Below are 133,129 nucleotides of genomic sequence, written 5' to 3' on the forward strand. Positions count from 1 at the left end.
TAACTGGGGCCAAGCAGCTGACGCCTGACCCTTGCCCTCGTTACTCCCCCCTTTCCCCTCCTCCCCCCCTTTGCTCCACCCTAAGCGTGAGTTTTCCCCCCCTTGCAAAAACAAAAACCAGTCCGGCCTGCAGTTAATCAAAATATCAAATTAACTGTCGTGTCTGTGGCAAATAAATCAAAATAAAAGCCGGTCCCAGGCTTCGAGCCCAGCTGAACTGAATCGGGCTGGAACAGAGCAGCCCCCTTCGAGACCCACCACCCCCCACCCCCCTTGGCAAACCCCACCTCCCCCTGGTGAGCCCCTGCCCCAGGGCCACCTTCTCAATCAAGCCAACTGATGACGCTCCCCTATGAAAATTTCACATGCAGAGACTGCCTGATGAGTGAGCTGAATTTATTATGGGCCCAGGCGATTTCGATGTACGCGATTTTATGAATGAGCAGCGAGGTGTGAGCGGCGGCGGGGCGGTGGTGTGTGTGTGTGTGTGTCGTCAACGCCTTTGGCGGTGATTATTCAATGTCAAAACTTAATGTCCCCAAATTGCAGTTGTTGTCAGCGGTCAGCCATGAAATTGAATGCATGTCGCCGGCGCAGAAAGCGAACGCAGGAGTGCCTCATTCCGCTGCGGCAGCTGTTGCATAGTTTTAGGCGTGGCACATGTCAGCTCCCCCGACCCTGGGATCCCTCAACCCCGCCACTTGGCGATTATCCCCCAAATGCAGCCGGCAATTTACACAAGCCGGAAAAATAATAATGCGGAGCGGTTAGCATCAAATAAGGAGTATTGAAATACCCTTTGAAGGTAGGAATTTCTTGAAGATACAAACTTCTCAGATTGATCAAGTATATAAATTATGTTCAAATAAATAATCGTAATCAAAAATACATTACTAAAATAAAAAAAAAACTTAAAAAACTTAATTCTTCTAAGAAGTATCCGACACCTAATCATCAGTTTTACTGTTTAAGCTTGATCACTTCTAAAACAAATTTTTAGCATACAAAATATGTTTTATATTCCCAGCACAACATATTTCCTGTGCTATAAAAATACATATTTTTTGAAAATACTCAAAAACTGTAGATGTAATGTGACTTTAGTGATGTCATGTGAAGACTGTGGCATTATCTGGGCTTCAAATTCCTACTTAAAGGGAGTAACATTCGGCAAGGGTATTAAATAAGCCCCAATCCATGGCCAGCCATACTCAACCCGAACTCAACTGGAGCTCAACTCATTTGCCAGCAGCTGCCATGGGGCATGTCCAGTTGCCAGAAGGAAGGGGGAGAGGGGAGAGGGGAGGGGGAGAGGCGAGTGGCAAGTCCGAGCTGGAGAGAAGCTTGTTACCATAAAATTGGTGTAAACGAATTGCAGTCATCGTCATCGTCGTCGTCGTCGCTCTGTCGGCATTGCAAAAGTCCAAATCGTTTGAGGAGCGGGGGGTGCGTCATTGTGAAATGTCTGTAATTTGGACAATTTGATGAATGGTTATTTGCCACGAGATGGCAAAGTGGTCATTATTCTTTATCTCCTTCACTCGCTCCTTTTTCTCTACTCTGCTGCATTTTTCGGTTCCATTTTTTTGGGGTGCAACGTTTCACTGCCTTTTTCATTGCGCATTTGGTGCTGCATTTTAGCATTTTTTGGTCACTTCTCCAACAGCGGAACTAAGTGCATTGTTTTTTGAAGGGTAGCATCATGTGGTTATTAGGTTGATGAAGAGCACTGATCTCCAAAAAAAAGGGTATTACGTTGTGAACTATTTTAAAGGAATTTTAATTTATCATGAAAGCCAAGTAACTTGAAATTATAAATTGTCAAGATCTTCCTTATAAACCCAAGTGGTTCGTAGTATTTTCTGTTTATGTTTGGGATTATTGATTGTATTTTATATGTATCTTTTCAAGGGTATTTTCATCATCGTCATGTGATCTCCGTTCACCTCCTCGGTGCTTCAATTTAATGACTTGCTTTATGGGCAAATAAATGGCATTGCTTTGCCTGCTGCCCGTTTCATAATTCAATAACTTGGCAAGGCGTTCACCTGGCAGCTGAGGAGCAGTAATATTGTCATTAACCCCCTTTTGCCCTTTTTAACTGGGGCCTGAGCTTGATGATCGCCGGACGGAGAGTCATTCGTGACCCTCTATCATTTGGACCAGGCGATTGCAGTCCACAAAATGCATCCACAATGCTCGGTTGGTCGATTTGACCGGTTGGTTGGTTGGTTGGTTGGTTGGCTTGCTGGTTAGCTTGTTGGCTGGCGGGCTGTGTGCGGTCGCGGTCAGCTGGAAGCCATCTGTTTAGCTAACCCCCTTTCTACCACTAGCCGGCCCCGCCCCTGCCACGCCCCCCGCCCCGAGATCGCCCTTGGGCTGGCCAGAATGCGTTCCACATGGCGGCAGGCCTAATTACATTTCTCGGCAAATGGCAAACGGAGAATGGCGTGATTGCACACGCAAATGCGCTCCGTTGTTTATATGCGTAGCAAATAGATTTATGCGCTCGTATTTTACACGCTTAATTCCTTGAGGCAAAATCCCCACAGCAGCAGCGGAAGAAGCAGCTGAAGCACTTGCTGCAATACACTGAGAGAAAAGTTCAGTTGTGCCTATTGCAAGTATCTCCAATGAAGGGTATGCTAAAATAAATTATTTTCAACTAAGGCAGAAAATAAGTTCCTTGTGCTTTAGTTTGGTATTGATATCTCCCTTTTGCGAAGTAATTCAAATTATAAAGTACATAAATCCAGTTTTAGCAAGATTTAGTTTTCAGTTAATACAAATTTCTCCCTGTGTCTTAACCCTCTCTCATTTCTGAGCATTATCCCACTATTCAACTGAATAGCCATGCCTCTTCCTCTGGGCTTTTGTGCAGGGTCCCTCTTTCGGTTTGGGGAATACGTGAGACCCGCGACCAACGACCAACTCGTGCAAGTTCTTAAATTACCAAATGAGTTATGCCCTCGCAAATATTCCACAAATGCCCAAGAAATACACAAGGGGCCAAACTGACCAGCAGTCGAGTAAAGTCAAATGCCATAAAATTGAGGCTCCGCTGGAAGTTAAAAAAAAAAAATAACATTTCCAAAGAACTCGTATGTCGGTGTTTATGTTATAAATGACTTAAAAATTGTATTGTATATTTAGAACTGAACTTAATAAGACTTTTCCAATTTCGGATCGTTGAGTCATGCCACTTGATCCACCCTAGAATTCAGAACCATTCGAGTGTCGCCGGCACTTGCGTTGCTGTTTAATTTTCCGAGCCCGTTCATTAATCAAACGTTGCCTTATTTGCATTGGGTCTGCTTCATCCATTTGGCCCCTTTCCCCAGCGAATCCCTCACCATTATGGGATGCGAATTCCCGGGCTTTATAAATGGGCTATGAAATGGCCTAGGCATCTCGCACAGCCACCCTGCACTTCACCCGCCTTTCCCCACCGGTCGCTTAATTTATTTGTAAATATTAACACATAAATTTTGTTGTTCAGGGGATTTGTGTGGAGCTCTCGGGCATATATCAATATTTTATTGGCCCCATAAGCTTATTAATTGTCGGGGTTACCTATCTGTGGGGGATTTAATTAGCCGGCAGCGGCATTGTAATTGCATTACCAATACTCCAGCAATCAGTTTGATTCATCTCCATGGAGAAAAACTCTTCACATGCGAAGATGCGTGCGTCATTCATGCGCATGGTAACACTGACCACAAACGAACTGCAAGGACAATGCTGATGGGGAATGGAATGGAATGAAACGGGTCCCCACCCCTGAAATGGAACGGAAGGGCGGCTGCTCCTGACAAGTGCACACGAATGAGTTTCATGAGCTCGCCTCATCCGGACAGACTCCGGGAATCAGGGACATGGGAAATACGTTACACTCTAATTAAAGAAAATAGGAGATAGGGTTGCCTGCATTATAAAAACTTTTATTTAAAAAAGGTTGTGTTTAATTATTATTAATCGTTTTTTAATGTTAATATTCATGGCATAAATATTGAGCTCTGAACATAAAATAATAAAAAATTAAGTTACAAATTTTCTTCTGTTATTAAAAGAAAGGAAAACATTTATATTCTTTCATTACCGGCTTCTTTTCAGATTTTTGTTGACTACTTTAATATATGGTCTATGCATAATAATTTTTTATTTTTTATATGTGTAATATTTTTTAAAACATTTTTCCCAATACAACTTGTTGACTCATCTGCACTACTTTTTGTTAATCAGGTTAAAAACCGCCCGTAATGTTAGGGTATCGCGCATTCTTCTTCCGGTCTGACTGAGTGACAGCTGCTTGCCAGTCGGACATTATGTGTGGCTGGAGCCAACCGAGCTCGTCCTCGACACTTCCACTCCCAGTCCCAGTCCAGCTGGCTCCTCCGCCTGCCTGGTCACATGAAGATGACATGGTCTGCCCGCCCCTGGCTGTAAACTCTGATGATGGCCTCTCCTGGCAGGCAACTCATGCTGAAAAATCCTGTTGACGAGGATAAAATGCAAAAACAGACCGAGTTGGGCAAAAGGAGGCGAGGGCGAGGGGGCGTGGAGTTAAGTGAAGTGTAGACACAGTGTCGGGCTTTGCATCCGAAAACCGGGGGACTTGGCTTGGGATAAGTTTATTGTTGTATGTGCCACACGAATTGTTTTCTGGTCAAATCTGTCACTCGGCCTGTCTAACTGTCACAGTCCAAAAACGAGTAAGGAAAGCCAAGTTTGGGGAAAGGAACGGAAAGGAAAGGAAAGGACATGACATCGACCCCAAAACCCGGACCAGTTGGACTCTAACTAACCCCAGTTGCAATGTTTTGATGAAGAGATTGATGATTGTATCGTGTTAAAGGTGGAGAACGTGTCATAAACCAGGGGCCAGTGAAAATTGAAAATTAAATCTCAGCCTGATTAATGAATTGAGGTCGGAAAATATGTAAATGAACCCCAATTTATTCCCTGCTCGTTGTAAGCGAAACCTCTTCGATTACGAGGCCTAGTCGAAATCGTGTGTAGTTTTCTCAAAAGCTGAGAAAACAAACCCCCGCGGCTTGTGCTTATGGCCGATTACACACAAAGACATTTCGCCGACGGCTGTCTGGGTTCGATCCCCCGTTTTCCTGGGGGGCCCCATGCTGATTTCAATTTCTCGCAACGCAACATGAAACGCTACAAAATAATAATGATTGGCCGGCCAGACCCGTCTATTACTTTCCCGTCAAGTATCTCGCTGCCTTTGCGCATTTCTTGACTGCTCAATGATAGAGAGCACACAGCATTTGTCGGCTCCTTTTCTTTCGGCAATTTCTTTATTATTGTTCAGTGGATTCGGCGATCCGTCGAGGCGACCGCATGTGGTCGCAACTGCCTGTTGAAAATAACAAGAAATAATAATAAGAAAAACCGTTCGTTCGTTCGTTCGATTCATTCATGAAAACCCTCCGACTAATTCGAGCTGAAATGTGTGAACAACAACGGAGGAAGGCAGCCGAGCAGTCCGTCGGTTGATTAATGCATGAAGTTGGACTCCTTCCCATTCCCCGTCCAGAAATCCAGTAGCTCCCTGTCGGCTCTGTCGATCGGACTGAGTGTCATTAAGGTTGACTGGAGCGCAGCTGGAACCGCCTGCGGACTCGATTCGATTCCGGACTCCTAACTAGAACTCGGGCGCGGAGAAAATGTCAAATCGCTTTTGCCGCAAAATGCGATTTGGTGTAACTCAATACATGGAGCAGAGCAGACCAGACCAGACCAGGCCAATAATTGCCGGCCAAGTGAGTTCATTTGAGCGATCATGCATCATGCATGATGATCGCTAAAATGGGAATGGAACTGCGGATCATGAGATGGATTTCTCTGCTGACGGGGCGTAAATAAATCCAATTTGTTGCGCGCGTGAGCGTTTGACTGTTTTTTTTTTTAACGTTTTCTCTTGACTTTTTACCGATCGGTCGTTGTGCCTCTTCCGCGACTTTGCCATCAATCTATGATCGCATAATGTCTTGGCTTTCCGGTTGCCACAACATGTCAATCATGCTCCATGGCATATCAAACGCATTTCCCATTGTTCGAATTGATATTTTCTTGTTGATTTCTTTGGCTTCGTTCTGTTTTTTTTTTTGCCATAATTTATTGTGATCGGTTCGTTTTGCAGCTTTGGCTGATGATTTTATAATGGGATTGCGGCTCATGCTCGCCTTCGCCAGTTAGATGATCAAGTCGATGACGAGGCTCGCTGCGGATGAGTTATGGCCGTAAAGTGTGACGAAACTGTCTTGATTGGGAGTAATTATGTATTTGGCTTAATGAGTATAGCATTTTTTAGAAGCTCATTTGATATACAAAATAAGATATGTTTTTGTTCTTGAGCGAGTATTTAAATATATTAAATATATACCAGCATATTATATTAACCCCCTAAAAATGGGAACAAATTTTGAAAACTCATAAATCGAAGCCTCTACATAAACAAGACACCCCTAATGAGAGGATACTAAATCAACAAATCTCCAAATAGAATATATGCGATACACCATATCATAAATAAACGAAAATAGAGGAAACTGGATGCTGGAAAATGCCTTTGCATAATGCCAAAGTTTTCGTTAAACGATTCGGCGGTTGGGGAGCAAATAAACGCAATGGGAAAATCCAGAGACTGAACCCTGAGCACAGAACCCACCGAGAACCACTTGTTTTATGGCCGGCTATATTTTTGCATGCCAAGAGGGGGAAGGGGAAGGAAGGGGGGAAGGGGGAAGGAAAAGCGGAAGGGGGAGGGGAAAGTACCGCCGCCGCTTGAAAGCGACAAAAAGACGTTAATCACGTTGAGTTATGTGACATTCTTATATCTCTGCGCCACCAAAGTGTCACGTACGCATTTGCTCCAAGTGGTGTGTGAGTGGGTGGGTGGTTCAGTGGTTCGGTGGTTCGGTGGTTCGGTGGGTTGGCAGTAGCTGTTGCTGCTGCTGCTGCTGCTGTCAGTTTGCCATTGTTATTTGCTGCAATTTTGCAGTTTTCTTTTGCCGCCTTGTTTCTTTTCAGGCAGTTCGTTTGGGTTTTTATCGCCGGGATAGCGAACAGAAACCGAACTGAACTTCACTCTGCTGGCAGCTTCTTCTCCTCCAGCAGCATATGCCACACACTACACAGAAGAGTTTTCCTTTTTGGCCCCTTCTTTTATATTTTTTGCCATGTCTTCCGTGATTTTTTCCACTCGTGTTACAAAACACCACACGAGACAAAAGGGATTTCTACTTATTTTGCCTCTGTCATGTGTGTTTGTTGATTTTTGTTGTGTTTGTTTGTCATTTCTTTTGTTCTTTGCCTGCTCTCTGCCATTGTCAACACTCTCTCCACTTGTTTGCGGCTGTTTTGGGTGCAAATTGCACTTTTGTCGGAACAAATGCGATGGAAACAATGCCACGAGCAACGACACATTGAAAGGATGCGAAAGATAGAAACGTGCAGGGCCTGTGGGGGCAAAACTCCTTTTCATTTCGCTTAACTTTTCACTTTTTCAACTCATTTCATGGCGAAGAACTTTTCCCGTTCTCCAGGAGTCTCCGCTGTTGTCTGATTGTCTGCCTGCCGTTGACAGTTTGACTTATGCGGCTTATGCAATCTGCAAATTACTCTTTTAGTTGCTTCTACCAGAAAATGGCGTTTTTCCGCTGATGTTAGATGATCGCTGATGTATGAGATGCAATAAAGGTGGGTTTTCCTTAAAGATAATTTTGCTCGGAATAGTTCGTTTTCGAAAGTTCTGATGCTCAAAATGATTAAAAAATTTAGAAAACCCAAATAACAGCTAATTAGTAAATAAAACACAAAATTTCTTTATGAAATTGTTTTGTTATTTTTGACAAGCAATAGAGATTTTTCAGATTACATTTACGAAATTTAAAACTTTGTTTTTCGTTATTTTTAACTTATTTTCTATGTAATGAACAAATTAGTAGATTCACACACACATTACAAATAAGCATGATTATTATTTCCGGCCATGAAATTAAATCTCTCACCATTATTTTCCCGATTTCCCGCATCAAAGCGCGCCGCTCGGAACGCTTTTCATATTTTGGTAATTTTGACAAATCGTTGCTCATCAGCGGCAGAAAGCGAATTGTCCCAAATGGTTTAGAAAAATGCTCGAGGCGCATGAAAAACAGAGAGAGCCGAAAGCCGACCAACGAAAAGTAAATTAATTACGCGTTTCAATCATTTTGAAATGTATCTCTTCCCTGGCCCAAATTGGGCGCATCATTTGTCAGAAGGCAATCCTCCCCTTCCCTTTCCCTCCGATTTTTGGGATCCCCCAGAGTTTTGCGTGCTCGTGTCAGTTGGCCGGGTCGAAAGGCGTCAATGGCGTCGAAAAAAGGTAGGAGAAGGGAAAGTTTCGGAGGGAAGGAGGTAAATCGAAGCCCATCAACTGGAAAGGCGGCGGCAGAAGCAATAATCAAAAGTTGTAATTATGTATTATTTATTTTTTATTTATTGTGCATTACTCACAGCGAGAATCGACTTCGATACGAGGGACGCCGATTGCCCGGCTGATTTATTGTTGATAAATTTATGAAAATTTTTCTTTGCCGACCCTTCTGGCTGGCCAGAACTTGCTGGCCGACTGAACGAACGGCCGGGTTGGAACTCATCAATATCATTAATCATAAAATTAAGTATCATTTATATTAATTTATTATTGTGCCACAGAAATTTCAACAGAGCATTCGTTGCCCTCCTCAGCCGCCGCTTGGCTCCACTGATTTATCATATAATGCTCATTATCGTCCTCATATTTATCATGATGATGTTGTGCTCATTTTCGTCAGTCTCACGTCGCCTATACCCATCTCGCTCTTGCGGGCTCACTCTGTCTCTGTCTCATTCGCAGGCCATCATTAATCAGCCGGCGATCCCCCCTCTCGCTCCCTCGTCATTAGCCCTCTCTCTCTGTGTTGCCATCTCTCTTGCTCCTTTCGTGCTCCAAGCGGTGTAATTAATTATGGTCTTTTGTATTCCACCGACAATTTTCAGTGCTTTATGGCTCTCCTCTCTTATTCTGCGCTTATGAAATATTGTGTATAAATTGGAAGCACTTAATCATTCCGATTTACATTTTAATTAAAATATTATATATCAAAATGGGTCCCCGGTGATGAGGATGCCGGGTGTTTGCCGCCAAGGGGGCGCTTAACCCAAAACATGTGTCGATGGATAAAGCCGCAAAATGTCTGGCTTTAGCGTGGGGTTTCCCCGAACGCAATTAAATCGTAATTTTTGTGCTTTATAAACAGCCAAGAAGAGTCAATTAAATCGTACAAACTATGAATTATTTTCGGGTTCTACCAGGGTTTTATTTCAGTTCAGTTTATTTCAGCATGGAAGGACATTTTAATCTACAGCATTGGGTGTCAAAGGGCATTCCAATGGAAAATAATAATGGAATCCTTTGGCCCACTCAAAGGCATGTACCCAAAGGGCCAGGAGTCAGACAGGAGTCATTGCAGGACAAACAATGAATGGCACGAAACGAAACGAAACGAAAGGACCTGCTCTGGGCCAAAAACAGGACTAGAGGAGCCAATCTTACGACCAGCTAAAAAATTAAAACGAAATGCAATGCCGAAGCGAGCTGAAATCGAAGAGGGAAAATGGCAACGGCTCCAACTCCGGCTCCTTGGCCAATTCACAATTTAACAAACTAATAAATATTTTGCTTTCGCCTTCCGGTGCTGCAGGCTCTGAGCAATGTGCACTGTGCTCCAAAGGACATGGATGCCAGTGAGCCGGAGACTGAGACTGAGCCTGGGAAAATGGAGCAATCCCTTTGGCATCTGTAAAGTGCAAGGCACTTGGGGGAGTGAGGAGTGCGGGGAAAGCGGAAAGGAAGGAGCGGGAAGGTCGGGTGGAAATATATAAATCAAAGGTTGCACTAAACTTTAGCCTGCTCGATGTCGTTGCCAGGATAACAACAAGAACGATGAGTATTTCTGCTGGAATACTTCTGGCAATGGCAGCGTGAGTCGTGTAAGGTAAATAAAATATACAATTTATAAAAAAAATAATAAATAAATAATAAAAAAAACCCTTAATAATTTCTGAAATTTTAGATTTGAAACAGCAGAGGAGACATTTAAAGAAATGTTTTAAAGTTGCTAACAGTAGATAAATAAATTTTAAATAATTTTGTTAAGTAATGTTTTGGTGATGGGTTTTAACTTATATGATTCACAAAGTAAAGTTGTTATTTTTAGTTGTTATTTATAAATAAAGCTATACAAGTTGGTGTTTCTTAAATCGTGTCACGCTGACATCGCCAATGGGATCAACAGTGGAAAGCCTTTGGCTGCTTGATAACTTGATAGGTGCTGGCTGCATTGTGCCACCGTTGTTGTTGTTGGTTTCTGTATTACTGTTGTTGTTGTGCTGCTGCCAACAAGGACACTTCGGTGTTGGCCTTAAGAAGGAGCCAGAGGAGCATTGGGAAAGGGGGGAGGACAGGATAGCGACTGGGGCTTCGGGATCCGCACATGGCTTGCAACTGCCAGGCTGTCGGATATGCACTGACATAAATTGCTTCAACTGACAACGCCAGAGGACAGAGGACAAGGGGGAGCTGGAGGATTGGAGGTGCTGCAGGATGGATACCGCCGTGCCCAGGACCTTGCCCCATGATTACTGCCCCTGTCTCTTTCTCGTTCTCGTTCTCATTCTCGTTCTCGTTCTCGTTTTCCTCGCTGGCAATAACTTTTCTGTGTCCGGAGCCCCGTCTGCTGCTTTGGGGTAAAATTAATATTAAAATGGAAGCATCGCCATCGCCCAATGTCCGACGCATTGCAATGCCAGCAAGGACCTATGGCATCCCCTCTGTTACACTCAAAAAAAGGGAATTCCTATGCTTGAACTAAAACATAAATCAAATCACTTTAAAAGAAAGTGTTTTTTTGCAAGCGTCAGCTCACATGTTAATCTTGTGATACTTTCCAAACAATAAATTATTATTTCTAGTTTTATATTTTTTGATGTGTATTTTTAGGTAAGTAAAAACTCAACCTTCTTTTCTCTCAGTGCACCCTACGTGTCTCTCTCTTCATGGCTGATGGGGGCACTGCCAGGGCAAAGGACATTTCCAATTTATTTACGCTCAGAGGCACTTTGTCTGCTCCGCTCTTCTTGGCCAAAGTCCTCTGCGCTCCTTGCTCGGTCTGCTCCTCTTTCACTACTTTCTCCCGCTTCTTGCCCACTGTATATGACAGTATTTGTGTAGCTTGTCAGGAGAAAACAGATGGGGAACGGGGAAAGGGGGAGGGGGAAATGGGGATCAGAGGTCGAATCCTTTTGCCTCTTTGCTAGTCTGCCTTTTATTTTTGACAGCAAAATGTTCCTTCTGGTCGTGTTAGCGTGAAAAGTGTTGAAAGGTGTGAAAATGAAAATTTACTACTTGGCCGCCAAGATTTATGCTGGCCAATATTTTTGGCTTTCTCTTTCGAAATGCGACTGAGAAGGAGTCAGTGTTTCAAAATTGAAATTTGTCAAAGTTTCCATTGAGAAAATATTGGTTTTGGTGTTTTCTTTGCTATAACTTAAATATTTAAGGAGAGAAAATAAAAACGTGTTGTATTGCAACTTCATTGCTTTCACCCTTATTCGGAATTATTTTTTGCTGCATATATTAATTTCCCAAGGTGCAAGGCTCCTAATATCAATTTCTGGCTTCGCACGGTATCCATGCAAATGCCTTTTCACTGATTGCCTTATCGATTGCCGACAACCTGATCCAATACTTCACCTCCGTCTGTCATTCGCACTGTCGTCGATTGGCATCCCGACTTGACATATCCCCACAGCAGCAGCAACAAATCTTGTGTCAAGCATCCCGACACGCACTTGATAAATTATTATCTGCAGTCTCCGTGATGAAAGGCAATGAAGTTAGAAGGGGAAGGGGAAGGGGGAGGAGATGGTGGGGAAAGGGGGAGCTGACTCCTCGGGGTTCACATCGATGCCCTCGGTGGCCTGCACTTTGCACTCCGCACAATTTATATTTATAAAACAGGCGGTACTTGCAGAGGAACCGAAGGATTGCCATACTGAGAAAATTATAATGTTGCTCTTTGACATTGCTTAGGCATTTTACAAAAATAAGGTTACGTATCTTATTAATTATAGTTTAAAAAAATTTCATTAAGAGCAGTCTTTTTATTTTCATTAAGTACAAAATAAATAGTATAAACCAATTTAAAAGTAACTTGTTGAAATATTCTCTCCATGCATTTAAAGTAATGCCAAGAAAAGTGTCCAGCAGCTTTCGAGAGCGACGCGTAAGTGGAGCGGTAAACAAGTGACCCGGCCACGCCCACCAGCCACCCACATAAGGGGGCGTTGGGATGGGAAAGCGGATGTTGGCAGTCGAAGGGGGGAGGGGAGGGGAGGAGAAAAGGAAAGGAGCGTAGACTGAGCTGTGTGGGCAAACTGCTGGCTGCAGTCGCTCAGCGGGCGGGCGCCATTTACCAAGTGTCAAAAGCAAAGCTAAAGCTATTGTCGACATGACTTCGGACGACAACAACAGCGAGAAGAGTGCTTTTCTGCTTTTCCCCACCGAAAAAGTGAAATGCTTTGTTGGCAATTGCCGAGGAGTTTCCCGGAGAACTCGAAGTCGGAGAACTTGCAGCTGAGCAGGTCCTGCAGATCCTGTAGGAGAGCAAAAGCGGCAACGAGGGAAAGAGCCAGCGTGTGTCAACTTCTTTTCAGACCGAGAAGGGATTTTCCACTCTCCACTCCGGCGGGTCAAGACGAAGGCGGCTCCGATAGAAAAGTGGGTGACAAGTAACCGGAAAATGTATTTTATTGTTTGCATCCGGACATTTCGTTTTTCCGACCTCTGCCCTTACAGCTTCCAATACCCCGCTTTCCCGCTTTCCCGCTTCCCAGCTTTCCAGCTTGCCAGCTTCCTTCAACCGAATAGCAGTGACTCGGTCTTCTGGCACTAAATTTGTCGAGTAATTGATGATATTGCACTTTTTACCCAAGTACGTTCGAGAACGAGAGCTGCAGATGCTCCGAGAGTTGTGGGCGTTATTGTGGTAATGTCCTGGTCGAGAAGAGTGGCAGCGTAATGGATGGAGATATATGCCCGTGGATAGAGAGAACAGGAAATGCTGCCGTCGACGCCAAGAATTGGTTTGCAACTACAATTGTAAGTTGGCTTAGGGGTAATTTATCTAGCATCCTGAAAATATGATTCCTATCTTTCATTGTTACTTATGTGGGCTTAGTTTTTTTTTTATATTTATTTAAAAGTAATCTCTTAACTTGATATTTCAATGATAATAGTTTGTAAGCAAAGTCTAGTTTCTTTTTATTTCTTACTCAATTAAAGAATATGCTTAATTGGTGAACTTTTTGACTTTGCAGCACTCACTTTTCGACTGATCAATGTACATGTTGAATGCTTCTTGGTTCATTACAATAAGAACCGATCTTTAGTGGCCCGAGGGCGGGGCTGTTAGTCGCTGTCCACCCCCCACTTACCACCCAGCTGGGCCAGTTGGAGCTGGCTAACTTGATAGATTGTCTAAATGTGCTGCGTATGAATGAATGAATGAATAAGCGAGCGCAGTCCCCCTGCTCCACCAACTGATGGCCACCTCGAAAACGCCCGTTGGGTCCGCCTGATGCCTCTCCGAGATTGATGGCCAAAATGGCTGTTGAAACAACGAGGGAGGGAAGACAAGGGGAGAGGGGAGAGAAGGGGGGGGAGGCGAGGCTAACAGGCAGCAGCGACTGCCGCTCAATGAAGAAAAATAATCACCAACATCATTTATTTTCCGTTTTGCCTGCCGACGTCGTACAGCACACATCAATCTTTTGCAACAGCAACAGCCAACTATCGACCATGACCAGGCCCCTGGACTTTGGCTAAAAGCAGGGAACGGGTAGTGGAAACTGGGAACTGGGAACTGGGACTTTTGGCCGTGATGTATACTTTTGTGAGCCTGACAGCTTCTGACGTGGATGTGGACGTGGACGAGAAGCCAGGCTTCAGCTTGATGTTTGATGTTTGATGCTGGGATGTTGGGATACTGGTATGCTAGGGGATGCCTGAAGGAGGGTGGTGCTTTGGAGGCTGACAGACGACTTTTGACGTTTGCCTGCAATTAACGATGCCATCCCACTGGCTCAGTGTTGAAAAATGACTGCAGCTGCAGGTGAAAATGGCACGACGGAGTGTTGGTTAATGACACGACAACAGTTCGAGTCAGCCACCAAAGGAGGCTCTCCCCTCCAGTTCCCCGCATTTAAATCATTAATCCCAGTGACGAGGACCCCACACACGCAGTCCCATCACTCAGCCGGAGTGATGTCAAAGATAGACGAGCAGCTCGGAGCACTGGAGGATGTCTTTCAAATGGAGATGGGAGGGTGGCAGGGGATGTGGCAGAGGAAGTGGAAGTGGAAGAGCCCGGGGCTGGGTAGTCATCAGCAGAGCCAGATCCAAAGAAAAGTCGGAGTCGCGTCCTCGTTTGCCGAGACTAATTTGTGGCCCTCTTCTAAGACGCCCACTATAAAAGCCACTGCACCAAAAAAAAATTGTAACTAAGAAACTTGCAAAGAGAATTTTGTGTACACAAATAAACATTTACTATTTAATTATTTTCTTTTTTTTAATATATAGTAAGCTTTTCCCACAAAAAAAAAAAATATTTTAGTTTACTTTAGAAATGAATTCTTATTCATAATCCAACTTACATAAAATCGCTTTAATATGCCTGCTGATGGAATTTAAGCAAATTTTGTAGCATACTTTTCAGTTGAATAATATTTCATGCAGATTCCAAATCTCTTGTTTATAAATGATTTTCCCCCAGTGGAGCTACAACTTTTTGATCCTTGCTGAGGCTCGTTATGTGACTGGTGACTTGGTTTTGTTGCAAGTCACTTGAAAAGTCATTAATCATTTTGGGGGATTTCGCTTTTTGCGCCATTTGGGGCGTAGTTGTGCGCCGAGCTGTCGGAGTCGCTGGATTTCGACTCGGAGTGCTGCAGAAATCCATCACGCACCCAAATGGCAGCCACTCGCATCAGCCAAAACCACCCAAATGGGCCAACAGGCGAGGCAACAGCCAAACAGCCAAGCAGCCAAACAGCCAAACAGCCAACAGCTAACAGCCAACATCAATGTCAACGTCAGGCGGAGCAGGACGCGGATGTGTGCGCGGATGTGAGCGCGGATGTGAGCGCGGACAAGGCGACGGCAGCGATGTCTGACAGGCGGAAGAAAAGAGCCACCCATCAAGTAAAAAAAACTAAAGGGGGCGGGGTCGAGGCAGTCAGTGAATGAAAGTGCTTTGTGATTAGGAGTCAAAGCATATGCTTTTTAATTTGCATGTCAGCTCGCGGTGCCAGTTTGGCGTTCTACTCGCTCAACTCAGATTAGGATGCCTGTCCGTTGCACCGCAGCAATTTGTAGCCCTGTTATGAGAAACGTGAAAGATACTCTTGGGTGCAAAGAGATCATAATGTTTAGCAACAATGTTTATGTTTGTTGTTCTTTATAGCAACTCGTAGCGAAGCAAACAATTTTTACGCTCCGTATCAGAAAATTCTGAATGTGGACAAAGTATTTCCGCGAACGGATCTTCGTAGTCATCGTCGCCTGGAACGGATCTTCCCAAAGCAGGAATTACAATCATCAGGACAACAGTCAGCACTCCAAAAAGAATAGCCTAAAATATACGTAAATGTTAAAGAAAATGTATATATATCTTATAGAACTGCTTGACTTACAAACCACTTCATCTCGGATGGTTTTCTGAATATGTGATGTCTTCCAAGAACTTAGCTTTATTTATACCGAAGGTCTTATCGCTTTTGACTGTGAGTGTTAAAGTTTCTGAAATTCCCTCAAAATAAATCATCAAAATAATGAAGTCTATATACTATATCTCGTTATCTCGAACTCAATATAATGTTTTTTTAAACAAAGCAAAAAACATAACAGCAAAAATGCTTATAATTATGAACACTTTAGTTCATTTTTCCAAGATCTTATCAAAAACAAAAATTGAAAAAGTTCTTGAAATTCTGATCTAAGCTTAGTCCAGAGCCAAAATTATTTTGTATACAGTCATGGCAAACAGATTACTCCGCCATCGGGCGGAAATCGTCTGTAAAACTCTATAAACATGAATTTTACTTGTAGAGCTCCTGAATAACTGCATCAAGTGTAAATTACACAAGCCAATAACCTACTGTCGAATTGGTTAGTGTCTTGACTTTGTCAATGATAAAGATAACAGAGAAGTGTTAATATCTTAACAGAATTGTACTACTTTTGAAATTCTATTAAAAATTTGGAAATTATGTAAAAAATTAAATTATTTTATTCTGTATTTTATTGACTTATTATTTTTCATAAAAAATTCATAACATTCATAACAATTTAAAAATGGTGTTTTGAGTTCTTATTTTTCCAAATAAATTAATTGAACATCGTCAAATTCAAATTGATCAGCGGCGACAGAAACACTTTGCCTAAAAAATCTTGCTGATTGGCCTCCTCTCTCTCTCTCCTGCTTTCCACTAAAAAGACTTGTATCCAACACCAGTGAATTCCAGCTAGAGAGAGTCACTCTGGAACAGCCGTCGCAAGCAGAATATGGTATTGGTATCACACTGGATAAGCGCCTTACGTTTGGACCACATCTGAAAGCAACAGTCAAGAAATCCAACTTAAGGAAACAGATATGCAAACTGTATCCTGCCAATCTGACTTTATGGTATCCAAATTCGGGGGATCGCAGCCAAATCGAACTACAAACGGATACAAGTGTTGCAGGATCGGTTTCTACGTACCATTACCGACTGTCCCTGGTATGTGCGTGGCACTACACTTCACAGAGACCTAAATCTTCACACTGTGGAAGAGCAGATTGGGAGGCACACAAGCCGATACAGAGATAGATTAAGAACACACCGCAGCCTTCTAGCTAGGAATCTACTCCCAGCGAGACTTTTGAGGCGTCTCAAAAGTCAAGGCTTTGCCAAGAGGATAGGGAACCAATAAGGCTAACATACTATAATATATAGTATGTCTCATTTAGACAGAGGTTCGGTTTTTTTTTTTCATTTGTGACCCCTGTGTTGTTAAAGTACTTTATTATGCTGTACAGATTTTGCACTAAATAAAAACACAATCAAAGAAAAAACTCAGATTAGGTTGCCTTTCCGTTAGACCGCAGCAGTTTTAAGCCCTGTTATGCGAAAAGTGAAAGATACTTTTGTGTACAATGGGATCAACGTTTTTTAAGTTCATTCTTTTCTATAACACCTACAAAAGGAACGCCCACTAAAGGGAACAATTTTTATGCAACCAATTTGAGAAAATTTCGGAGGTGGACAATTTTGAGAAAACGGATCAGGGTCTACGATGCCGTCGGGAATGTATCTTCCTAAAGCAGGAGTTGCAATCATCAGGACAACAGTCAGCATTCCAAAAAGAATAGCCTAAAATACGTTAATGTAAAAGAAAATGCACATCATATTTTATTATACTGCTTGACTTACAAACAACTTCATCTCGGATGATTTTCTGAATATATGATGTCTTTCTAGAATGGAGCTTTATTTATACCGCAGTTCTTATCGCTTTTGACTATGTGTTCAAGTTCCTGGAATTCCCGGATGTCATTACAATAATCAAGTAGATAGTCTCGTCTTGGCGACTTTAATTTAATGTTTTTAACTGTCATGACAACTGTCAACTGAGAATACTTATAATTATGAACATTGTATCTCCTTTTTTACCTGATTGGAAAACAAAAATTGAAATAGGTCCAGAAGTTATAATAAGCGCAGTTTAGAGCCAAAATTAATTTTAAGGTCATAGCTAACAGATTACTGCGCCATCTAGCGGAAATCGTCTGTACAACTCTATACACATGCATTTTACTTGTAGATCTCCTAAATATCTACACCGACTGTGAGCTATCCAAGCCAATAACCTACTGTTGAATTGGTTAGTGTCTTGACTTTCTCTACGATGAAGATAACAGTGCGCTGTTCATATTTTAACAGAATTTTATTACTTTTGATTTTCTCTTCAAAATATGGAAATTATGTACAAAATTAAGAATTTGTATTTTGTATTTCATACACTTATTATATTTCTTAAAAAATTGCAAACATAAAATCAATCAAATTAAAAATTGTGTTTTGAGTTCTTATTTTTCCAAATAAATTAATTGAACATCGTCAAATTCAAATTGATCAGCGGCGACAGAAACACTTTGCCTGTCGTGTGTCTGTTGGCTTTGGCCATCTGGTCGAACACTCGCAGCCAAGTTGGCCAATTGCCGAGCCGTGAGATGCCGTTAAATGGACACGCAGCGCGAGCCACATCTGTGGAAAGAGCCAAGGCTAATGCCTCATCCACAGCCCCAACTTGCTGCGAGTTCTCGCTCTGCGTAGCCAGAGATGCTTCCTGTTTGATAAATTTGAAAATCAATTGAAAATGCCCGAAAGACCGACGCGTCTTGGTGGGAGACAGACACACACAGGCCGAGAGAGATTCGCGGAAAAGCAGCTGGAAGCGGTTCCGAGTCGAGTCGGAGATGCTGCCCCAAGGAACTGCAGGCTCCAGTCACCGCCTAACCGAGTTGACTGTGTTTGTGGGACAGGAATTAAATTAAGGCACTGTACTTATTAAAAAATCTACAATTAAAACACATAAATATTAGATGAAAAGTTATCTTCATTAGGAAATAGGAAAAAATAATAGTACAGTGTAGCACGAATAAGTTGACGAAAGGTGACCGAAAACTTAATTTATTAAAACCAGTAATTGGGCAAGACAACATTTTCCTATTTCTGGTGTATTGCGAAGTTGATCCAAAATAGCACCTCAGAGCCTATATTTTGGACAATTTTTACTCCGATTTAAAAGTGTTCGTAATTATATTCTTAAAGGAACTGCATTCAAAATTAGTCATTTGCCGATGGTCGAATTTTTGACCCCTGTTCATGTCCGATTTTTCGCAATTTCAGAAGTTTAACTAACAGCAGACCTTATTTTTAAGATCCACAACCTATACATTTTTCCATTTTTCTTCGATTTCAAAGTGGCATGCCTCTAACCGCTTGTAATTGCATTCTTAAAGAAACTGCATTTAAAATTTTCAATTTCCCGATGTTCGAAATTTTGAGCCCTGTTCATGTCAGATTTTTCCAAATTTCCGATGTTTTGCAAATGGAGACTCAATTTTTGAGATCCACAAACCATAACTTTGCCAATTTTAGTCCATTTTCAAAATGGCATACCTCCAAATGTTCGTAATTCTGTTCCTAAAGGAACTCCATTCAAACTTATTTGTAGAATAATAGATTTCATGACCCATGATCAGTAATCGATTTTTTACCTGTCACTGGCTCCAGTCACTTCACCAGCACGCACTTGCAGGCGCATCTCTGGCACTGGCCATAACCTAGAATATTTTATTTTTTTATTGATATTTTCTAGCCATCTATTTACCGCGGCCGGATCATCTGCCCAGTGCCCGAGCCCCGCGCCAATCGATGCAAATAAATCACTATGGAAAATGCAGTCGATGAAAAAAAGCGACGCGTAAGTGCCGCCAAATAAATTTCGCAATTTATTTATTGCAGGCTGCCGTTCGATTTGGATGGCTATGAAGATGGGGAGTTCAGGTTTTTGGCTATCGGCGAAACAGGCGCGTCGCGGAAGAGAAGTATTTTATTTCATTGCCAGCAAATTGGCAATAAGTGAAATTTGTTGGCCACGCTCGGCAGGTGTGTGCGCCAATGGCGATTGAAGGAAAAGGAAATTTGAATCGCACGCAGATTCCCTTACTGGGGAAATTGGGTTAGCAATGCCATCTTGAGAGGCGTGTCCTTTTCTTTTTAGCAGCTCATAAAGAGCCACTTAATATATCATCGACGGGTTTAATTATCCGATTAAGCCGCGATGCAGACACCTGCGAATGAGTTCCCGAGATGGTGGTGCAACCGTAACCGATCGACTCTGACCCATTTCTCCATTGTTAACATTCACTTTTGTGCCAGTAATTTATTGTTATGCCAGTGCCTTCGACGGCATCATTTTTGCATAAATAAATCAGCTGAAGTGAAGGAGGAGATTCAACGGGGGCCAAAGTGCAAATGAATTAGCATTTGTATTCACCCGATTCCCATACGCATCATTAGCCTAAGAGGCGGCATCAAGTGTAATTTAACCGTTAACAAAAGCCCATTGTGGGCTAACAACCCATTGTGAGTGTGTGGAAAGGCTTTTACTGGCTGGATGCTGGGTAAAAGCCCGCAGAGCGAAAAAGAATCCGCGCAGACGCAAATTGATTGAACGCCGCGAAGGAGTCGAAGAACCTGGCTAATGACCGCAAATTAACACTGGCCAAGGAGCCGCAAGACGAGTGTCATTAACAGAAGTGTTTGCCAACGGAGAAGGGGGGATGGGAGGAGGGGAGGGGAGGAGAAAGGGGGAGGGGTGGGAGGTAAGGAGATGGGGAGGCAGGCGGTCGAGTGGCAGCCACTCACTTTGGCGCGGGCTTTTAGCATATCTTCTAATAGATCGCCAACTTGGCATACTTAACTCGCGTTCCGAGTTAGTGTTTTCCTTAACTCTTTCTGGCCAGTTGACCGTGCTAAGTTGGGCCATAAATCGGTAGTTAACGCTACCAGATCTGCGGCTACTGCAGTAGTCGCCACAGGCAATCATAATTTAAAGATTCCTAATGCTCCGCATATGAGCAGTGGAAAGTCCAGTGAAAAAGCTAGCCTAAATAAACTACTGAATTAAAATAGTTTTAATCAATGAATACATTAAAAATAATTAAGTGCCATTAAAGTCAACTTTTCAAACTGTGTTCATTACTATACATATTTATTTATGATCTATTATTTTAATTTTAAACTATTTTCAAATATATTTAATGATATTAATTTGATTTAATACCCCCAATAACAAAGATTATTTGCTCCATATCCACACATTAATCCACGTCCAAAGTAGACTTATATCCAAGATATCGGTTATGTAGGAAGTACCGCCAAACCAACACAAATCTCCCCCAATTACAAATCACTATATAAAGCAATCCAGCCCACCCCGCTCTTCAATTTGCAATTTGAGGCGAAAACTCAGTGAAAACACAAGATTTCGTTTGCAAATTGCTTGTGTGTAGGTTTTCGACATATTTTTTTGCTTTTTTTAGCATCTTTCTATTCCTATAATTACCACAGAAATCGCATAACAAGCTGCTGCACCGACGATAAAAAAAGTTCGAAATGGGGGGAGTAACTGGGGAAACTGGGTCAGCACTGTGGCATTATTGGTTTAGTGGATCAGACCGACAACGACTACGCAAAAGGCAATTTGAGTTGCAGAGGAGAACGAAATAAAACAAAAAGCATGGACCTCCACCGGCCACATTTATTAGATCAATGTCTCGGCAACAGCTAACCAACATCGAGAGCAACAGCAAAACAACCAAACAACCGACGAGCAACAACCCACAAGCCGAGCCTGCTGAATAAATTGCAGAGGCTGCGGCCTACTCGAGATCAGCAGCGAAAACAAAAAGCTGGGGAAAACACAAAATCAAACGAATGACTAGCATGAGGCCAATATATAATAATGGTTAAACGCCCAGGCATCGGTCTCTCCACTCCACTTCACTCCACTGCAGCAACATCTAATAACAGCAGCAACAGCAACATCTGCAGCAGCAACAAGAACAGCTAAACAACTAAACAACCAAACAACCAAACAACTGAACAACCAGCAACCAACTGCCCATTAAACGGAGCTCCAGAGAATCCACCTCGATTGGCACTGGCGAAACAATTTAAATAGAATTCGCCAGCTCGGATGGGAAATTCGAATTGAATTTGTTGCTGATGCATGTCCATGTTGCTGTTGCTGCTGCTGCTGCTGCTGCTGCTGCTGCTGCTGCTGCTGTTCATGTTCAATTTTCCAGCACCACCCAACCGAAAAATTCAGAGAGCGAATATAATCATTAAAATAAATTGTTGGCCAAATTTGTGTAAGATTTATGTACTCAAGAGAAAATGCAACTAAAACGTATTTTTAGCAAAGTGAAAACTGAGAGATTGCAATGATTCAAGTTTGATTATTATCGAATTCCAAGAATACAAATAGATCTCATATTTTAACCTTAAAAAATAATAGCCTTAACATACCACATGGTTTTTTTTAAAACATATATAAATGGTTTTACTTGTTTCCATTTTATTTAAATTTAAAACTAAATAGTCGGATAGCGGATTATAAAAAATGTTTAGCTTAGCCTGCAATAAATTGTTTCAATATTTTACTATCTACTCAAGTTAATATATTAAGTAAAAATATTCTTTGAAACCTTTTCCTGCTAAGATAGTGAATAGAACAAGCAGGAAACGCATGTTGCAAGATTTATATGCATTCATGATCGGTATTAGAAAATTGTCCGAGCAAATGTTTTCGGCTAGCATGTTGCACATGCTGCACATGTTGCTACAGCCACATAGTTTCTCCGCAGCGAGATCAATAAAACCTGGCCGGCTGGCTACTTGCTACTGGCCTTGCCTTCCTTGGTTCCGCCTATTGCTGTTTGCTGCCTGCCTGCATATTAATTTATGTTTCGACATTTGCCTTGGCCCGGAGAATTTCCAAACCACACCCAACTACAATTTGTTGTTCTGCCTCTCTGCCGGCTGCTTTTTGGCCAAGTCGCCTGACAGGCGAAGCCTAAAATTCAATTAAAATTATTAAGGCTGAGCCTGGGCTACTGCTTATTAGACTTTTGGGCCGAGCATTTCTTTATGGCATTTGATTTGGGGTTCTCCCGCCCTATTGGATAACATTTTCGATCAGCGCTCCGAGATCCGAGATCGACCCCTTGAGCTCCTTTAATCAGTGGTTTTTGCGACTGCCTTGGCTACCGATAAACGACCGAAAGATTTCTAAAAGTGTGTTTATCCAGGCTGAACCGTAAATTATCACTGACTTTAAATAAAAGCGTTACTTTTTATGAGTTAAGTATAACATTTAACTGACAATGTTTAGGAAGCTAACTAAACAAAAAGAACCAAAAGAAAGAAACCTTACTTTAAACCAGTTAAATTTTTCAAATAATTAGGTATTCTATTTAAAACTGGCATCAGTTAAACAAGAACTAAAGCCATTGACTTGTATTACATGTTATATTAATAATAATATAATTTCTTGGTAAAATGTACTGATCAGAATTTTTATTCCTTCGAAGACTATCTTGTTACAGTTCTTCTCTGCAAATATTCCATGAAAACATTATTCCTCGATGAAAAATTATAACCTAGTTATGAATTATCTCGGCTTTAGCGCATAATATTGCATTACTCGAAGCGATAAGGAACTGCACTGGGGTATAAATGCAGCTGCCTGCTGATGGTAAATCATATTCAGAAAATCATCCAAGATGAAGTTGTTCGTAAGTTTAGTATTGCAAATAAATATACATTTGGATTAAACATTTACGATTTCCACAGGCTGTTATTTTCGCTGTTCTGGCCGTTGTCCTGATGACTGCAGTTCCTGCTTTTGGAAGTGTGGTTCCACAGTGCCCAACTGGCGAAGAAGCCGCCCAGAGTGGAGGCTACAAAATTACCTCATTATCCCGAAATGCTCAGAGCCGTCCTGGAAATTTTAATACCGGAAAGAAGAACTAAAACAAGAAAGAAAGCTTCGGCGAGCCGAATCTTAAAAAACCTTGCAGTCCTCACAAATGTCGACCATAAAGTCAAAACTACATTAAAATAAAATTTTTTTGAGGTGTGCTACTTCAAATATCTGATAAAAATTAAAAGAGTTATTGGCTTAGAATTAGTGAATATTGGTCAATTTTCAGCAAACCCATTTTTTGGAAATTTGATAAGGGGTTGTATCATAGAAATTTAAAAAAAATAGGCAAAAAAATTTCTAATAATGCTTTTTGTAAGAGAATAACGCATAACGTTTAGAGTTATGCCACTTCAAAATCGGATTAAAATTATATTCACTAGGAATTAGTGAATTTTGGTCAATTTTCACCCAAGCCCAGTTTTTGCAAACTTGGAAAGGGGTTGATTATAAAAAGAGTTTTGAAGTCAAATGAATTGTTTTAAGGGAATTCCCCCCTTTTTACAAGGAAAAACATTGCTATTACCAAATCAAAATTTTATTCAGCTTAATTTAACCAGTACAAAAAGGTTGTTTTCCAACATTTCCCTCCCGTCTCCTGATTCGTCACCCAGAGTTCCGCGATGATCTTGACCACGTTAATTCCCTTGGGGGTGTGTGCTCAGTTACGTTAACTTTGGGCCCCAAAAGACACGCACTGTGCACGCTCCGTTAACCGGCTAAGAAACGAGAAACGGCGGACAAATTTATGACTTCACAGTTGCCAAGAAGGGGGATCTTTTGACTGTGTGCCCAACTACCGCACAATTTACGATCGGTTCATTTAGGTGGCCCATTGTCCGATGCACCGATGTTTATGCAATGTTTTTGTGATTTCATATCGGCCAGCTGGGAATTTGTAGCGGCAACGCCTTTGCCATCGCCTTTCATTGTGGGCGTTGGATGAGGCCAACTTTTCCCCACCTTTCTTTCCTCCCCCCAAAAAAAAACTTCCATCTCCATGGGATCTTTCTCCACTTTTTTGTTGTGCTTGCGGGATAAGCTTATCCTAGCCAAATATGTGCGAGCCAAAAACGTGAGCCGAACAAATTGTTACTGCCTTAAATAGTAAACAGATTTTTTCGTTCATTCCTGCCGCCAGAAACCAAAAACGGGGTCTGCGTATTACGGCAGCCAGAAGAAGAGGCATCTTCTTCGTTTCGTTTCGTTTCGATTCTTCCCAGCCGATTCCCAGAGGGTTGAGCTGGGTCAATCCTCGGCAGAGGTCCCCAGGAGCATTTAAAAATCAATTTGGGCGCATTTATGTTTCACACGATGGCCCAAAGAGAGAGAAACAGAAACGGCAGCTCAGAGTCTTAAAAGTCTGAAGTCTCGTTTGATGATTATCTCGGTTTGTGTGACTTTCGGTTTCCAAGCTCGTGTACGATCCGTGTATATGGTGTGTGCCTGGAAAATGGATGGAAATGTGTGTCACCGGGTCTCTGTGCCTGTGTCTCACCTCCTCCTCTTCCTCCTTCAAGCTGGCAATCCTCCAACTTTAGCTGCAACTCCCATTTCCCAATCCCAATCCACTGGCAGCATAGCCTCTGCCATTTCCATTTCCATTCCCAATTCGAAACAATTACCAATTGTTTATTTGTTCTTACAACTTGTTGTCGACTTCCTCAGCTCCAGCTCGGCTACCACCGCTCCCCAATCCTCCACGAATTCATCAATTGCCACACTATCTTGATCTCGAGTCGCCGCACAGAAGTTTGCGCTGTCGAAACGGTCCCAAACCGAAACTTTCCTTGGCCACTTTGACAGTCGGCACTTTATCTTCGCCGGCTTTTAATTTCACTAATGACAATTGACGGCCGTACACGTTTATGAAAATGGAAAATCTAATGAAACTGAATTTTCCAACGTAGGCCAAGTCAACTCCAACGTCAATATATGTTCAATCAATCAGGGCTAATGCGAAAAAGTTGTCAGTAGGTTAGGCGGGCTTTAAATATTGCAAAAAATTAACTAATCTTTAAGAGGAAAAATCGGACAAGGTGGGTAGATATATATTATATTATACATTATTATTATATGTTTTATGGGATTTATAATACTATCCAGATTCTTTCCAGTTTGGCTTAAAATTTCTATAAATTTATTTCGTTAAGTTTTCAGCTAGAATTATTTCAAGTGGCTTTTGACATACACCTTCCAATTAGTTCAGTTATTGAATAAAATGTGGCACTGCCACACACATTTGGTGAATGCTCGCGAAGGCATTTCAAGATCGCGGCACTCGTAAATCGCCTGGAAGCCTGCAAACATTTGCAACGACCAGCCCACAAAGCGATCTTAAAGACAATCCGCGGAACAGGGATGACTAGAAAAGTATGCCAGCAGCGTTTTCGAGTTGTTATTGTTGCTTAGCTGCTGTGTTGCCGCTTCTGCTGCACAGAAGTTGTCATCGTCAATTAGTTTAAAGGCAGTATAAATTTATGTTAACAGCTACCAAACATAATATCCCCTGAGAGACGAAGAAGGCAGCAGCAAGCAGAGCGAAAACGAAACGAAACGAAACGAAACAATTTTCCCTTTTCACCAACATCAACGCCAGCTACCGTTTCTGCCACTGTTGCAAGTTGGATGGAAGTTGCAAGTTGCCGATGTTGCTGTTGCTGTTGCTGTTGCTGTTTCTTCTGCTGTGGATTTTGCTGCTATGGCATTGTTTTGGGGCGCGCGATTTCGTGGCCGTTATAACAGGCCCAAAGAATCCGAGGCGGACGTTATGCCTCAATGAAGTCAGAGTCTGGAGTTGGATCTTGAACTAACCCCCCTCTACCTTGCCCCCCTTTGTCTGCCATTCTGCTCCCTGAAAGAAGAAGGCCAATTGGGTCGTGGCTTGGGCCTTTGATGTTGTCGCAGTTTGTTAGAATCTGCTGCTGGCACAATAAGAAACAAAAAATTGCACATGGCCCAGGCGTAGCATTATTTAATGTAATCGATCGTGATGGGTTTGTTCTAATTTGCGGTGGTTTTGTTTTTGGCGCTTGTTAAGAACTGCCGGAGTGAAAGAGCCAAGCGAAATCCTTTGAAGTTTGTGAACGATTTAGTGTCGTATCTTTTATGGTACATCATAAAAGTTTATGGCCTGTGTTTAATTAGTTAAGGGGAGGGGTAAAGATTTGGCGGGGAAACGTGAGAGTTTGAGGTGCCATAAATTGCTTTGGCCTGTCGAATTTTTCACCGTCTTGAATTATGGCTTGGTAATTGGATTAATAAGGAAGATAATCAGTCGGGAAAAGCTTTTCGTTTGGATTTCCCTAATCAAATTTAGTGTGCATTCTACTTTACACTCTATAAATATTTTTAAAGCCTTTTAATAAATGTTTTTTGATGAACTTCAACTAATTTGATCATTCGTTTGGGTTTCCTTAATAAAATTTTGTTACCATTCTACTACAAACTTTATTAATGCCCTTTTAGTCTTCTATTAAACATTATTTTGATGTTCTTCTACTAATTTTATCATTAGATTAAAAATTCCTTTTTTTTATGAGCGAGTAAAAATTTGTTCTCTGTGCATTTCTGGCTTGAGGTTCTTTGTTCTTGTTTCTAGTTGCGTATTACAGCCTAATCAGAGCTCGTTCCTGCATTATATACATATGCGAAGACTTTTCTCAATTCCAAACTGGAAAATTGCATGGACAACTAGATGGTAATTGCAGGTGTGCAGCATGGTAATGACGACTTTGGCCATCGGCCAGCTATTGGGTGGAAGTGGAGGCCCCAATTGGGGGATGATTGGATGGGACGGGGCTTATTACTGGGGAACTTGTTATAGTTACCAGTAAAGCCAACAAAATCATATATGACCTAAATTCTGGGTGATCAATAATTATGTGTTTGATTTCGGTAATTATTAAGTAGCTAAGTAAGTAATTCAGTTTGGGAACTGAGTTTCTGAAAGGACTGGTTGCCATTCGGGGTTCAATGACCCCATATTTTCGATCACCTGCCTCGGCCTGCGCTTAACCCCATTTGATCCGATGCCACTGGAGTCGGCATGCCAATCGCTGGAATTAAGTAATTTCGATTCCGTCACGTCAGTCGGAAACCGCAGCGACGGCAGCTGAGTAGATAATCAAATAAAATGGATTGTTAGCCCGGTTTGCGGGTTGAAAGAAAAGCGCCACTCGGGACTATTGGCTTTTCCGAGTGTCCCCACAAGGGTCAGGGACAGGCAGCGAAAGGAAAAGCCAGGAAAAGCCGGGCAGAGCGAGGGAAAACCAAAACCGAAGCAAAGCAAACAAATCGTATCGATGGCTTGCCAATGCGGGGAAAATCGTGATGCCAAAGTCAAACAGCGGCCTGTAATTTTCACTAATTTCTACACGTTTTTCTTTTCGTTTGCTTTGAATTAGCTTGCTTTTTCAGTTTTGGCCTCGTCAACATTTTGTCGAATTGCTTCCCAAGTAGCAAAACAATTATGCGAATTAACGGCGAATGGGAAATGAATCGCGCAATTCCAATAGTCGTTGGCAATTGGCAAAAGTTCAAATCAATTGCGACTCATTTAAAGTGACGTCACAATCGCTCTGCTGCCAAAAAAGGCAATCAATCGATCCAGAAGGAAAACACAGAGCTCAAGTGTCCAAAGCAGATATCCCAGAGTTCCCGGGAAAAAGTCCATAACAGCAAATGCATTCTGCATTTTAAACTCGCCAAAGGGTTTTTTAGCCCAGTGGACGCGCACGTCCCAAGGGAACGTTAGTTGACATTTATGGAATGGGACTTCTGTCTCCTGTCTTTGATTTTCTTTTTCGCCTTCCTGAAAACCATTCCGATGCGGCAGACTGCCTGGAACCGCCGACTTCCATGCTCATTTATTCAGCTGTTGCTCTTTTTTGCTGCGGCAGAAATTACTTGAAATGGCAAATAATGAGTTGAGTGCGCTTTCGGTTTTTGTCCGCATCTTCAGTTTTCCTGGAAAGCTAAAGCCAAAGCTTTATTTGCACTTGCGCATGGAGTGGCCGCCATAAGAAAACGGAATTTCTGCACGTGTTGTTCAACCGGCTCGTTGGTCTAGGGGTATGATTTCCGCTTAGGGTGCGGGAGGTCCCGGGTTCAAATCCCGGACGAGCCCAAGAGAATTTAATTATTTTGATTTTATTTTGTTTTGGCGCAATCATTTATTCAGCTTGTATAAACTAAAACAATAATGAATTAATTTTGATTGGTAAGGAAAACAAAGTATGAACTACACTGCTTCGAAATATTTTCATTATTTTTTTAAAAAAGTTTCCAAAGTAAAAGACTGCATAATAAACTAATTTGTTTATGAGAAAATCTTCTTTATTACCTAAAAGTCATTTAATAATTTGTTTTCCAAAAACATAATATAGGACAGTTGCCTTAGGAGTAGTTGTCAACCTTGAGATGCATACTAAATAATATGAAGAGTTGTGTCGCAATTTGGTTCGGATGAGTATGTGAGTTTTTAACGCTTTATATAATTTTTAAGTCACATCGAGTCAGATCGAATATTGATCGTAGAAGATCAAAAATAAGACCGAATATCCACATTATGCTGTCCAAATATGTTAGTAAAAAGATAATAAGAACTGGTTTGGTGGCTACTTTCAAGGCTAAAGCTTTCTGTTGACCATGACAGAAACCTGCTCCACGCGGGCGCTAAGATAACTAGACGTTTGGTCAATAGAGTGGCAACTGGCTCGTTGGTCTAGGGGTATGATTTCCGCTTAGGGTGCGGGAGGTCCCGGGTTCAAATCCCGGACGAGCCCAAGTCAAAGAAATATTTTGTTTTTTTTTTTCAAATTATAAACATTGCTTATAGTTTTTTATTTTTGTTGCACAAATAACGACTTATGGGTAAATAATATTAACATTTGTTGTTTTGCCCCACTTATTTAGTAAGATTAAAATTGAATTAATTTAGGTAAAATATATTTGATTAATACCAATGGTTAACAAAACAAAAGTAAAATTAAAGATTTATTGTTTGTATTTTCTTTATGTATAATGCATTTACATGTATGTAAGCTGAAAACAATTTCGATATATTTAATACAAACGACAAAAAAAGAGAAGTTGACCTATGAACTACATAAACATAAATAAATGACACATTTTGTGGACATAGAGAATTGGATAAACGTACAGTAGAATAACATACAGATACAATGATAGAATAGATGATAAATACATAAATTTGGCCCAAAATTGCTGTTGTTTTTGTAGCTGTTGATGACGCAGTGGCTGCTGCTTGTTGTTGTTGTTGTTGTTGTTCTTATTTTTTGTTGGGGGTTAGTTATCCATTGCTCGACGTCCCTTCCACATTTTCGTTGGAGGGGGGTGAACAGTCGTTGTTAGCTTAACTCCATAACTCCAAACTCAAATCTGAAGCTCCTCATGTATTTAACTCGTCTGCTACATCACCAACATCATCATCATCATTATGATCTTCAACCAGTTTTGCGCTCTGTTAGAGAAATGTTATTCGTTTTATGTACATGCATCATGATCTTGTGCCGTTCGATTTTGTCTTGCATTTGGTTGCTTGGTTATTAATATATTTTAAATAATTATAATTATTTAGTTATTATTAGCACTAATTATTCTTTGGTTGTTCCACTGGTTCTGTTTGTTGTTTTCTTGCATTTCGTTTTTTTTTCTTTCGGTATTATTATTTTCGATTTGTTCATTGTGCTTTTTCTTCCTGGAGTTCCTGTTGCTGAATGTTAATGACGGCAGCCGTTTTAAACATTTGCTTGTGACTGGGCTTATTTGGATCGGTTGTTGGTGCAGTTGTTGTTGTTGATTTAGTTGTTAGTTCTGATGATGCTGGTGATGTCTGAGCAGCGGATTTTCTCAAACTTTTGCCAAAGGTGGAAGTGCCCTTCAGACCTGCAATGAGTCGAGAAAAAAAGGCGAACACATCCAAAATTAGTTAAGATTTTTTAGTGAGATCAAAACATATATGTGGTGTGTGTTAACAAGGAAAGGAGCACCTAAACAAAAGGTCCAAGAGAAATGTACAAAAGACAGACAGAAGCAGAGACAGCCGAGATGATGTTGTGTGTAGAATGTAGGAGGAAGAGTGCGCTGCCCCAGGAGAAATACAATAGAGTGGATCTTGATCGAGAATGGCGTTTTGCGTTTACCTTGGAAGCTCAAACGATTCTGATAGATGGCGAATATATCGAAGGGCCTGTAGCATGGCTCGTAACCATCCTCGGGCCCATCGACGAGATCTCGATGGATCGCCTGGCTCTGATCAGAAGCGCTTTTTGCGGCAGACACGGGGGAACAGTTTAGCATATGGGAGGGTATCACGAACAGACTTTGCTCCATTTTCTCGGCTTTTTCTTGGCTTTCTGGCGCTCGCGATGAATCGTCTCTTTCTATATCCGAATCGGAATTGGAATCGGAATCGGGATTGGACTCAGTGTCGCTCGAAGCCGCTGATGTGGTTGTTGCTGTTGTGGTTGCGGCAGTGGCAGTGGTTCTTGTTGCTGTTGCAGCCATTATTTGTGGTGCAGGCTTGTGTGTTGTGTTGTTTGTGTTGTGTTTGTTTTTTCGATTTTTTTTTTCGTTTTTTTGGGATAGTGGAAGATGGTAACAAAGTGGATTAGTTGTTGTCTGCTGCTGTAGTGATTAGTGTTAGTCACAATTTATACCAGTTCATCTAGTGTTAATTTGAGGGGGTTTGTGTTGCATCAACCCGCTAATTTCTTACCTCGCTATCTTCACAGTCAGCACCTTGTTGAGCGTCTGTGGTCAAGCCCTGCACGAAGTGAACATCGTTTGCCGGATCATCGGAGGCCAAGTGGGCTCGAAATTGCTTATTTCTGTCACAAATCATAGCTATTAGGATCATCTTAAAATATAATTATTATGATGATCATCTTACCTCAACTCCAGTTGCTGCATTTGCTGAAAGTGCCTCAGCTTGCTGTTGGCCATATGCAGCTTTTCCTCCAAGGCCGCGTTTTCCACACACTTGATGGAGTACTTCTCGGAAAAGGACAGAATTTCCAGTCGAAGCTCTCCGAGATCCTCCCTGGATTTTAAAAAAGGGTTTAATAAGTATTAAAATTAATGGTCAGGACATTTACTTCAAGATTAATATTTAATTTAAATTTGACATTATATTATAATACCTACCTATATAATATTTATTGTAATATCAGTTTTATATTATTCTATTGTAATATCATTTTAATATTGCATTTTGGATTTAAGTATTTTAAGATCAATTTTATATTGTCATATTAAAACCTCATTGTAATGATATGTACATACATTAGTTCAAAATTATTACCAATCTTTCGTTGTTTTCCAGAGGTACTAGATCATTTTTAAAGTTGTTTTACTGTACTTACTCCTTCAGTTTGGCTCCATCACCCCGCATCTGTTCGCCCCTTTGGACCTGGCGCAGAAACTCCTGCTTGAATCGAGCCACCTCTCGCTGAACTTCGCTCTGGTGCGCCTTCCTCATCGCGTCCAGAGCAGCCAGAGTGGCCTATAAATATGTAAAGCAATCCGGAATAGTTGAGTAAATGTTGAAAGAGCTATAATTATCGGCGGGTCTCACCTGAGTCTCCTCGGCCAAAGCGGTTTCCTTCTCGGCCAGCAGGCGCTCAATTTCCATCTTGTGCTTCTGCTCCAGCTCGCAGGTGAGTCGTCGATGCGAGGTCTCCATGGCACTCAATCCCTTTTCGCAGAGGGTCTGAAATTAATGGTATTTAAGTTAAGCACTTTCTATTAGGAGACTTTGCTTTGCGCATAAGTTAATTATGATTACCAAGGGATTTACAATTCATGTTCTTTCTTCATTAAATATAATTTAAATTGAAATGGCTAATTTGCTACATAGGTTTTTCATTTTTTTTTAGCCTGACTATTTCTTCTTACCCTCAGCTGTTCGATTTCGGTTTGGTAACGCTTCCTGAAGCTCTGCTCGTCGGCCTCGTTGGCGTGTTCGCTTTGGTAAACCTCCCTCAAGCACTCGAGCTGCTTGCCATGTTCCCTTTCGAGGAGCTCCAGTCGCTTCTCCAGTCGCCGGCAGCGCTCCTGCTGCCTGCCCAGCTCCTCGCTGAGCTCCTGCCTCTGCTGGAGGAGCAGCTCCTGCTCCTGCTCCTGGCTGGCGCACTTCTCCAGCGCCTGGGCAAGATCGCTCTCCCGCTGCTCCAGCAACTGTTCGCTGCGCTGCAGATCCGTTTCGGTTTGCTGCTGCAACGCGGAGAGCTTCTCCACCCGCTGCCGCAGATCGCAGCACTTGTGGCAAGCGTCCTGCAGGCAGGTGAGCTCCATCTGCTCGCTGACCATCACACAGGTCTCGGCCAGAGCCCTTTCCAGTTGTCTCAGTCCATCCTTGCGATCGTTCATCGGGGAAACAGAACGACGAGTCCTCTGGCCAGCCCTAATTTGCTGCAATTGGGACAGACTCTGCTCCAGACGCTCCTTGCTGCCCAAAAGGACGTGCTCCAAGCTGTGCAACCGCTGCAAGAGATGGGCATTCAGCGGTGACTGGCTGCTGGATTCACTGCTCGAGGATTCTGGCGGCGTGCCCTCCTTCCTCTCCACCGTTTCCCTCTGCAACTCGCTCAGTTTCAGTTCCAGTTGCTCCTTTCCTTTGAGCGAAAGTGATCGCCTTCGCTCCGATTTGGCCAACTTCTGCTTAAGGGCCCGCACCTGTCGCTCCGAACTGCTGTACTTGAGGGTCAAGTCCTGAATGCGAGCCGCCATCAGTTGCAGCTGAGCTCCGTCCTCGTGCTGCCGCCGCTCCAACTTCTGCTGCAGAGCAGCTTGCGCCAGTTCCAAGGCATCGTATTGGTTTTGCGACTGCTTCAGTTCCCGCTTCATGGCTCGAATTTCATTGACGGCCTTCTCGAAGCGCGACCTCAGCTCGTTGTACTCCTCCGCCAGCGAATCGCGTTGTAGGCAGTAGGGATCGATGTCGCTGATGGTGGTCAGATCGCTCAGCGAGTCCATTCGCTTGATTTTGTGACGCTGCAGGTTGCTCAGCCCCCCGCCTCCGCCGCCGTGATCCTGGGCCTGCAGTTCCCTCAGCCGCTTGTAGAGACCCTCGTTCTCCTCGATTCCCTGCGCCAAGCGATCCTCCAGCTGCTTGATTTGGCACTGGCTCTCGGTGAGCTGTTGGCCCAGGTTGTGCATCAGATCGGAGGCGCTCTGCTTGGCCTGGGTCAGTTCGCTGTTGAGTTGCTGTTGCTGCTCCTGCAGGCGAGCGGTCAGCTGCTGTTCGGTTCTTTGGAGGGTGGCCAGCAGCTCCGACATGCGAGCCTCCCGCAGGGAAGCCTCTGCTCTCAGGGTCTCACACTGCTGCTTGAGCTCCCTGCTCTCCGTGGGCTGCAGCTCCTCGGGCACCACCAGCAGCGGCAACTCGTCACTGGCCACACTGTCCACCGTACTGCGCCGTGAACTCGGCGGCGAACTGCGACTCCTTTTGTGCAAACTGGCCAGGCTGCGATTGCGCAGGCAACTTCTCAACACAGGCGGTGAAGGGGAGAGCGGGGAACCCCAGTCCAAGCTGTCTCTCCTCCCGCCCTCCGATGCCGTTCTGTACTCCTCATCCGAGGAGAAGTGCGGACCAGCCGGAGTTCCCGGAGTTGCAGGGCTCGAGGCGGGTTGCTGCAGTTGAGCCTTAATGAAGTCCTGTTCAATGTCCGTCTGCTTGGGCGGTGCATCCAGTTGTGGCAATCCAGCAGCGCTTCTCAAAACCGCCAGCCAGCTGTTCCGCGAACTGGGCGACAAGCTGGCCAAAAGCAACCGCTGCTTATCCCAGGTGGTCAGCTGGAAAGCGTGCTGTTTGCTGGCCGCCGGTTCCGCCAGAACGCTGGTCAAACTGTTCACATCGAGGACGCCGTCGAGGACGCCACGCTCCTCGCACAAGGGATCTCGGTAGTAGAAGAGCGCCGCTCCACTCAAAGTGAACCAGTGCTTGGACCACTCGCCCGTCCGATTGTCCTGCTTCATGAGCCAACCCTTCTTGGCATTCAACGACTCCTCAGCGGTGGTTTTAACCGGCGGTTTGCCTTGACCCGCGGAGGATTTACTGTTCGCCTTTCCCACCGATCGCAGCTCATCCGTTTTGGCCATGTAGTTGACGCACAGCTCGTCCAGATTGCATCCCCCGTCGGGATCGCCCCGCTCGTGTTGGTAATGCTTCGGTGACTTGAGGTGCAGCTGCAACCTGGCAGTGGGCTTCGTCTTGTCACCCTGCTCCATAACCGTGGGTATCTTCTTGACTATGGCTGACACGATCGCAGGCGTGGAGTTGGAGGCCAAGGGCAGCGATTTCGGTCGCTCGCTGGCCGCGTTTTGGGATTTGTTCGCTGCCGCTGTTGGAGTTGGACACCTGGAAGTCCGTCTCGTCGCGGGAATTCACTTGGTACTGGCTGTGATGGCTGAAGTGGTGCTGGTTGTTCAGGGCATTGTTCACCGCCGTGGACCAGCGCTTGTTCTGCTGCTGACTCAGATTGGTAATGGTGTTCGCGATGTCCTTGATCGTCTTCTCATCACGGCGAATGTCCTCGATCAGCAGGCAGGTGGTGGGTTGCGAAACTGAAATATAGTTAAGAAGGATATAATGTGAGTAAAGTATTGTGTTCTTAAATAAAATATATTTATATTAATCTTAAGAGAACTATTACTTAGGCGATTTCTAAGCCCAGAAACCATTTTTCTATAAATAGTATAATAAAAGCCATCCAAGTACGAACATAAAACCACCATCAACTTACAAAGAAAAGATCGTTTATAGAGATAATCAGGCAATTACAAGAATACAAACTTGCCGGCCATCAAGGCACATAAATTGTCCTTCAGCCTTTGCCCAAAACAAACCTCTTCGAGCAATCTACGCATTCTTTTCTTATAATTGGCTCAACGTCTTCATTAAATACTTTGAAATATGAGCATGCCGGTAATTTCTTTTGCCGGCTGTCCGAGATCTCTCTTCTGGCTAAGCAAACCATATCAATGCCATTGACTGAAATTAACTTAGACAGAGGATCGTGTGGATGCTGGATTGAGGCTAAGAACTGAGAACTGAGAATCGAGAACTGAGAACTGAGGATTCGGAGGTGCTCCACCCCTAACAAAATTTATGCCCAACATAGGGCCGTAAAACGCGGCGAAAGAGCCAAGTTATGTGCGCGCAAATATAATAAAATTATTAAAACGGGCACACGGCGTTTGTAAGGGGATCCGAGGAGGGATCGCGATAAGCCAGGAAAGCCACTGAGATCCCGAGAGCGCTGAGCAGAGTGCCATAATTTTATTAACACCAAAACGAGTCGGAGACGAGAACCAGACGAACGAGAGGCAGCTCCGAGTTGTCCCATAAAATATGTGATTACAAAATATATATTTAGACGCGGCGAGTGAGTGAGTGAGTGAGTTTTGCCCGACGACCTGTTCTCCTCCAGCCAGCCGCCACATTTAGGTTTATTATGATTATGATACAAATTTCCGACTGGCCATAAACTCCAGACGATCGGGCAATGGATGCTGTATACTGTATACTGTATACTGAATACTGAACAGTGAACCTCTGAAGTCGCATCAATTCGGTCAGTCGGACAGGTTGGTCGCTTTTCGGCTGCTCCGCGGCGGCGGCGTTTATCTTGATTATTGAGCTGTTGCGAAAAGCGAAAGGAGGTGGACCAGCAGCCTCTGAACTCCAGCTGCAGATACTGCTGCCTCGGATGCCTCGCAATGGGAATGGGAACGGGAATGGGAACCGGAGTGGGTATCCAGCTCAAAACTCTGACAGAAACGGAGCTCCACTCCGCTCTGACTGACTGGACAGACTGCTGCACTGACTGACTCACCGAGCAGGTTCAAGGTTACTGTGCTAACTGCGATGGGCATGGGGTATGCCTTTAATTGGTCGACTTGTCGGCCCCATCGCACAAAACCAAAGGGCTGACCAAAGTGGACCTGGCGACGCTACGTCGATTAGGGTTCGGGAAAGGGATCGGGATCGGGATTCGGGGTCGGGATTCGGGTTGGGGCTTGGGGTTTGGGGCTGGCACTATGTCAGCAATGGAATTTATAATGCTTATGATATTACACATTGCCGAGAGGAAGGACACAATGGTGCTTTGCTCCCTGAATGGGGTTCATTATGTTTACGATGGAATATTCGTAGTTATGAGTTCGGATAATGATCCTTAATCACTTGGAAATAAAAATAAGTACATGTAAAGCTTGCAAACTATACAATTAAAATTTAAAATAGGATCGAATAAATGTTTAGAGAAGCCTTGAAAGGATTGCCTGACTTTGAGATATTAGTGACCAATAAATCACATTTTTCAAAACCAAACAGCCTCGAATAAAAACTGTAAGAATTAATTAGTTTTAGTATCCAACAGGGAAGCTGTAAAAATCATCTTTTATAGTTTTGTGTGTTTACAGGTCATCCTTCATTCGTTTCTGAAGGATCCGCAGAACGGCCCATAAAACCATCCCCACTTGCTGCTTTATTATCTGTGGCTCTTTGTTTCGCTTTTGTGGCCTGCCCTTGATGTGTTTTGCACCATTTAATATTTATTGTGGCTTTTACTACGCGCTTTCAAGTTCAAGATCAAATCAGAGAACCCACAGTCCAGTGGGCCTACACACAAAAAAAAAAAAAGGGGAAAAAGACGCGTAAGGTGCTAAGTGTAATTAAGTTGATAAAAACAGTGTTCGCAGATACATGGGCTGGCAAGTGGCTTGATGCCGCTGCTGATGCAGAAAGCCCTATAATTATGTTTCCCTGCAGATGGAACCCAGAAAAACCCTGACGATCATACAATGTAAACTGGGAGGATCGCCAGAGGGTAGAAGTTCAGCTGCGGGATTTTTGGAATTGTCTCTGGTGGCGATTTTTTTCTTGTGTTGGTTCTTTTCATTTCTTTAATTAACAGCATTTGATTAATTATGGCCACAATTAAGCGCACTCAGAACAACCCACTCAATCATGCCCGAGCTTCCTGCAAATAACTCCCGATTTTCCCCCGGAATACCCCGATATTCCCATCACTTGGCCATCGAGAAGCTCCGCCTCAGACGTAATAAATAATCAAATTGCAAGTTGATTTACCTGCCCGGTTCTGCCTTTTGGGCGAACGAAAGCGAAAATTGCCTTTGGATTGGAATCGCTGCCCGCCCGTCGAAAAGCCCCCCGATTGCCTAAAGGTCCCCTCACACGATGACTTTGAAAAATTTCTAACTGGCCCGGCTCCCTAAACGAAAAAAAGAAAAAAAATGTAAAAAAAAAAATAAAGAAAATATATAAAACCCTGCCAGACCGGACCGCAGCTTGTTGCATAAATTTCGCTCGCAAGTCGTTACACTTATGAATATTGATTGGTTATAGGTGATGGTGGTGGCGGTGGTGCTGCTGCCGCTTCTTTGGCTTCTTTCGGCTTCTTCTTCTTCTTCTTCGTCGTCTTGCACCACCGACGGTTCTACTCTCTAGAGTTGCGGAGCTGAAGCAGAAGTTGGAGTTCCCGAGCCTCGTAAATCGCACAACCTGCATCGTTAGCTGGCGAGACGCCTCCTGGCCCATCCACTCCTGTCATTTTGCATTTGCACAGAAGTTGTCCGGCCTGAATGGACCCGGGTCCTCCTAACCCGACCACGTTTGTTAACATGCCTTTTCTGTGTGGCTCATAATGGGGCTCCTCAATAGAAAGATAATGAATTCGCGGCAGAACTAATGGAACGCTCTCTCGCTCGAGACTTTGCTAGCCCACAAAGTTGCAAAGGGTTGTAATTAGGGATTGATATAGTATGAAGGTTAGGCACCGATAACAGCGCTTGCCAGATAGTTCAAATGAGAGTTATATATCAAACGATCACTGAAAGAAATTTAAAGGAAGTAATAGAGTTCCACTGGATATCATAAGGAACATAGATTTAAAATGAGAACTTCAATTTAAACTCTAAAAATAATATTGTAAAATCTACAAATTGTATCTAGATACAGATAATCCAACTGATTATCGAATTTCTTTAAGTGCATCAGATTAATGGAACGCTGATTATCGAATTTCTGTTAATGGATCAGATTAATGGATTGCACAGCTACTTTGTTGCAATCATAAGTAGTTACGGCTGCCCTTCTCCTGGTCTTCTACCATTTGTCATTGCATTACAATCTTGCACTTAATTCTTGTGAAACGCTAACTTCTTCGGAGACTTGTTCGCTTGTAATGGGCCCTTGGTTGATGCTTTGATTGTTGGCTTGGGATTCGTCTGGGGATTTATTTCTTTTTTGGGGCGTTTAATCGCCGGTTACTCGGGGAGTTGTGGGGCTGCATTTCGTCACCTCTGCGAAGAGAGCGAGAGGCTGTTGAAATTTCTAAACTAATCTACTACAGAGCATACTAGAGCCTTTCCACACCAGTTTCCGAGATTTATTTGCACTGTAATTATTCACTTTGCCGTGAAACTTTGCCCATTACAAGTCCCTGCACAGACACGTACTTCCATCCACACGGATGGAGAGGCTCTTCCACTTGGACTTGGACTGGGACTCGGACTCATGTCCAGAGGGGCTATCATGTAGTGCTGACTTGGAAAATATTTCAACTGGCCCCGGCCTGACATTCGCCTGCCGACGGCTATTAGGTGTAGACAGTTTATAATCTTTGTCGTTGTGCATTTTAAGAGCTTTTCTCCCCACTCCATTTTCGCATCCTAACACCCATTCAGAAAGTACGAAGCCAACCAATGAATTGCCTCATTTGCCGCACAATTTTGCTTATTGATGGAATGTAATTAGTCTGTGTCAGCACCCAGCTCTCTCGTTCGGCGAGCGAAATGCCCTAGAGTCCTACCTGGTAACTGATCTCGGACCATCCAGGCCCATTGCTAGCCAACGGTGCATCGCTAATCGAAAAAGGTGGCAAATGTTAGTGGCCATTAGAGTGCCTTCAGAAGCGGTACTTTCCGCAGGGACTCGCCATAATGAAATGCATTCTTTAGTGTTGTTATTATTATTATGATTTGTCTGGCTAAGGAATTGAATGCATTTATAATTCTCGCTGAATTATTAGATACTATTGCACTTGAAATTATCATTGCTACTTTAAAGAATTGGATATTCTTTATAATATAGTATAAGCTTTTCTGCTTTAAATCTGCTTTGCATGGATCATTTTCTCTTTCTATTTCTCAGGCAAACAATTCGAACTGGTTCACGTATTTAACTGGCGATTTATCAACGGAATAATGCCATTTGATGTGGATGCTGAGCCTTGAATTTGCAACCAAGGGAAAAGGTCTATCCATGATGGCACAACAACGGATCCGAGGGCAGACACACTATAATTTAAGCGTGAATATCATTTTTCCATGAACAAGTATCCTGCAGCAATGTATGTGAGAACATTCACAGTAACTGCAATTACCGACCCACCAACCAACCGATCCTCACAACCGAACAGCTCGACTCGATCTGTTGGGTGTGTGTGTGTGTGTGTGTGCGAGAGTCTGGCGGGATCTAAAGAAAATTTATGAAGCCTACCATTATACGATCTTAAGTAGTGGCGGGGAATCCTCCGCCTCGCCAGTCCTGCCTCACGTTTGTCCCTGTGTTTGTGTGTGAATTCAAGGTTAATTTCGTGGCCGCGGCTTTAACTAGCTGCACGCACTGCCCTTCATCTCCCCCTCCCCCTTTTCCCCTCCTCCTTCCCTTTTCCGTTCTCCCCCCTGAAATCCCTGCCGTCCCTCAGCCAAGTCAGACTGTGTCCGTCTGGGCCGAGGTTGATAATTTTGATTGCTGCAAGCCATAAATGATCATAAAAATTATAGCAGCCGATACGAGCCCAACCGAACTCAACTCCTTGCCATCCAAAGGAAAAGGGCAGGCGGAACAAAATTCGTGAAGAAAAGGTTTATAATACAGAGCAAAGATACATTAACTTGAAAGCCATTTTCCACAAAAAGTAAAAGTCCGTTTCGTCACTTTTATTACATAAATATTAATGGGATTCATTGCTCAGCTGACAAGTAAATGACGTGAATTACTATGGAATTGCAATAGATTGTTGTTCGTTGAACCATCAATATATAACCTTACAATAAATTAATCAATTAATTTGCAAGTTAGTGTAGGGAAAGCATGTATAATTTGTTTAATGAATAGATCAGGTATATTTCACAGTGAAATAAAAAGATTACCTGCTTAAAAGCTCATTGTGCTTATAAGGTTTGGGTTTTCGCTAAGCTCTATTATTTTACCAACTTTGGGATTTATGTATAATTATTTTAATTATTTATTTAAAAAGAGAATATAGTATCCAATGTTATTTTGCTTTAAATTTTGAAAATGAGAAATGTAATGACATTTGTTTTTAAAAAACAATTTACACAGTGCTTAGCTTTTAATGTTTATGAAGAATTCTCATTGAGTTAAGCAAAGTGCTTACCCCGATTTGTGATCTCGTTGCCGGCATTGCGATTGTTCTCATCCTGGCCGCCGATGCTGACAGTCTTCGACTTCCTGGGCACCGCCTCGTCGTCCTCCTCCTCCTCGTCGACATCCTCGCCAGTTTCCACGCCGTCATCCTCCTCGTCGTCGGCGAGATTGGTCTGCGTGGTGGTCATCGGCGATCCGCTCGTCTTCGTGGAGCTGGGACTCAGATCCAAAGTGCTCAGCAGATTGCCGGCCGACTGGGAGGACGTGAGCGTGTCCTTGTGATAGGAGCTGTGTCGATTGCCCAACTTCGTGGAGAGCGTTAGATCGCCATTGCTCGACTGGCGCAGACTGCCCACAACCTGGCCGCCCGGCAAGGTGGCACTTCGCTTGTGGCGCCCCTTCGACTTGGGGAAGGCGGCCAGGATGTTTAGCCACCACTGCGACTCCTCCGAACTGGTGCCCTTCACAAAGGTCACGCGCTCCGGGGCGGTTATGGCGATGGAGTTGGGGTGACCCGTCACCTCGACGGCTCCGGTCACTTCCAGCACTTTGGTCATGTCCACGCACGCCTGCGGTATTGTTTCGGGCTATTTGAAAAAGATATATGACATTAAGACCTCATAATAACATTGTTTTTTTTATATTAAGATTTATTTACCTAATCTAACCTTACATTTTTATCTCTTTTCATTTTTTTAGTTGTTTATATCAGTAATATATTATAATGTACATTATTCAACAGTCTTAACTTAAACCAAAAAATACATGGTTTATAATAATGAGTTTGTTTAGAAAGTCCATTATGTATGCGAAGAGTCTGTGGTGATAAATCAATCAAATGGCAATTAGAAACCCACTTTACTTTTCCCACTTCATAAATAAGCTGGCGATTAAACCAAATCAAACTGGTATACGCCGCGTGTCTACTGATAACGAATTTTCGGTGGGTATTTATACGGTTTTAAAAGACCACATAAGAGTATATAATCAGAAATAGTTCAGTCATATCATAAAAAATTTAAGGGGAGGGTAAGGTCAAATCATGCGAAAAAAGCCATGTTTTTGAGATTTTTTTCCTGACGACATAGTTAAAATTTATTTATTCAACCAACGGTATATTAAGGTATGACATTAGAAGAATGTTTTACCAAATTTTTACAAAAAAATATTAAAAAATGTGGCAATGGTAGCAATTGTCCGGACGTGTCGCCAAAAAAAGTTGAATTGCGGTGCCCCTCATAACTCGGTGCTGGATCATCCGAAATCAAAAAATGAAAATTCATTCGTTAGATAATAGTTCGCCCCAGGTAACGCTGTAAAGTTTTTTTGAAAATTGCAATTTTTTAATTTTTTGGAAGATTTTGAAGTGAAAAACACAATTTTTTGGGAAAAAATCGGTAATTTTTTCATTGCAAAATCAAAATTATGAACAAAAAAAAAAAAAACTCGACAGCGTTACCTCGTAAAATATGTACAGAAATAGTATTTAAAATTTCAAAAGGATCGGTGCAGTAGTTTTGAAGTTATTAGGGGCACCGACTTTGAAAATAGCGTGTTCGGCAAAATCGATTCAAAGTATTTTTATACGTGAAAATACGCCCAAATACGGTTGTTTAAAACGCTGTAACTCCGTTAGTTTGACTTTAATTGACTCAAAATTTTTACACAATGTTCTCGACATATTAATCATTCAGAAAAAAAAAAAAAAAAAAATATTAAAAAAAATTTTTAAAACCTTACCCTCCCCTTAAGTGAGCTCTGTTATCATATATTCTTAGACCCCATAGTTTGTTTTTCTCTGCAGAAACTTTTTGTCAAAACAATAATACAGGCCTATAGCTTTGTGATGGTAAATTGTAGCTTTCTAATTAAACAAAATACTTACATAATCATCCACTGAATAGGTCAGCTCGCCATCGTCATAGAGCACAAACCATCTCCTCTGCCAGCGCTGGAAATAAAAAAAAACATTTTGATAAGAAATTAATTACATTACATATGTACAATAAATGTTGAAAATACATATTAGAAAATGGTTAGGATTGAACTTTTGTCACCTTTATATTTATATGGTACTCAAATATTATAACACCCCATTATTTGATCTTCACTTCCCTGCAAGTCGAAGTTTATCGCGATCTCTAGATCTCATCAGTCTAAAACAAATTTGCATTGTCGCTGCAATTTGCAACATGAAAGGCGGGGCAAGAAATTGCGGGGAGGTACAGAACCGGGGGGTAAATAATGTTCAACGCCCCCGACAGAAATCATAATTCCTTTATAATTCGTTCTTTCATATATTTTCTGGCGTTGTCATTCCCATGAAAGGTAACCAAGCCCCAACGCCTTTGCCTTTGCATCGGCACTGATTCGGTGTGGATCTGGATCTGAATCGCTGGATCTGAATCTGGATCTGATTCTGATTGTTATTGTTGGTTGCCAGAATCATAACAAACGTGCAACAGCCACAAGGGTAAAGGACTCAACGTGTGTCTGATATTTATGCAAATTGCTAAAAGTCAAAGCAAATTAAGCTCAACCTTCAGCGAAGATGACGTTGAGTTCTGTTGCCCGAATGCGTTGCAACTTGCTAGTTGCAAGTTGATTTCTTCAGGTGAGAGGAAGAGAGTGTGAGTGGAGAGCTGGGGTGTGTCGAGCGTTTTATTTATAAGGCCTAGAAGAAGGGAACTCGCACACGAATAGTCAAACCGCAGCACCATTTTTCACTTTACGCTCCAGTTCTCAATATGTTTCGTTTTACTCTTTGTACTTCAGTTTTTTTTGCGATCGAATTCATAAATATTGAATCAAATCTATTGAATGTTTGAAGCTGGAAGAATGTAGGGATTAATGAAGTGAGAGGTAACGATGTCTTTCACATCTGATGGACTTTCGTTTCGGTGATTGGAATTTATAGAATAGTGCAGAAAGGTAACAAAGATTGTATAAGTTGGAATTCGTAAGTAAAAAGTAATTTTTTTATTCTTTCTAATATTCTTATCCCATGGTTGAGTTCGAACAGAAAGCAAATACGAAAGAAAACGGTTTGCGGTTTTCCCGCAGACCCCAAAGAAAACTCAAGCGTAAAGGGGAAACCTGATCAGCCCGCGAAAAAGATTCTCTGCACTCAATTACGTCAAACCAGGTTGATTTCCTCCTTTTCGCCGGCGAGAGAGATTGGCAAGAGTCAAATGGGTCAAACAGTGGAATAGTAAATTAGATTATGTTCGCATCGAGATGCAATGGGAACCACGCCCCAAATATTCATGTAGAACGCAACTAGGGATCCCCTTTCTTTCCCCCCTGAAAAACCAACACCTCTCTGCTACTTTTAATTTCCCTAGTGTGGAAGAGGTAAGAAGCTTACAAGCGTCGTTTAGAAGCCCCAGTTTCGTTTCAATAGGCAGACACTCACAGCGGGAAGACAATGCCAGCGGCTTAATTAGCCCGGGGAACGACATCTCAATGCTGGCGAGGCGAGCGTGTACTTATGGGCATAAGTGTACGAGTGTGAGAGCTGGTGTAAATCGGTTTTGACAGGTACGCCGTTGGCGTCATTACCCCCCCAGAGGTTGAATGTCACCGGCGGGATGACTTGGGGGCCAAGCCGATAAGGCGCACACTGCCCACCGTACAGTGCACACAGAGAAAAAGATCTCGTATAATCGTATTTGGTATTCCAAAAATAAGTTTGTTTACTGTGGCTATAAATTCTGAAAAGCTTGCTTGTTGACCAATTATCCGAACGGCACGTTTTCGTTATTTAAAGCCACATAAGTTATTACCAAAACAGAATATCATTTTGCAGTCGCATAAAAAAGCTTCAAAAAACTACCTATAAATATAAAAACAAAACAAATAAATCTATAAAAAGTTTTCGTTGACGTAGGAGAAAAGAAAAACAAACAAATTCCTGATTTTTGTTTATTTACTTATTTGATATATAGTATTTGCCTAGTCCACCCCCATTTGGTTTAAGTTTTCGTTGAGTGTAGCTAATAATAACAAAAATCGACGGGTTTCGCTTGCCCCCAAGCTGTACGAAGATGTTAGGCACGTCTGCTGATAAGGAAAACTGTAGACCAGACTAGGCCAGACCACATTAAATTAACGTCTGGAGGGGCGAACAGTCATACGATGTTGTTTATATTACTTCTGGAACAGTTGCCATGGCAGTAGAGCAACTCGTTCGATTAGTGGGTCAACTCGGAAAATGAGTTATTGATTGTGGGAAAATTTTGAGCTTAAAATCTTTATCAGCGCCCGAATTTTTCCAAGCATGCATTCTCCAAGTGACCAAGCCTGTTAGCAGATAACTCTTAGAACGACACATAAAGATTATCAACAAGAGGAATATGAATAGAAATTAATGAGAATATGAACAGTATAAATAGATTAAAATTTTAATTTTAATTAACCGACCGCAAAAAGCTCCCAGAGATCCCGGCCATATATGTATGTCCCGGTTTCTATTTAGATTCATTGCTGCAAATTAGGTGAACAATATGAATTTTTCACATCAATAAACAGGTTCAAGTTTTTTTATGCAAATTGAAAGCTTATTTCTTCCGCATGCTTATCTCTTTCGTTCCCATCACACGTGCCATTGCCCCCCATTAGACTCCTCCCGCGTCTAATTTAACCCCCTAAGTGCAATGGTAAAAATTTGGTAACTCTAAAAGATAAGATAAGTAATATCTTATGTTGACTTAAGGGGAGCAGTGGGACAGGTGCGCAAAATATTTACTGTTGTTAAATAATACATTTGTTTACAATATAACAGATAAAACTCAACATAAAAAGCCAGTCATGCTTTTTGACATGGATATAATTTTACTAGACGGTTATGAGCAAGTGTTGTTTTCTGCTACTTTATTTTTAAGTTGGCAGATTCATGTTTCTAGTAAATGGAATGCAAAAATATTTGCATAGAATTGGCAATTAATAAGATTTTAGATGTTAACATATTGAAACAGGTTTTGTATCGCATGGATAAATTTGATTACATTTAGCATAATTTTGTATGATTTCTCATTTTAAGAACTTTCTAGAACTTCATCAAAATAAACATTCCGCTCAGTCCCTAGTTAGTTTTTTCGTTTTTATGCTTATCGCTTGGCTGCTGGTCAAACATGGGTTAACTTTTAACTGCCGATGTATTGCAGCACTTGAAACCGCTATTCCAGCTCGGCTACAAAGTGGGCTTGGTCGCCTTTCGCAGTTGCGGACAAGTGAGATTGCTAATGAGCTGCTTTTAGGGGGCGTGTTTTGCTTGCTCTCCCACTTTTCAGATTGATTCTACGCTGCCTCCAAGTGACCCTCCATCCCCCCACTTCCCCTTCATTTCATGGGGCTCCTCCTCTGAGTTACACGTATGCAAATTAAGCCGAAGTTCAATTGCGACCGCAGCAACAACACAGGCTTGGTTCCTTCTAGACTTCTGATAGCTATGCTTGACATTCACAAGGTTAAAGCTCTTACTATTCTGTTGGAGGGGTTACACATCTAAAAAATATGTGTCTTTGTTGCTGATAAATTTAAGAATTAGTGTATAATTTCAAAAACTGTTTTTATGTTAGGGTAAAATTTTAGTAAGTAATAGTTGTGCACAAAATATTCAACTTGTTTTACATTTATTATTATACAGTTAAAACTAAATATTTAAAAAAAAATTTGAGTATATTTCGGTGGTTAAAATTTATTTAGGAAAATAATAACTTCTTAGTGTTTTTACAGTGCACTTTTGGTGCTCTATTTTGTATTGGGCTTTTACCCGGCATTTATTTGCAGATCATTTGCTCGCGTATTTTTTATTGCATTTTACATATTACAAATTATTTGAGCTTCGCTGCCGCTGTCGACGTCGACGTCGACTGCAATCGCCCCCACGGCAGAATAGTATTTAAGTCGCTGTAAAAGCCGAAGACTCCGATTATTGTCTCAGTGCAGTTGTCAGTTGCAGTTCAGCAGACCGGCTAACGGGTACTTGCAATTCTTAAAATTTTCTCAATTGATCAAGTAAGTAAGAAGAAAGGCACCCACTTGCTGGAAAGTGTTGTAAAATATAATTTATATTATTATTTTAAATTCTTATTGGATTTAGAATAAGAATTTTTAAATTGAAGCTTTGTGAGAATTTTAATCTAATCTATCGAAACTTCTGAGCTTAAGTCTCAAACTCATAAATGTTGTAGTGTAAATTTCCTTCTCTAAAATTCCCCCCATTTAAGCGTTTCATTCTGACGCGACATCTTGTTCAGAAATCAAATTGATAATAAAATTTTAATTTGGAGGCCGGAACGCGAACGCAATAATTTTGTTAGGAAAATCACCTGTTAGTTAACTTCTAAATTTAGACGCTTTAACATAACCCGCCCCTGTTAACCGGCGCCGGGCCCTCGTTAGCTACCTCGAAAAACGGAGCGCGTGCAGACTAGCAGTAATTTTCCAAACATCACACATAGTGCGGCATAAATTTCGAAACATACACACAGAATGCTAATCTCGAAAAAGCTTTGCCGGTACAAGATTCCAAACAAAAACAAACCGAAGTGTGCCGAAAAATAAAAATAAACCATAAACTGGGCAGCGCAGTCAGCGTCGACGTCGCAGTCGACGTAGCTGATCGCGTAATGATAGATAACGGCAAAAGCTTCACGTAATCGGAATCGGAGCTTCTAGAGGGAAGATCTTCCTATAAATACGAGGCCGTGGCGAACTGGAAACCAACAACTAACCAAGCCCTCTTGCCATCAAAACAGATCGAAAGAGCCAGCGAAAGGAAGTCATCATGTCGACCACTTTGACCAACAAGAACGTGATTTTCGTTGCCGGTCTGGGCGGAATTGGCCTGGACACCAGCAAGGAGCTGGTCAAGCGGGACCTGAAGGTAACTACCTTAGGGAAACCTCCATTAGATGGTGGTTTAATCCATGCAATCCCTTTCAGAACCTGGTTATCCTGGACCGCATTGACAACCCGGCTGCCATTGCCGAGCTGAAGGCAATCAATCCCAAGGTGACCATCACCTTCTATCCCTATGATGTGACTGTCCCCATTGCCGAGACCAAGAAGCTGCTGAAGACCATCTTCGACAAGCTGAAGACCGTCGACATCCTGATCAACGGAGCTGGCATCCTCGATGATCACCAGATCGAGCGCACCATTGCCGTGAACTACACCGGTTTGGTCAACACCACCACCGCCATCCTGGACTTCTGGGACAAGCGCAAGGGAGGACCAGGTGGCATCATCTGCAACATTGGCTCCGTGACTGGCTTCAATGCCATCTACCAGGTGCCCGTCTACTCCGGCACCAAGGCCGCCGTGGTCAACTTCACCAGCTCCCTGGCGGTAAGTACTTCTAGAGAAGATCTCTGTTTTGAACAGGAAAGTAATGAGTTATTGAAACCCGATTAGAAACTCGCTCCCATTACTGGTGTGACCGCCTACACCGTGAACCCCGGCATCACCCGCACCACCCTGGTGCACAAGTTCAACTCCTGGCTGGATGTTGAGCCCCAGGTGGCCGAGAAGCTCCTGGCCCATCCCACCCAGCCATCGCAGGCCTGTGCCGAGAACTTCGTCAAGGCCATCGAGCTGAACCAGAACGGTGCCATCTGGAAGCTGGACTTGGGAACCCTGGAGCCCATCCAGTGGACCAAGCACTGGGACTCGGGCATCTAAACGTGATAAACGCCCCGAAAGCATAAATAACATTAGTTGATAGGGTTCTGCGAACCACTAGATATTCACGCAAGGCAATAAGGCTGATTCGATGCACACTCACATTCTCCCCCTTATATGATAATGAAAAACTCACCATGAAAAAAAACGGAATAATATATGAAAATTGAGAAATCCAAAATAAGGCTTATCACTTCTCTATTTAATTAAAGTAGATAAATGGGATGGGTGGCTAAGGCGAAGCAGGGCAAGTATTTCAACCAACCAATCAGTTGTGGAACAGAAGTCGTCGAAAGCGGAAAAGAATGTTCGATTTGACGGGGAAGCATGTCTGCTATGTGGCGGACTGCGGAGGAATCGCATTGGAGACCAGCAAGGTTCTCATGACCAAGAACATAGCGGTGAGTGGAAGCTGGATTCTGGGTTCTGGATTCGGAGTTCGGGGTTTCGGCTTTCTGGTTCCACCCAGATCGAACTCAAAACTAGTCCAGCAAGTCGCTGTCGAGACTAATTAAGTTAATGAGTTTTTCATGTTGTTTCGCGCGCTGCAACAATTAAGTTTATGTTTCAGTTTGGCTTAGAATTCGCTTAAGGATTTAGCACTTTCGCTGGTTAGGGAGTTTTTAACAATTATTTGAAAAGAATTCAGGTTAGAGAGCACTTTCAAAGTAAATGCTTTACATTGATATAATGGTAAATTTATTATCTATATTATTTTATTTCTTATCACACAAAGTTTTTATAATCCAATGACGTCCACTTTGAATAACAAGATAAACACCTTACTTTCCGAGTACTTTTATTTCTTATCTTGAAACGCTTAAAAGCAACAACAAGGCGCACTGAAGTATGAATTTTAATCAAAATATTGGTTTCAGATAAACTTTGTATTGGACATCAAAACAAACAGGTTGTTGACCAATAAACAAAGAAGCGAAAAGGGTTCTTCTTTATCTTCTCTTAATCATTTAAAAATAGTAATTTGTTCTAAATTTTGTGTTTTAGAAACTGGCTATTTTACAAAGTGTAGAAAATCCTCAAGCCATCGCTCAACTTCAGTCGATAAAGCCGAGTACGCAGATATTTTTCTGGACTTACGATGTAACCATGGCCAGGGAAGAAATGAAAAAGTACTTCGATGAGGTGATGGTTCAAATGGATTATATCGATGTGCTGATCAATGGAGCAACTTTGTGTGACGAAACCAACATCGATGCCACTATCAACACAAATCTAACTGGAATGATGAACACTGTAGCCACTGTACTGCCACATATGGACAGAAAAATGGGAGGATCTGGCGGACTTATTGTGAATGTTACTTCTGTTATTGGATTGGATCCTTCGCCAGTTTTCTGCGCTTATAGTGCATCTAAATTCGGAGTGATTGGGTTTACCAGAAGTCTAGCGGTGAGTGAAGTATTAATCCCTGTATATCAGATATTAAGATTTGTTTGCTGTATTTGAAGGACCCTCTTTACTATTCCCAAAACGGAGTGGCTGTCATGGCGGTTTGTTGCGGACCTACAAGGGTTTTTGTGGATCGGAAACTTAAAGCCTTTTTGGAGTACGGGCAATCCTTTGCCGATCGCCTTCGCCGAGCCCCCTGCCAGTCGACATCTGTTTGTGGTCAGAACATTGTGAATGCCATCGAGAGATCGGAGAATGGTCAGATATGGATTGCTGATAAGGGTGGACTGGAGCTGGTCAAATTACATTGGTACTGGCATATGGCCGATCAGTTCTTGCACTATATGCAAAGCAACGACGAAGAGGATCAAGATTAATTTCGAATCAAATAAAAACAAAGAGTTTCACCAAAAGTAGGCAAGCCATTTTTATAAAATTATAAATATGGGTCATCTATGGGGTGTGAATTAATAATGACAAATATTAGGGTGCCTAAAAGTATGCAGCTGCTTTAGAGGGGGAACTATTATTAGACGATTTTGTTATGCGGTTGAGGGAACTTTTTGACGAATACGAAATAATTGTTGGAAATTCCAAGCAAGTAAGAAAAATGTTCAAAACAATATTATTCGACATAATTTATTATTTTAGAGTTTACCCTCTTAATTTATCCATCCAAAGATTTAGATTTACTTATGTTTTTCCTTTTGCAACCTTTGATCTAAATTGCAAAAGTAAAAAGTCAAGACCAACCTCTCGAGGCTTTCCGCCATCAATATCCGCAGCATATTCGTGCGCATTTCTAGAGCGACTCTAGAGCATCTCAACTATGCGAATGCAGTCGAAATTTCGCCAGAGCAATGCCGTCCATTGAACTTTGGCACATTTCCAAACGCACAGTCAGCCAGCCGAAGGAAGCCCAATCGGTCGACCGAGAATTGAATGCGAAAACAAACAAATCTGCCGACACATTGCCAAGGAATATAGAAGAGGGGATGGGGGATTGCCCTGGCTATATATGCCGACTATATAGTAGGGTGAACTGTGGGCACGCCGCCTTGGCATACTTCCAATTCGAGTGCGTTGTCTTCTCTGTCTTGTGTGTTGTGTGTTGTGTCTTCTAGTCGGGGCCACTCGGATCGTAAAAAATCAATAGCCACCAGACCAAAAAGAGCCATCGGACATTGAGGACCCAACGCAGCGGAATGGAACCAACGGAATCGCATGGAGTGGAGTGGAATCTGGCCAGGCCATATCAAACCATTTTTTCCAGAGTTTGCCCCACCAATCCACCAACCCACCACCCCGCCACCGTGTTGCAAGTTTGCTTTCCTTTCCGCGGCGCAACTTAATTCCAAAAATCGATTAGTCACTGTAAGCGAACCATGCAATTGTCCAGCATTTTTCATTTATAACTCCTTTTTTTCGTTTAATTTTTCTGGTTTCTTCCTCTTTTCTGTGTTGTTTTTTTTCTGCTTTTTTTGGCACACGCTTGATTAATTTGGCCAACTGCCGGGAGTCAAGGGGGGAGGACTTTTTAAAAATGCAGGAAGTAATCGATTGGTTAGGGCACAATAGCCAAAATGGGAGAGGCCATGAGTCGCAAAAAAATGTTGGGGTAGGTTTGCTAAGGAAAACGGGTAAAATCCTGTCATTTATCAGGCAACGTAAACATATTAAAATAATAAATATTCTTGGAGGGTAATTTTCCAACTACATAATTATCTTTGCTACCATTTTGTATGCTTTGAGATTAATATTTATTTGATAATTTCAAAGAACGCATAATAACAGAACAGTATTTCGAGTTCAGTTGCTGGTAAAAGACTACCATAGTTATTATACTTGTAGATGCAAATAATAGTTTCAGTTAAGTACTCTAATTTGTGTAACAACAACGATTAGTTTTTAGAGTATATAATCTTCGACTAGTTCTATCATTTTGGTTCACCACTGTAGATCGAACAAAAACATGCGACCGACCGGTTGCCGGCAGTAGGTGGAGATTAATCAACAACACAAAACTTTACGGAAAATGGAAAAAAAATAACTGATGCTTTTTAAATGGCAATACGTGCCTGGTCACCAGGTATTTTACTAATTAACCTGACGGATGCACGCCACAGCCGAAGAAGATTGTGATTATGCAACTGCACGGATCGGCGGCTCTCTGAATATAGGCGTTGTGAGATAATAAAGCTCCGATCTGATGGGAGTTAATACAAAACACTGATAATGTGCCCATTATGGAATGTAATTACCTTTACTAACCGACTGAAAAAACTGAAGGTATGGCCGTCAGTCATAAAAGGTTATTTAAATAATTTTGAGTTCGGAATTCCAAAGAACAGGATGTGAGATTGTTGCTTAATTTGTTCTGTTCTAATAATTTGTAACCAAACATAAATGTATTTTGAAATATTACAGATGGCCTTTTTGGCTTTTTAATTCCTAAATATTTCCCATGATTTGTTCTACAGCAGCAGGCAGAGTTTCTGATCTAGTTCCCCCCGGGCGGAGTTCACCTATCTCGACTCGTTTTATAAGACATGCGGCTGGCAGCGCAGCAAAAAGCAACACATGAACACATGTTAGATATGAGAGCACAAGCCCGTGTACCCGCACAATCCGCTCTGGAGCTCCAAAAGCCAGGTCCCATTTGTATGGCCGACTCGTAGACCGAGGCTGAGTGGCTCTATAACTTTGGGCCAGCAGCAGCGAAGTCAGATTTAGACTGAGACCGATGCGGAGTTTCGGAGCGGCGCATAAAGATTATCTATGGCCGCACATGGCACCAGGCGGTCAGACAAGATTATATGCGAAATGCGAAGCCAAATAACAAGTGTTACTCAAGGCAGCAAATTAATAGCCAACATTTTTCTAAACTAATCACGACAAGTGCTCCGGGTTTGGGGCTGACACAGAAACTCAAACAGCCGGCTCAAAAGGCGAACCGAGCCAACTGGCGGCCGAAAAAAGACAGATAGATCAGAGCGGGGCTTAAATGCCAGAAAATGCAGTAAGCGAAAAATAAACATGAAGAAAAATGACAGGCAAAAACGTTACTTGCCCTCCGGGGGTCGTCGCTTCCCCCATCTCGTTGGGGTCCAACCAATGTACCACCACCATTCCCATTCCCATTTCCATCCGATTTGGCGGGAGTGGGGCAGAGAACTTGAGCCGCCGATCTGAGATTCCGACACGTGCCAGGTGACAATGGCCCCGCCAAGTGCTCTGTAACAATGGCAGGAGTTCGAGAACAGCAAAACATTTTGTAAATTTGCGTCCATTGACACTTTGAGTGATACAGATCTCGCTGCTCTCGATCTCGGTGGTTCTACTGCTGCTGCTCTGGCTGCTGCTGCTGCTGCTGCTTTTGCTCCGCCTGGAGGGTCACCATGTTTAACCGGGAGGGCCACCTAGCCGGCAGATTGGCCCACGCAAAGTTCCTGTCCCCCTGCCCCTCCCCACAGTTCAGCCCCCTCTGTTCTGCAGTCATGGTACCCATTTCAGCCTTGAGGCAGCAACCACTTTGTATGTACAAGAGACGAATGTGAAATGATGTCGATGCACTGCGAAAAAAATTAGAACGCTCGAAAGGCGTTTGATTTTTATAAACTGATCGAAATCTTCCCATACATCTTTGTAAGGCATTTAATTAGCAAAACATTGATTTAAACCCTATTATAAGGAATTAAAAGAACACCTAAAAACTCAAAATGAATTTTGTATACATTTGGAACATTTTTTTTCTCAATGCAAAACAAAATATAAACAAAACAGTTAATTTTATTTTAAAAGCAAATATTATTCCGAAGTAAAAATTATCTGAGGTGAAAAATATCCAGATTTTTTTTTTTCAAATAATAATGTTTAGGGGAGAGTGGGGTAATGTCGTCAGTGGGGCAAAGTCGTCACTCGCTATTATTTTAAAAAATAAAAGGGGTACCAACCCAATTTTTTAGCGTAAGTGTATTGCACTATTCCTACATTACTGACGGAGTTTGGTAGAATTATAGGTTATGCATAATTATTTATTCATCAGAAAGTGTTTCGGAGCCTCAAAAGTAATTTTTCTCCGGCGCAGAGCTTTTTTTCTTCCAAGTACATTTTTGATCAAAGAAGTACAGCTGTGTTCATAATAATAGCAGTGCTGATGACGTAAATGTTTAAGATCGAAAAATCATAGAATAAACACTAAATTGGGACAAATTTGGTTTACATCAACATAATATATTTAATTTTAATTATGTTAACATTTGTTTCAGTTTAATAACTCCATTATTTTCGAAAATATTCATAATAACAAAATAATAACGACAAAATGTGCTGTTCATAATAATAGCAGTGTTACCAAAAAAAATTAAAAAATTTAACAAATCTTAAAAATAACTTAATACAAATAACAATAATGATAAATATTAACTAATATTTTGTCGTAAAACCTTTATTGGCTATTATAGCTTCACACCTACGTGGCTTGGAGTCCACCAAGTCCTGGCAACGCTTAGGGGGAATCTGCGCCCACGCGTCCGGTACAAATGGCCGAAGCTGCGACTTTGAAGTCGGGGATTTCTTTGCCACATATCGCTTGATGTCCCCCCATAAATTTTCAATCGGATTTAAATCCGGGGACTGTGCTGGACACGACATTACATCAATGTTTTCTTGAATAAACCAGCTCTTAGCCAATTTGCTGGTATGTTTTGGGTCGTTATCCTGCTGGAATGACCATTTTAAGGGCATATCCCACTGTGCATAAGGAAGCATAACATTTTTGAGTATGTCCACATAGACGTGTTGGTCCATGATCCCATAGATCATATGTATGCGACCCACGCCGCTGTACGAAAAACAAGCCCATACCAATATTTTAAAGCCACCGTGCTTAACGGTCTTAAGAGGGTGGTTTGGGTGGTACTCAGTGTTTGGGGGTCGTCGGACATACTGTCTTGAGCCTGTCCCACCAAACAAAACCAGTTTGGACTCATCTGTCCAAAGAATATTGCGCCATTTCGTCACGGGCCAGTACAAATGGCTTTTGGCAAACTCCAATCGAGCTTGGATATGCCTTTTACCAAGTAATGGCACCTTTCGGGGGCTTCACGCATTTAAATTTCCATTTACTAATCGAAGGTAAATGGTGACGTCGCTGATCCCCAACTTCAGCTCCACTTTTACATCCCTAGAAGATGCAAGAGGATTCGCTTTGCTGAAGCACACTATTCGTCGGTCCTTAATATCGGTTGTTTTTCGTTTCGGCCCACGTGTTTTGGACTTCCAATCATATTTAAATGGCATTGGATGCCATAAATGGCATTGGATACCATTTTGGTAAAACAATTTACCATATCTTGGATTTGTTGATAGGTTTTTCCCTGCTTTCTAAGCTGAGCTATCAAATTCCTCTCTTCCTCTGAACAGTGTTGTCCTCTACCCACTAAAATTAAAATTTTTGCATGGTTATTGTGTATTTCCATTTAAATTATATTAATTAACTCAAGCAAACTCACTTTTTGCAAAATTTTTAATGTTTTCGGCACTTTTTGTGGATTAAAATGAAAAACTGCTATTATTATGAACAGCCAAAAACTTGTGATTTTGCACAAGAATGTCCAAAAAAACGAAAATAAAAAGCAAATCTAATGGAACTTTTTTAGTTTTCCTATCTCTTTATTCCATTTTACAAAAAAAATGATCAAGCGATCAACTAACGAAAAGGAATATGCTTAAATTACCGTTGTTTTACTTCGTTGCTATTGCACTGCTATTATTATGAACACAGCTGTATAAAGGTGAGTTATTATTGTTGAGAAATGTTTGGCGAACACGAGATGGTAGGTTGTGTAACACCTGATTCGAGTTTCGATTTGTTATTCATGTTTTTATCAAAAAATGTCGCGTGGGGCATTGTCGTCACTCAACGGGTGGGGCAAAGTCGTCACTGTATTATCTCAGACTGAAATACAAACTCGTATCAATTTATTATTGTTTTGTGATTGTTTATGTAAATTATTAAATATAAAATATAATTTCTCCAAAATGTTCTTAAAAAAAAATAAAATTCTAAAAAAGAGGTCGCACAAAGAAAAATCTTTAAGAAATTCTGATTTTTGCTTTCTATCCTTCACTTAGATCTGAATGTGTCAAATTTTTGCAAAAAATAGGTATAGTGTTCCACTTTTTTATATGTATGAATATCAATAAATGTGTGTTTGACAAGTTGAAATAGTTTTGTGCACATGGGTACCTATATTTGCATTCATTATTCTATGTGACGACTTTGCCCCAGGGGGGTGACGACTTTGCCCCACGATTTTTCAATTTTCCAATTTTGCCTTCTTTTAGATAACAGTTTCGTATTAATAAACAAATGAAAGGATGTCCGAAATACTTACTGCATTTTATAGCCAGATCTTTTCCGAATCCAACCATGTATATTACATGATAAAAATAAGTTATTTTATCAACAAATTTCGCAATTAAAAAAAAAGTGACGACAATGCCCCACTCTCCCCTACACAATTTTTCTTCAAGATCAAAACATTTAAGAACAAAACTTTTAAGTAGAGAAGCCTTCTTTTTCATCGCTTTACGATATCATATTTTTCTTCGCAGTGCACAAATAAGCAATATTCTGAAAGAGGGAGTCGCAAAGGGTGGTGGCTAAAGGAGGGGGCATCGGGACCGGTCCTGGGTGCATGTAACACAATCAGGAAGTAATTTTTATGCTATGTACCCATAGCATGTGTCGCCGTCATCGTCGACGAAGCTGAAGCTCTGAAGCTGAAGCTGAATCTGAAGCTGATGTTGCTGCTGTCGCTGTTGATTTTGCCGAGGTTGTTGGTGTTGTTGGTGTTGCCCCAGCCGAGATGTGGATGTGGATGTGGATGCGAGTGATCTGGCCAGTCAGCGGAGACAGTCGCTCAGGCAGCCGAGAAGTTGGGAAGCTGAGCTGACCTGATCTTAAGACGGTGGCTGCTCTTAGATTTGAGATTCTCAACTCTCTGCCGAGTTGTCGGGGGAATTGCGATGGAGCTCCCTTCTCCCTTCGAGAGCAGAAAAGAGGGGGCACGGTATTGATTGCCAAGATGATGATGATGACGACGATGATGTGAGGCAATCGCTGAATCAATCTTGGCCAGTAGTTCAACGTTTACTGTTATTAGTTGCTGGAACATTGCATTTTGATCGTTCCCAATATGGTTTGCTCTTCGATTTTTAATAGAAAAGAAGTTGGGGAAAGGTAATATTTGTGCACTGACAGAAAGATTTTCCTTTTGGATTTGAAAAGCTCATTTGTACTATACATATTACATATTTACATATAAAAAAAGTTATTTTTTTAAACCTTTTTCTATTGATTAAAATCAAATAAAATAAATATTTAAAATTCTCAAATATTTGTTTAGCTCCTTGGCCCCATTTCTTCTGCCCACACTTAATTATGACACTATAATAAGCAGAAAATGAAATCGAAACCACTCGGGCTGAACCATCCAATCAACAACTCTATCTAAATAACAAGTATCTCGAATGCAATTTAAGCTGCCCCACGAAAGACCTGCGAAATGGGAAACTAACGGAAAAACAACGAATTGTGAAATAATTTGGCAATTTCGAATTTGATGGCAAGCCAAAATTGCGGCAATAGAAATCGATTAGCGCCACGCTTCAGCTGATCAACAAAAAAATTTGAAAAACGAAAAAACCAAAAACATTGAGAGCCACAGAGTCCGAAAAAATTAAGTTATCGACAATGGTTGAGGAAAATGTACGGGCTCGTGCGGAATGCGTTTTCTTTATGGCATATTCTCCAGTTTCCCTCTCCGGAAAACTCATTCAGCCATTAAATGCCGTTATCTGCTGATTACACAATAAAAGCACAACCACAAAGCAGCAGCAACAACGAATGCTACTGCAGCAGCGCCATGAGCGAAGAGACCTAATTCGAGGCGCATCTGGAGAAGAGTTACTGCAACTGCAACAGCGGCAACTGCAGCAGCAACATGCAATAATATAACGTAACATTTAGAACGTCTTTGTTGTTGCTGCTACTGCAACTCGGGTTGTGTGTGTTGCCCACAGAAGAGCTGACCAAGAGAAAAAGCTGCCGCAACAATTTCTCGCAACATTTGACTGCCTTGCGTCATTTAAAGTGCACTTTACAAAAATGTGGAACATGTTAAATCGCTGCCCTCGCTATTAATTCGCTAAGGATAAATTCGCAAAATATATAAATTCGGCATTGCCGCTTGGAGACTTCTTGTCGAAACTGATAAGTTTTGTTTTTGATGAGTAAAGTTGTTTTTTTTTTTTGCCGGTTTTTCGATTTTTATGATGCTAATAAATTTCCGAAATTCTTCTCAGAAAAATTACCAAATCTCAACACAGTTGAGAAAAAAATTGAGAATATAAACATATTTATTTAAGGGTATCTTTAACCCTTATATGTTTAATATGATGAGAAGGACTCCAATAGAAAATGCAGCATGAACAAGAATAACAACATTAGCAGAGAGACTTTAAGGTCGTTTCGTATCTGCAGATTATATATTAAAGAGAGAGCCTGTACAGAATTCTACCCTTGCAAAGGGCATTACAACTTTTAAATACAAATTTAAGAACAGGAACATATTTTGAAAATTCTTCGTGTTTTAGTCTAGAAAAAGCCATGTTATTGTACTTTTTGGATAATCTTGATACTTAGCTAACTTTTTTCAGCAAAAGGCATTTTAGAAAAAATAAATAAGGGTATTTGTGGTCTTAATCCTTTTTAGCAAACTTTCCTTTCTCGTTTTAGAGCCGAGAAAATGCGGCTGGCGATTGCCAGTTTGCCTTCCTACCTGGGCTGCCTTGTATCTAGGTGCAAGAAATCGAGTCTCAAATTGCGCCAAAGCCGCCAACTGGCCCGCTCCGCTCTTGGCCATTAGTTATTAGAGCTTGGTCAGCGTGTGTGCTGTGTGGCGAGCCTTTGTGTTGGTGCCTCGGAATTTTCAACAAGTTTTGCTAAAATATGATATTACCCAAGCAGGTTGCAGCCAAAAACAAAAACAAAAACCATACTGAAAAAACGGCAACAAGCGCGGCAAAATATTTGTATGGATATTTGGAAATGGCGCCCCGTTCCCAGTCGTCGATGGGTGAACAAACTCCAAAAGTGACTTCGGTTGCAAGACCCCAAAAGTGCATATGGAAACATTCAAGGGGAGGGAAAAGGGGAAGGGGAAGGGGGAAGGGGAGGGGAAGCGGGAGCCATGGACATCGTAAGTCAGCTGACCATTGATTGACGTTGATTGTTGGCCTGTTTTGTTTGTCGCGCGTTCAGTGAACTCATTTACAGATTCGGTTTCTGCTCGGGGTGACACGGCATTAAATGTCAGCTGAAGTACCCCCAATTTTCAGCCAGCCAATCTGACAGCTCGGTGTGTGTGAATTGTGACCGTGGCAGAAACACTTGTCAAGGAAGATGGCTTGAATTAAGATGGAGTCATGGAGATAGGCATGCACGTGGACATCCAACCAAGTATTTCGCACGATAATGAAGCTTATGCAAAGTGCCGAAGGTTGAAGGTCTCTGCTCAGCTTCATTTGTTGTCGAGATTTTCACGTTTGATTTATGAAAATTGCCTAAGTTTTTCCTTTGTGCAAACAAAGTGGGCAGCTCACTGGCGGAGCTAGGAATTTTAAGGGGTTCCAGTTTTCTGGCAGTGGTAATTTTAAAACTCGTTGCAAGTTGCAAGAGTCGTAAAGTTTTGTGGCCATACGAAAAACCATATGCAAATATATTCAACATTTTTTATTTATTCTAATCCAGTTTTAAATTTCGAAACACCGCAACTAACCAAGATTATAGGTCATATTTTTTATAGCATACGGAGCTTATATAGTTTATATTATTAATAGTAAATAAGGTTTTCAATCAATCTATAAACGTAATCAATACTGTATAAAAATTGTGTTGGGTTATCTTGGGTTAACTTATATATATTTTACATGGCGCCTTCAGAATGATGGAATATAAAACAGCTCAGTTAGTCTTACTTAAGCCCTCGGATTGAAAAGAAATATATTGCAATGGGTCGCAACTTAACTGGAATTTGGAAACTGGTCATTATTGTTTTCTGGATTTATTTCACCGCTGGACATTTTTCGAATGCGGAAAATGACATCGCTCTTGGAAACAGCTGCCGTAGGCTTAAGTTAGGCCTTTGCTTTCCCACATAAAAAAAAAAACTATGAAAAAATAATTGTAAATGCTGTCAAGTTACGTAAAATATTTATATATTTCAACCTTCATTTGCCTTATCTATTTAATTAACCCACTTCGGATGACTTTGTCTAAGTTGCAAATAATAAACTAAAACAGCTTTTCTATCAACCAAAGTTTTGCGCAAATAACTCCCACAGTTCAGAGAGTCATATGCCATAATAAATTGATGCAAATGAACTTTTGACTAACGAAGGTCAATTGTCTTTTGTCAGTGTTTCTGTGTTGTTGTTTATTATGGTGTGTTGTCATAGCCACAATAGAAATAGATGGATGGATGGATGGATGGATAGATCGGATGAGGTTCCCCGAACCACAGATAAACTTGGGCTAATTATGAGCCACGGACCCCCTGCAAACCCCCCTCTGCGTACCATAAAACCAACTAATTGAATCGGCCAGAGTAACGAAAAGTATATAACCAAAACAGAAACAGAAACAGAAAAAAAGAAAAATCGAAGAAAAATGCCATAATGGGTTCACTAATTGCTTCAATTAGACATCGGCATCGAAATCGACTGTGGCTCTCGAAGGCAGCAGCAACAGGTGTGCAAAACGACCGACAAAGTTGTGCAATATCCATGGGGCTCAATTGCAGTGGGTCTCTCGGTTGGGGCCAAGTACCAAGTACTCGGATCTCTCTATTGTTTTCGAAAGTTCACGATATTTTTCTGTTGTCTCGCTTTTGCGGTCACACCTTTGTGGATTTTTCAATTAAACGATCATCTGACCTTGATACTTCGCCTCGCAATTGAGTTCATGCTTACACGGTACGGTTCAATCTCCGTATCTCAATTCATTCTGCATTTGATCTTCACTTACCTGAAAGAAAAGAAAACATTCAAAGAGATTCATTAGTGAGTTATTAGATGCAAGAACACGGACTTAAGGAGAACAACACACACTTCCTTATTGCCAACAGTGAGATGCCTAATCTGGCCAGCCATTAAAAGCCAAAGATACCTTTTAACACACTGGGGAAATCAATAGTAATAGCTAATATCCAATTGATCTGGTTTAAATATATGTATTTGATGGCAATAAATCGAATGGCTTTTTATTTTAAACGATGGTCTTAAGAATATTTTTTTATAGAGGGTATTATAATTAGCACTTTGGTTTTACCAATTTATATTAAATTATTTATTATAACTTGTTAGTACAAATTATAAAACTGATTCCAGAATCATATAAGCTTTCTTTTCAGTGCCATAAACTCCTTGATGCTTAAGAAAAGAGCTGGCTGGCATAATGAATTGTCAATCATTATGCAATCTTCGAGTGAAAAATGATGCAGCAGGTTTCCCTGCTCTCGCTGGGATATCTTTTAGCCGGAGAATGCGTGGGCCGCCAACATTTAGACAGACTCCGAGACAGAAAGACAGACGGACAGCCGAACAGCCGAACAGCCGGACAGACAGACTTGTGATGTGCAACATGGTCTTAGATCTTTTGCCGTGGCATGTGGCGCTAGAGTAAAAGGCCTCAGAGAGAAAGAGGCTTGAACTCGAGCTCGAATCTCGACTTGGAGTCGGCCCCATCATTTATAACACGGACAGCTCGGCGTTCCTTACCCTTTTCGGTTCGCTTTTTGGCGTTTATTATGTGGCGTTCTCGTTTGCATTCATTCGGAAATACGTATACATGCTCGTTTGTATGGAAAGCTTCCAAAGAGTTGGCCCTTTTAGCAGACAAGACAAGTTGCGCGATGATGGATGCCACAAGCTGGGCTCATAAATTGAGCTTGTTTCAACCAGAAGATGGACAAATGTGCGGGGGCGTCTATTGGTTAGCCTTGTCAACACACCCAGTCTGAATGGCTATTGGGAAATGCTTATGCGATCTGTGTTCGATTACGAAAGAGTTTGAGATGATTGAAAAATGGATGGAAGCTGAGTTGGTGTTATTTTCTCAATGGGAAAACAATATGTACTATTTGTGAACATATATTTTTCAGTCCTCATTAAAATTATTATAGTAACAAAGTCAATTTGCCACGGATATAATGTATTAGCTTGTGCAATTATAATTTACCCAAGAACCAGTTTTATAATGCTGCCTTAATTGACAATTAAAAGTTTGTCCTAATAACCAATCAGATTTAATGCTCACCACAATTTACACAACAAACAGAAAACTAATCAGTGGCATAATGATCAAATGCGATTGCCAAAGCACCGCAGGAAGTCAATTATTGATTTAGTCATTACCAAACAGCTCGCAGCTCTCATTTTCAATATTCGTAAATTGATTATTTCGTTGTTAATGCAGCTGGGCAGCGTTCACTTGTTGTTCTCAGGTGAATGCAACTTCCTTTGGGGCGACAAAAGAGCACTTGTTGTGGTCATAAAAAGTTAATAGAGTTGACTATTAACTTGTCAGTGGGCCCCACAGCAGTTGGCCATTTTGTAAGTGGCGACCATTGCGAAATATATATACATACATCCATACATACTCATACTATATATCCGCATATGTGGATTGGGGCAGGGAGAATCCAGAGAGTTGGCAAGTCGTCAAGTCACCAAGTCGTCAATCATTTCCATTTCGTTAAACGTGTCAAATGACGGTCGCGAGCGGAAATCGTTCACTAGTAGTTATTTTCTTTTATGGGGGAATGGGGGAATGGGCCAACTTGCCGACTTGCCAACTGGCGACTGGGAGAGCGGCAATTGGCTTATTAAATGCGCCTTAATGCGATACGTGTTAAACGGCGAGCGAGCAGCAAAGCGAAAAAAACCAACGAGCAAAAAAAAAAAAAACAATTGCAACATCGCTGACACGCCCACAAATCTGCAGCTGCAGGAGGCGTTGAGTTTTTTTTCGTAATTAGTGCGAACGAGACACTCTCTTCAAACAAAGTTGGAAAAACAATACCCAGATGGTGGTAACACACAAAAAAGGTAATTACGCGGAAATCAAACATCTAACGTCTCCCTGGTGATTTTGCAAAAGTCGTTACCGTTATGATGAAAACTTTAGTGCGACCATTTCCACCATCGCCCCCTCCCTCCCTCTGGTTTTTCCACCCAGTTTTTACTATCCCCCCTCTCTCTCCCACTCTCTTTTTGTTTGGCTGCACAATATTGCACATGGAGCCAGATGACAAAACAAACTGCTGCAGCGGATGAAAAACAAAACAAATGCCGACAGATACGATATACGAACTTGCATAAAGCTGCAGCCAGCAAATGAAAAAAGTTGAATAATACCTTGCAGGGGGCAAGGGATGAAGGGGCTTAGAAAGATGAGTAGAAATCTCATAAGCGTTTAAGTCTGAGTCTCGAATGGGAAACACGGTGGATTGATTATATTATATGTCCAAAATATATGATAAAAATACTTTAAGAAAATAAAATACATTTCCAAATGTTGCCAGCCGAAGAAGGAATTGAATTTCTAATAATTCTACAAATACCAATTGGAAAAGCACAAAACAAATCGTTTTTTAACAATCTTTAATGTTACGATCTATTTTCTGTTCTTAATTAAATTACAACTATTCTTCTCTACTATTTTAGCATTTTCTTCATTGGTTATCCAGGGTATCCATGTGGCAGAAATAAAGGCCAACATTTCATTAAGGCTGGCCCGCTAGGCTTGATGAGCACAATAAAACCACACCACAGTTAGAAATATAGCCCCTCTTTCCGTCTGACAGTTCGTCAATGCAACCACACATTGGCTGAAAGCCAGCCACTCCTCCCCCGCCGCACCACCACCCCCCTCCTCGAATCCATGAATCCATCTGGCATAGCGGCTCCATTCAACGACAATGACGGCGTGGAAATCCAATACGCGATCTCTCGAAGTCAACGTCATCTCCGTTAGACGCTCAGTCTACGTAAGTCTCGCCTTGTCTCAGCTCGCTGTTTTATGTAATGGCAAGAAGCAAAAAGCGTGGAAAAAAAATCACTGAAGGCGAAGGAGACTAAGCCAGGCCATATTCCATTGACAACACGGTACGGCATGGCACTCAAAATGATATCGAAAGATGCCTTATCGAAGGTAATACACCCTAAGATGGTTGGTTTTATCTCTGAAGATTTAATACAATGATATAGAAGTTAAAATACAAGGTCTACGATTAATTGCAGACCATAAAAAGAGTTTTTCGTATTAGATACATTTAGGAAGATAAAAATAAAATGTTCTAATGATCTTTATGAAGTAAAACAGGTATTTTCTCTTGTAATTTGTTATCATCTCTTAAAACAGGGTATCAAGAACCACTCTTCATCCGTTCTTCGATCATTGTCATTTTGAAATATGACTTTAAACAATGCGCACAAGTAATTCCTCTGTTCTTTCGTTTTTGCTGACTGACAGGATGGATGGACCCCGGAGATGAGTTTTGTTTCTTGGCTTATTTTCTTCCCTCTTGGCCTTTTTTGCCATTGAATTCTTGGTGGCGTTGGTGGCCGCAGCCTGCAGCATTTACCGTTAGCAATTGTGGGCCCTGAGAGAGGGCGAGCAATCAATTAACACACCTTCGGGTGGGTGGAAAAAAGGGGGAGGAGGTGCTAGCACCCACGCCGACGAACTCCAACCATCCACTTCCAGTGCCACTTGGAGCACTCCACCGCCGTTGACAGTTGCAAATGCATCAGTCGCTCGCGAGTCGTGGGCTAATTTGCGGTTTCAGCTTGCAGCCCAACTAATTAACATATAAATTTAGAGGTGTTGCACTTTTGTATTTATTTATGAATGAAGCTGACAGAGACAAAGAGATGGCAGGTCGTGGAGGTGGAAGAGGAAGAGGAGGATGGCAAGTGGGAGAGTTTCTACTGCACTGGAAAAAACATAATTGAAAAAAAGTAAAATAACTTCTTTCAAAAAATAGAAACCTTATTCAAGAATCTTAGAACCATTTACCAATTTTTATTTAATCAAGTTTGGGTTATGGGTTTTTATCTTTGGTTGCTTTATTTTATGTATCTAATTTTTGTTTAAGTGTAAAAATCTGTTAAATGCATCTCGAAGTCGAACAAGCCAAGGTCGCCTTCAGTTCCGTTCAACTGCAACAGCAGCAGCAGCATCGACATCAGCCAATTGCAGCTTATGGAAAAGAGTTTAGCCAGCCAAGATTTATTGGCATGTTATTCTAATTGCTATTTATTAGCGGTGGGAGACGACGTCGGCAGAACTGCGGCAGAGCAGCTGCCTCGCTGTCTGACAGTCAGTCATTCAGTTAGTCATTCCATTCAATCGTTCATGCAGCCATTTTCGAGCTGGCAAGCCGTCAAGTGTGCAAATTAGTTTGTTTGGCTTGATTTTTTGCATGTGCTTAACCCACTTGTTCGCCGTGTGTTCGGAATTAATCACCTCAAAAATAACTGCATATTTGTTATTTACTTGGCATATGTCAAAAAAAAAACAATGGCAGAGAATTAGTTGATTAAAATAAATTTAATATTTAAAATTTCTTATTTCCAAATTTTTTTCTTGGATCACAGTCTTTTATTAGTGATTCCCATTTAACACCTTTGAAATCGTGTTGGTTATGTAAGCCTTTTATGATTTCATTCGGTTAATAGTCCATCATTAGCACTCTATTAACAAGCACATAAAACTTCTTCTTTCGGTTGCAGCATCGTGATCGATTCATTTAGCGGTGATCGATCGATACTTTACGGCATAGTCATTAGTTCTGGATTACAGATCTTCCACCCATTCATCCGCATCACCCACATTCTCACCGGCAATTCATTTCCACTTCCATCCCATTTCGATCGGTACGCCCACCTATAGAACGACTGCAATCCGAGGCGAACTCAATCGATAGTCTCCATTCCTATCACCCGTTAATTGCGACTAATGAATTTGCTTACGTGTAGACGATTTTCAGTTAATATTCTAATTTGTTTTCTCCCCCTCGGGCGATTGTAATTAGTTTCGAGGGGAAATTACAAACGACTACGCATTCTGTGGGCGTTAGAAGAAAAAAAAAGCCGATTCAAAATAGTTTCGTGCTCTATTAAGATGCAAAGAGAACGGACCGGGTCGTAAAATGTTGGATGCTTATTTTTATAGCGGATTCTCTCGGCTATCAAAAGCCCATAAACCGAGTTTGGGTCTAAGCCAGACCGCAAATCGCAGCTATTACCGCTAGAGAAACCAAATTAATATGCAGCATTTCGTGTAATTCGCCCACCAAGCCAAAACACTTCCTTAATAAAGCCCAGGGAGACCGACCGCCGAGCCAGCTAATGCGTGCATAATTTTTAATAAATATTTTTCAAGATCCCCAGGTGCAGCAGCTGGGTAGTGAGACTGCCCGCAGAGGCAGGCCAAAAATGCTTCCTGGTTTAATTAATAAAACCTCAGAGCAGTCCCACTGACTCCTGGCCAACTTGTCAATCAACAACATTTTCTGAAACGGTGGCCAACCATGACCATGATGATTGTGATTATCAATTTCATTATCAGAGTCGGGGGACTCAAGATCAACCCGAGGCAAACACTTCCGTTTTAGAAGGGGGCTTCGTTGCAGGAGCAGGTCCATTGAACTCCCCATTCCCTTCCCCTCCGAAAGGCTCTTCAAGTCTCCTGACTCAATGCCTCCTCACGCAAAAGTCGTCATTATGAAAATATTTCCCCGCAAACCAGCATCTCCGGCAAAAAGCTTATCGGCTGCTGCTCAGCCAGCGCTTATGTTGCCCACGTGGCCGTCCGTCCGTTTGTCCGTCCATCTGTCCGTCCGTCGGTCTGTCCGTTTGTCCGTTTGTCCGTCTGTCGGTCTGTCGTCGCCGGAGCAGGTTTTTCCTTTCTGAAAATTATGCACTTTGTATGCAGAAAAGTTGGCGAGGCGATATAAATCTGCATAATTCCAAGCCGTAAGTTTATTGCCGTTTCCTAGCGTTCGGCGCAGGGGAGAAAGATGCTCGGCGGGCGAGAGTAAGATAGCTGGTATAAATAAAAGCGACCAAGAGAGTTCCCCCTTTTGCAAGACCCTTTCATAATCGTAATCAATATTAAGTTATATGATAAATTATCGGATACCAAATTGCAGCATTTAACTTGTCAAAGAAAATTATCGGAAATTATGCTAAAAAGGGTTTCGGAACTTCGGACGCTTAACTTAACTGTCGATTTGTCTTACGGGTAATGAGGCTGATCGGGGGTATTGGGCCGATCTGGGAGATAACCTGAACCAACTGCAATTAGTACAAGATGGAGAGTAGATTGATTCGTTTAAAAACGGAGCTGGCTTAAGTAAGATTGATTTATTACGGTGTGTAGGTTTGTGAACAGAATGGTTGGTGTATCTCATAATTTACTTGCACTCTTTACCACCCAAAAAGACCAGATGGAGCCAGAAAATCTAATCAAAACATTGCTTACAAGACACCTTGAGGCCTCCCAATCGAGTTCAGGTGCATGGCCAACGGATCCAAAACAAAAGCTATCCTAATAACGTTCAAACAAAAAAGTGCCAATGCAAAGAGTCGAGACAATAAGAAATTGGCTTGCACCTGCAGCGTTTGCGGGGTCGGAGATCTGAGGAGGTGGTTTCTTGGCCTCAGCACGTAATTGCCCCACTGGGGGGTACATTATGGTTGCAGAAAGGGAGCAGGGAACAGGGAGCAGGGGACCAGGGAGCTGGCATTATTGCTGCAGCAGCGGTTCTTTGTGGGTAACCCAGAGCCCAGAGCTGTGGATTTGCTGAAGGCCAGGAAAGGAGCCACCACTTGATGACTGCTCAACTGAGATAAAGAACTGATGGGCGATGGAGATATTTCCCAAGAAGCCGGGAAAGTTAGGCAACCTGATACATGGACTTAAGTGAAATGGAAATTAAGTCGGCGAATTACCATATCGAGAGCAATTTAGTTATGGCTATTGATTAGCTTTTTATGATGCTCTAAAGATTATGGGGTTATTGCTTTCATCAAAATTAAAGAACAATTAAGTCTCTGTTTTAATTTATTTTTTATTGCAATCATTTTTCATTTGAAGTTTTGAAGCTAATTAATTGGAAGCAAGAAACCCATTTTAGTAATGACAATAAGCTAAAGTAGAACTCAAACTTAGTCTAGCTTTTTCAAACTTCATTTATTCAATTACTTTGCACATTCGGCAAAAGAAAGTCACCGCTGAACTCCACCGGTTAGTTTGCTCGAAATTTATTTCCTTCCCATTCCGCTCGAGCACCACAATTAGCCACGCCCTCGATTCAAGACACTTGATGACTGCCTTGGCCGCTCGGCCGTCGGATCTGAGTGCTTTTCCAGCTAGCACAACAGCTCACAACATCCGGTTTGTGGCAGCGACTGCTTCTGCACAAATGTTAATTAAATACCTGTCCATCTATTAAAAAACATACGTAAATTTATGTTGTTAACAAGGAAGTGCGCTCTGCGCATGCGCACACTTTTATTATTATCATCAGCATCGCTGTCGTTTGCCGGAGTTTGAAAGAGTTGAACGTCGCTCAGCACAAATCAGAGGCAGTGTGGCCACCATTTGGCCATTTCTACCTGTCCCACATCCACCTGCCCCTCTGTCCACCATGCCAGTGCTCACTGTAACTGTTTGCAGCCATTTGCATATGTCGCCGAACGTTTGCGTTGCGGTTTTAACGATGCGCTGCTGTCGCCACGTCGCTACGTCATTCGCTAATTGGTCGAGATACAAATCGCCACGAGAGAGTGAAGTGACGACGTCGAAGCCCCCAGTTTAAAAGCCAAAGCCAAGACCATAACCAAGACCAAGTCCAAGTCCAAGTTCCAGGCTTCAGGAAGAGGATGAGGATGTGGAAGAGGCGTTGCCGGTATTGGCCGTCAGCTGATGCAACTGCGGGTGCTGCTGGCTGCAACTGCACTGCTATAAAAAGCTAACAAGCGGTCAATACATTTAATTATCCATTCACTGGTGGCATAAATATGCGTTCCTCATTTCTAAATTTTCATAAGTCAATACTTATTTTTGAGTATTTATACTTCGCTAGCTCTAACCATTATTTCCTACTTCCAATTGTGGTTTTAATCAAGAAAGATTTTTGAAAGTGTATCCAGTGCCAAACTGTCATCATTACCTTTTTGTATACGTTCCCCCTTGTCACCTTTCCCCTCGCCTTAAACCAGCGGCACTTTCTTTGCCAACCGTCCAAAAACAAATCGGTGGCTGTGCGTCGCCAGATGCTGTCAAATATTTGCTCAAGTGTTTCTGCTTTTCACACCACCCCGTCAACGCCACCGAGTCGCCACCCATGGCCACCCCCCCGCCACACCCCCTTCGGCTGGACAAGGTTGGCAATTTGCTTTATGGGATTTACTTGTAGTGGGGATAGGCGGTTTGGCATTTTTGGGAAAGTGGACATCGGAAATTTGGTTAGCCTTAATGCATTCAAGGTGTGATTTTTTTCTTTTCGTGTGCCCCCAAACTAACTGGTTGGCCAAGTGTGGAGCTCTCGGGATGAGGATCTCTCTAAATTGTCTGTTTATTTGAGAAGAGCACTTTATGGCAAATGCTTTGCTACATTTGCGGGGGTCATCATTTAACAAGTTTAAAATTGGTGCGGTATTAACATATATTTGGTATTGAAAAAAATATATCACTTAATTAAAGCAGAATACATCTTATTATTATAATATCTCTATTTAAATCAGTATTATCATAGAACTCACCTTTGTTCTGTACAATGGATTGCTAAAGTCCCAATCCGGCGCCACAAATAGATATCCGCATTTTGAGACCTTTCGCGATGCCTAAAGAAATTTCAAAAGAGAAACAATATATATGTTAATACGTATGATAAACAAAAGTATCGCATAGGACTAATAAACACATTTCAATGCTGATTTGTTACGGCATATAAATTATATAATTTTGGCCAGTACGCCTAGTGAGTTATGAAAATATTTTCTAGCTGTTCGATAACAAATGTTCAATAAATTTCATTAAAAAATGTAATCTTAATTAGCAAAACAAATTTATTCGGATGTGTGGCTGGCGAAAAATAAACGAAAAGGAAAATGGACGCAGTTATCATATCTCGCTTATCTCGCAAACAAAAAAAAACAAATTTAAATGTATTTTTAATTAAAAAATGCCAAATTTTCTTAGCCCCCTTTTGTGTTTGGCTTTAACGTTGTCTGCTTATCGGCAAGTTCCTTATATGTGTGTTTGTGGCGCACGTGTTACGTTAACTTTACCGCAACAAGATATGTACACACATATATAGATTTTACCCGAACTATTCGTCTAAGCCATGACTAATGTTAATGACGTGCGCCAATTTAACTGTCTGCGTGGTATTTTTGGCTTTTATTTTTTGGAGGGTTAAAGCAAATAAAATAAATTACAAGTAGAAACAACTACAAAAACCAGACCACTTGGCTGCCACACACTTGGTGGGGATCGATGGGGGGTGGTTGGGGGGTTTTGTCAGGGGTCTTGGCCTTTGCACACCTCTAGTCTAGAGCAGGCGAACAATAAGCGACAATTGGGCCGCATTTAAAGTGGATTTCAGTCGTTAGTCGCGCCCGCCATTAAGTTGCTGTCGGTTTCTTGTTTTCGATTGTTTTGGTCTCGTTTGGGTGGGTGTACATATACTCCTATATATATATATATTCTCTTTTTTTCCGATTTGACAAAGCTGCAAATGAGAGTGCCAATTGGGAGAATAGCACAATGCTCCCCGCAATTGAACCCAGCTGAACTGGCATTTAATTTGCGGCAGCTTCGGCGGTGGCCTAAGGTCGTCAATCAGCTACTAATTAAATTAAATAAGACAATCTTAAAATGAGAACAAAAATATCTAGATTGGGAAGCAAACATAAGCTCTATAGTGAACTGCATTTAATGGATATTAATGAGATGTTAGTTTACTTTAAAATAAACTAACTATACTAAGTATTTGATAATAAAGGTTTGTGTTTTTTATATTCAAATTTTTTATATAAGTTAGATTACTAACTAAACTCCAATTAAGACACCTCTAGGTGGTGACCAACCAACCCGAAATATTGGCTGGGATCCCGATTTTTGACTCGATCCCGACCGACCCCGATCATGTCTGGTAAGCTGACACCATAAAATGTTAACAAAACAATAAAATAGCAAAAACGAAAACCAAAGCCCAAAAACGAAATGTGTAATACGGTAGTTCCCGACCACTCACTCGCCTCCAAACTATCCAACAACTTAACAAAGTTGGCCGACGAAAAAATACCTCCCACTCCTCTTCCATGGAGGTCTAATCGAGGTACTCTATATATATTTTTTCTCGTTTTGGGGTCTCCGGCTGCCTGGTTTGCAATTACGATGGCTAATTTTATTTATCTGGTTTGTGTTTTTCTTGGGATTTTTTTTGTTGCATTTTATGATATTCTGTGTGTTTTTGGTGTTGTTGTTGTCGGCGGTGGGTCGTTTAAATGCGCCATTAACATTGATTTATGTGAAAAGTCGCACGTTTGTATTCAAATGGCCAAAGGAGAGAGAATGAGTGAGAGACTTGCAACTGCAACAGTTGCAACAGTAGCTACAATTTCAGCTGCAGTTGCAGTTGCAGTTAGCCGGTTGCAGTTCGCAGCTGCTGTCAGGCTTTCATCAGGTTAAGTCAGTCGACACGTTTTCCACATAAATTTCAATGGGTCCGAGTTAAGTTAAGTGACAGAAATAGGTTCAGGTTTAGTGGGTAGCACCTTCTAACGACCCGTTTGCGATCGGGGGCTCACACGATCACCAAATTGCGATCTACTTTTGTCACATTACGGCCACCGCTAAACTGCGCGACGTGTGGCGACTCCGATGGCGAAGTGGGGATCCAGAGTACCGTTGGCTACTCGTAATACCCGACCACGTAGCCACCAGCCCCGCTCTGCACTACACTCTACACTCTACCGGCTCTGGCAGACATTCAAACATAAATTATCAATGCCAGCCAGGTCGCTGTTTCGGTTGTTTGCAAAAATAAAAAACCTATTCGAGTAGTACAGGCGAAAAAATAGGAAAAATTCGTGACTAAATGAGTCACAATTGTCTTCCAAATTGTGCGAATTGTTTTTCATTTTCGGTGTCCCCCAGAAGAATTGATCAAATGTAACCAAAAAAAACTCTGCTTATATGGATGCTAATATACCCTCGGTCAGTAGTTTTTTGTATGTACAGCCAAACTTGTGGGAAAATGTTTATGAGGTCAACCATGCAACCAGATTTAGATTCTGGATAAAGCTTTACCTAATGAACACATCAAATAGTATATTAATTAATGTAAGCTATTTAAATAAAATCTAAATAAAGAGACGAAATAGTAACACAATAATGTTTTTGCATTGGAATGTATTGAGTAATTTTGGATTTATCTGAAGTTAATCATTAAAAGAGAATTCTACTTCTTATTGCCTTGTTACTTATTTAGTATCATACTTTCAGTTCTCAAAATATCTTCCACAGTTTCATTATTCTGGAGCCAACTTCGCAGCTGAAACCCAACCCAACTTCTGTTTTTAGGGTATTTCAAATCAAAACCAAGCCACATGCTGAATATTTATGCATCGCGCATGTCGCTGCTGACACACAAATGGGAGATTTTCAAACGAAAGGGGGCAAACTATGGGGAGTACGGGGTCTTTGCGGCTGCGCGTGCAGAATTTTGAACGAGCCGCTGGGAGGATGGGCGTGGCAACGCCCCCAGGCGCTGGCTAATGAAGCAAAGTGCGCCGTGCAAATGTGGACCGACTCAGACAAAAGCCCAACTGATTGATCGCGCCGAGTGAGTTACTCAGCCACAAATACGAATGCTAATGACAAATCAAAAGGTTGTGACTGTTGAGAACCGAGCTTGTAGCCGGGCTTCAAGGTAAAGCAACTTGTTCCCAAAAAAGTGTAATCAAAAATCATTAGCGAATATAAAAACTTTACAATAGCTTAGTTTTTTCAGATCCCTAATTGATATAAGTTTGGGTAAAAAGTATTACTTTTTTAATTTAGTATTATATATAAATTTAGTATTATATATAAAAAACTCGAAATGAACAATGCTGCTATAAAAAATGTTTAAAATAAACGTGAGATTCTTGTGTATTTAAAATCAAAGAAATCACTGTACTATGCACAACGAAATACAACTACAAGAATTTCAACTGAGAATCAAAACCTTGGCTACTTATGAAGGAATCACATACAGAACACACTCGATATGAAGTCATGCAAACGCAATTATGTGTGACAGACACAGGTAACGAATCTTAGCTCATACTTATCCGCAATATATGTGCAGTTTAATACTTACTGGTTCTGCCAGACCCGACGATGTTCGCTATTGCGCAAGCGTGCATGATACGAATAGAGAATGCATTCGGTTAGTTAGTGAATTAAATAGTTATAGGCAAAGTCATAGAAAGAGAGAGAGGGGCGGCGCTGGTGGAGAACCAAATGACTCAATTAGCCGCGGCGGGGAAGATGATGCCTCCGATGGGAGGGATGAGAGGCCTGGGATGAGAGGCAGATGCTTTTTGACATTTAGCCACATTCGAGATGACATTCAAGACGCTCGAGATGAAGAGGCCGAGCCCGAACTTACCCCAGCAGCAGCCGCAGCAGCTGCAGCCACCAAATGAATTTAAATTGCATGAGACCGACTTGTTTTCGATTTAATTTGATAAGAAACCCGCGGCGAGACGGGTCGTCGCATACTTATGACTGTGAAATGTCAAATCAAAAGTCACGTTTTTCACTCACTGCCGAGCGCACTGATTTATTGGCAGCGGTTGGGGCTATTAACTGAATCGCGTACCGCCGGCCATAAATCGAATCTACGATTCAAGCTCCACTTGCAGAGTTGTGGAAAATTTCACTTTTGCTGCCGCAGCGGCTAATAAGCCAAAAACCGATTGACAAATAAACAATTTGTGGCATCCCCTCCACATATCACGTAGTTTGTGCGCACAAGCTCCGATCCATCTGTACTATAGTATACGGGTTATATATATCGGGTTTAGCTAGTGAGCCCCGCACGCACACGTGGATCATGCCAAGTCCAAGTCAAAGTCAAGTCAAGTCCCAAACAAACCCGCTCCGGCATCGAGTTGGAGTGGAAAGTTGTTTGCAGCTTCAATCTCTTGAATCTCGTCGAATCTCTTGGGCTTTTAACTCAATTTCAGCCTGCTTTGGCGACTTCAGCGACTTCAGCGCTAGCTTTGTTTGTTTATTTATTTTTGTTTATTTATACATGTGTATTTTCAATCTTGCCATTGCAGTTGTTGTTTCGCTTCGAGTTTCTAAGTTGCGGCTTAATAGGCAAGCCGCACTAACAACAACAACCATCGGACAAACATCCTCAACCGCCGCGACAACAACCCCAACAACAACAACAACAACAACAGCAACCGACTAAATCATCATTAGCCACCACATCCATCCAGTTGGCCAGAGAGATGGCAACAGGTTTCCAACCCACCGCTAGCCATAAACAATTTTTATTTTTCTGATTACTAATTTCTGCGTAAAATTTTCAAATAGTTGTTTGAATTCGATTTTTGATTCAATGAAGCTATTAAAGTCAAATATTATGATTTAGTCACACGCTGAGTACAAGTTATGTTTAATAAACGTCATATGATTTATGTTCTTCAGCTTACGAAAAATCAAGCAGACTTCTTTATAAAGTTCTTAATTTTTCTGCTGCAAATTGTATATTTGCATTGATTGGAATAACAATGAACTTGCGGGGGAATTTGAGTTACTTCCGTTGAACTCGAACAAATATGCTAATAAAAACAGTGAATTCCCTTTAAAACCTTGGAGACAAAATACATGCCAAACTGCTTGATAATCAAAAGCTTTAAATTTCCCAAATCCAAAATCGATTCTTCGAAAGCGAAATCATTACGGCATTTTCGGAATTTCTTGTGCATAATGCATTTGTATGGGACATGAAAATTACTGGCCATCAATTCTTATAATTGAACCATCAAATTGTTAAGTGGATGAAGAGCAGCGAAGTCTGCGCCTTTGTCATACAGTCCTACCTTCGATAAGTGGGCCAGCGATCGAGAAAAACAAGATTGAGTGAGACAATTGGAATTACACGACTGGCCATCAATGAATGAACAAAATTTTTTACCAGTAAGAGTTTTATTTTCCGGTTATAAATCGTATCAATCAATCGATGGGGAGGCTTCGGAGGAGCATAATTAATGTGTGAGAACAACTTTCTTCGCTGACCATGAATCGCAGCGCCTTCGTCGCTCGGAATCCGACTCCGGTTGAAATAAAAATGAAAGTGACCCTCGATTTATTGGCCAAAAGGGCCGTCGCCGATCTTAGGCGCGATTAAGCCAATGACGGCTAATCTCTGCTCATTCATAAGCATAAGTATATGCCTTACCCACCGGCGTCTCCGACATGAAATATGATTAATAAGTTTCGCACGCTTATTAAGTCCCCCAGACGACGGTAAAAAGAAAAGATACGGAAAGCTGGCAGAAGAAAGTGGTTTGCGATCACAGGTTGATTGACTTCAAGAGGGTAGGGACAAGGGTTAATGCCATCCAGTTTTTTATAAATATTTTTGTGGGAAAGCTTCACTAGTGCAAATACAGGCATTTGCTTAAAAGTATACAGGAGGTAAGGAATCTGGTAAGAATACATTAAGTAATATCCTAATATATCCTAAGCTGGATATCAAAAAACAATATTAATGAGTAAGATTATTTTCTGTATAATATTATAGATCCAATCCTCTTTTCAATTGTTACCTTAATCTGAATCCTTATTAAGGTATTAATGGTACCAAACTCCAAAACACCTTTGACAACTTATTCAAGGGTATGGAAAATCGAAAGTACAAAAGAAATCGAAAGCGAAACTGCGCAACACAAACGAAACTTGAACAGAAACAGAGAGACGAACATCAAGTGCAACAAACCGATGAACCGTCGGCCGGCGAAGGGGCAGCTCCCCTGGGGGAAAAGGGGTCGCAGTGGCGTCGAGTGCAAAGGGGGGCCGATTGGCAAGTGCATGGCACGGCACGGCATGAAAATATATGGTGTGCTGTGGCACTGGGTAGCAAGTGTGACTGACCAGCAGCTGAGAGGCAGCAGCGACTGCAGTTGAAAATGAAAGCGAATGTCGTCGCTGTAGCGGTTGTGCACTGAGAAAAAAGTTGGCATATTATTTTATAATAATTTTAAATATTTTCCAACACATCAAAGACTACTTTTCTTTTTAGAGGAGGAATAATAAACCAATTTATATAAAGCTTAAAGAAGTATCCCTGGAAATCCAGTAAAAATGTTCTACGCACTTTAGTAAATGTTTGGTTTAAAAAGAAAATAGTGCAATACCCCATTAAAATAATTCTTCAAACTTCTCTTAAGTGGATGATAAATTGGAAATATAGAGCTCTGAAGGCTCCCAAATGTAGTTTCAAAAGTAATTGTTCCTAAAACAATTTTTTTTATTTTACAATATATTAGATCTCTTTTTCTGATATATCCCATTGATATTTTTTCCCTGTGCATTCGCTTGATCATCGCCTGCGGTGCGCGGTCGCGCTTCAAGCTCCATTTACGAAAAAAAAGCGGATCGAAGCGAGGGCCAAAGAGACACGGCCATCGACGGGAGGGGAGGGGAGGGGACTTGGAGGGGCCGACAGTATGTCTGTTTGTTTGTCCGCTTGTCGGCCGATCCGAACCGATCCGATCCGGAACCGCTGGCAGCGATCGAATCCGATTCGAGGCGAGTCAACGTATCCCAACCAACATCCGACCAGTTCTGCATTGCATGCCAAGAATTTCGCCTGCATCGAACAGCTAGAGTGGGAAAGTTTTCGGCCCCAACTTTGGCGGCATGAGAGTTATTAACATAACATAATATTGACTTGGATGGGCCGGGCCCATTGTGTAATATTTAAGAAAAGCGAAATAAAAGTATTGGAAATTTCGGTTGTGTTTCTCCTCTCTTTCTTTTTTCCCCAGACAGTTTCACTTTCGTTGGCTGCTGTGGGAAGTGCATGTGTGCATCATGCTGAGTGGGAATAAAATCGAATCGGATGAGATCACCTGCATGGGTGACATCGTTTAGGCCCGGTAATTAGTCAACATTATGGGTTGGAGAAAGGGCGAGCTTAATAAGACAAGGGAATGGGTAGCAAGGTAGAGCTTAACCAAAAAATTCAGGTAAAAAAACATACGGCTTTTTGTGGCTTTGATCTTTTAAAAACCTTACCCATAAATCTTTTGAAAAATGTTCTTGATTTTATAAAAATTCTAATTACTTATTGGTGTTGTATCAGTTTCCTTACTTAAACCTTTTCATTACAAAAATTACCGATCTAAAAAAGGCAAGCTTCCACTTTTGTTGTAATCAATCTAATTGCGATTTCCGTCCATTTTAACGTAATTGCAACCTCAATAAAAGTCCAACCACAAAATCAAATTACAAGCCCATAAAGCAATAATTAGAGGCAAGTCTACGATTGCTCAGAAATGAAACCTCAGTCGGACCAAACTAATTAAAACTGCAGGGGTATCTCGTAAAAGCCAAGACAAACAAGTAATAAAGAAGTAAATGAAATAAATGAATTAAAAATCCAGTCATCCAGACGGAGTGGCCACACACAAAGGCGGAAAACGCAGTCCTTTTTGTTTGAGAAATTACAATAGAAATACTGTCAGAAATTGATTTCCAATCGGGAAAACAACGCACGGGCAGTGCACCGAAAATAAAAAGAAAAAAATTACAAAACAATAGTTTAATGCCAACATTTCACTTTCAATGGACGGGGTGAAGAGGTGAAGAAGGGCGAGGAGGCTTTTATTGGTAGCTTCATCATCTCTCGCATCTGGAGATACTTCTGCGTGGATGCTGCCGCCGCTTGGTTGGTTGCCTCTTCATTTGAAAGCTCGGCATTTGAAATCGACGTCCGATGGTGGAAAATCGTGCACATGAATTTCAGTAAGTAAAAGTAAAAATCACCTTCAACGTTTTTGGCTTCTTGTGCGCGCCGCATATGTTTGCATTTGATTGTGTTTCGTTTTTTGTTTTTTTTTTTTCTGTTTTTGTTGTACGAGTGAGTGAGTATTTTTTATTTTTATTTTTATTGCCGCACATGAGTTTGCAAGTTGCCGGGGACTCAAGCAACTCACAACTCCGTTCGACTCCGTTCCGTTCCGACTTTTGGGCGATAGACATCGCACATACACTCGCTCGCACAGGTCGTGTCTGGCGACTCCATGTTGGCAATTCGACGGAGGGACGAACGGACCGACCGACCGACCGACCGACTGCCGTGCAGGCGGTATTACAATTCATTTAAAAATGCATTTAAAAATACATAAAATACCCTGGCTTGTGGCAGCGCCAGTGGAAAGAGGCAACTGGGCAGTGGCAAATGAAAATGAAAGCGAAAAGAATGCGAAAATGAAATGGAAAGTTTTCGCCAAGTGTTCGCAGGGTGATTATACCCGAAGTATGCCTCGTATGTGCAGGAAAACTGGTAAGACTTGCTCCTTAAAAAAAGTCTTTTGGGCTTCCAACTCATTTTAAAAAGGTTCAATTATACATTGCTGACAGGCTAAAATCCATTAATATTTATAACACAAATTTAAACTATGTTAGCTGCCAACAGCTGTTATGACAACCATCTGTTTTGAAATCTTAAATAACAAACCCAAGTCCCACAGCTATTTAACATCACACCAATCGCCGCTGAAAGATTTCCCAACTTTTCAAAATACATGCCATTACAAGCAATTGCAGTGTGGCCAGCATATTTAGTTATGCACAGGACAATCAAGATTTCCCCCATCACTTGCCGCTGGTTACATTACCAATCAACGGCAATCATCGTTATTTATGCGAGTTGCACAACGATGATCTGTAAGAAAAAATGGCAAAAAGCCAAAACCCAAAAGCCAAAAACCAAAAACCAAAAACAAGGGGGACCAGGACCACCTGGATTGATTGTCTTAAGGTATCCCAAATTAATCATCTGTCCGACTTCAAGGAAAGGACGCGATGAAGGGCAGACTGAGAAAGGGGGCGACTGACAGATGACCAACTGCAAATGATTCGTTGTCGTGCCCTTGTGTGTCAAATTCATCATTAAATGTCAACGCTTCGGGGGACCTCATGCGAAACTCTCGCCAAGCCAAAAAACCAAACCAAGCCAAACCGAACCAATCCAAGATCGAACTGTGTGGGGGAAAATCGGAGAAGGTGCAGCCAAAAAGGTTAACAACTCGATGCCAATTGAGTAACTTAACAAGGAGAGCCACAGGGCGCTTAAACGGAGCAAAACAAAGGCGGAAAACTTGACAGGGCTAGGAAAATCAGTATGGGAACGATTTGCAGTTACCCTTCGATAAAAAGTGTAATTATTTGTTGGTAGCTAATTTATACAAAAATAATAAAAATAAAATATATTTTTATCTGGCCATTTATTATAATTAAAGCATAGATAGCATTTACAAAAAATCCTTTATTTTAACATAACTAAAGTTGTAGGTTGTTTATTGTATGTGAAACTATCCTGGTTATTCGTGTATTACCAGAAATTTAGTTCACCCTAGACTGTTCTTCTAACCTTGACAACCATATTCGACTTCCTTACTTGCTCTTCCTTGATCGGTGGATACACTCCTATAAATATAAATATTTAATACAGGCCCATAACAAGGCGTTTTGCAACGCGAGAAAACTTGCAGCAGGAGAAAAAAAGCGAAATAATTGCGCGACTGCATAAATTTTCGCAGGCCAAAAGACGGCCAGACAGACCGACTCACAGCTACTTTCGTTTTTAATTTAAAAAAATAAAACGAAATAAACAAAAAAAAGTACGGTACTGAAGGAGGAAAAGCGCTTTGCGGTTGTGTGTGTGTGTGTGTGTGTTGGTGTGTTTGTATCCAAGAGATCGTTGATCGTCGATCGCCGTCAAATGGCAACGAACCTTCGACAGACCGCAGTCAAGTTTTGCCTTTGCACATAAATTTTCGTTTGGCCACCGATGGTGGGGAAACTGCGGAAAACTTCGGGGTGGGGGGAGGTGGAAAAAAGGGGCTGGGGGGGCTGGGGAAACCTAGGGTACGAACTGCCGATGAAGATCGATGATTGTCATCGTCAGCGCGGCTGCTTTTGCCGCTTGTTGCCGCTGCTGCTGTTGACACTAAGTGAAAGTGAACTTGATGGGGCCACGTCATGATCGCCGTCATTCATGATCGAGTCCGTTTGATCTTGGGTTTCCTTTTGGCCGCAGCTCAGCATTTTCCCCCACCATTCGTCCAATTAGAAATGTTTGACATCGAACATTGTTCCGGGATACGCAAAATGTATGGCAATCTCCACCGCCGCGCTCCACAATTGGGCGGCTAAGATGAAAACCCGACCGTTTCGCAATTTGAATGGAATTTCTCCGCATTTTCCGCACATTGCCAGCAATTTGCGTTCGATTTTGGTCAAGAAAAAAAGGTGAAAAGTGAAATATGACAACGAGTGGCGACGAGGGGCAGGTCTTATCTGCAGCTGCAATTCAATTTCTGGTTGTATGCAACCCTCCTTTTTCCGCCAAATCGATGTTGTATTTTACAATTTGGGTTTTTTTTCTTTTTGGGTTTCGGCCAGTTTTGATTGCACTTGGGTAGATTAGATAAGCAAATGTTAAGTTATGCGATCGTAAACTAAAGCTGCGGGTTTTCCTTTTTCTCTCTTATGTGGTTGGAATAGTAAACCATAAAAACCCCGTAAAAAATACGAATGGGGTCTGAAAAATTTACAGGGAAAGCTCTCTGAAAAATCGCAGAGCCTAAATAAGCCATTAGTAAAATATATTTCGGGCTTAGCTTCAACAGGAGTAACAAGGAGGGGGAACATTTATTTCATTTCATTTTTATTGGCATTTCGTACAAAATGGGTACTAAAATTGTAATTTTTTACGGCGGTTCGAATTCATGTTCGGAAAAATCTTTAACGACTGCGAACGGTTCGGATAGCAGTAATAAATAAAACTAGTAAAACTAGTAATAAATTCTTTTATTTTGACTTACAGCCAACAGAAAAATGTTTTATTCGCCTAATCTTGCATGATCCATGATGAAACCTTACAAAATTCTAAGCAGGAAAATTCCCAAATGGAATTTTTGATAACCACCTATCAAATGACCTCTAACTTATTTTTAGTGACTGTCACAACCTTTTAAAACCCTTTCCAAATAGCAATTTTATCTCAGTTTTTAATTATCTACAAGCTTACGCATGTTTTTCCATTTTGACCGACATAGATTAGCATTGTGAATGGCTTTATCGCCGGGGTGTACTAGTTGTGTGTGCTTACCTGCAATGAGATAAAGAAAACGGTAGAAAATTAGTTTGGTTCGGTTATGATAAATGCTTCGTTATGTGCGGGCCTCAGCCAACAGTCATTGAGTGGTGCATTGAAGGAAAAACTGGCACAAATGACTTTATCCGCGGCAGTAATTCAACAAAACAATGCACACACACACACACACACACCAACAAACACACACATAGAAACCAAAAAGGTTGGGTTAACTTATATGGTTTTGGGGCCGATCCGGACCCGTCTGTTGTTGTAATTACAAAATTGGTTCGGCAAGCGGTAGAGAGAGTTTCCCCCGCTCAACCCACTGGCCATTCTGATGATTTTTATGAATGAACACAGAGGCCAGAAACGGTTCAGTGTTCAGTGTTTGTCTATTTATGGGTAGGCAAAGCCGGCTATATACTCTTTGGCGGGTTTCACATTTCATTCAATAGAAAATCAGTTGCTCAATTAGCGAGAATCGGAAAAGTGGGACACAACCGCGTCGGCGTTGCAACTTCCTTTTTGCCTCTTTTCACTACTCCTCCTCCACCTTATTGTCGCATTATTGTTAAGGCAGAGAAACCAACAAGCCAACAGCGAGCCAAATTCAACAGAAGAAGTCACTTAAGTGCCAACGTAAAAACGTTTAAATGGCATTGCGCATACGCCACGTTGGACACTGGCGGAACGGGAAGAGGTCGTCTGTCGCTATGCTATTTAACATAATTTGGTCATGCGAATGCAACTGTTGTTACTTCTACGGCTAGGTCTGTATTACTTGGGAATCACTTGAAAAAACTACAAGGCGTATGGTTTTAACAGATTTAAACTATTCAATTTCAAGTACATTAGTTAATTACAGGAAATACCTTAAGATAAAGATGGCTTTGATTTATCTATTACTTAAACGTTTTTAAAGTATTAAGTAAGCTATAAAACAGAACAGTGATTGTTTCCAACTTTACCTTCAGCAGGGCATTCCCCATTCTAACTGGGATTTTCAAACCTTTTCCTTCGCATTTCAAGAGTCGTATTTTTCTTTATGGCACTTCAGGCCTCAATTCATTTCTCTACGTACACAGATGGGTTAGGAGTGTGCCTCATTGTTGGCTGGGCAGTTATGTGTGTTTCGGAATGTTTGTGTGTCAGTGGGACAAAGTGTAATGAAACGAAACTGCAGCAGTTTTTGTTACTTTTATGGACTTTTCGTTTGCCTCGAGTCGATGCAATAGGCCCCACGTCGACGTTCAGTTACATAAAGGCCAGTCTTATTTTCGTTTTAGCTTTTTTTGGGGTGTCAAATGCATCTGGCCGAAGACAAATAAAATCTCGAGACGTGGGCCGAGTCGAACTCATACTTTCGCTGTTATTTACGACCACATCTTTCGAATCTTCAGAGCCATAAAGATTAGACAGAAAAGACGAAGAGTTTGGAAGCTTGGGAGCTGGTAAAGTACCGCTAGAATGAAGTTTGCGCGCGCCAAAACAATTCCAAGTCGACAACAAGAATCGCAAAAAGGAGCCAGGGAGCCAGGGAGCCAAGGAGCCGATGGAATGGCAACAAATTCGCATGACTTCCGTCATTGACATACAACATGACAGTTGATTTCTGTATTTGATATCCCAGCGAATTTACCACTGTCTTGTGTGTATGTTCTCTGGATTCTCCGTCTGCCAAAGACTCCAAAAAAATACGCGAGAAGAAACGAAACGAGACGATGCGAAGAATCTCTGGAGGAAAATGTGTGATGAGTGCCAGGCCGAAAGACAGGAGACTCCTCGACTCGGAGTCATCTTCTGGCTGTTCTGGCTTTTCTGGCTGTTCTGGCTGTGCAGTTAAAAGAACATTTCGCTGAGGCAGCGGCACCAGCACCAGAAACTGAGAAACTGAGAAACTGGGAGACGACTCCTCGTGGGGGCACTCTTCGGGAACCGTTAAATGGTACAATATTGAAATTTATTTTTATGCTGATGCTGATGATGATGATCATCATTCGGCGATGGGGGGAACCGGTTGCGATGGCCCTGCTCCTGGCCATGCCAATGCCATTGCGGAGTTGCCTGGCTGCCCGATTGCCAGGTTGCCTGTTTGCCGGGAACGCTGTTTTTGCCGTGTCCCAATGCCAATTGGCCAAATGTCAAAGCAACGCAAATTCATCATCAAGCCAGTGACAGACGAGCAGCCGGAATGGCAGAAAAATACTGGATGAACTTTAAATATGATGGGAACTTTGCAAAAGAGGAATGATGGGAATTTCAAAAATGACAGAGATTTGCAAAAAAAAAATAGAAAGATTTAAAAGATTTAGATAATTTTAAAGTAAATCAAAACCTTTAAAAAGGAAGTTCTTAAGAGTTAAGAACAGAACGTAAAGTTTTATTTGCATCACCAAAAACTAATATTCCAAGTGTTTATATTCAAAAAAATCGATTTGATCATGTTTCAAGCTCAGCAAGTTCAGTGGAAAAATGCACATTAACCCATTCCTAGGTGCAATGTGGCCCACAACCCGCACAGTGACTGCAGAACATTACCAATCGGGGAGAATTGGTCGGTGGTGCTGGCTATTGTTGGCTGGCACTGCGTGCTACTTATCGCCACTTGGCCAAGAAGTCGAGGAGGCGGAGGAAGAAAATTCAAGTATAAATTACCAAACCAAGCAAAGAACCTGCTACCAAGACTTATGACCGTATTTGATATTGCCTAATGGTCTGCTGGCTGCCCGGCTGGTTGGTTTTTCTATTAAATGTTTTTCTCTTTCTGCTGCGGCCAAACGGAGAGAAGCAGCAGCTAACTTGGCTACTTTTCAACTAGAAGTAGGAGTTGTTGACTGGAATTGCTCAATTTGTGTGTGCAGCAGCAGCAGCAGAAACAGCCGCACAAACAAAGCCAACAAGAGGCAGCGGCTAAATAACAAGCCAACTTGGATGACGATGCCGCTGCTGCTGCCGTTGATGCTGACGTACATTCGGAGCTCGTCCGCCTCACAGACCGGCGTCTTACCAATCGAAGTCTCTTGGCTCGTTGGTGACGGCATTTCCAGCCAACATTGTTGTCCCAAACAACGGCAACACCAACGTAGCGCGTAAACCAACAAAAACAACAACAACCACGGCCACAACTTGGCAATTGCAAGTTGTATAATTTATTTATTTTTCCTATTTTTCCTCTACTGCATACACTTGTTAGAAAATCGGGTATTGAAATCGGGAAATAGAGTTTGCTTGTAATAAGACTTAACATTTTTAAAACAAAATAGTTTTCTTTATAAGTAAGCAGAATTTTAGGAAGACAGAAATTTAAATAAATAAATCTATTGCAGACATTTAAAATGCAATTTTAAGTTATTTTTGAGTAAATTAAAATGCCGGTGTTTTAATAAAATCTATTAAGAAAATAGTCTTACGCTTTTTTTTAATACGAATCTTAATGATTATAAATACAAGTCAGAATTTCATTGGTATTATTTTTAGGAGAGTGTAATCGATTTCCGTTGAACTTCTGCAATTAAGTCTGCCGCCTATCTATTCCCACTAGATTCTGCTATTTTTTTGTTCGCGTCATTTTCAATTTTAAATTGTACAAAAAACACTGGGGGCTGCCTGAGCCGAGTGTTGTAGTTGCTGCTGTAGATCGATTCAATGAATTTAAAATGCATTTAACTTGAAATTTAGGTCAAAAGTTGTTGCTGCTGTTGTTGCAATTGCTGTTGCTGTTGCTGCTGCTGCTGCTGCTGCAGTTGATATTGCTGCTGGTGCAGTAGACTTTGCTGCAGTAGCCAGTGGGGCAGCCGGTGCTAAGCTGCTGCAGTATCCACTGCACGTTCATCAAGTCTGAAATATTCTTTGCGTGGCATTTGGAAAACAACTTGCGAGTTAGAATTGCTTTTGTCGTTTTGCAGCTAGACGACTGGTTTGGGGATTGGATTGCGTAGTGCCGGAAAGTCGCTAAAGTGCGGGAATGCCCTATGAAACCCATTCCCCCCTCACTTTCCCCCCTCAATTCTAATTACACTTCTAGCGCAGTCTAGCTTTTCCCCTTTCTACGAATAACCAACTCTGGTGGAATTACTTAAAACAAGTTTACACTTGGCCACTGGTTGCGACTGCGATTTGCGGTTCGTAAATATTTATGAGTTTCGAGTGGCCAGCGGATTCGAGTTTCCAACCAGCCGGCATCATAAAAAAAACCATGAAAATCTAAATCAAACTAATAATTCGCTGATTTTCCAGGTGAAAATCATCTAATTAGGTGAGTTTCAAGTTCTATTTGTCCCGGCCAGACCTGAATGTAATATATCAAAACTAATTAGTCGACATCTGGCTTCTGTTGATGCTGCTGCATTTACTGCGGCTTCTGGCAACTTTCAAACTTTCCATTTTCACACTCGGAAATTAATCAAAAGAAAAATTAAGCACAGGCGACTCTTATTTATTTTTTTTTTTTGTTCTCCTTTTTTTTTTGTTTTGTTTTTGACTCGTTGGAATGCTTTGAATGCATTTGGAAACTATAACAAATATTTTTATTGTAAATTGTTTTGGGCCATAAATGGGGCGAGCGGCAAACAACAACAAAGATAATACAATGGGCATTGTGGCCAAGTGGAAAATAAAACAAAAGCCATTGAAACTAAATAATAATAAAAAGACACAAAGGAAATGGAATGGTTTTTACTAGCAAAAGAATTAAAGATTTGGAAAATAAAACACTGGTTAGATATTTAAATATAATTTTTTATGGAAGCTTTTTAATGACAAGAATGTATTATTTTTTATGAATGTTATTTTATTTAAACCCTTACTCCTGTACTAAATAGGGTACCCTCTTTAGGATGTTTACGTTATTCTAGGCACAAATACTTTCTGTGTTTTAAGTGAAAAAACTTTTGCTTCAGCTGGAGAAGCAGAACGGAGTTCGCCAGATTTGGGGCTATTGCATAGATCACTGCACACATGCATTTGTGGATGCTTCCCCCACCTTAAATATCCCACTCTCACCGCCAAACATCAGACATCAGCTAACTGCGGTTTTCACCAGAACTCTTTGTTCAATGGAAACAATGCTTTGAACTGTTACCGAGTCAAAAAAAAAAAAGAAAAACAGCTCGTAAATGGGTTGAGATTCGGGGGCGTTGTCGTGTGGACAAATGTGTTTTGTGTCGAATCCCAAAAGGCCAACTGGGTCAGTCACACTATCCCAGGGCGAACCAAAAAAAAAAAAGATGAAATAAAACAAAAAATGCTCAAAATGAGGTTTATATAAATGAAAAGTATTCCAGAAAAATAACAGAAGAAAAACTTTCTCGCACTTGAATCTAATGGCTTCGAATGTCTGGACTTCGGTGGAATTCTTTAGCTGGAAGAGCAGGAAGTAAAGCTGCAGGAATCAAACGGAGACAAGATCACTTTTCTGGACTTGCATTATCAAAAAAGAAGGAAAACAAAAAGAATGGGGGACTGGCAATGAAGGCAATGGACTGCACCGACTTGTCAATCAAGCGATTGACTTTTGCGCAAAATCCGCAGACAATCTGGATGCCAGCGAAGTAGCGGCGACCACGATCGTAGAAGTCGTACGATGATGATGATATCTAAGCTGGGCTCAGCTCTCCGCAGACCATCAACGGATCGCATCCAGTATCCACTATCCACTATTCAGTATCCACTATTCAGTATACAGTATACAGTATCGAGTATCGAGTATCCACCAGGTCCACCCAACTAACTGCCGAAGAGCCGAGCGTAGTTCTGGCATTTCAGCTTGGCCTTAAGCGAAAAAAATTATTCCTTTGCCTAATTTGGTTTAAATGGAAATTCCGCACACCATATTGTACGAAGGACTTTAAATGACTGAGCGACGACGACGACGACCATCCCAATGGCAGGGCAATGCCAAAGACTTTGGATTCGTGTCTTGTTCTAAGTGAACTATTTTTGGTATTTCCCCTCTTAGCGGAACGTTTGCGATTTGGTTTGGGCCCGAGCAAAGGGCCAAATTGATCTGGGGATGCGTCCAATCACTGCGAAATGATTTACGATCACGATAAAGAGATTAGTGCTGCAAGACTTCCTTCAACCGAAACTCATTCTGAACAAAAAAGCGAAAATAAATGAGTTTGGCAATCAATTCAGATCGAGAACGAAAGCGGTAGACTGTAAAATAAATGGCAAAAGATTGTGGAGCTACTCCAGTATTTGTACAAATTTTATTTACCAGAACTAATTTCATGAACACATGTAAGCCATAAAAAAAGAGCTTTCCACAATAAATGTAATTTAAAAAAAAAATGATCTAAACAATTTATTGAACTTTAATTTATTTTTACACTAGTGTAATAAGGAAACTTGTTATACCAAAACTAAAACATTTCAAGACAAACCCAATGACTTATGGCTAAATGTAAACTAGTTAGCTATGCAGATTTGATCTCGATTTAATTAAACTGATATATAATCCATTTACTAGGGGTATAAATTAGGTGCAGCATATAAAGCAGCCAATTATTTTGTTGTAATAAAGTCGAACTTGTTAAGATGTTAAGTTTTCAAAGACGTTATTAAAAGATAAGCGATGTAATACGGGGCACAAGGTCGTATATTTTATATTTATATAACACAACTGCATTCGGTTTTTAATCCTTTCTCCTGGAACTCATCCTCCGACTTACGATAAATTCGCTGAAATAAGCCGGATTAAATATTGCAGGTCGAGTCAAAGACCAATAAAAATGCATTTAATCCCCCAACCATATAATTTATAACATTCGCCGAGCCAAAGGCAAAAGGCAAACAAAAGTAAAAGTACAGAGCCTATAAATACCCCATCCACACATATGTATTTATCGCATGGACCTGGAAACCACGAGGAGATTGAGATACCTTCGCGCACATATATAGTCGTACATATATTTTTTAGGGACACAGATTGCAACGACGCATGTGGCATGGGGCACATTTGAACTTTAACACACGACCGCGAGTCACAATAAAAATTTCAAGTTTGTCCAAGAGACATATGGGCAAAGATCCGCTGATCCGCGGGGTCAACGTTATAAAATCGCAAGCGGCAGCAGCGGCAACTGCAACGGCAACAAAAAAGGCAAAAAGGCAGCAACAAGCAAATAATTTATGACCAACTTGATGCATGGTGGCCATTTAAGTTATGGACTTCTCCGAAGGGAGCCGCCGGGGTGTGAACTGCCCGATCAGCAATTGCAATTGCATTGCAGCATATATATAGCTGGGTGTATAGTATGTATGTATATACTATATATAAAAACCGATGACGCATCGTCTGCGTCTGCAATGAATGCACTTTTTCTGCAATTTGACTTTCGTCTAGAGGCAGGCCCAAGCCAAAGTCAAAGCAGACGAACTGTCTTCTGCGGATCGAAAATCGGGAACCGGGGAGCTATTGTTGGGCTCTTTGTTTTTGGTTAGTTGTCAAAAGTTGGGGAGACGGGCAGTGGTACAAAGAGGCTCTTACTGACAGGCACAGATGGGCCGGCCCCTCTTCTTTTCCATTCCCAAAAAAAAGGCAAAAGCAACTAGTCAGTGGGCGTGCCAGACTTTACTTAGACGCACTCAAAATTTCGTAAGACAACAATGTTGAGAAATATTACGAAAACTTTTCGGGAAGCAGCCAAAAGAAGATGGGATGCCCTTCAAAGAAAGTTTGCGAAACAAAAGTGGATACAGAAAGTTTGGCAATAAAAGTAGGTTGTTATGTTTGTTCTTATATGCAAAAATATTAACTGGACATTTTTTTAAAAAAGATTAAATAAAAGTATTAACCTAGAAACATGCAAACGTTTTGCGAAAGATAAAAAATAAATAATAAATAACTAAGAATATAGCAATTCGAGATAAATACATTCTGACACAACGTAAGAAACCAAAGAAAAATATTGCAAAACAAATGTTTTAATATTTCGTTCAGAAAATCATGCATGAAGAAAAGTCAACCATGTGGAAAATCAGAAAAGTGTGACTGTAAAAAAGCCTTGCGATTCGGAGAACAAACTGAACATTTCCCAACGCTTACAAAATAAGTGCCCGCCATGGATAAAGCCAACTTAAATATGATTAATGGGTCGATGTCCGAGGGATTTAGTAAATGGCTCGTCAGCCGCCTCTTCATCCTCATTTTGCTTCTTTAATTTTGGGTTAATTAGCATATACGCATAAATGCATTTCACCGACCAAAAGTCTGAAATCTGTGTCACCCGGAATGATGGGGCTAAAAATCTTTTGGCACCAGAATCGTGCGCAAGAAATTTACCCACCAGCAAAATGTCTGACCAATAAAAATAAACAGCTCGCCTCAGAAAAAACAAAACAAAAAGCGAAATACGGGGAAAAATGCACATTGATGTTAATTATTTTGGCAGTTGAATGCAACAGCCAGCAGCAAGGCAAAATGTTTATTTTTATAATTCTCCTTCTCGTTGTGAAATGGGCGCAAAGTGCATATTAAAATGTCAGCCAGCCGACAAAGATGGAGAGGACAAGCTGCAGGTTAAAGAAATGAAAAAAATAAAAATTAAAAAAAATAAAAAAAGCGCAACTTTTCAAAATTGCCCACTGTCACAGCTTTATTTTCGCAAAATTTGCCAAATTTGGTTGAAACAAGGCAAAAGCCGAAAAATTAAACGACACAAAAACCCGAGAACAAATAAATAAACAAATTCAGTGCTGTTGGAAGTGCGCTCGCTCAGAAAACAGTCGACTCAGCGGAAAAAATATATACCAAGCCGGGCCAAAAACAGTTTTTGATGCAAGATATCAAGTTGTGTCTCGAGGTAACCTCCTCCTTCAGCTGCCGAAGCCAAAAAGCTGGCCAAGCCAATGGCAGGGTTGGGCTGCTCCGGCCAAAGTAGACCCATTGTCGACATTCATCTGTCCTGTCTGTCTTTATTGGAACCGACGAGCGGGCCACTTAACCCTTATGGCGGAAAGGTCCTTTAAATTGAATTGCATTTTTGAGGCGCTTTCGCGACATGACAAATGAAGTGGAAAATTATGATTAATCGTTCCTTGTGTTTTAGGAATGTATTCAACTTTTGATGGCAGTTTTTTTATGGGTTTATAGTTATTACAAATTAATGAAATACGTATCTTGCGGTATTTCTTTAAAGTAAATATGATCCCAAAATTATTACCTTGGCAAACAGTAAATAGACACCAATCCTTATTAATTAAAAAGCACTTAAACCATTTTTAATGGCCATCTTCTAGCCCGCTGCTGGGTTAAGGCATTCCTTTAGCCTAGTCAAAAGACAATCCGACAATGTCGTAACTTGGCGCTAAGTTAAGCGGCTATGAAAGCCAGTTACTCCACCTCCAGATCGTGTCGTTGTTGTGGCCACTTGGCCCGGTGGCAGTTCCAGTTTTTAGCTGTTTTGTTTCTTAGCCAGGAAGGCTAAGAGCTGAGTGCAGAGAGTCGAGAGCCCGAACAACTGTAGACTCGGCTCATCAATTGACAGGTAACCGCTACGCTTTGGACATTGATATGATTAGCGACTTTTAATTTAACGCTTCTCTGAAGCGCGTTAGAGCAGCAAACCTCTAGCTAGGATGACTCCTCTGGGGCAGATCGGATCCGATCTGGCCAGCTCGGAGTTTGGGTTTGCATTTCCGCAACCAGATGCAACACAAAAGTGTACGTGTAGACGGAGTCGCGTAACCAAAACCCAGTCGAGACCCAGTCCAAAGTCGTAATTTGTCAGCTTTTAGTAATAACTTTGGACATTTACCGTAAGCGACAGCGATCGCGATAAGTTTTTCAACCTGTTGTCTTGGGGCAAGTCGGAGCAGAGCTCTTAGCTCTCCTGGAGCAGATAAAAGAGCAGATAGCCACGATCCGCGATCCGCGATCCACGAGATACTTTCCGAGTCGGACTGCGCCTAATTGATTTTCGCATGCGACGTGACGGCCTCTTGGCCGCTTGCTGCCTTTCGGTATTTTTTTCGCCTGGGATTCTCTTATTTGGTGGCATAATTATTGTCATTCATAAATTGTGGGCTCGTTATCCATAGGCGAGTGAGTGGCAAATGATTTGCCAACTGCGATTTATGCCACAACGGCTTTTTTACAGCCTCTTTCTCTCGCTTTTTATGGACTGCCACAAAATGTTCGACGGCACCAAATGCTCCGCTCGCCAAACTAAATGACAAGAATTTCCAATTCGCTGGCGGGCCAACTCCACCCATTGATACATTTGATAATTGAATAAATTGTCTGCCGCAAAAAGCTGGCTTCTATATCAGGAATTCGTGCCACAGAAATTTACGGGGCCAGCAATCTGACTGCCAGGCAAAATTACTTCACTTAAGCCAAAGTCAAAAAAATGTGTTGCTTAACAAACGTAATAAATGAATTTTAAATTGTATGCATAAATCAATAATGTGTATTATCAAACAAATAAAAAAGCAAGCTGCATAACTTTTGCAGCAATCGAAAGTGTAAAGGTTTATTTTGCTTACATTTTAACTCCAATTTCACCTTTATTCGGTCTCGTCAACCTATAATTTGTTCCCTACGAAATAATTATAGCATTTTTCTGTGCAAAAAAAAGACAACCAGTTTGTTTAAGTCCCCATTTCTGTGTCGGTTATCGCTGAAAGCTCATCGCGATTACACAATTCTCTCCCCCAGCATAAAAAACCGAAATTGCAGTAGCACCAGCTGAAAAACTCGAGGGGAAACATTTTGTAAATATTTGCTGCATGTGAGGCTTTCTTATTTATTGAGTTCGGTTTTTGTCTGCTTTGGTCGTTGTCTTTTTGGGCATTTCTGCTGTATTTTGGCTGCAACTCTTGTTAATTTCAATGTGAAAAAGAAGTCAAGTGAGGTCGAATCTGGGTATGAACATTTAGTCGTCGAGGCTAATAACAACAACCTCCAAAGAGTCTGCGACCCATTGAGGTGGGTGAGATGTTGTGGTTTTTTCTCTCTTTTTTTTTACTTCTTGCCTGAAACGTTTTTAAATTGTTTTCTGCTTGTTTTTGCGGCTTGTAATTGTTGTTATTATACAATTTGCAAAACAAAGCAAAAAATGTCAATAACAATGTAAGCTGCTAAGCAACAATAAAATTATACAAGCACCACCAGTGGCAAAAGTTCGAATTTTTTTTTAGGTTGCACTGCTTATTGCATATCTGACATTTCACTTGTGCAGCTGTAATAGTTGCAACTTGCAACTGAGGGGCAACCTGGGTTTTATTTATTTACCTTTTTATGTGGATTTCAATGATATTTTGTCGAGATTTTTCATGGCAAAATATTTCAGATTTTTGCGATAGATTAAACGAAAAAAAAAACAACAACAGACTCGAGGGCTTTTGTTTTGTTGTTGTTGTAGTTGCCTGATTTATTGATTTTCCAAGCAGATAATGTGTGATTTTTCTCATAGACTCTTGCAATTGCAGTTGTTGTTATTGTTTCTTAATGTGAGAAACTTGTGTGTCAAGAGAGCTTTACCCATTGTTGCATAAGCTTTCTGGCGCCCCCAAAACCCCCACCGAAACTCAGCTCAACCCAACCGATCCCAGCCAACCTACGACGACGTCAGTGCAACTTATATCTTATGTGAACTCCAAAAGGCGGTCTCGGCATGCTCAAAAAAAAAAGGAACGAAAAGATACAGAAACGTTTTAAACAGGCTAATATGACAAAATTTTTAGACAGCTTGTCTGCTGAGTTAAATAGTGGGGGGCCCTACAGTCGAGGGTGGTTTGAAAGTTTGGGATTTTATATTTGAATTTAAATTCAAAACTAGAAACTGAGTAAATAATTTTATAATTACTTATGGGATTAGGTTAAAATAAAAAAATAAAAAATATAAACCAAACTTAATTAAAATTTTTAAAATATTTTATTTACTAACAAAAACTAAATTGATCTTTAAATTGATTGAAAGATATAAATACGATAGAACCTGTACTTTACTACATCATACACCACAGAATTACATTGATTAACTTTCAATCTTTAATCAAGAGCTTTCCTGTTCATCATTAGCCTTCGGAATCCCTCTTTTACGTAGGCAGGCCAACTAATTAAACGCCCCTCGCCACCTGCAAAAGGGGGAGTAACTTAAGCTGCTGGAACTAGCTTATCTAGCCTGCAGCCCAAGTAACGTAAGCGTCGCCAACAGCCACCATAAAAGGTAATTTGCATAATTTCTAATTAAAATATTTTTAAAACGACCAAGAGAGACTTGCAGCAAACAAGAGAAGGCAGGCAAAGTTCCATTTGCTTTCAGGTTTTTCTCCGGAAAAACTATTTTCGGCGTCTAGATAAAAATTTCAATTAATTTAAATTTGATTTTATAGGCATTCACCTGCAGGAGGAGACAACGAGCCGACAAACGGCTGACCAAAATAAAAGGTTAGAGTCTGTCCATGCATTTGTAATTAATTAAATCGCTGGGAGCTTGATTTTTCGCTTTTCGATTCCAAATTAGAGGAGTGGCTTTAAAAGGGGCGGTGGGGAAAGACTTTTCTTTTTGTCAATTATTTGAAGGGGGAACGTGCTGCGGCAAAGAAGTGAAAGTTGCTTCAATATCAAATCAAACTGTCTTCGCTGGAAGTGAAAAAATTAGGTAATTTTTCAGTTAAAAAAAAAAAAATAATAATAATATTACAAAAATAGTTTACCAAGCTTGGGGGTTTCTCTATAAAATAAAGACTTGTTACACTTTAAATGTAGGCTTACAATGAAAAGTAATAACAATGAGTTGCGGCCCGATCATCATCACTTCACCTGTTTTTCGTTTATTTCTCATTTTCATTTTCTTATTTGTTCAATGCTATAATTTCGATTTTTTTTAAGCAGATTCCATTGATAATGATCTTGCGCCAGTCACTCATCCAAACTTGACTCGTCAGCCGGTTTTCGTAGCGTTTCCCATACTGTGATCGACTTTGTTCGTTTGTCAGTCGCTCAGTCAGTCTGTCAGGTGTATTGAAGCATTCGAAAATTGTATCGAATTATCAGCCCGAACGTATTGTAATCAACTTGACTGGACTTGAGCGCAAAGATCACAAAGGAAAATATGATATTGAATGTGAAATGTGCAAAGGCACCAAGAAAAGTTGATTAGGTATGCAAAACCAAATAATCGGTGAATTGGGCACCATGTAGATAATCTAAAAGAAAACTTTTAGTGAAAAGTAATGTGTGAAAACTTAACTAGTTAACAATATGAACAAATATAAAGACGAATTAACCAATTACTTAATACAACTTGATTGTGACACAGTTTAAAGCTTTCATCTCTGACATCTCAATGAACCCGTAAAATGTTTTGTAAAAACTGACCTAATTAGGGTATTTAACCTTCGTCGGTAAACGTTTAAACCTTTTTTTTGTGAGTAGTATGGTTTGCCATAATAATAAGCGCACTTTTTTTTGCACTGCAACACAATTTACTGCTTCTACCTCCGCCTGAACGCCAATCTCTGGCTCCGTTTATAAATCATTTCTCCGGTGGATCAGCAATTACAAACACATGGCAGATGTTAAGACCGGCGAACGAGAGAAAAAACCCTGATTTTGATTACAAGCGGCGGATAATGGGCAGATACGTACAGATGTACGGGTACAGACATATAATTTAATAGAATTGTTGTAAAAATGTTTACCCAGTGCGGTTTGAGGTTTTCATTCCGAATGCACGAGCTGCGACTGCGCCTTGAGTTGGCCTGGTATTCAGTGTTCGGCATTCAGTGTTCAGCATGCAGTATTCAGCATTCAAGTTTTATTCAGCTTTTATTACGGGTAATGATAATGCTATGAACATTAAATGCCAGCTACGCATAGGAAGGTTGAACCGACTGAGGAAAGTCCTACACGATTTGCATGTCTAACGGTGGTTTTGCCGCTCCGAATATGACCAAAAGCGTACAGGTATATGCCAACAATGGTGAATGTTGTCTTACATCCTACGATTATTTATTATTGCCACTTGAGACAATAAAGTCAATAATTCAATTGCACATTGCATACACGTGAAAGTGCAGCAGCGAAACATTTTGGCGAAAGGCTAGGCCCCAAAAAATCTAATTAGTAATGCATTAGTGGGCCCAAAAATGGTAAATCGGGAAATGGGAAATTGAAAATGGTAAATGGTAAATGGTAAATGTTCGCCTTATTATTTTCCTCTTTTCCAGGTAAAGTTTCAGCCGCATTGAAACCAAAAGTAAAAGCTAAGTGCTCCAAAAAATACAAAACAACTTTAAAAGCTTGAAAGCCGCATTTAAAAGAGATCACTGATCAGTGGGTGTTCCTCCATAAATGGGTCATGGCTATATCCCCCCTTCCCCCTTCCCACTCCTCGCTCTATATCTCTATATCTGAACAATAATTGGACAGTTGGGGGCTCCTCATTACACCCGCCATGACACACTTTCGATCGTGCTAAGAGATCATGAAATGGGAGCACAGCTTTTGTTTGATAAAACTCGAATTGAAAACGAAATGAAATGATTGATTGATTCAATGATAATTGAAAAAGAGAGTAGAAAGATCTTTGATAGCGGAAAAGAGGCTGAACGAATGATTTCGGTTACAGAAGTGAAATAATGAGATCTAATAAAGCATTGATGTGATGTTCTAAATAAATATTTTCGATGGAAAAGCAAACGGACAAACAATGAATGGAAATGGTGCAAGGAAAGTATGTTTAATTGGTCTCTTGTTCAAGTTTGGATCTTCAGTTTAATCTTCAAAGTGAAAATCATAAATTATTGATTACATCATTTTAAAATATCCAACTATCTTGGAAATCGTATAATAGTTCCCAAGTCAATTGGATTATTTACGATTATTCTAGATTATGTTTCCCATTTCCCTTTGAGAACATCCCAATTCCGCTCAAAGTGTCTGCATAATGACAAGCCACAAAAGTGAATGAACAGAAATCATTACAATGGCCAGTCTTGGGGTTTGAAAAAACGAGGATGGAAAGTATAAAGGAGGAGGTTCCCCCAAAGTCAGCGACGCACCAGTCGCAAGCACAATGCATTTGATTGAATAATGAAGCCCAAGTAATGGCAAAGCCAAACAACATCGACAGAGACACACACAAAATAAAACCCGATTCGGGCCGGGTTGAATCCAAGGCAAAACGCATTCGTAAGCATGGCAAAGGCAAAAGTCGAATGATAAACAAATGCAGATATAAAGGAAAATAAAGAGACGAAAAGAAAACATTCGAATACAAAATAAAGTAGTTACAATTTCGAGGAAATTACATAACATTAGGCATGAGCATTTTAAAGCAGCCGCTCGGGAGTTGGTTGTTGGTTGGTTGGGCAAGGCAAAAGTCATCGCGCGAATTAATGAAGTGGAAAATAAACAAAATCGTATAATCTACGAAGGGGGAAAAACTGGAGTTGGGGGGCCTAGTTTTCCTCGACGACGGAAAATGAAATTAGCTTCACAAACGGAGAGACAAAAGACGATGACAATTTTCCAACATTACATAACTATACTTCTGCGTTGTTGTCATTAGGGTTTCCAGTGGATATCCCATTGTTTTTGCTCTGGTCACTGCCCCCCTGATGAGCTTCGAGTGGGTGGAGATGGGGGGGCAAGGTTCGCCCGGTTGTTCTGGCAAATTACCTAACAAATTGCCAATGTTACACTTGTTAACTCGTTTCGATTTGGTGGGCAAGAAAGTGAACTTCGCCGCTTTAACAAAGACTTTTCGTGTACTTTTTGCGTTAAACAATAAGACATTTTTGATGAAAAATGGTGTGAAATTAACATTGTGATTTGAATACGAAGGGGTAAAATTGGGTTGAACGTTACTTTAAAGCGTGTATTTGACAAAAATGTTGATGCGATTTCGTACCTTTATCCAACTTTTAAACATTTTATTAAGTTTTTTTTTAGTTTTGTACTAACAGTAAGACTTGCCTTTAGATACACGCCTTCTGCAGATCATTCAGAATACTAAACAAAAAGAAGCATGTGGAAGAAAGGTAGAAGCCAAGCTCCTCTTCACTTCCCAGCTTTCTTCGAACGCTTTTATTGCTTAACGCTTTGCCACGGGGAAGTCTAACTGTCATGGACAAACCAAAACGGGACGGAAATAGGTAAAGAAATTGAGGGAAGAGTGCTAGGCGTTCTCAATGAGTTTTACAGTTAAATGTGTTTATTTTTTCCATTATAATTTCTTCAAAGTACGAAATGGGAATGGGTCAAAACTCCCGCTCCAGCTCTATTTTGACCACGTGTGTGTTGGGGAAAAGACCGCTGAATCTCAACCACTTGCTGCGCCCCTCCTTTCGACACGTTTTACCGATCGTGCCAATAAATCACTAATTTGTGTCTCCATCTCTTTTCCTTTTCGGCTAGCTGTCTCTCTCTCTGATTTCGCCTGCTGCCAGACAAAGCCAATAAATCAAATTGCAACCGTCAATTGCTGTTAATTTCTTTGGCGTGCATGAATATTTTTTTATTCATTTATTTTTATCTTTTTAATTTCGACTTTGGAAATATATATACATTTTTTCACTTTTATATGTGTATGTGTAAAATGCATAAATTATTTATTGCTAAAAAGCAAAATGTCATAAGTGTCCGTCCATGTGGACATGGTGGGAACCTTTCGGTTGATATTTTCTGCATGAATTGGGTTTGGTTTTTTTCGGGGGCCCTCTCTTTCTGCGGTTTGTGTTGAAATATTTCGTCGTTTTGTTGTGTCAATTGGCGCTCCACCGCTCCACCAATCGACCGCTCGGACACTGGAGACCCCAAAAGTGACCAGCTGGGCGGTTTTGTTAGTCATGAGGTCCAGGTCCCAGAGAGCTTGTTGTAAATTTTGATGTATTGATTAGAGTAGGTTCAAAAAACCCACTTATAACTGGTGATTAGAGGGGGTGAGGGGTTAGACTCTGGCAAAGACATAAATTCAAATTTGGCCTAATGCAGTGAACGGAAATGAAAACAATTCATTCTCGTGTGATTTTATTGGGAATAAAATGTCACTTCCAGTCAAACCATTCATTTCCTAGTTTGAGAGAACTTTTATTAGACATGCCTTATACCTATTTTAATTTAAGTTATAAATCAAATTTAACGTTCTTCCCAACTCAACACTTTCTTTTTGTTCCAAAGAAAATACGACATTCCCGAGGGTTCTATTCTTAGAGCAACTCATATTAAAATTAATTGCTTCACATGTACGGGAAAAACCTGTTAGCGCCGCTCTGGCCGGCTTTTTGAGCCCTGAACGGCAACAAACAAAAAAGGTCAGCATTTTTTATTGACCCAAAAAAAGGCAACAAACCAAAAGCAAAAGCAAAACAAAAACCAAAAACAGAAACCCCTTGAACGCCAACGCCAAGTAAAGTCAAGCATTCTAGTTTTATAGCGGCAACAAACTTTGAGATTCCGAGCGACAGTTGATAATTCTGAGCTGTCTGGGAAGAGGTCATTTAATAGACGGGGATCAGCTGATAAGAACCCCAAGTTGTCGTGAGTTTCCAAAGGTCTCCTTGTCTATTTGGATTCAATTGAATTAATTTGGTTTTTATGGTTCATTTGGATGGGCCATTTTGGGGCGCTAATTGAAGAGCCAGATCCGATAAGCTCGTCCAGATGTGCTGGGAAAAATAAATATAGTGTAGAAAAGACAGCAGTTTGAAGAAGGAAACAAGAAATTAGTTTCTATAAAGTGTCAACAGAGATAACGGGGTTTTGGAAGATCAATTACAACCTGTCACTCAACAATTCTATTTGGATTTTATATTTGTGTTTGGTCAGGAAGGTTCAAGGTCTTGATAAGCGTGAGACCAGTAAAATACCTTTAAAATTCTCAACTTCAATTTGAGTAACCTTTAATTTGCTGATCGTAAAGGAAGCTCTAAATTGAATTTTTATTAAGGGCGGGCAGGGCAAGGGAAAACAATAAAGAATAAGAACCAGAAATTGGTTGTTTATGAAAACACCTTCCAAAATGCATAACGCAATCTTGTTTTCATGTTCTTCAGAGCAATTTTAAAAGAATTTCGCATATTTTGGCATGAGAACCAAGGTAAGAAGAAACCTTATGAACGAACATCATCACCTGGAGTAATCATAAAAATTTGCATAAGAAAAATAAAGCCTGCGTGTAATAACAGTAAAAATACCTGAAATAAGAACAACAGAAGACCCAAACAAAACAGGAAAAAAATCGAGCGCCAAGAGTGGAGTACATAATAATAATATAATTTTCTATAATAGAACTCGATGTGACGAGTGAAAGAGATGGCGAGAACAAACGAGCACAGCAGCAACTGATTGAGGGAACACAACAATAACAATAACAACATCACCAGAACACACAAACTCACGAGACACACACGGACCAGTTCAACAACCTTTTCGCTGAAGGAGCCTGAAGAAAAGCAACAGCAGAGAGATCATACACAGAGAGAAAATAATGAAGTAACAATCACATTAGATAGTAGAAAATGGTTGAGGGATAAAAAAAGCACAGATGAAAACATAAAAAATATTAGAGCAAATAATGATTAAAAATTTATGATTTATAAAGGTAAGAATGATTCTTTTTATTCAAGGTTTCTTTTTATTCAACATTAAAATTCTTTAACACTTTTTTCTGTTGTGTAGAAGGAGAGATCAATTGGATGGGGGACGTTAAAAAGTAAAGGGGAGCGCAGGGAGCTGAATGGGGCGATTACTTCACTCACACCACGCATTTGAGGTATCCACATCCACATCGATGATGATCAACGAGAAGTAGAAGAAGAATCTCAAGAAGTGCACGAAGAAGAAGAAGAAGAAGAAGGATGAGGAGGAGGTGGAGAAGACTGGGCGAAAATTGCCCACAAAAGGGCGCCAACAGAAACCACAATAACAACAACGAACGGTACCTTGAAGAGAATCTTGAAAATTTCACAAATCAAATCAATATAATTGTTTTTTCTTACTCACTTCCCAGATAGATATTGATATATGAAAAGGGATAGACGAGCAATGTTAGAAAGAGTAAGGTATATTGTGGATGGAGGTTACAATTACCTTGTAAACATGAGAAAAAAGATTTCCAAACGGAAGTTGATAGCTCATGGCGTTTGTTCTTTTACCGATTTCGTTGGGAAAATCATTCTCTAGCCGTTATTTACCTTTGAGTCCGTTGAGTGCTTTCTATTTGTAAAGTGCGGAAGCCGTGTTCACAGCATTAGATAAAAAGATATACAACTTGAGCAGATATCGAGCCTTGGATTACCTTGCCCTAGGTTGTCAGTCATTTGCATTTGACGAAGATTGCGCCATGAACTGTGTCATAAGTACTTATTCACACTCATTCGCACTCACTTCAGTCACATTTCCAATGACTTTTTGTCCGCCGACTGGCGCGTGCAAGAAATCGAAAATGACTGACAAAATATATACGCGTACAATTCATATTCAAATCAGTTGTCCAACTTCTCCATCTCAACTGACAAACGGGCTGCACCTAGACCTTGTCAACGGGTTCGGCATGAAAGACCAATCGCAAAATCAAAAGCACAACTCCTCCAAAGCCCGGCTCAAATCGAACGCAGAAAAACAATGAGAATTGATTTTTTTAATTTGTACGAAAGAGGAAAAAAAACGTTCAAATTACCAATGCACATAACAAAACTTATTCAACGTGCTTTAACAGTGTTGAGTATTTTTTACAGGGTAAGTTGCCTGTTTGAAAAAGCAAGATAAAAAGATACCACTAATATAAAGCAACATTACATAATATCGTTAGGATCTGTTAACCATGTTAGTTTTCAAATTTTGGTATGTTTTTATTATTTGTAATTACTCAGTTCAACACTCAAAGAAGCATTTTAGTGTATTAGCTGCTTCCATTAAATAAAAGTAAACTCTTTCATCTTGTTAGTAGATTTTAATTCTGTTGTTGCCTTTTTGCCACTTCTCCTATTGCCCGAACAAGCCACTCAAGCCATAATCTAAACGAATTGAATGGAAATAAAGTGGGCCACACACACTCAACTTGCAGCCACATTTGTCAACTCAAATGAAAATGAATGAAACGCAATGAAATGTATCGAATGTGTGAGTATTCGTTGTACGTACAACCGTATCAAGTCAAAGGCCAAGCCCACCTAACGCCTCAAAAGTGAGTCGAAATTGGAATTTCTGTGTCAGACTCAACCTCAATTAGGTCTGTCATTGTCGGGCCAAGAAATAATCATGTTAAATGCAAAATAATTTGATTAATTAAATTAAAATTACTTAATTTGTGTGAAAGAATATGCGAAGTGTATGTGAGAGTGACTGACTTTCACACGAAATTCAGCTCAGCTGATGAAGCGACGACATTAGCCCAATTCGTTTTGATGATTTATTAGATTTTTTCTAGGTTCTTCAGATTATTTTTCTGCCGCTGTTTCTTCATTTCGTCCATTTTGGCAGCAGCAAAAAATTAATTTCTCTTCTTTTCTTTCGGCGGAAGTAGGTTAATAACTGATAACGCTGCGAAAATGTAAACATGACCAAAAATGAACGTGCAACTTTGCGATCTAAACGTTAAAACAGTAAACATTTCAGTTTACTTCATATAAAAACGCTCTCCATGCTGATCGTAGGTGTTATTAAGTCTTTATTTAATTGAATTAGGCTTTAACGACTTTACAAACGAAACATTGTCTTAAATTTATGGCAAATTATTGCCCAAATGTTGAACTCATTTCGGAACATCAAATAAATCAGACAAACAAAACGAATGAAATTTCAGCTCGTTTCTTTCTTAATTAATTAATTTCAGTTGTTTGTCACTTTTATTTATGTTGACTTTTTTGAATGGCCAATAAAAACGTTATTTATTTCAATTTATATGCTTTGCTCGTCGCTAAAACGTTGTTTACAATTTTTGACTGACTTTATACAAAGCTAATGCGTGGTAATAAAAAATATATTGTAAATATAAAAGCATAAAAATGATAGACCGGTGGCATCAATAGATTGCCACTCCCCTCACCGAAGAACATGAACAAAATAAGAGAAGCAAACACTGGATATTAACAGCGATCACTTAACCAAACAAATGGATTTTTGAGAAAAATCTTTTAAAAGAAATTATCACTTGTTTGGGAGGAAATATTCAAATTAACAAGTGACCAAGGTCACCTTAAACCAACTTCGAAATACTTTCGTGGACAATGGCTTCATTTATTATCCGCAAAAACTAAACCTTAAGCTATAAATACCTTTAGAACGTTTAAGCATGTTGACTTGCAAATTAGTCTTTTTTTTTGAGCTCTCGCAAAAACGTAGAACATTTTACGACTTTTCATTTTCGTACATACCTGAAACGAGAACGAGAAGAGAAACGTGGAAACAAATTAGTAAAGAGATGTGAAAACTTTGTGTACGTGTTCGAAAGCCCCACGGCATGATATATTCTGCGTGATGGAGGGTTCGGGGAAAGAACTAGCTAATCACCATACAACCCAAAACACATCATCAGCCTCATCAGTAGCATCATCAGCTCAACCCGCAGAGACAAAGCCAAAGTTCTTATCTCAAATGATTCATAATTGTGCAGAAAGAAAACGTGTTGTTTCCTTTTGCTTCGCTTTTTTTTGGGGTCAAATATTTGCTTTCGAAAAATATTGTTATTTAAAATTTCAACAACAACTAATTATGCCCCGAAAATGCCTATTAATGGCCACCATGATAAATGGTCTTGGATAAGGGGGAAAAGACAAATTAGGGCCGCAATTTGCAAGTCAACGTTAAGTGGCGTGGTAGGTGTTAATTTTTTTTTCTGGCTCGATTGCTGTTGCGGCTTGTACCACACACAACAATCGCACTCGCAATCGTTGTCCAAATATGGCCAAACAAGAAATATATCTAAAATATCTTTAATTAAAAGTACAAACGTACAAATTATGCAAGACGTGCTCAAATATGGCAAACACCTAAATATTTCATGAGTTGATAAATTACACGCATATCGCCGAGCCAAAAAAAAATGCCACAATCCCCAGACACCCGCAAACACATATTTCCGCGAATATCTTTTAGGTCTGTTCTCTCACCCACAGAAACTTGTGTACATGATATCGCCGGTTGAAGCTCGCCCATTTACCGCGCGTTTGTCGCCAGTTGGAAAAGATACAGATACTGAAGCTAGAGCCAAATCGACAAATCCACAGCGACCCACGTACTGTGGAGGCAAAAACAAATCGAAGACAAAACATAAACATCGCAAATTGTGGGTGACTGGCTTTGTGGAGCGGGGATTATCGGGTGATTTTGGGTGGCTCGGTGGTTCGTTGGTTCGGTGGTTTGGTGGTTCCACTATAAGTACACCCACCCGTTGCCGTTCACAGCATGCGGAATCCAAATGCTTATTATAAATGCATTTTTCCTGGGCCTTATTTTTTGCCTGCAGCTATGTTAAGTGTTTGGGCTTCGAAAATTGGACAGAGTTTTGACAATTTCTTAAAGGCCAAAACAAATATCCATTTATCACAATCGGCTTGGCAAATATACTACCTGAGCGCATAATAAATAATAAAAGGAAGTTAGGAATATTGTTTATATAGAAGATCTATTGAATTTATTTATTTTTTTAATGATTCGATTTCAGTAAGCCTTATAACTTATTACCATTTTTAACATTTCCATTTCGATTGAAGACTATGATTAACAAGCGACTGGCATTTTAACCAAGTCATCTCCCCTCATCTCATTTTAATTACAAATACAAGAAATAAATTGCACCTTCACTATTGTTTTTTTCTGTAAATCCGTTTAAATTATTTCAATCTCTCCCATCAAAAACGGCATGAAACTTTGCACCCAGTTGGCAGCTCTAATTAAACGCCCTCCTTTCCGACTTTTGGCCCCCTTCCCGATCACTCATCATTTGCATTGTAGCCGCCACAAATTTACAGTAATTGCAGACCGAGCTCGCTCTTTTTTTGGGCAGCAAGACAACAAATTTATTTTATTTAAATGAAATTCCCCCGAGGGCAATGGCGGCGGTGTTTGCTATTTTTTATTTCAGGGCGCGGCTTGAAGCTTGGATTTTTTTTCTTTTATAGGGGGCTGTGTGTTCAGGGTGTCTGCAGCGGAGCGAAATTATCATGTCCACCTACGTAATTTAGCATGTGTTGTTGCCGTTGTTGCAATTGCCTAAATTATTGGTTATAAATAAATGCTTTTGCCTTTTGTCGTCGGGGACGGAGTCTGCGGTCTTGTTCATTTTGTCTATTTTTGGGTCTGTAATTGCCAATTTCTTGGGCTTATTGTTTTTGCTCAGGTTCCCCTATATAGAAACTCCGTTTGTGTATCAATCTTTTTTTTTATTTGGGGACTGACGTTGCCACGCACTGGGCATGTCTGAGATCAACCCAAAAGATCTTCAAACTGCCATTGTTTCAGAAACGACGCTTCCAAGAAACTCACAAAAAAAAACCCATGGCAACATTTTACGCAGGGCAAAAACCAAAAATCAACAGAGAACAGCCGAATTCTAAGCTGCCAAATAAATGGAATGTATTTTAGATGATTTATCTAGACGGGAGACAACAACAATAACAACAACAAGAAAAAAAAAACCAAAACAACAAACAAGATGTGGAGAGCATAAAATTGAAACTTCTACCTGGAAGTGTTAAAGCTCCTCAGCTTTATAGGCCGCGCCCGGTTTGCTTCCCCACCTGCCCATGGATGTGGATTCCTATTGAATTTCGACTTGACTCGGCTTCAACTCGACGCGGCTCGATCACCTTGACCGCACACCAACAACAAAAACAAAAACAAAAAACACACATAGCAAAACACAGGCCCAGTCAGCCAGGCAGACTGACTGAGAGAGAAAAAAATTTACATATCGCCATTTGCCACGGCCCCGAAACCCGAAGAATCTTAAAAAAAACGAGCTAAGCGCGAAGAAGTACGGCGATCAACAGCAATAACAACAAATTGCCAAGGCGAATTTGCGCTCGGAAAAGCTAAAGGAAATCTATGAATGCATCGGCGATGATCATAATCATTAAAGTTGCAAAGGTGAAATGGTAGATGTTAACAATAGATTTTATTGATATGCATAAGCATCTTAAAAATTAATCTGAAAATCAATCTTTGCTAGACTTTGATTAGAGAAACTTTTTCCCATTGTACAGAAAAGATATAAACGATATGCAGGGTTATTGAAAATTTTCGAAAATATGAATCAGTTGCGAATAGCGTACTCACAAAACAATTCCCCAATAACAAGTAATTAATCAAAACTTTAGTCGCAATAAAAATCTTTTAGCTCATGGCTGCTTGCTATTTGTACACATTTTGACAGGTGATTTTTTGATTAATAAGATCTGTCTAATGTTTATTCATGAAGAACAGGCAACAGGCATTCTTCACATTCAGTAACCCCCAAAAAACCTGACTAATGCATACATAAATATTTATTTATATCGTTTTAATACGTTGCTTTCTGTGTTATACAGGAAATTAGCATTTGATAGTTAATTGCAAATGCCCGAGAGGCGGGTTTTTTTTTTTTTTTTCAAAATTATTGTATGTTTTGGCCTGTTTCGGTGCTAAAATATGCGCGCCAATAAATATTTGGCCAGGCAATTCACAATGATTGCGGCAGTGGGGAGGTGTGGAAATGGTGTGGAATTATGGCATGCAGTTGGACCGCGAACGCGGTTTAACTCTAACGATTTCTACTTTGGCTCCGGCAAAGGCTTCCGATATCGTGCAAATTACTTTCCAATTAAACAGCAATTTCAATGGTCGAGGAAGAGAAAGAGTGGAATGGCAAAATACAGGTTGCAGTCGTGGCAAAATCATAATTATAAACTAATTTGAAATCAAGATGCCCTTCTCAACACGTCATTATTTCAGGAAAATGCCAAGGCGCGAAGCCCCAACTCCAATCCCCCCGTGGATACCCTCGATTCTCCAAGATCCCCTGGATCTTCCACGGCCTCCGACTTTATCGCTGGCAATCTAATGGTGTTTGCCCGGTGTTACCCCTTCTTCTGCTTCTTCTTCATCATCTTGTGGACCTGGTCTTATTCCAACTCTATCTCTTTCAAAGCGAAGAACCGTGCCCAGGGGCAGGTGTAAAGATGCCATAACTCAGAAGATTTCGCAGCGCGGCATTTGAACTGGAACTTGGGCTGCAGTCGGAGGCTCTTTGGAGCCGCCAGTTGCCAGTTGGTGGGCATTGTGTCTTGATTGAGTGAGCCCCGGCCCAAGAATAAGAATTCAATTATGCAGCAAAATGTCACATGGGACGGCTGCCGGCGAAGAAGGGAACAATGGGGGAAGGCCCTCTGCCTCTTCCTCTTCCTCGGGGCAGTTCTTCTTCTTCTGCCTCCGATGATGGCTCTGATGTATGAAGTGGCAAAATCGTTGCAGCGCGGCAACAAGTGAATGTGGATGCCGCCGCGGCTCCTCTTCTCTTCTCGGTCTGTTTTTCTTAGCCAAATGCTGGCTGCGGGGATGGGTAGATAGATGGATGACGGGATGGCATGGCTTGCAACTGCCGCGGCTACTGAACAGAATTAGCTTTCAATTTGAACGGCAGAAGGAAAACGAAACGGCAGGGCCATTGCGATAGATTGTGTGTTTGCCTCTTCGCACAGTGGTTAGAAAATTATTGAAAACTAAATGGGGATAGATACAAAGCAAATACTCTTCCAAACAAATCTAATAGTTCCCGCCTTTTTGGAAAGCAACATATTTGTCATTATTGATTTGCTTCTAAGAACTAAATAGATATACGATTTCTTGGGAATATATTTTTAACTACTTGATATTTAGTTGTTTTTTTAGTTCTGGCATATAATATATTTAATTACTCAATATAATAGATAATTTAATCAATGTCTGGGTTCTGGAATTTTAATTGTATGCACCAAAAGATAACAACTTAAAAAATAACTTCACTGATCGCTCAAGAGTTATCTTTGGAACTTTCGAATTCGCTGAAATACGATATCAGAGCTTTTTCCCTTATCCCACTGTTCGCGGGGCCTGAAAAGCCGACTTAATTAAGGCATAGCGCAGAGATAGAATAGGTAGACAAAAATAAAAAATAAATAAAATGCCGCCGCAGCGGAAGATGTCGCCGGGAGTTTATAAACTAAACTCTTGAGCTCAAGCTGAATCTGAAGGGGGGCCCTCGACTAAATCCGCAGATGGAGCTCTCTTTTGGATCTTAGTTTGAGACTTCTGCCGACTTCAGCTTGTTTTTATGAGGAAATCTAATAGCCAGGGCTGCAGATGAAGCTAGATCTGAGCAGCTGCAGAGAGATGAAGCTGTTGGCGTTAAGAAGTCGATTTGGTTTTGCTGCTGCTGTAGCTGTTGCTAGTGGAATGATTGATGATTTGTTGGCTGTGTATCGCGATAAGGTTGGTGGGCCCCATTTGTTGGCCCCCATAGCCGAACAAAGCAAAAAGAGCGCCGGAGATCGGAGATCGGAGGAGAAGCAGCCAACTTTCTGGGCATTGTCTTGGGTTACCTCTGCTCATGTTTTTGAGCGACAGAGAAGTTCGTGCTGATAATTGTGACACGGCCCCATGCAAAAAAGAAAGACGGCGCGGAATCGAGACCCAAACTGCAGACTGGCTGAAGAATATTCAGACGATGCCTCCTGCTAATTGCAGCCACAGACGGCCAACAGCAGACAGACAACGAAGTACAAATAGCAGCAACCAAGTTAGATAGATAAGCCCAACGGCCAAGTCAGAAGAATTCTTAACTAATAAAGCGATCTTTAGATGCTCTTTTTTACAAGATACTCAATGAAGTAAAATCTAATAAACATTAAGTTTACAGCAGTACATAACTAACATCTTCTATACCAATTTATTTTTCTTCTAAAGAGTTTGTAAGATATTCTCTTCATAATTATCTAGTGCATTTTTTCAACATTAAATAAACATGATGATAACTATGATCTTAAAGTTTCAAAATAAATTTAGCCTGAAAAATCTGTTGCAATATCTAAGCGCAACCTTTCACAACAAAACGGAACATGATAGATAACCTATCCAACAGATTAGAACGAATTCGTTTCGAATAACTTACTTTACGTGGACCAAGGAGTCAGATCTTTGAGTCTGAAGCAGAAGAGTTGACTTCTCTTATCTGGTTAATGGTGCTTAGAATGCGCAACTGCCAACTACAGAACATCTTGCAGGGGGTCTGCTGCAGTCAAGTGTATCTCGCAGATACGACTTTGTTTCTTTGTTTATCAGGTCTTTAGCTAGTTCTTTTGTTTTCACACTTGCACAATTGTTTGCCTTGGCCTTATCGCTTTTGAAGTGTTACCTTGATGTTTAACAATGCAACTAGCCAACTATAGATTTAGATAGCAGCGAGATGACCCCAAAAGCGATCGAGGATGACACAGGTGAGTGGTCGGGTTCAATGCACTTGACTCCGCTGGAGAGCTTACACACAACTAATTAACCTACAAAAATGCAAATTTCTGCAACACACCCACTTAACATGGAAGGGAGCCCCGAGAACCGAGAACCGAGAACTGAGAACTGAGAACCGAGAACTGAGAACAATTTCTAAGCCAAACAATCAATCAACGTTGTTGGCCACTTGAGCACGTTGTGGGGAAGGAGGAAGTTTTTGGGGGAAGGGAAGTATGTTAAGACTAACAACGAGGATACACGAAGGTATGCCACAGGTGCGGAATGGCGGGGTGTTCAGGATGGGTGTGCAAAAGTAATATTTATTATGTGTATACTTCGCTGACAAACAACACAAGAACTTCGGCCCAGGCACACTGGCTGAAACCGAGACAGAACGAGCCACAAAGGGCCAAAGGGGAACACGAGAGGCCGAGAGAATGAGGTCTATTGCGACTCCACTGGAGACCTGGACGGAATGGTATACACAGGATGGTATGGTACGGTATGGTTTGGTATGGTATGGTATGGTATGGTATGGTATGGGAGCCATCCAGGCCTCGTCTCTCATGGCATGCTGCCAATAGCTCAATAACACCCCGGGGACCAATTGAGATCTTTTTGGTGGGATAGTCAGGCACCTAGGACACCGATGGCCAACCAACCGACTTTGGCAAACAGTGAGGCAGTGAGGGCAATACAGAGGAAATAGGGAAGAGTCATAGACAAATGCTCAACGGGGGCACACAGCTCGAAATGACACCCAGTTTCCGAGAGTGAATACTTCGGGTATAATTGAAAATAACAATTAAAAAGGTGGAATTTTTGTTGGCTTGTTAGTTACTAACTGTCTTTCCAATCTATAATTTTTATAAATTTATCATTGTTTTGCATTTAAAGTAACTTGTACTTTGGCTTTTTAGTTTTCTAATGCCTGGGCCACGGTGTCCCATGCCAATTGTTTTGCCAGACAAATAGACGGCCGCCAAAAAAACTGCAAAAAGTCCACAATTACTGCCTATGGCCCAGACCTCTTGGTGGGGCCGAAGTCTTAGTCTTACTTTAAGTCTTAGTGGGGTGCCCAGTCACGCGCCCGGCCAGCAAAAAAAAAAAAAAAAAAAACAAAACAACACAAGTTGCAAGATGAGATTTTCCCGGGGTTTTTGGCTGGCTTTTGCCTTTTTGGGGCATCAGAACCTGAACGCTGCCACAAGCCTTTGACCTGACCTGTCAACATGGCACAGCCCCCACAAAAAAACCAAAAAAAAAAGAGAACAAGCTTCATCTTCTCGAATATAATGGGTTTTGAAGTGGATTGGTCCCTGATAACTGAAATGTTCCGCTCCATTGACTTGACAATGCATTCTGACATCCGTTTTGCACCTCGTCGCGTTTTCTTTGGCCTTTGTTTTTGCGCATTTTCCTGTCGTACCGCCAAACTACAAAGGGAACCCCTAACGATAGGTGGTCCTATACCATGCCATCTCATCCCAAACCAACCCATGCCATCCCATCCCATCCCATCCCATTCGATACCATGGCCAGGTAATCCGAGAGCCGTGTTAGGGACGCTTTTGCCGGCTTCATTAGCCTTCGGATCGGCGACAGACAATGCAACAATTATGGCCCAGCATTTATGCACTAGTCAAAACCGAGGCAGAAGACAGGCGAACATGGACACTCTTGCGGAGAGAGAAACAAAAGCAAAAGTGTTGCTAAATTTAGAACGACTGCCGGAGAAGAAGAAAATCTGGGGCCTATTCGAAGGGGGGACCAAGCCTGTGGGGTCCGTCGGTTGAGTAACCGCAAAAGGGGGGAACGCTGGACGGGGGTCTTCAAGGGGGGATGACTGCTGCCGACGCCTTCTAATTGCCGCTCGACGAGCGGAAGCCAAGAGTTGAGTTCTATTTTTACATACATATACATATTAGCCGGGGAGCAACTGCATCTTCCGAAGGGGGAGCCAAATGTGGAGCAAACTGAAGGAGTGCGGAGAACACCGCTGAAGTGCACGGTTCCCAGTGCCCAGATTTGACTTTAAAATATCCACAGCCCGAGGGGAGTTCCCTAATGACAACCGTAACGAAGTCCCACTGTGTTATAAATAGTTTATAAGTTTCCTTATTGCACAGCTTGTTTCAAATCAAATGTAAAATGAAAAACAAATTCTAAAGTTAAAACTTCGAATTAAATTAAAAAACTGTTAAATGTTTCTTTAAATATAAATACATAATTGATGGGACAAAATGGTTTTCCGCCTGTCTTTTATAAGTAAATGGGTTCTGATAACGTTTTATTAACAATTAATGTCTAGACATATATTATAAACATATAATATTTGCCACTAGTTTTAGAAATTCTTCGCTTTATGCAAGGAAACTATTAAAATCAAAAATCTTTTTAATTGCCTACTACTTCCCAAATTAGCTTTATCATAAACCCACACTTCTACGCATTGTAGGAAATGGTTGAGTAGTTTCTTAGTTAGGGTGTTTAACCTTAGATCTGCCTACTTATGGCGACTCACCCCTGCCCTGCTCCACTTCCTCTTCCTCTTCCCGATCCCCGCCGTCACCATTGACGTGTTGACACAGTTGTTCTACCCACTGGGTATTGACTCAAATGACTTTCACACTCAAATAGTAAAGTTTATTTATTTTCTTCTTTGTGAACACTTGACTCCAACGCTTCGCGCTCAGCTCGGGTAATTCAATATTGTAACTCGAGTTATTTATAAATTAGGAAATGCTGGCAGGAACAGCTAAGCCAACAAATCGATCAACTAGTTCTCCAGTTTATGGATCATTTACATGCCCCCTGCACTCCGCAATCTCCTTTCTCTATTCCCCTCAGGGCGACATTTTTCACGGCTGTCAAGTGTTGTTGGCCTCGGGTCTTTCAGAGGGTATTTCTCTATGATTTCTCGTTTGTTTTTTTCGGGTCTGTGACTTCCTCAATAAATGGTTAACAACACAATACAATATACAATCGGTCTGTGTGTGAGCGTTTTGTGCTAATTTCTTGGGGGTCATTCTGGCTCTGTTTTTTTGAGATCAGTCACGCAGTTGAAGTATGCTCTCCCCCGACTCGTGAACACATTTCAAGCTTTTGGAAAACAAATTTTTGATTTCTACGCGCACTTAGCCCACAAAAAGCAATTTCCGCCCCGGGCCAAGCTGCGCTAGAAATCTTTCGCGTATCCGTATAATTTTTGGTGATCAATTAAGGAAAGACCTATTCCAATTTGGCAAACAGACAAGAGGCGAGCCAGAAATTGCTTTTGACAGTCGCATAATTAATTTGCGCATGCTTCTCGCGAAAACCGGCACTTGTGGGCCGTCAATGTAAATGATCAGAGAAATAACTAAACAGAATAATAAAACATTTGTTGACCCATAAAACTCAGACGAAAACTGCACAAAAATTCCCTATCAACAGAATTGAGAATAAGAACAGCTATATAAGCAACAACAGATCGCAATTTATTAGGGTCAGTTGTTTAAAAATACATTTACACGAAATAAAATCGAAATGAGCACAAAAATTATGAATTATTTATTAATGGTCTGACATAGCAGACGAAAAAATTAAGGTTAAAATTAGATTCATTAAGACTCTGGGAATTGCTACAATACTAAAAAACGATGAAGTTAATTTAGTCAGTTGTCTGGACCACATTTTGTGTATCTCAACTCTTTTATCCTTTTGATGCGCCTAATCTCAAAAATGTATAAGATTAGATATTGTCTACCCAAATGATGCCTAATCTCAAATCTTTATCTTTCGACAAGTGTTTAGAAGCGGTTGACATATCTTTCCCGCTGTTATTCTACCACCTTCATTTGCATAGCTGAACGAAAACCGAAACTTTCCCGTTGGTAAACTACATACTCTTTTGGTTTTATTTTTTAAACAGGCGGGACCGCGCTTAGTTTTCTTCGATGTTTTACGACGACGATTTTATGTTTATTAAATACAAATTCCAAAACTTATCATGGGCATATAAAAAGAGCCGGTTGGCCTTTCAGCTTTGACTTCGACTCTGGGGAATGGTGTTTTAGTTCGGGGCGTTGTATTGTCGTAAATTTTTTGTAACCCAACTCCAGGCCGGGTAAACATAATAAACGATTTTCACTTTTTTCTTCGGCTTCTCCCCTCCTTTTTTTCAGTCTTGGTGGGTTTTTATGTTTTCTATGCTTTGATTAGTTTTTGTTATTTTAATTAGTTTTCAGTGGCATTTTTTTTAAATCGGTTTTTTCTTTCCATAATTCTAAGATTCCAGTGAAACGAGAAAGCGAGAGTTTTCCTTTGTCACGCCGCAATTTTGTTTGTTTTCTAAATGTCGGCCGTCTTCTGGTCTTTTTTGTAACTTGGTTGAACGAAAGTTTCAAGATTAGAAGATGTTTTTGCCTGGGGGCTCTGGGTCAATTTGATAAATTAATCTTGGTCAAAAGTTTTGTTTTTTACAGAAAAGGTTGCTTTAATCAAAATGAGTTGTACCAGCTTCGACAGATTTTGCCTGAAGATTAAGCTGTTCTATTTAAAAACGTTTTAATTAAAATTAATGACGAGACGTCGAGTCATAGCGCATAAAAAACTTTGAACAGCCATTTACGTCAATTTACGAATATTCTGGATGCTCAAACTTTCCTTCTGCCATAAATTTATTTTCAACTACAAACTTTTTGACATTAAAATTCCATCTAAAAAAGGGAAAATATCTCGTGTTCACAACTTAGTTAATCCCCACCACATAAATTTCCAATAAATTTTATCCAACTTCCCACAACTGCAGCGGGAAGCTGAAAATCCAATAGTTGGGCGGAAGAACAAAACGAAACTCAAATTTTCGGGAAAAACAAGAATAACAAAGAAAAACCCGCACTGAGTTGAAAACTAAATAAAGATTTATATAGCACACAAGAAAATATATTTAGGCACTGGTTTTTCTTTTTCGGTCGGGGGTGACTTTTTCTGACTTAAAAGTACAGTGTAAGTTCGTGAAAAAGAATTTTGAATTTCAAATTTTAAATAATGGAGTAAATTCGTGAAATTGAATTTTATTTTAATAAAACAATAAAAATAAAACCAATACAATAATAAAAAAAATACATGCTAACTTTGGCACTTTCCAAAAACTATCATTAAACAACAAATAAAAGTTTATATGTGAATCACAAATTTAGTAAATCTGAATATGGGACTGCACGACTATTTATGAAACAGATTAAATAATCTTATTTTCATACGTGTACATATTTCCCGACGTAAAAAATTCGTACTGCCCAATCTCAATTTTAGCCCAGTTTCAAGACTTACCCTATTGCATTCCAAGGCGGCGGCCGAGTGCTCCTCCCGCTGTCGAAAACAGTGGCTGCACTTGCTCTTGTTGAAAATGTTCGGCGTGAATTTGCGACAATCGGCGGTGCGTGCATTGGTTGTTGCGCCAGCATTCGTTGTTGTTGGTGTGGGTGGTGCCGACTTTGATGGGGCGGCAGCCACCGTTGTTGTTATTGTGGCGGTTGACATTTCGCTGCTGCGTTCAATCAAAACAACAAGAGAGGTGGGGAATCGAAGAGAGAGAGAGAGAGAGAGAGTGCGGAAGTGGAGGTACTTTCAAACAACTCCCAGAAATTGCATGGCAGCGAAACAATTTTTCTTATTCGACTTGATTCGTTTTTGATTCGGTTCGCAAGGATGCGGTGTTACGTAAGCCGAGACATTGGCTTGTTGTTGTTTTGGCCGCAAGAGCCAGCCTTTGTTTACCTCACTTTGTAGCTTTTATCAGCTCTTGATATTCTTTTCAGATTTTTCGGGTATTTTGGTTACACTTTCAGAGAGACAGAGAGAGAAAGAGAGATGAGGAAATTATTCAATTTCGCTTTGCACTTTGATTCTTGGCTTTGGCACACTCGCACACATTTACGCACAAAAACACCGCCACATACACAGGGCCCGCACACACGCGCGGACGCAGAGAACCAGAGCAGAAGTTTTGGGCTTTTCTTCTTTGGGGCCCTCTTGTTTCTTCTTCGCCGCCTTTTGTTTTGTTTTTTCTCGTGTTACTCGTACTATTCGCTATGATAAGTAATATTTTCTCGCGCTCTACGAAGCGACCGCGACCGTTCGCCCGAGTGGATTTTCAACAACAAAATTGGATTTCTTAACTCAAACAAGTTTCACCTCACAGCCTTATCAACAATGTTGATTCAACATGGAAAAATCAGTTTACGTCTCGTCGGCTCCGCCAGTCCGTACACAATAACTACATTGAGTTTCAATTCGTTTCTTAGCCTTATCAACAATGTTGGAACAACATGTTGATGCAACATCAATGAGCGTAAGAGCGGATGAGCAAACGCCGACAAATACCGAAAGATACCGCGCAACGAGACTCGCGGATTCAAGAGTGCCACAAGTCGGCGGTTTTCTACCCTTTTAAAAGTTTTTAAATTCATATATCACACAATTTCCACCTTCACTATGCTCCTGTTTTTAAAAAGATAAAATAAAATTATATTTATAGAATATGCAATATTTATCCTAATAATTTTTTTACTTTAAGCAAATAAATTTGTATGATGAAAATGTTTTAAAACTAAAATTAAAATGAATTTCGACAAACAATTTTCAATGTCATATAACTTTTATTTACAGAGTATAATTGTCGGCTCTCTCGCCCTCAACTCTTTTTACGCTCTCTTAATTCGCGGCTGTTCGGCACTGTTGACCGCTAGCAGCAGCACCCTCTGCTAATTCAATGTTTACAAAGCACAAATACAATCTGAAGTTATGTTAAAGCAAAGACTATAGAATATCAAGATGTTGCATCCCATACAAAAAATTTTTCGTTTCTGTTTCGAGCTTCATGATGCGGTCGGTCGGGGTAAAAAGGGAAAATCTAAAAATAGAAACACGACGAACTGCTGCTTTCGGCTTTCGTCTTCGTTTTTAATATTCGTCGTGTTCCCAAATTGGGAATTCGTTCACAGCTGGCAATTTTTTAGTTTATCGGGCTTTATACACTTTACAATAGTAGTAAGGTATATCAGACTTGTAAAGCATTATTATTTTATTTTCTTTAATTTTCATTTAAATCATAATTTTTCGTTTATAATAATTAAATTAAAGAATTCATAGGTGCAATATTAATAATGTTCCTTATTCAGATAATTGTGTCGTTAAATTTTCACACATGCGCGTGTACATACGCGTGTTAGGGTATTTTGCTGATCACCATGATACAATTATACAAGGCAGTCCACTCGGCTTGCCGAAGTCGTTCGGTTTTGGTCCCTTATTTTCAGTGCGTGCCTGCTTGTCAAACTGAAGCACAATGTAGCCGTTTCACTCACACTAACTTGACAAAGTTAAATTAGGGACTATGGATTTTGCCGAGTGGACTACCTTGTATAATTGTATCAGGCTGTTCACCACTTGCATGAACGCAAAAAAAATTATAAAAACAAAAAATTGAAAAAAAAAATCTAAAAATAAAATAATTAATTAATTTACACAAAAAAAAAAAAAAAAAAACAATTTATGATATGGCTGGGCTCGGCGGGGATACGAACCCGGGCCTTCATGTACATGAGGCATAGCATCTTCCACAACACCACCGGGCTTCATGAAGAGCGGCGAACTAATTGAGCCTTTAAAAGTGCAAAGTCATGTGGGTCTCCATATCAAGACCCACCATAGAACGATTTTTTTGAGGTCATGCAACATCTTGATATTCTATAGTCTTTGGTTAAAGTAAGGTCCTCATCAATTTACCGTTATTAAAAATTTCGTCCATAAAATATTGTTCAATCTAGGAAGAAGAAAAATTACCATTATTTCCAGTTGCTTGTGTTTAACGAACGGATAAATCCTCCCTATTTAGGACAATTGGACATCAGTGAAAGTTCAAATTAAAATGTAATATATGTATGTATTTCATTTATGGATTTTGTTCGATATTTAAATCTCAATAATTTTTTGACTGAAGCTGTAAAAGAAGTCCTAGCTCGGTAAATTTTAACCGGTTGAAATGTTGATAACGCAATGTTGCTAAGCCCATTTGCACTTGTTGCTTATTGTTGCATATTAAAAGCAACAAATCCAGCAAGAGGTAATAGATAAAACAACCTTAAATGTTTTACTCAAGTTTAAAATTAATGCAAAAAACATAAAATAGTAATTGTTTTGTAAATGTGTCTTTGATCATATAAATGCTAAAATAATGTTAATGGCTAAACGGTTAAACTTTTCCCGGTACTTTTTCGTTAGCAACATGCTGCAACCAATGTTGCCACACTTCCGACGTGTAATTGATGAGTTTTTTGACTCTCGAACTGGAAAAATGAATTATGCTGGTGGAAAAATCAAAGCCGGCAATCATTTCATCTCACAAACAATTTGTTTACGGATCCCCCCAGAAAAGGCCAAAGCAACATCAAGAGCAAGAGGGGCACCAATAACAACAACAATTAACTGCACGCTTCATTAACAGCCTCGGTCAACAAATTTTCAAGTGCGATGCAGAACCATTAAGAGAGTAAAAGAGATGGAGAGAGTAAAAAGAGGAAGAGGGCGATAAAGATAAACCCATTTTACTCACATGGAAAAAAGAAAAACATTTAAAACAGAATGAGAGTACACTTAAAAAAAATTTCATCTTAAAAACCAAACGTTCTAATAATTCTTTAACCTATATCATTATTTAGAAAAAACGTTGAAATCTTTGGATTTTATCTTATTATATTGATAGAATTACTTTCCCATTAAACACTTTTTTCCGTGTAAAACAAAAAGTTGATTAATTGCGCTTGTCGAGGGTTCTGACAATTGCAGCTGAGGGGTAAAAATGCCGCAGGGAATGGGGATAAAGGAGTCGGCCCTCGATCAAATATTTTGACTGCCACCTACCTTTTGGGGCTCCGTCTTATAAAGAGAAAAGGTCTGGGGATTCAGGGCCTTGAATCGAAAGACTAATGTGTGGCGCTGCCCCTGAGGAAAACAAAATGAGTAAAAGTTTATTATTAAAGAACAGTGAAAAAGCGATTTAAATCTGTCTGATTGAAGTGCGAATTATTTATTTCTGTTTGTTGGAACAATCTTCCCTCCGAGAGAATTATAAACGCTTTTATTTAACCAAAGATCACAAATAAATATTAACAAATTAAAGATATAGAGATACTGAGTTCATTGAACTCCCAAACTACCGGGCTTGGCATTTAAGGTAATTAGTTGATTTTGAATTTGTTTCGAATTCGAGTGGCTCTTGTGCAATTGCCGAAAATGCTTCGATTGCATTGGCAGCTGCCTTGCAACAAAACATTGCATGATAATGGCTTCTTTTTGGGGTCCATTGTTGTTCCCCTTGTTGTTGTTGTTGTTGTTGTAATACCTGCATAGCTGAAAAATGCATTACCGCATATTGATTTCGCCGTGGAAGGGGGACACACTTTGTGTGCGAGTGTGTGTCGCTTTTTTTTTTTTCTGGTAGCCACCGCCGCTCGTTTTGCACATTTTCCACTCTCATTCAAATGTCAATCGAGTCACGAGTTGAGTTGTCCCCCTTTAACGCCCCCTCAACCCCCCGTCCCCATCACACTGCTGGCACTCAAAATGAATTCAAAGTAATGTGGAAGACAAACAATGAAGAAGAAAAACCTATTTCCCTAAATATTTCCAAAGTCCTTAGCGAATGCCTGCTCTTTTTAGGGGGTCGTTAAAATTCTGCGCCTTTCAAATTACTCAATAGGTAAAATAATCATAAATGTGCAAAATAATGACTTCATCAGGTTTTGGTTTAAAATTGTAACGCTAGTTACTTACAAAAATGCTTCAATAATGAAACAATTTAATGTACACCCCTTAAACTTGTTTAATAATAGCATTAAAATTGTACTTTAAAAACAAAGTTGAGTAGAAATTAAATCCAAAACAATGTGTGGGAGTGATTGAGCCACTAAATCTCTGAACTTTTTTGTCTGGCACAATGTACTTAAAAGCCGTCATAAAAACTTAAACAAGTCTGGCTAATGTTTCCCAAACATTAAATTTCATGTATCATTAACTGATCCAATGGCAATTAGTCCGGCGGACTTACCCATGGAACTGGCAACATGCAACATGGGGGCAGGAGCAACAACAAGTGCAACCGATCCCGCCTTCGGGGTGTGTGACCAAAAACTTGGATCACGCTTCTTGTCGGAGCACTTGGGTTAATAAGTATCTCGTCTAGCCATGCAAATCGTGAACTGAATTGAAAATCAAAGCACTGAACTTGAGGCAATCTGAGCCGACAGTTCCTGCGCCATAGTTTTTCGTAATCTGCGCGTGGGCTGGCACTTTCCATACCACTTTAAAGGCATTTTCCCCAAAACAAAAAACGGCTTTAAAAAATCGAAAAAACAAAAATTATCCACACTTTGCGCCCTTTTGACAGGCAGTCAGGCTCGATTCATGGGCAATTTAGAGAGAAGAGGGCGAGGTCTAAACGCTGCACATGATGTCTGGTTCGGCTGGCGGTGTTGCTACACATTAAATTCATTGCAGCTGCAAACACTTTCACTTTTTTCTATGCTAATTTTCCCAGAGAGGCGAGCAAAAGAAAATATTTGGAAATTTTGAAAAGGAAACCCTTTACCTTGCCCGTTATTAAAATTGTTCCTTTGGATTTTTTGTTTTTAAACGCAATTTACATATAAATATATTTATAATAACAAAGGTACTTGAAAAGAAATATTATTTTTTTTATTTTATTCATGAAGGTGTTTTAAAGATGTTGGCATTAAAACTTTAACTATTTAAAAGTGTGATATAAATAAAGAGAAATATATAATGTTTTTTACTTCTTCCTCAAAACAATTAAAAAAATTATAACAAAAGTTAACACCTACTGGAAATCCCAATTGGTTTGTTTTTAAAGACTATATTGCCTGGGCAATAATTAAAAAAAAAGCTGCACAACTTCCTATGTACAGCTTGCGTTTTCGAACAAGCAAATGTTTTTGCATGCAGATATGTTTTCTGGGCGTCAAAAAGTCTCCATAACTGACCGTAGCTAACTAAACCTTTAACGAAACCGATCCAAGGCCCCAAACGAAACATTTTGACTTGACTAACGGAAACCACCTGCGAACAATTTTCATTCGGCAGCAACGAAACCAAGAAAAGCCAACGAAAAGTGCCGCAAATCGACGTCTGACAGTCTTTGGCTGGTACTGGTACCAATTTGGCAGCGATTCGCGGACTCACGCCAATTCCAGGGTGTGGACTCGGGGGTGAAAGGGGGGGTGGCCAAAAGAGATACGGGGAGATACTTGGGCGATGGGGGAAGGGGAAGGGGGAATGGGGAGGGCGGCCACCGAACGTCCATAGACCTTTTTGTGAAAGTGAAATTTTTCGCAAAGTCCGCTCCAGAGTGTGCGAGTGTCTGTGTCTGCAAGCCTTGACTGCCAGTCGGTTTTCCTGCACTTTTAATAAGGTAGTATTACACCTCTCATGCGGTAAAAATTTAATTTTCGTTCAAATTAATTTTATGTCAAGCGATTAAATAAAGTGGTTTTTGCTATTTTATGAAATAAAAGCATAATTCTTTTCGATAAAAAAGGAACATTTTATTTGTAAATAAAATAAAAACCTTATTCTATAATTGAACCAATTTGAAATCATTAAGAAATCAGTGACTTTATATCGTATCATAAATACCTGGCTATAGCCAGAAATTACAAATTACTTCCCTTAGAGAGCATAACTGGTTCGATGTAATATCCACCCAGTATTTCCTCTATCCGGGGCTTTTTTTTTGTCGGATTTGATAATTGACTCTAAGCGCGTGAATAATAACAACCAGCAACGGCAGTAGTTGCAACAACAGACGTCAGCGGCCACAGACTGCTAGGAAATCGCGTTTCATTAACATGAAAAAAGGAAAATTGAAAACTGAAAACTGGGGAGGGGAAAAGCGTCACAGGCATGACATGAGTCGAGAGGGAAGGAAAACCGTTGCAGGCAGCCCGTCCAACATTGCGTATACTTGTTGCGGTCGCCAAACTTATCTTTGCGACTTGTTTTATTTTTCGCTCGTTTTCCTTTTGATATAATACCTTTCGTTAGCCCGTTTTTCGGGAAAAACTCTTTTTCTACATATTTTTTGCATTATTTTCGTTGGTTTTCTTTCGGGTGAGTGCGACAACATAATTTACCGTTAACTCTTCATCAACGCAACTCGGCACGCAAAGTCACAAAATTCGTGGAGCGAGGAGTTTTCCATTTTCCGAGTTTCCCATTTGCTCGCTCAGTTTTGTCGTGTCTTATGATTTATTTGACATGACAGCCAACCGAACAATGATTTATTTGTCAATGCAGCATTTTTAATGAATTTTATTTTCAATTAATTCTTTTTTATTTTGTTTTGCGAGGGGGCAAACCGAGTCAACAAAATCCAGATGCAGACCAAACACGCAATTTCGACGCCCAGTCGAGTTCCGAGTGTGAGCAAACTTTTCCACACTACGAATGCATCACGTGGGTTTTCTGCTAGCACCAATTTTGTACACCTGCTGGCCAGACAACAGATAAATAAAGCCAAAACAGAACCACAAATAAAAAAAAAACACAAAAACACATAAACGTAGCAAAACAGAAATCAATTATGAATCAGTGAAGCAACGTTTATGTTCCCAATAAAAACGTACCAGTTGCTAGAACGGAAAATTAGTCAACTGTAGTACAGAAAATTTTGAACACTCTAAAAAGCGCAGAGAATTATTCACTTAAAAAAAATTATAATAAAATTTTAGTAATATCGTAATTGAAATAAGTTAGCTTAAAAATAAGACTACAACATTATCGAACTGTCCCATCACTTTGGAAAAACTTTTGAAAGATTAAGCAAAAATTGTTAATCTTTTTTTTATGATGCGTTGTATCTTATTATTATATTAATTTTATTCTTTAAATCCTAAAACCATTTGCTAACCCATGCCATTTTAAATGTGGTGTGTCCAATTTCATTCTCATTGCTGCAAGGGCGAGCAAATATTAATTTCACTTTTGACTGCACTTGACCCACTCTCTTTTTAACTCAAAGTGAAGTGCATCTTCGCAGAGCCCGAGGAACAACAGCAACAACATCGCGGCCCAGAGTAGTATGCAGATAAATCATATAATAAACAGAACACAGCAGGATATCGCCTCTCTGGGTAGGCTGGCCTCAACAGACTTCAAGATTTGATTCGATGACGAGTTTTTTCCACTTGCCGGCGAAGAGATTTCGCGATTTGGCTGCTGCTGAGTCACGGATACTGAAGGAAGAAGCTTCAACAAATTGAAAGCCGCCATAAAATCGCTTAAGAAATCGATAAACTAAAAGCTGTAAAACAAATTAAATTATGCTCTTGAGGATTAAATACCGAAACCGAAAGGCAAAATAAAAGTCTAGGCCATAAACACTTTTCATTTATGCGTATTTAATTGAAACATTTTTCTTTTGCCGTTGCTGTTGAGAAATCGCCTTTATAATCCGAATGAATTTCGCCCTGTGGGTTGTCCCCTCCAACTCCTTAGCTCCAACATTTGCCATTTACCATACCCAAATCTCCTGTTGGACATATTTTGTTTTTTTCTTCTTACATAAGCCAAATGCAAGTTGCATTTGAATACAATTAGCAGTTTATGATTTTCACTTTTACAGCATTTTCGGCATGAGGCAACCCCACTCCTTCCCATCAAAGTCCATCGATAAAGTGCAATGGCCAGCGGACAACACGTGTGTTGCTGTTGTTGTTGTCCATGGTAATTTCGGCTCGAACAACTCATTTTCTATTGCGAAACAAGTGGCAAAAGGGCAGCCATCCAGAGAGGCAGACAAAAACCCAACTTAATAGGACAATTGATTGCTTTGGGAGTGTTACAAAAGCTGGGGGAAAAAAACACCAAATGCAACCAATTACATCTGGGAGGAAAGGGAACCGAAGGTTTCGTTGAAAATGAAAAATCAAAATGATGTATGAGTATGTGGAAACTCACTGATCAGACATGGGTCAAGTTGGCAAATTTTGTATCATGTTATCTTGTCATGGAGTAGATACCCACGAAGCTGGGAGCCCAAAATCTTGTAATTTTCTGTTAATAGTTACACAAATTTGTGTTTAATTTCATAATGAACAGATTAACTCAAAAACCTCTAATTGATATTTGTTCAAATAATACCTTTAAATTTAAATGCATATCTCTCCCGCATTGAAACAAAAAGCTTCAGCTCAAGTGTTAGAAAATTGTTTTATCCATCGGACCGTCATCAACTTGACCCAAACACCTCATCAAGTCTGGAAGTATCACTTTAAAACGTTTTACAAATAACGACTTAATCGCGTGCCAACCACAAAAAAAACTACAAGACAACAACAGACAGAACAACCTCAACGTCAGCAGAAACACTGTCAAGTTCAAAGTAACAGACCACAAATTGAAGGGAAACTCTTTTAGGCCCGACTTTGGGTTAAGGTCATTGTATTTCTCCGTTCTTTAGGTTCCCAAAGCTGAACTTAAAACACTTAGGTTTCCTTTAATCTGACACATAATAACTTTTACATAGTCAAATGACAAAACAGAGTTTGTTGATTAATTTGAATTAATACAAAATTTGGTAACGGATTTTGTAACTTTACATACTTCATAAATTTTATACTTCATTGATTAATATAACTCTAATTGTTTCCCAAAAATAATTGTTTTAAAAGCTTGACCTTGTCTCCTAAACAATAATGGACTTGGCAGGTGAATGCTGACTTTGATTACTTGATTTGATTTTAATAATTCTAATGGCTTTTCGGATGCATTTCCTACTCAGTCGGTCTCTTGGCATTGATTGATGAAACGTAGCTTTGACTTTGAAATTGGTTCTTGACGTTTTTGTCGTTGGCGTGCCAAAAGCATCATGGCCAACCAATACAGATCACAAAAAAACAAACAACAAAATTAATAAAAAAGAGAAAATACAAGCGGGATTGGTGGTCCGACGACCATTTCACTTGTCGAAAACCAAAAAAATTACAAGTGTCAGCGAAATTTCACACGACAAAAAATGGCAAACGGCAATCAAATAAGAACACCCCGTGAATATGAATATTCGATTAAATGATGAATGCAGTGCTGACCGAACCACTGTATTTCGCCCCCACTTACAGTCAAGCCCCTCGTCACGGACAAAAACGTGCCAAACGAATGAATGACGGACTGGTTGACTGAATGAGGTGGCAAAAAAAAATTACCAGGCAGCAGAACAGTGGGTAGAATATACCTATTGTATTATGAATAATAAAGTTAAATTGTAATTGAATTTATATAAATAAAAAAACTAACATTTTAAAATAGTTTATTTTAACTCGAAAAGAAAAAATTAATTTTAAAATAAACATAAACAAAATTCTTGTTGTTTTGGTGTTTTATCAATATAAAAAGAATATATATTTTATTCACAGAAAAATAAAGAATGACCCAAGGTATTTCCGCCAGTTCGTCGAGGAGGAACTCAAGTGGATGTGGAGTAGTGTAAACTGAAGAAGTGTAAGTAGCAGTAGCCTCTGTCTCCGATTTGCCTTTGGCTTCTTGGCTGAAGCAGCTGTCGCTGCCGTTGAGATTTCGCCGGCTGACATACGCCAAAAAATGCCAGCCCCTCCGCCCGAAGAAAAAAGCAAAAACCGAAAACCGAAATCGCATTTTGCTATAATTTAATCAAAATTGGAATTGTGGCCTGTCCCACATGAATATTCCGACGGGGAGAGTGTTTCTCCTCCTGTCTTTGCATTCGTTTTCAGTCGGCGATTCGCTTTTGACAGTGTAACGGCCTCAACCTGTCATAATAGATGGGGGAATAAAAAACTGGGCAAAACGACCGAGTTACAATTTATGTTTGATGGACATTCGTCGGATTGGCTAGGTGAAATTTTGATGGTGGCGACGATGTTGATGACGTCCACAGTTGGACATTGATGGGAGTGAGTGCGCTCTTTAATTAGCTGCACACAAAAACACCAAATACAAACCTGGCTAAAAAGGAAAACTTTTGACTTTATCTTGTCAACGCTTCAAAATGGAAAAACGGTGTTCGAATACATGGAATATGGTTTACGATCTGATCGCTGTTTGTTGATTAGCCACGAGCTCAACACTTCCAGCCGAACTGTCGACACTTGTCAGGGAGTCATAAAGGCCACACCCAGTCGAGCTTAGGCACTCATAAGTATTCATAAGTATCCATATTCCACGCTCTAAACTGCACCCAAAGTTATGTTCATGTCTTACATCAAACACTTTATGGACCATGGTTTTTGTCAAAACATTATTCAAATTTTGAAGCCCAAAGATCTTTGATTTTATAAAATGATAATAAAATGTGTCTTTAAAATACTCCTAATATTCATGAGAAATTATCAATTTAATTACACTTAAAAACATATTTTGAAAAACAAACATGTAAAGCCAAGGCAGTTAACTAACAATTTGATAAAATTCCAATTGAATCTAGCAGCATTTTTAAATGATGACTTAATAAAACCCTCTTAAATTTGAATACATACGTACTAAAAATTCTGGTTCCTGCTTATCGTCACTCAATTCTCTCCCACCATTAAGAACTATAAATATCCACAATATGCACATAAAAATTATTCACATAAACAAATAGAAATCTTTGGCATGCCCAACGGCTGCATAGAATTAAAAACCGATGAGGGGGAAAATTTGAATGCACGTGTGTTAATCATAAATTTTAGACATGTTTCAAATGCAGTCGGCAGTCGGTGGACAAATGGACAGGAGGACAGATGGACGGATGGACGAATGGACAGATGGACAGACTGATGACTTGAAAACGATTCAGCGGTGCGGCGGCGTCCAAAAAAGCGAACGCAGCTATAATAAACGCATGAAAATATGCCTGAGGCGTGCGCCAACCGATTTCACCTACAGATATATACAGATATATCTGTGTACTGTGCACGGAGTACAGAGGCGGTGCAAGAGGGGAATTTTCGGGGTAAGTGGGGGGCTGGTCGCAACCACGTCGACTTGTCACTTTTTTGCATAAACGCACCCAATTTTCGATGCGTATATGAGTGAGAGCGAACGAGACTTTGGCTTTGGCTTTAACTTTGCTTTTGGTTTTGGCCACATGCCAGTGCGTAGTTGGTTTTTTTTTTTGTTTTCGGGGGAAAGGGGGTGTTAAGAGGTTGCCGCGCCTCGGTTTCAGTCTATTAAAAGAGCTGCAAGCTGGGCTCGGTGGTTGTCAATTGTATTCCATTTTTCCCCCACTGTTTTTTAGCCTTAATGCTGTTGTAATGGGCCAACAAATTGCCATTGTGGCCGTTGTTATCCGAGGTCTTTGCGCCTGATCGTGTTGTGAATCGGCAATTCGCCGTGTTTTAGCCAGCTACAGTGGTAAATGTCACAGAACTCGGCAAGCGTGATGGATCAACTGGAAATAGAACACACCAGTGATTTCAATTAGTTATGTTGACTTTTTAAACTTTAAGCGTTAAGCAATTTGTTGGCACTTAATATCTGAAATAATGATCCGATAATATGTAAACGGCATTTATATATTATAATAATATATTCATTCATATTTTTGTTTATTTCACAACTAAAAGTTATTAATTCTCGATAGATTCGTCATATTATACTTTGTTTAGTTTATCAATTGTTGGTTAATAGTTTTTTAGTGGTTAGTTGTTCATTTCCCAACTCAAAGTCATTCGTCATCTTTTACTTTGTTTAGGTTATCAGTTGTTGGTCATTAAACCATAATAAGAAAATAGATTTTAATATTTATTATTTACAATTCATAGCCATATGTGTTCCCATGATTCGTCATATTTAATTTTGTTTGTTTAATAAGTTGCTGATGATTAATCCAAATGGTGCACTCACATCTCTCCACTCTAATTATAAAATTTCACATTTGCGAACATGAAATTATTCTGCTTGAAAATCTTCGTACAATTAACTGCTTTTTTTTGCCTCACTACCTATAATTATAAAGCAATTATTTTGAGTTCGCAAAAAACCCTACTAATGTCATTTTGAAAATATCTCATCGGTCTGCAGGAGACAATGTGCATTTTCGCGTGCTACGGTTTGGCTCTTTTCCCATTGTGAAAATGAAAGTAATTGTAGGTAAGTTTTTCTTGTGATTGCATTTTTGTTGCCACAGACGGTGGACAAAACGATTTTCAACAAGTTTTGAGAGATTGCAGTGGCCTGCACATTTCCACACTTCAAAGTGAACGAAAGAAATTGAAATTAATTAAATACATAGGCAACACGAAAGCGGCTTGGCTTTTCCCCCTATTTTTTTTTTTTTTTTTTGTATTTTCCAGCCACCTGCGAGTCACTCAATCAACTGTGACGCATCGTGCACAAAAATTGTTTGTCAACAAATTGGAGCGCGACCAAGCCCACAACGAACAACAACTAAAAATGCAATTAAAAAATCGAAATGGAAAAACAATAAAATCACAAGAGAAATATGTGCTTAAAGCATAAACATGAACAACCAGAGTCGCGGCGAGATGGAGCAAAAAGCGAACAAAATATTTTACAACACTTTCGCTCGTTAGAAGCGGGCGGGTGCAGCGTCAGCCAACTTGGCTACACTGCTGCACGAAAGTCTACTGATCGGTGCCTGGTGCACTCAAAAAAATCCAGAAACTTTAAAATAAAATTGCAATAATTATATGACATTTTTGAAACATTTTATTGCTTTATTACAATGTTTTTTGTGGCTTATGCTAGAATTAATCAAATGTTTTTGTCATTTCCGATTTTTAATTCCTAGAATAATCCCAGTATTTATTCTCAGTGTGGCTACCTGTCTCCTCTCTATGCACTCATTGCCGCTTTAATTGCCCGGTGAAAATGTGCAGCGACTGCAGTTGGAGCAACAAAACACTACAATAGTAAGGCGCTTACCTGCGGCTCTACTCTAATTACCTCCAAATCGCTTGGGACTCGATGGCGATGGCGATGCCGATGCCTCTCTGATCATCTCTGATCCCTTTCTGTCAGATTTTTGAAAGATGCCGCCGTGCTGGGCGAGCAAGTGAAATTCAAGTGAAATTAATCAAATTTGTTTTGAATTTAGGCTGAGACGTGGTGCGATTTGTGTTTGGTTGAGGGAATTACTTGGGCAAGCCGTAATTAGATTGCAGTCAAGATTGTTCAACGAGTGAAAAGTTTTAAGCCTCTTGGAATAACTTGAAGATTTTTTCTTCAGTTGCTATATATTTAAACACTGCTATTACTGAAAGTTGTAAGAAAATTTAACAAATAGATTTAAACATAAATACTATTTAGGGACAACGAAGGAGGATATATAAAATTTTATATAACCAAATTATATTTGCAGGCTCAAAACCTACGAATGGTACTTTATATTTATATAATTATTCATATGTTTTAAAAAAAAAATGTTAGATAAAAAATATTATAAATTCGTATGTTGACTCACTTATGAAATACCCCAAAATACTGTTAATCAAATATTTTTCAGCAATAACAATTCATCAAATAACGCCCATTCAATGCCGAAGCCTTTCTTCTGCCGTTGGAAACTCAATTTCAATTTGCCGCCAACTCCCTCCGCCGATTGGCCAATTGACAGCTTCTTGGGCCAGCACCTTGGCGGGACTTGGGTCAATTGGCTGCCATAAATCTTCATAGAACACTGTTGACTGCCGGCGACAGTGCGAAATAAAAATACGAATTTCATTACAATTTCAGCTCCTCCGTCGATTCGATTCTTTCCCTTGCAATTTCAAATTATAGAAATGTAATAAATCAAATTCTCGTTAACTTGGTGCGACGTTCGAATTTGCTTCAGATTAAAGCCAGCTAGGCAAAGGAATCGGAAACTATTCTAATTAAATAGGTTTACTCGAATGGAAACGAGTGGCAAGAAAGGAAGGGAGGGGGTGGTTCTGATTAATGCCGTCGAGCAAGATAATGACAAGACAACAGAAAACCACCCAGTGGTTGGGGTTTTTGGGGTGGGATCTGCGAATCTCGATCATCTGCTCACTCGTGTGTGCAACAGGTTCCTTGGCAGCGTTGCATGCAACCGATGATTAAAACGGGCCAAGCTCCAAACTCTTAATTCTTGGCCATTTTCACTGAAATTGTGAAATATAATTTCCAAAGAGATTCTTTCTTTCTCATCCGACTGCCTGACTGGCAATTACTACGTTTCTCTTGTTAAGTTGGTTTCTTTTTTTTTGCACTCGAGTATATATTTTTTTCTTTCATTATGATTTGTTTTTCTAGGTAGCCGCTTTTCATGCGCGACTTCATTTAACTGTGCTTTGCATGATTATTGCTCCAGTTATTAGCTGACAACAACAACAACAAGTTCATGAACATGAACAACACGTTCTCATAAAGTATTTTAAAGGTTTGAAAAATTTTATTTTAGCAGGATATGTGAAATTAATAAATATACTGATTACAAAGGTAATAAGCTACTACTTTCATTATTTTATTTATTTGTTCATACTTTTAAAAGTCTGTATTTTAATCCTTTAAGATGAAGTAAAATACCACCTGTGATTTAAACATTAGGCAACACCTTAAATAGTTAAAATAGCCATGTGTTGGCTTTCCCAGTCCCTTTGCCATTAAGTTGAAAAATACTTCTAAGCTTACTTCCACGCCCAGCTGCAATAAAAATCTTAGACGTCTAAGCACTTAATTAAATTTACATTGCTGCAAAAGTACTTCACTCGAGCAATGCTGCCGCCGCCTGTGTGACTAACTTTAAAAGGGGGACTATTTGTGATTTTACATTTAAGATTTTTTCGCCGTACCATTTGAGGGAAACTCGCTCGGGCTCACCTGCTGCTCGTTATCTGCAGTATTTATGTCATCGTTAAATTTGGCTTCCAGCTGCTTTTACCTGGACTCGAAACAAGTGCAGAGCAGCGTTCTCGTTGTTTTTGCTGCTCGTGTCGTTGGCATAGGTGTGGCACAAAATATTTAAACACAGCATAAAAATTAAAAACTAGTCTAATCACTGGCCCGAGCCAGTTCCTTGTGCCGAGCATTGGGGGCTGGCAAAAGGCGTCAGCCGAGATCATTTACTGTGGGCCAGGTGATCTGATACTCCAGGGAAGAGATAAATTTTAAGTTAATGGCGATTTAAGGCCATCAAAGGATCCACAGAGGCAAGTGCTGGGCTGTCAGGGAAATGTTGAAAGTCGATTCCAGAGGTGTGCTTTTTTATGCAATGATTTATTCGCATCCATTTGGGGTTATCTTAACGTGTCTTCAACAGTTTTATGCATCCGACGATTTGCGTTCACCGATAAATTTTACCGTAAAGGTAAAGGTACTTAGAGAAACGCTAACATTCCAGAGAAAATTAAGGAACTGGATTCAAGTTTTAAATGCAAACTGTAGATTGTTTACAGAAATAATAAAAATCAGGAACAATTTTTTATGGAAAATGGTAATAATTGTAATGTTTTAGTAAAAGTAAATAGTAAATAATGTTTTCAATTAATATGGAGACAATAAAATTCATTTTAGTGCTCCTTTCTCCAAGGAAAATCGAATTATTATTTTTAAGACTTTCCCACTCAAAACCCACTTCTCACCCCATTAAAAATGCGCCTGAAAAAGGTGAGTGTGGAAAATGGACCATGTCCCATTTATGGAGGAGCCATGGAAATCTGATTTGCGATTAAGACTTCAAATGAACGCTAATCCCGGATAGCAGACAGGAGAACCCAAAGAGGTTTTGCCAACGAGTCCGAGTCTCAAACTTTCGGTCGGGCAACAGGTGTAAATGATTCCGGGGCAGGAACATGACGTCGAGGTTCCCACTCCACCTGACCAGTGCGTTCTTACCAATTTCAAGTGTTTTTCCCCCAAGAAACTGGTTGCCTCGCCGAGTCTTACTACAGCGTATTAAGTTTAATTTGCATGGCGAAATAAAACTAAAAGAAAAAAAAAATGGAAATACTCTTTAAAGACCCCGAGGCGCCAGCGACTTGACACATTTCTGCGGGCCATGAGAATGAACTTTTTGCGATGCAAAAATGCTTTTCCAATAGTTGACCCAATTGCCAAGGAGACAGAAGTGGATTCAGTGAAAGGGGCAGAGCAAGGGCGACCCGGGGATTGACATCAATCATTGCACTATGAGACATTATTCTTAACGTCATCCTCTTGCTGGGTCAATTAGAAATGACTTGGCAGCTTTTGGGTAAAAGTACCAAGTGCAAGTGGCTGAGGAAAATCGAGGGGGAATGGAAAAGGGGGAATGGGAGGGGGAGAACTCAAAACCCTGCACCTCCACCCATTCGATGGCAAAGAAAATCTGCAGCTAAACGACAATCGATTAAGGTCAGCCTTCGCTGGGCCTGGAAAGTTGCCCCAATGAACGCCCAGCAAGTGGCGCCCATGGTGAACAATTCCAAATGGAAGCCAAGCGTAGCTCAAAAAGATATCACACAGGGAAAAAAGATCAGAAAGATTTTACGATACAATCAATCTCAATCTAAAATCATAGGATAAATAGAATTTAAAAATCTCATTTTGTTTCTGAATTGCATACAACATTTCACAAGTAATATTTTAGTATTGAAGCTTACAAAATGTTTTAAAAATATTAAATAAAAAAAAAAAAATCCTAATCTGAAAATGAAGAACTTATGTATATAAATTATAAATTATAAATCTTATAAATTTCATTGTCACAGGAAAAGAAAATCAGCTTGATCCTTTGCTAATAGTCTTTTATGACATTTCAATCGATTTATTTGTTAAATTTCCTTACCGCGTAAAACTTTTTTAAGATCCAGTTGGATATAGAATTGTAGATACATTTTTTTACATTAATATAGGAATTAATAAACATTATAAACAAATAGTCATAAACGTCATTGTATAATTATATTTAGTAATTTGATAAACATATTCACCTTTTATTTACCTGGTTTTTCGTTTACAATTTCTTCTGTGCATAATGGTTATCTTGCTCAAGTTCAGTGGGGCAAGGAGTGCGCAATTCATGGTCAAGTGGCTAGTGGCTAGTAGCTTCGATTTGCATTACCAGTCGATTGAGATGGGTGTGCGTGAGGTGATCCCCGAATCGAACGATTCCTAGAGAAGGAAGACCGAAACTGGAACACTTCAGTGTGCTGCAGCAATTATTGCCGCAGTGCCAACTTCTCAGTTTCCCAGTCATGCAAGCGATTTTTCCGGTGTGTATCAAGTGCACCAGAAGATCGGAGGGAAATGAGTTTTCTTTCGGTTGAGTTGGGTTGGGCTGTCTCGCTGAAGACTCCCATTGCTGGTTATAGTTGTTCAGCAGCTGGCACATTGAACCACTTGATCATTTGACCATGGAATTAACATATAGTACATGGCAATGCAAGCGTTTTGTGGTTTTTCTATGGTCTTATAAAGTATTATACTAGTATATTTTTGAGCAAGCTAATAACTCGTCTGGTTAATTGTGTCAGATTTACTAAATTTTACAAATTTCCATACAGACTTCTATAAACCTAAGGAAATAAAAATCGGTTGTGGCGCCACCTACTGAAATGGAAAAGCAACATGAAAGCTTTCGAGGCCCTAATTAGAGACATCTCTTGGATACTTCTGAAAGTAGTTGTACCCCAATTGAGTAAAAATATAGTATAGTTTTATACAGATGCGTATTTCTGAACAGCACCATCTATCGGCCTCGACTTTTGAGCTGCTGTTGCGCCATCTACGAGAATTTGTTGGAACCTTTTCAATAATTTTCAAAAATAATCATACAAATTTTGATTTCTGTTAATTCTATATATATTCTATATATTCTATAATTCTATAATAATATAATGCTTATCCTCAAGCAATTAAAAAGATATTGCTTCCTAATAAGATTTTAAAATAAGTAAAAGATTATT

General features: G+C 40.5%; 3 protein-coding genes, 1 long non-coding RNA gene and 2 other non-coding genes across 6 annotated transcripts; 4 read left to right on the plus strand and 2 right to left on the minus strand.

The window, feature by feature from the left end:
• Positions 1–17,148: 17,148 nt before the first annotated feature.
• LOC108090033 lies at positions 17,149–17,687 on the minus strand. The gene is made up of 2 exons (XR_001771323.1): positions 17,572–17,687; positions 17,149–17,511 (listed from the first exon to the last, which is right to left on the minus strand). It is a non-coding gene; the product is annotated as an uncharacterized LOC108090033 (long non-coding RNA).
• Positions 17,688–28,751: 11,064 nt separating this feature from the next.
• Positions 28,752–28,823, plus strand: Trnap-agg. The gene has a single exon. It is a non-coding gene; the product is annotated as a tRNA-Pro (tRNA).
• Positions 28,824–29,409: 586 nt separating this feature from the next.
• Positions 29,410–29,481, plus strand: Trnap-agg. The gene has a single exon. It is a non-coding gene; the product is annotated as a tRNA-Pro (tRNA).
• A 198-nt stretch (positions 29,482–29,679) lies between these two features.
• Positions 29,680–115,348, minus strand: LOC108090034 (protein outspread). The gene is given in 12 exon segments (XM_017188528.2): positions 29,680–30,604; positions 30,862–31,240; positions 31,437–31,548; positions 31,611–31,760; positions 32,083–32,222; positions 32,295–32,429; positions 32,615–35,056; positions 35,058–35,284; positions 41,149–41,725; positions 43,024–43,089; positions 70,134–70,214; positions 114,501–115,348. Coding segments are annotated over 12 exon segments (4,725 nt in total). The 5' UTR covers positions 114,711–115,348; the 3' UTR covers positions 29,680–30,398.
• LOC108090036 (alcohol dehydrogenase) lies at positions 47,052–49,005 on the plus strand. The gene is made up of 4 exons (XM_017188531.2): positions 47,052–47,156; positions 47,900–48,027; positions 48,087–48,491; positions 48,558–49,005. The coding sequence occupies exons 2-4, from the start codon at positions 47,929–47,931 to the stop codon at positions 48,822–48,824; spliced, it is 771 nt and encodes a 256-aa protein (XP_017044020.1). The 5' UTR covers positions 47,052–47,156; positions 47,900–47,928; the 3' UTR covers positions 48,825–49,005.
• LOC108090035 (alcohol dehydrogenase-related 31 kDa protein) lies at positions 49,088–50,751 on the plus strand. Its single transcript, XM_017188530.1, has 3 exons — positions 49,088–49,225; positions 49,830–50,234; positions 50,294–50,751. The coding sequence occupies exons 1-3, from the start codon at positions 49,130–49,132 to the stop codon at positions 50,609–50,611; spliced, it is 819 nt and encodes a 272-aa protein (XP_017044019.1). The 5' UTR covers positions 49,088–49,129; the 3' UTR covers positions 50,612–50,751.
• Positions 115,349–133,129: the final 17,781 nt, after the last annotated feature.

This window comes from Drosophila ficusphila, unplaced genomic scaffold (genome assembly GCF_018152265.1).
Source record: "Drosophila ficusphila isolate 14025-0441.05 unplaced genomic scaffold, ASM1815226v1 contig_174, whole genome shotgun sequence".
Taxonomy (NCBI): domain Eukaryota; kingdom Metazoa; phylum Arthropoda; class Insecta; order Diptera; family Drosophilidae; genus Drosophila; species Drosophila ficusphila.

What these genes read in the sequence shown, in the direction of transcription:
- LOC108090036 (XM_017188531.2), top strand. Translation starts at nt 47,929, where the DNA reads ATGTCGACCACTTTGACCAACAAGAACGTGATTTTCGTTGCCGGTCTG. An exon ending in TGGTCAAGCGGGACCTGAAG is followed by an intron (nt 48,028 to 48,086) that starts GTAACTACCTTA and finishes AATCCCTTTCAG; the next exon opens with AACCTGGTTATCCTGGACCG. An exon ending in ACTTCACCAGCTCCCTGGCG is followed by an intron (nt 48,492 to 48,557) that starts GTAAGTACTTCT and finishes AAACCCGATTAG; the next exon opens with AAACTCGCTCCCATTACTGG.
- LOC108090035 (XM_017188530.1), top strand. Translation starts at nt 49,130, where the DNA reads ATGTTCGATTTGACGGGGAAGCATGTCTGCTATGTGGCGGACTGCGGA. An exon ending in TCATGACCAAGAACATAGCG is followed by an intron (nt 49,226 to 49,829) that starts GTGAGTGGAAGC and finishes TTTGTGTTTTAG; the next exon opens with AAACTGGCTATTTTACAAAG. An exon ending in GGTTTACCAGAAGTCTAGCG is followed by an intron (nt 50,235 to 50,293) that starts GTGAGTGAAGTA and finishes CTGTATTTGAAG; the next exon opens with GACCCTCTTTACTATTCCCA.